Genomic DNA, 144,179 nt, shown 5'->3' with positions numbered 1-144,179 from the left:
CAAATCATTTACCTTGGCTTCTTCTGTCACAGGACACTTTTTAGACATATTGGGCACTATATCCGCGCCTGTACATATAGGTGACATTACCTTACCACATGTCTTTCATGTTGTCCGTGTAGCTAGCCATCCAGTTATTTTGGGTTGGGATTTTCTTACAATGCATCAGGCCACAGTTAATCTACCCCAGGCGACAGTACAGCTCTACAGCACCGAGGTGCCCTTTTCGCAACCTCAGTCCCTCGTACCTGTCCAGGTTGCTGCTGTAACTATTTCGGCAGTCACAGTCCCGCCTATGTCAGAAATGACTATACCTATTTCAGTGCTAGGTAGTATGGCGCTTGCAACTCCCTCAGACCCGTATGTTGGGTTGTTAGAGCCACATGTGTCTCCTTCTACAAGTTTGGCGCTTGCTAGAACATTAATGGCAATTGAAAATGGAAAGGGTGTTATCAGGGTCATCAACCCCACTCAGGATCCAGTTTTGCTAGATGGCGGATGCCCCATTGGACAGGTGTTCACAGTGATGGGTCGGCCTCATGATGAATATGCACTAGTGTCGTCTGTCACCGTTAAGGACAAACCACCCAACACCCCAACACCTGTTGTGTCTGTGGGTGATGCTTGCACATCCTCAGAGGAGCAATTACAGCTCCAACAGCTCATCCAGGAGTTTACTGATGTATTTAGTGCACATGCGCATGATTATGGCCAGACAACACTTGTCAAACATAAAATTAACACCGGTGATGCTCAACCGATAAAATTACGCCCCTATAGAGCGTCCCCAGCCACCCAGGCTATTTTACAACAGGAAGTATCAAAGCTTTTGGAGCATGGGGTGGTTGAAGAATCTTGCAGTCCATGGTCGGCGCCCATGGTACTTGTCAAGAAAAAAGATGGAACGCACCGATTTTGTGTCGACTTCCGCCGCTTAAATGCAGTTACAATCAAAGATTCACACCCGCTTCCTCGGGTTGACGATACATTAGACAGACTAGCGGGAGCTAATATTTTTAGCACAATTGATCTGACAGCTGGCTATTGGCAAATCCCGCTTAACCCTGCAGACAAAGAGAAAACTGCTTTCTCTACGGGTACCGGCTTATACCAATTTCGCATGATGCCAATGGGTTTGTCCAATGCCCCCCCTAGTTTTCAGCACTTGATGGAACTGGTACTGCGAGGCTTACATTGGAGCATCTGCCTAATTTATTTGGATGACATAATTTTATACAGTCAGGACTTCCCTCAACACCTCCAGCACTTAAAAGAGGTTTTCCAGCGCTTCCGATCGGCAGGTCTAAAGCTAAAGCCGTCAAAGTGTCACCTGGCCTGTTCGTCAGTCACATTCCTTGGCCATCGGGTGTCAAGCAATGGGGTGGAGCCTGACCCTGCCAACACAGAGAAGGTTGCCAACTGGCCAGTTCCACAGTCGGCTACACAAGTCAGAGCATTTCTGGGGCTGTGTTCCTATTATAGGCGTTTCATCCAAGATTTTGCACATATCGCTGACCCCTTACATCGTCTTACACACAAAGGGGTGCCATTCATATGGTCCAGTGAGGCAGAGGAGGCCTTTTCCATATTGAAGCAGGCCTTAACATCACCACCAGTCATTTCGTTTCCAAATCTTTCAGTCCCTTTCCTTCTCTACACCGATGCATCACTCCATGCTATTGGGTCGGTCTTGTCGCAGAGGGTGAATGGCCAAGAACATGTAATCGCATATGCTAGCCATCTGCTTTCAGCTTCAGAGAGGAAATGGTCTACATTTGACCGGGAGCTGTGGGCCATTGTGTGGGGCATTCGTCATTTTCGCCATTATCTTGCGGCTCACCCCTTTACGATCATAACAGATCACAAGCCATTGGTAGGCCTCAAGAAACTACCATTAGACCAGGACCCCACTGGACGTCGGGCCCGCTGGTCAGTGGAACTGGACCTTTATGACTGGCACATAGTCCATCGTGATGGGGCCAAACATCTTAATGCAGATGCTATGTCGCGGTGTCCACCCTCTGAGCTTACGGAGAACCCTAGCCCTGCTCAGCTTACAGAGGTGGCAGATATGGCTACACAGACAGAGAACATCACTGAGAGACAATTACAAAACAGTACAGAACATCAGTCAGACCTAAATTTTACTACCGAGACATTTAGTACTACCCAGGGAATGCCCATTAACCATGTACAGATACAGACGGAGTGGAACATTGCACAACAACAACAGGCAGACCCAGACCTTTCCACAGTCTGGTCATGGATCACAACTGGCCGACGGCCACCGGTGTGGAGGTTACGTGGGGCCTCTGCTTACCTCAAGAAAATGTGGTCCCAGTTCGGTCGCCTTACTATCACCAATGGCATTTTGGTCAGAAGCACACTCTCTCCTCTGGGAATAGAGCAGGTAGTTATTCCCACATCTCTCATTCCCGATGTACTACATCATGTCCATGGCCATCCAGGTGCAGGTCACTATAGTTTTGCCAAATCGTTAGACAAAGCCCAGCAAAAATTTTACTGGCCATATATGTCTACTGACATTTCCAAACACTGCACCCAATGCCTAGCTTGTCAGTCGTGGTGCTCCCCAGTGCCTCGCCCCCAGGCTCCCCTAGTCTCTATCTCTCCTGACCGACCGTTTCAGATTGTAGCTGCTGACATAACAGAATTGCCAATGTCCACAAAAGGCCACCGTTATGTCTTAGTTATGATGGATTTGTACACAAAGTTTGTCAACCTATACCCATTAAAGGACCAAACCGCAGTCTCTGTGGCACACTGTATTTTTGAGAAGTATGTACCTCAACATGGAGTTCCTGAATCTCTACATTCAGACCAAGGAAGACAGTTTGAATCAGATCTGGTGAAACAGCTGTGCACTCTCTTGTCTATTCATAAGCTTCGCACGTCGCCTTATCACGCACAGTGCGACGGAGCCGTCGAGCGTTATAATCGCACCTTAAAAGAGGAGCTGGCCAAGTACCTACTGAGTGTTGGGCAGGAATGGAATGACCACTTACCCCAGATTGCACTAGCATATAACACCACCACTCACACAAGCACAGGGTTCACGCCTTTCTTTTTAGCTCATGGTCGCGAAGCTCGAATTCCCTTAGACAATTTACTCACACCTGAACTCCACCACACTTTGGCGACGGGAGGTACTCCGGCGGCATATGCTCACCACCTATGCCAACGCCTTTCCAGTGCGTATGAGTCTGCCATAGTTTTCAGAGATAAAGCTCAGGAGCAGCAACGCCATTACTACGACCGTCACCAGAAATACACCCCATATCAGGCAGGGGATCTGATTTTAATAGATGATCCAGCTCACCAACGCAACAAAATAGCGCCACGCTGGATTGGCCCATACCAGGTCATACAGCCTCTGGCCCCTTCGGAAAATTCCCCGCCAGTCAACTTTTTAATCCATAATCTCTCAAAGCCTGATGCTAAGCCAAAGGTTATTCATTACAATCGCACTAAACCATTCATTAGTGATCCGTCACAGCCCATACAGTACATTATTCCATCCAACAGACACGCGGCCCCTCCAACCACCCTTTCTGGGTTCCTGCCATTTCATAGTTTGCCATCAACACCAACATTTCACCAACAGCCCATTATACACTCACTTACACCACAACGGCCTCATCAGACACACACTGAGGGGGCAACACCTGGTGCTGGACCTTCCTTAGTGACTGGGCCTAGGCCGTCTGCAGATCCCCCACTACAGGTGAACACATCTGGGGCCACTCATGGGCCCAGACCGTCTGCGGATTCCCAGACACCGGTGAACACACCTGTGGTCACCCGTTCACTTCCTGGTCGTGCACGACGGTTGCCCTCTTACCTTCAGGACTTTGAACTGTCGTGAAAGACATGTTGAAACACTTTGTGTATGGCATTTGTTAAAGCATTATTGTTACAGTAGTATTGTATACTGTATACTTACCTTCGGGACTTTGAACTGTCATGGAAGACATGTTGAAACGCTTTGGTTATGGTGTTCGTTAAAGCACTATTGTTACAGTAGTATTGTATACTGTATACTTATTTAGGCCTACATTCTGTTGTTTTGGTTAGTTGGGATGCTCACCTACTACAATGTTAGACAAAGACAGTTTTCTGCCTGTATCCCTGAGTACCAGATCTATATATTTTTTTTTTGTTCATTGCCTTCACCGGGTCAAGAGTGATTTTTTTTTTTCTCCCCCTTTTCTCTCTCTCTCTTTTTTTTTCCTGTTTTGGTTTTGAAATGAGGACATTTCTTTGGGGGTAGGGGAGTATTATGTAACATTTAACATTTAAAGCCATGAAAACTCTTATGTTGAAAGGACAGCACAGAGAATGGGGAACTTTTGTGTTGAATGTTTTGGAACGCTGGGGGGAGAGGCGAAAAAAGAGGATGATGGAGGGAAAGGCAGAGCGTGAGTAGCTGAACAGAGAGTGAGCAGCCTTTACGTTGTGTGCTGATAAACGGTTAATAAACCTTTGAAAGTTTTATGCACAACTGGTCTCCGGAATCTCGTTCTACATGCCCAGAACCCACATTACATAAGTAAAACAAGTGAGCAAACACCACATTGAATTGTCATATATTGATATACATGAATAGTCATATATTGATAGGTGCATCAGTGCAACACATGACCTTTTTGGGTACTTTAACATACAATACGCACGAGTGCCTAAACACTTTTTTACATTCACGTAGCTCAGTGAACATGAGCTATAGGCCTCACAGATCACAACATAACACTGTTTAAAACATTTCCATTTCACAATAATCAACTGTGTACAGCTGTGTACTGTCCACCTTCATTCAACTTTAAGGTTTTTCTTCAAAAAAACAAGTTTGTCTACACTCTCAGTGCTGAGTGCCGATCTGGTGGCACTGACTATGTCACCTGCTGTTGAAAAAACCCTTTCACTGGGTAATGAAGTGGCAGGTATGGCCAGGTAACTTTTTGCCAATACGGCTAGATTAGAATAAACAGACTCATGCCTTTTCCACCAGGAAAGCGGGTCAGAGTCAACTGAGGTGCAGTCCTTTGCCATGTAACCACTGACTTCTTCCTTCAACTGCTGTTGCAAATTAGGCTGGTTCCTTTGGTCAACTTTGAACAGTGAGCCAAAAAGTTCTGCCATGGCTGACCTCTTTGAAGGAGATTGGGAGGAGGATACCTCTGACTCTTCTGCCATCCCTGGCAAAGCAGTGGCCTGGGCCTGTGAAGTAGATGGACTGTCCTCTTCTGCAGACAGGGGGGTGTCATTCTGCAAAATCACATGACAAAGACAATAATATTAAAGAATTATGGAGTTAGAGCAGATTATTCCCTTAAGGAATAACATTTATAGTCAGTATATATATATATATATATATATATATATATAAAATAAGTGCAATCAGAGATGGCAACCTGGCCCCAAATTTGTGGATGTGCAGTAATGTTACATTGCAATATTGAGACGGCCACCTACAGGCGTTTTTTAGTATTGCAGGTAGACAAACGGTCATTGCAATACCTGGCCAAACCCCATCTGGGGAAGTAGGTTAATAATAATAATAATAATAATTTTCTTATATGCATACCTTTTCTGCTCTGCCCAGAACTTCTCTGATGAGATCTTCATGAACTTTCTGCTGACAGGCTAGATCCAAGTGATTGAGTGTTTTGAACCTGGGGTCCAGTGCTGTACATTTATTTAAGAAGTCCCGGAGGTCTGGGTCATCATATCGGCCTTGAAAGTTGTCCCTGATGGCATTTTTCATGTCTCTTGCAATTGGAGAATCAGCTGTATTTGTTTCTGTTGATTTCAGAAGTGTAGTTTGCAGTGGCAGGATCATGGAAAGGGATGGGGTGGTTTCTGTGCTGATTACTGCCGTGATGGTCTTCAGAGGCTTCATCACGTCAACTATGGCCTCTGCATGGGACAGCTCCAGATCGGAAATATTCCCGATGTCTTTGCTTCTCACATTCCTCTCTGCTAAGGCAGAATAAACAGCAGCTTGCTGCTCGAGATACCGCTCCACCATCTCGAAGCTCGAGTTCCACCGAGTTGCGACATCATTAATGAGGCAGTGTTTTGGCAAGCCCAGCATTTCTTGCTTGCACTCCAAAATGTAGGCTGCAGTGGTGCTGCGGTGGAAAAATGCGACGGTAGATCTCATTTTTGCAAGCACATGCGACACCTGCTTGATCTCGAGGGCTTTTTTTGCGGCCAGGTTGAGGGTGTGTGCAAAGCACGCGATATGCGGACCGAGCCCTGCTTCACCGACGGCATTAACAATGTTCCTCGCATTGTCTGTGGTGACGGCTATGGGCATCCCAGGTCTTTCTAACTTCCATTCGGTCACTACTTCGTTCAGCTTTTCAGCCAGATGGGTGCTTGTGTGTTGTTCGTGTAAGGGGTGCGTTTGCAGGACTACGGTCCTCATGTCCCACTCAGAGCTGATGAAATGAGCAGTGACGGTCAGGAAACTTTCTGTTGCCCAAGAAGTCCATGAATCCGTGGTGAGTGCAATAGAATGCGCAGCTTTTAACCCCTGTTCCACAATTTGTCTCGTTCTGTTGTATAAGGCTGGCACTACTGATTCTCTTACATGGCTGCGGGATGGAGGAGTGTAGCGAGGTTCGAGCACATGTAATAAATATTTGAATCCCGCCTCTTTTACAGTGGAATATGGGCGCATAGCGGATGCGATGTAAATTCCAATTGCTTTGGTAATTTTTTTTGCTCTGCATGTATTTGTGTCAAGGGGCTGTTGTAAGACATTTGGGAGACGTAATTGGACACTTTTCTTCCGTCTCGTCCTGGTGATGGGGATGTCTGGATGGTGTCGCCGGATATGTGTTAACATGTTTGAAGTATTCCCACTCACGTAATGAACAGATGTCGAACAACGACGGCAGACCATCTTTGTTTTGTCAACCACTCACTCTCCATTGCTGTTATAACTCATGGGGAACCTGAAGTTATCCCACACCACTGACTTAAATGATGATGGTGGGTCTTCTAGCTCTTTGCCACTCGCCATTGTTAGCCCTCTCTCGCAACAACAACAACAACAACCTAACAGTGGTACCTTCCCACAGAGCAGAGTTTGTATTTGAAGGTGGAGTTTACTACCTAGACCAATCCATGTCTATGGACATGTCTATGGACCAATCAGAGCTTGCAGGTGGCAGTGGTTAAATGTGTCTTGAAGGAAACTCTTGTGAAATAACAGATCCGCATTCAGATCAATATTAAACTTCTGTACCGTGTGTATTCTCCGTGAAAATGCGTGCACCGAACCGTGACCCCCGTACCGTGACGGTTCGGTATGAATACATATACCGTGCCAGGCCTAATTGTTACCCTCCCCAGGAGTGGTCAAACAACAAAGATCACTACAAGAGCAAGGCGTGTAATAGTCGGCGAGGTCACAAAGGACCCCAGGGTAACTTCTAAGCAACTGAAGGCCTCTCTCACATTGGCTAATGTTAATGTTCATGAGTCCACCATCAGGAGAACACTGAACAACAATGGTGTACATGGCAGGGCTGCAAGGAGAAAGCCACTGCTCTCCAAAAAGAACATTGCTGCTCTTCTGCAGTTTGGCAAAGATCACGTGGACAAGCCAGAAGGCTATTGGAAAAATGTTTTATGGATGGATGAGACCAAAATAGAACTTTTTGGTTTAAAAGAAGCGTTATGTTTGGAGAAAGGAAAACACTGCATTTCAGCATAAGAACCTTATCCCATCTGTGAAACATGGTGGTGGTAGTATCATGGTTTGGGCCTGTTTTGCTGCATCTGGGCCAGGACAGCTTGCCATCATTGATGGAACAATGAATTCTGAATGATACCATTGAATTCTAAAGGAAAATGTCAGGACATCTGTCCATGAACTGAATCTCAAGAGAAGGTGGGTCATGCAGCAAGACAATTACCCTAAGCACACAAGTCATTCTACCAAAGAATGGTGAAAGAAGAATAAAGTTAATGTTTTGGAATGGCCAAGTCAAAGTCCTGACCTTAATCCAATCAAAATGTTGTGGAAGGACCTGACGCGAGCAGTTCTTGTGAGGAAATCCACAAACATCCCAGAGTTGAAGCTGTTCTGTCTGGGGGAATGGGCTAAAATTCCTCCAAGCCAGTGTGCAGGACTGATCAACAGTTACTGGAAATGTTTAGTTGCAGTTATTGCTGCACAAGGGGGTCACACCAGATACTGAAAGCAAAGGTTCACATACTTTTGCCACTCACAGATATGTAATATTGGATCATTTTCCTCAATATAAATGACCAAGTGTAATATTTTTGTCTCATTTGTTTAACTGGGTTCTCTTTATCTACTTTTAGGACTTTGTGTGAAAATCTGACGATGTGTTATGTCATATTTATGCAGAAATATAGAAAATTCTAAAGGGTTCACAAACTTTCAAGCACCACTCTGTGTGTGTGTGTGTATATATATATATATATATATATATATATATATATATATATATATATATATATTAGTGCTGTCAAAAATGTCGCGTTATTAACGCGTTAACTTGACTCAATTTTAACGGCGATAATTTTTTTATCGCGAGATTAACGCTCTGTGACATGATGCCACGCCCCGCACAGCCAGAGTCCTCCGCCCTCCCCCGAAGAGCCACGGTGCTCGGCTTACGGTAGGTTTCGTTTTCCCATCAGCGGCTCCAGCCCCACTTTGCAGTGGCTGTGACAAGACGTGTTATGCTCTGCAATAAAAAAAAAAAACATTGGTACAACCAGTGTTCGAACTATGCCGATATTTTCGGGGGGGTCCCTTATTTTCCCTTGGGGGGGTGCTTGCGCTTGTCTCAGAGCGCGGCTCTCCATCGCGCGCTCACTTCGGATATGCAAATGCTTCCCGTTACACACGATTGCTATGTCAATAAACATCATTTTGCCAATATTTTAGAGACCCCCCAACATTTCCCAAATCATGTTTTCAAGGGATCTCATGTCTGTTTCAGGGGATCTCGGATCCCCCGAGTACCCCCGTAGTTCGAACGGTAAGCAAGCCCATTTACTTTTTTATGCTGATAAGAGAATTACAATGGTTTTTCATGTGACAAAAATGTGCGATTAAATTGCGATTAATCGCGAGTTAACTATGACAGTCGCGACATTAATCGCGATTAAATATTTTAATCGCTTGACAGCACTAATATATATATATATATATATATATATATATATATATATATATATATATATATATATATATATATTGTTCTTATCTTTATGCTTTAAATACATTTCTGTCTTGCTGTAGAAAAATACTAAAATGAAATGTTTCAACATAAAAAACTATAAACAACAGTAACCCATAATAAATGAACGAAGTCAATATTTGGTGTAAGATGACCCTTTGCTTTAAAAAAAAATACATACAGTTAGTACACTTTTATAAGGAAATGAGCTAGGATTTACTGAGAATCTTGCAGAACCAGACACAGTTCTTCTGGACACTTTGATTGTCACACTTATTTCTTAATTTTGCAGTAAAACCCAGCAGCTTTCATTATGTTTTTTTTTTTTTTTTTTTTAAATCTGAAAAGTGGTCTCTTATGTAATATGCTGCTCAGATTCAAAAATTTTTTTTCTGTGACATTTAATTTTGTACTGGAAAACGAATATTTGGAACTCTAAAATGCTTTTGTCCTGACTCAGTAATGTAGAAGTCATAAAATATAACTCTATAACTGTCAGTAATATCACGGAAAATCTCAGTTCAGAGTGGCCTCCAAATATGGCCGTGATGGAATACAATTCCCAAGTGCCACAGCACCCCTCCTCCCCAGAGTACTTGATGATACACCTGTTCCTAGTTTCCCACTAACCAGCCCATCTATTTAAGCCTGACTCAGACAGACTTTGCAAAGTATCACTCAGTGTTTACCACCTGATCATACTGAGCTGTTGTTGCCAGTGACAGTATTCCTGTGTATCTAACCTCGTTTCTGTTTGTTTCTGACCTTGACCTTTGTTTACTCTTTGATATTCCATTTGCACATTGATCGACCCTTGCCTCACACTGACTCTGTCGATTTGGATTTGGCTGTCAGTTTGCGATGCACCTGCTCTCCCCTGCACCTGCATCAGTTAGTGCCTGCACTGTGATAGAATACTTCACCACAGTGGATGCAGCAGAGGAGGCAAAGCAAACTGCTGTGAATGCACAGGGACAACTGTTGGGAGAACATCAGCAGATGTATTTAGTTCACTTAACATGAATGTCACAATTAACTGCTGTTGTCTCACAGGCTCCCCAACATGTTCCGTGTCCTCAACCCAGAGATGGGGGGACTCGAGTCCATGACTTGACTCGAGTCCGACTCGAGTCGCCAGATTTGTGACTTGTGACTTACTTGATCAATATTAAGAAAAGACTTGACTTGACTTTGACTTGCTTTTCCTGACCTGCGACTTGACTTGACTTTTGTCATGTGACTTGACAAGTCACATTACAAAAACCTGTCTGGTTAAAACATGCCTTGTTAAAAAAAACAAAACAAATAAATTATTAGATCGATATTGCTTAATTGTGCGCGGGTGTTCCTGGCCTGCTGCATATCAGCAAACCTGGCAACCCCACTCCTCCCAACGCAACGTGCAGGCATGAGCGATCAGATGGAGAGATGGCGAGCTCTTCGACCAACACCATCCCGAAAATTATACATTATGGATTCAAAGACTATTGGACAACACAAAATAAAAGAGGAGCGACATGCAACATCTGCGATGCTAAAGTTTCTGATACTGCAAGCACTACATCAAATTTCATCAGACATTTCAGGACAGCTCATAGAGAAAGGTGAGTAACGATGTGACTTTTGCTGCTTGGCTGCTAACATCTGAGACTTCTACAACAGAGACTACTAGGCTATAGTGGCTTGATACGTTAATATTTTAATATTAGCTAAAAAAAACAAAACGTACCGTAGAATGCGAAATAGCTGCAAGCAGTGCTAACGTTATGACTAACGGTTAGTGCTAGCAGCGTCTGAAAACAATGTTCTGGTGTTACAGCTAACTTAGTTAGCACTAACGTTAGCGCTGTTTGCAACTATTTAGTCTACTACTTTGTGTTTTTTAGCTAATATTAAAATTTGGCAGTTTGGTGATTAAGCTCATTAATGTAAACACGTATGGTCAAAGAAAGAGCTAGTTGAGGCACGAGATTAAATTTAACATAACGTAAGGACAAGAGGGGAAGAAAAACAACTGCAAACAAAATTTGAACGATGCATTTGCACAGAGACGGTTGGACTTTGATTTGCATCCCTGAGCTTAAACACCAAAACTGGCTAGTCATGAATGTAGTCCTTTGCACAGGGAGCACTGGCGTGCACACGCGCGCTTACATTTCTCCAGTTGGAAACCTGCGAGCTCTTTCAGGGTGAAAAAAAAAAAACAGCCCAGCACGCAGTTGCGCACTTCTTGTTCAGACAAATGATTTCGTTTTATCAGCAAACCCAGAGGATTCTATCTCACACACACACACACTCTCTCACACACACACACACACACACACACACACACACACACACACACTTGTTGAATTAAGCACATTGTTCTTCAACTGTTCCTATGTTTCTTTTTATATACAGTATGTGATAATTGCCACAGATACCCGACCACAAAATGAGCAATCCAGTATTTCAGTGTGTGCACATTTAGCTACAGTGCTTCACTCATTCACACACACACACACACACACACACACACACACACACACACAGAGGGAAAAACAACTGTTGTCTTCTGACTCAGGATAACAGATTTTCATATTATTATTAATGTATTATCATACATTGTTTAATTTCACATACAGTAATGAGATTATTTCATGTGGTGTAAGTAATAAAAATCTGTTTTAGATTCATTCATTTTCAGCTGATTCATTAACTCGTTAGTGTGCATAAAAAAGATGGTTTTGGTTTGGTGAATACAGACATTTGAAAAACTAATGACTTGACTCGTGACTCGACTTGACTTGCTTGACTTAAGCTCTGCTTGGACTTGACTTACTTGATCCTCCTATAGAGATGACTTGGACTTACTTGAGACTTGAGGGCTAAGACTTGTGACTTACTTGAGACTTGCATGTATGGGACTTACTCCCATCTCTGCCTCAACCAATGCCACCATGATGGTCCCTCAACCAGACAAATTCTCCAGAGAGGTATTAGACTGTAAAGGCTTCCTCCTCCAATGTTCCAACAGGAACCACTAAAGAACAGAAAACCACACAGTTCATTAACCTTCTCACAGGCCAAGTGAGGTGGGCTAGTGCCATATGGGAGTGCAGTAGTGAGCATACACCCTCATATGATCATTTCATTGAGTTATTTAAGAGGGTTTTTGATCATCAACCTGAGGAAGTAGAAGAAAAATTACTCACAATCCGGCAAGGAGAGAGGAGAGTGGCTGAGTACGCATTGGAATTCCGCATGCTAGTGGCAGGTAGTGGATGGAACGAACCAGCACTCAAAGCCACATACCGCCAGGGTCTGAACCCTGAAATCCTCACTGAGTTGGCGTGTCATGATGAACGATTGTCTTTGGACTCCTTGATTGACCTAGCAATCAGACTGGACCATCTGCTGCTCAACCAACCCTTCCTGCAGCATACCCTAAGTCCTCCACAACCTCCACAAAACCCCACACCAATGGAGCTCTCCAACACTCGCATGCCTCGTTCTGGGAGAGAAAGGAGGAGGGAAGAGGGATTATGTTTTCTATTGTGGAGGAGAGGGCCATTTCCTAGCACAATGTCCAGTTTGACCACCTAACCCTAGAAAACCTGTCCAGCCTCAACCAGAATCCAGCTCTGACAGTCTGGTGAGTCACAGTATGAAACATGTTCCACAATCTCTCAAACTTCATGTTTTACTGAAACTATCAGACTTGATCTATATTCTTTCTGCCCTCATAGACTCCAGAGCAGAGGGCAATTTCATCAATTATCAGGTCATCCAGAACTTCAACCTGTCCACAGAAAGACTCCCATGCCCAGTAAGCCTAAAACCCATTGATGGTGGACCCATAGGAGAAGGGCTTGTCATGACTCACACTGCACCCATAAAAATTCAAATTGGGGTCCTTTGTGTTCAACACATTTCCCTATTTATCAGCCATACTGCTCCTCAAACCATCATTTTGGGTTTCCCCTGGCTACAACAACATGACCTGTTTATTTCATGGCAAAATTGAGAAATCCTACAGTGGTCTCCTTCATGTTTTCATCAATGCCTGCAAATTCCACAAGTCACTCTGACATCCATGTCCATTTACAGCCCCTCACCCAGGGGCATTGAACACATTCCTGCCTGTTATCATAAGCTCAAAGAAGTATTCAGCAAAGGTAAGACCAGTGGCCTACCTCCTCACCACCCATATGACTGTGCCATAGACCTCTTCCTTGGCATGACCCCTTCATGCAATCACATTGACCCACTCTCCATCGTGGAACAAGGAGCCATGGAAGAATATGTCCAAGAGGCATTGAAACAAGGTTACATCCATCCATCTACTTCTCCAGCATCCACCAGCTTCCTTTTTGTGTCCATGCATCGATTACCAAGGGTTAAATCAAATCACCATTAATTCCACTTGTGCCATCAACCCTAGAACAGCTTAGAGAAGCCTGTATCTTCACTAAACTGGACCTGAGGAGTGCCTATAACCAGGTCTGAATTCACAAGGGCGACGAATGGTAGACCTCTTTCAGCACCACCTCAGCACACTTAGAATATTTAGTGATGCCATATGGGCTTTCTTGCTTGCCCAGTGTATTCCAGTGTTTAATTAATGATGACCTCCGTGACATGTTAGGATGGTATGTTATTGCATACATTGATGACATCCTCATCTATTTCCCCGATGAATTCACTCACCACAAACATGTCACCTCATTGCTCACTAGGCTCCTTGACAACCAACTCTTTGTAAAAGCAGAGAAGTGTGAATTTCATGTAACTCGAATTTCTTTCCTTAGGTACATCATCAGTGCTGAAGGAGTAAGCATGGATGCCAACCAGGTCACGGCAGTCACTTCCTGGCCTACACCCTCCCAGTCAAGGAGCTGCAATGTTTCCTGGAGTTTGCGAACTTCTATCGCAGATTCATAAAAGGCTTTAGTGCCATCGCAGCTCCTCTCACCTCCTTACTGAAAAAGGGACCCAGATGCCTACAGTGGAACCAATCTGCAGAGGAAGCTTTCGAACATTTCAAGGATGTTCACCTCAGCACCTATCCTCTGACACCCTGATCCAAACCAAGCCCTTCAGTGGAGAAGTGGATGCTTCAGAGACTGTAGTAGGATTGTATTGTATTGTATTGTCCCAGAGCTTTGGGGAAAAACCTAAGCTGCACCCCATAGCCTTCTTCTCCAAAAATATGTCACTGGCAGAACAGAATTATGACATCGGCAACAGAGAACTTCTTGCTATCAAGCTGGCCCTAGTGGGGTTTTTTTTTTTAGTTTTTTTTCTTTTTGCACATTGTAAATCTGTGAAATTTGAGTTCATGTTTTCAAAAACTCAGGCTTCAATTGTAAAAACAGAATATGCACAAGAAGGTGAAGAGGAAAGAGTGTACAACCCATCATAACTGCTCAGAATGAAGATATTACAAAAGAGGAAGATCAAAAGGAGAAACATGTAAAAGAGTGGGAATTTGTACATGATACAAATCAAGAAGATTCAGAGGTGAAACAGGTGCAGAAAAAGGAAGATGCAACACAGATGGAGGCCCAACAACATACAAGAATTCATTCAAAAATTCTTTCAACAGAGTCTTCCAGCACCACTTTTTTTGTCCATCCCTCGCACTGCCTAGACAGAACTTAGGCAAAAAACAAACACAGAAAAGGATCACTTCAAGGGACTGCAGTGGACTAACAGTATTTCAGTGGTTAATCACACAATCCATCCACATTGCCATTTTGGATTTATAGGGTACAGGGTAAGAACAATCTTAAAGCACACGTGTCTTTCAAAGGTTAGATTATAGTTCATAGCAAAACAGAGCTACAAAGATGACTTGACAGAGCTGATAATTAAAAAAGTAAATCAGCAACTTCAAACCATGCTTCCTTTAAAACATCATAAAACTTTGTGATGTCCCGAGAGGCTGTGTCGTCGAGGGGCGCTACGTCACACGCAGATGGCTCCAACTTCTGGCAGCTATAACTCCATCTGGTGGTGGAGTTAGGAACTTCACCCCTCAGCACACAACACGGCAGCACACCTGTGGCCAATGAGGGCCTAATGAGGAAGAGGACTTTGTGAGAGTTTAAAACTCTCAGTGTGAAGCTGGAGAGGAGAGGAGAGAGGTTCATGGACTCCTGTTGCTGAGCGGAACCTGCTGGGTGGAGTATTCATTGAAAGGCTTATCTGGAATTCTTACCTGAGGGATTTTTGCACTGAAATACTTATTTGTGTTACGAACGCCTGTGACTGGGCTGCCACCAGGCCAAAGACTACAGGGATTGTTAACTGGATTCAAAGTAAGGCAGAAGATTTTGTTTGTTCTGGGAAAAGGATATTGGACTGAAGGAAACCTGCCTATAATTTCGTTCTTCTGAAGCCAGAGACATTATTTGAGTTTGACTTTTGGGAATCCATTTTCGTTTGATCACTGAACTTTGAGTTACCTTTCCTGTTTAATTTCCTGGCATAACATTAAAAATCTTGATTTATTTTAACTTCTGTGTCCTTGCACTGATTGAAGGGTCCCGCCGAGAGCCAGCCAGCCTCTCGTGATATCACAACTTAAAGAATCAGTAGTAGAGTCCAGTTGCACAGATATAGCACCATCAGCAAGTGTTCTTAAATACATTTTGTGGAGACAAAGAAGGATGGTGAGGAAACATGAAACAATCAGTCTCCAGATGATGGTAAAGGAAAAAAATAGATGAACCTGATGAAGTACTTCAGAAAGTCTTCCTCCATCCAAAGGGTGTGATGCTTTGGTCCAAGAGAAGCACTGACATCTTCCACGAGTGATCTAAAGTAGACATAATAAACCTAGATGCAACAGGAAGTATTCGCAAGCAGTCTAAAAACAGCACAGGTCCTTTTTATGTGTAGCTGGTGATGAGAAACACTAATAAGGGTCCCTCTCCTTTTCCTGTTGCTACATACATGACATGTGACCATACAACTGACTCCATTATTTTTTTTTCTTCGTGCTTTTCAGACTGACCATGCTGAACAATATGGACATAGAAACATCTGTCCACTCATGGTCAAATGTGATGGCCCTATGGTGCTTATGCAGGCCATATCACTAATGAGTGTCATTTGTACAATGCTGTATAACTATGTATAGGGCAGTGGGCATGTGCCATCCTTGACCACCATGCAATGGAGTAATAAGGCATCTCCTTCCCTCCACTAGCCTAGGGTGGTGCCTTGAGCAAGCACTAGCAACCCCTCGCTCCCCCTAGTCAGGGTTACAACCAAAGACTGGACTCTGCAGACTGCGCAGAGGAGACCACCACCTGGTGGTTCAATGAGCAGGAAGGTGGATTCAGCAAAGTGTTTGAGGAGTGTGAACAGGGCACAGTGTAACACATAGAACACTGTTGGCCATCCACTGCATCTCGACCTCGCTCCAGCTGTCTGGATTTTGTCTTGCCCCTGGATCCAGTTAGATCGGGATGAGAGAGTGAGGCTAATAGTTGTGCAACTCTCCCTCATTCTAATCCAAGTCATGTGCAAGTCATGACTTCAAATTCAAGTCCTGTGGCAATGGGCAAATGGCAAAGTAGCAGGTGCAGAAACACTGGAAGCTGTAGTTATGAACCTGCACACAGGTGGCCCAGGGCATAGGGTCACTCTCTGCTGGAATGAAGCAGCAGCAGAGTTTGGTAGCCCCCTGGCTGTCTGAGCAGCCCTGTTTAGGATTCGGTCTGCTTACCTCCATGGAGGAAGGGGCTAGAAAAGTGCCCCAAACATAGCCTGCTTCACTTCACCCTGGCCAGCACACTGCAGGTGGTGGGGTTCCCACTCAGCAATCGAAATACAACAAATAAAAAAATTAATAAGATGGTGAAAGTCCTCAACATTGGCAAGTGGAACGTGCGCACTCTACTGGATAACATCAAAGCAGACAGGCTGGAGAGAAGAAATGCACTCGTCGCCAGGGAACTAGCTTGCTAAAATGTGGACATAGCTGCCCTCAGCAAAACATGTGTAGTGGACAAGGGCCAGCTCAGGGAGTGTTGTGGTGGTTATACCTTCTCCTAGAGTGGTTGTAGTAGCACTGAACGGCAAGAAGCAAGTGATGGATTCATTGTAAAGTCCCATCTCGCCCAGAAACTTACCAAACTCCTGGAGGTCATCAACCCTGAGGTCATCGCCTGATGACAGTTCAGCTCCCACTGGGAGGCAAGAAGAACGCAACATTGATTAGTGCTTATGCTCCCATAATAGATGAAATGCATCACCAAGGCCCAGAAGAAACGAGCTGTGCAGAAGGCTTGAACTATCACTAACCTCACTACAGCACCTACCCGTGCGTGCCCAATATGTGGGCATACCTTCAAAGCCCAGACTGGCCTCCTTAGTCACCTCTGGACCCACAACCTCCACACACCAAATTGAAGTCATGGTCATCTTCAACCCCAAAGGATGAACATCATCATCACGATGTAACTGTATGTACAGTGGTATGCAAAAGTTTGGGCACCCCTGGTCAAAATTGCTGTTACTGTGAACAGTTAAACAAGTTGAAGATAAAATGATCTCCAAAAGCCATTAAGTTAAAGATGACTCATTCCCTTTATATTTTAAGCAAAAACTATTTTTTATTTTCATCTTTTACATTTTCAAAATGACAAAAAAGGAAAAGGGCCCGAAGCAAAAGTTTGGGCACCCTGCATGGTTAGTACCTAGTAACACCCCCTTCGGCAAGTATCACAGCTTGTAAACACTTTTTGTAGCCAGCTAATAATCTTTCAGTTCTTACCTGGGGGATTTTCACACATTTGTCCTTACAAAAGGCTTCCAGTTCTACACATTTCTTGGGCTGTCTTGCATGCACTGCTCTTTTTTTTATAATGAACATTTTTATTGAAGTATAACACACAAATAATACAGACTGGGAGAGATCAAGTCACTCAATCAGGGAGCCCTCAAGGCTAGAACTTTACTGCCTAAGTTTTGGTACATGAGTTAAGTACAAAAACAAAGACAAAACAAATGAAACAACCAACAAAACGAGCAAAAGCATAAACCACCACACTGATACTTCACAATAGATAAGCATAATAAATCATTGACAGCACAGCATTGTCAAGGCAACCATCAACTTATAGACAGCCAGTCAGTAAAAGGGCTCCAAGTAAACATATATTGATCCAGTTTGTCCAGTACAGAGTATGTCACCCTCTCGTAAGCAGCTAACTATGCCATTGTTGTAATCCATTCTTCATAAGGAGGTGGGTGTTTTTTCCTCCAATGTCTTAGAATCCATTTAGCTGTTGTGAGAGCCAAAATAATCCATCTTTTCTCATCTCATCTCATTATCTCTAGCCGCTTTATCCTTCTACAGGGTCGCAGGCAAGCTGGAGCCTATCCCAGCTGACTACGGGCGAAAGGCGGGGTACACCCTGGACAAGTCGCCAGGTCATCACAGGGCTGACACATAGACACAGACAACCATTCACACTCACATTCACACCTACGGTCAATTTAGAGTCACCAGTTAACCTAACCTGCATGTCTTTGGACTGTGGGGGAAACCGGAGCACCCGGAGGAAACCCACGCGGACACGGGGAGAACATGCAAACTCCGCACATGGGGCTCGAACCCAGGACCTTCTTGCTGTGAGGCGACAGCGCTAACCACTACACCACCGTGCCGCCCCCATCTTTTCTCAAAACACAAAAAGTCATTGTCCTGAAGCTCAGTGGTCGATCCCAAGGTAGACAGTTTTGCAGAGATTTGGAACTTCAAATATAATCTGATGGATGTTATTCCACCAGTCCTTAAGTGCTGGACATGTCCAGAGTATGTGTAGTATAGAGGCCCCACTCCCGTCACATCTCCAGCAAGAGTCTACTGATATTAAGTTCCATTTATAAAGTTGTTGTGGCGTCTGGTGCCATCTATGTATTATTTTCAGTTGAATAAACCTGTTACCTATTTCTTTGTACATTGTATTAGTGTTACTTAAACATGGCTTCCAATCCTCAGGAGATATGTCTATAGACAAGTCCCCTGCCCAGTGTTTCTTAACCTTGAGCAAAGAGTCGCATAATTGTTCCTGTAGTAAACTATTGATCTTAAGCGTAATGCCCCTACGTGAACCTGATCTAATCAGCAGGACTGCCCGAGGGGCAGGTAAACGGGCTTCCTAACTACTTAGACAGGGTGCTCTGCATCTGGACATACCTCCAGTATTGATTACGTGGTGTTGTATCTATCTACTAATTGATTAAAGTTCAAAAAATGCTTAGTATTATTATCAAATAAATGCAAAATATTGGTTATCCCTGCTTTGTGCCAAATAGTCCTGCTAACTGGTTTGTTTCCAATTAGAATTCGTTTGTTATTTCATAGAGGTGCATGAGGGATTTGAAAAAGTCCCAGCGGCCTGCTCTATGTAGTGTATGCCACATTAATTTAGTGTTAGCGATCACAGGATTATCATTCTGTAAAAGTGATTTGGTGCTAAATAACTCTGACCAAGGGGACAGCCTCCCCACTTGCCTCAGCCTCTATTTGGAACCAGCTTGGTTTATCTCCTGCCTCGTCATTAAGTAACCATGTTCTTATGTGTTTCATATTGAAAGCTCAGCAGTACCGTCTGAAGTTGGGAAGAGAAAATCCCCCTCTTTTTGTGTGGGCCTGTAATTTCTTTATTCCTAAGTGGTGATGTGAGTTGCCCCAGAAAAAATCTAAAATAAGAGTGTCAAAATCTCTAAAGTAGGACTCGGAAACATTCAGAGGAAGGTGAGATAGTATGTAATAGATCACAGGTGCAGACGTCATTTTACTAGAGTGTATTTTTCCCTAAAGTGAAAGGTGGATTTTAGTCCACCTACCAAAATCTGAATTCATTTTCTGAAGCAGTGGGTTAATGTTCTCTCAAACCATATTCTTATAATCAGGAGTTATTTGAATGCCTAAATACTTGATACCCTTCAAAGCCCAGCGAAAATTCCACCTATGTAAGAGGGTAGACGCCGGGCAATAGCCTGAAATAGGTATGGCCTCAGATTTGTCCCAGTTAATGCGATATCCAGATAACAATGTGAACTCTTCAATACAGTTTAATAAAGTGGGTATGGATTTTTCTGGTTGCGTTAGTACCTGTGTAGCTGGAATGGATTAGATATGAGACCATTTGTTAAAACACAAGCAAAGGGAGTATTATATAGAGTTTTGATCCATGTAATATGCACTGCTCTTTTGAGATCTATCCACAGATTTTCAACGATGTTTAGGTCAGGGGACTGTGAGGGCCATGGCAAAACCTTCAGCTTGTGCCTCTTGAGGTATTCCACTGGAGATTTTGAGGTGTGTTTTGGATCATCGTCTTATTGTAGGACCCGTCCTCTTTTTAACTTCAACTTTTTTACAGATGGTGTGATGTTTGCTTCCAGAATTTGCTGGTTCCATGGATTCGAATCCATGCTTCCCTCGACCAATGAAATGTGCCCTGTGCCACTGGCTGCAACACCCCCCCCCCCAAAGCATGATTGATCCACACCCATGCTTCAGAGTTGGAGAGGTGTTCTTTTCCTGGAATTTGGCACCTTTTTTTCTCCAAACATACCGTTGCACATTGTGGCCAAAAAGTTCTATTTTGACTTCATCAGTCCACAGCAGAGGTGGAAAAACCCGGGTGCAGAAAGTAAAAACCCTGCCACATTTTTGCTCCAGCCAATTCAATGAACCAGCTGATCCTAATTACCACATCCCCTAAGCCAGGTTGATGAGCTAATTGGTGAAATCACCTGTGTTGAGAGCACAGGCAGAAGGAAAACCTAAGCAGGACTTTTACTCTGTCAATCCAGTTTTTCCACCTCTGGTCCACAGGACTTGTTTCCAAAATGCATCAGGCTTATTTAGATGTTCATTTGCAAACTTCAGACTCTGAATTTTGTGGCTAGGACACAGGAAAGGTTTTCTTCTGGTGACTGTCCCATGAAGGTCATATTTGTTCAGGTGTCACTGCATAGTAGAACAGTGCACCACCACTCCAGGGTCTGCTAAATCTTTCTGAAAGTCTTTTGCAGTCAAACAGTGTTTTTTATTTGCCTTTCTAGCAATCCAACAAGCAGTTCTTTCAGAAAGTTTTCTTCATCTTCCAGACCTTACCTTGATCACTGTTTCTGTTAACTGCGATTTCTTAATAACATTACAATCTGAGGAAACAGCTACCTGAAAACACTTTGCCACATTCTTGTAGCCTTCTCCTGCTTTGTGACCATCAATTATTTTATTATTCAGAATGCGAGGGAGTTGCTTAGAGGAGCCCATGGCTGTTGATTTTAGGGACAAGTTTGAGGAGTCAGAGAATTTATACAGCTTTGAAATCTGCATCATCTGACCTTTCCTAACAAAGAGTTTGAACAAGCCACAGCTCAATAAGCTAATTAAGGTCTGGAACCTTGGTAAAAGTTACCTGAGAACTCAAATGTATTGGGGTGCCCAAACTTTCACATGGTGTTCCTTTTCTTTTTTCACTCTCCAATTGTACAAAACAAAAATAATACACAAATCTTGCAGAAAACGCTGAAAAGAAATGTCATCTTTACCTTTATGCCTTTTGGTGATCAGTTCACCTTCTGCTCACTTAACTATTCACAGTAACAGATATTTTCAGTAAGGGTGCCCAAACTTTTGCATGCCACTGTATGTTTGATCATGAGGCAAGTCTGTGTGTTGCTGTGTGAATAATTCTAATATGATTAAGATAATGCCAATAGTGTGCAAAGTGTCATCAAGGTAAACGCTGGCTACTTTAAAAAATCTAAAATACGAAACATTGTTTTGGGTTTTTTTAAAACACTTTTTGCTTACCACATAATTCCATATATGTTCCATATGTTATTTCATAATTTTGATATCTTTAGTATTGTTCTAAAATGTAGAAAATAGTCAAAATACAGAAAAAAACTACGAATGAGTAGATGTGTAAATTTTTGACTGGTACTGTATATTGAATGGGTCAAATTTATACTGAATACCAAATTATATTTATATACCATATGCATGTAAATTTGTTTGCTTGTTTATTTGTACATTTTGTGGTGTGGGCATCCATAGGCAGTGTTAAAATGTGGCAGGGTTAAACTGAGCTATTTTCATGAAACTTGAATGACAGGTCCATCTCTGCACCCTCTGGTAGATTAAACTCACAGACATAGTTCTACTAATTTCTCAACTAAAATTCTGATTCTTTGGCTCAAGCCATATACACATCCTTTTTTGAATTATTTTACTCCATCCACTCAAATGATTTTCACCTACTCCGCTTGATTTTTACAATAGAAAAGAAACAGGAACAGAACACGAGGACAGCACAGTGGTGTAGTGGTTAGCACTGTCGCCTCACAGCAAGAAGGTCCTGGGTTCAAGCTCAGTGGCCGACGAGGGTCTTTCTGTGTGTAGTTTGCATGTTCTCCCCGTGTCTGTGTGGGTTTCCTCCAGGTGCTCCGGTTTCCCCCACAGTCCAAAGACATGCAAGTTAAGCTTCACTCACAACCCACCGTATAGGCTGCTATGGGAGGTCTACAGTAAAAGAAAATTGGCAAAACCGTGCTTGAGACTTGCGCGACACTTGTGTGTGTTCAACGCTGTAGAAGGTTGCAGACTGCCCATGGAGACTTTTGGTCCTGCACATGCAAATTCTACGGGTCTTGTGACAAATCAAGAACGCATACACTACATACGGGACCCATACTCCTTTTGTACACCTGAACCAAGTCAGCAGCATGGCTAATAGGGGCTTTTTGCGATGACGGTAAGACTCATGAGTGACGCACAGTCATTGTATGAGTGACATGCCTCAGAAGTACTACACAAGTATTCTACACTTGCTATTTGTGCGGCGCACAAGACAGAAGTACATCTCACTTTCTACCCCTATGTGTGGTGTGCACGCAGCTCACGCGACCTGCATGCGACACGAGGGGCAAGACTCTGGGTATACATATTGGGGAGGAACCAAGGAACCGATCATGTAGCGTGTAGCATTGTAGAACAGAAGAAGACCACATCATTTGCTGTTTTTATTTGAGTATATGTTTAATTTACCATGCAAATGTCAAATAATAAAGCATGAGTATAAGGGAATAACGCATTTTATTACACTGTAAAAAAAATCCCAACTAAATAGCCCAACAGTCTGAAACATACTTTGACTCCAAGCTACTGTCCTGCTCCTACTGAGTGGTGGGACAGGGTGTCGGGATGTCCTTGTCCTCATCACTGAGCATGGCACAATGGCCTGACAGCGATGATGGGATTGCAATGTCCTCACTTCTGGGCATTGTTAGCTGAAACATACATGAAAATCAGCATATATAATATTAATTACATAAGCATATAGATACTGAAATGAATATTTAAAGCATGTGTATTTACCTGTGAAAATACCTCTGGCGGGGTGCTGTGCCTTCTGCCGGCTTGAAGGCATACTTCTCCCTGTCCATGCAGAGCTCGCCGGTGCTGCTACCATCATCATCATCATCATCATCAAATTCTTCCTCCTTCTCCCCCTCCGCTGTTTCAGGCTGGGTTATTTCACTTTTGCTCGCTTCTTCTTGGATCCCATTTTCTAAACTTTAAACTGAAAATTTTTAAATTTTTCCCACAAAATATCTAATGTTCTTCAGTCAAAAGACAGATGCAGAATGTTGCAGACACTCTGATTTTATACCCTCTCCTGGCTTGCGTCATATGCAAGTTATGAGTGATTGTAACGTGCTAATCACATGCATCACACATGCTTCACAAGTAAGGCCCGAAATCGTAGTGCAGGAAACTGGTAAAATGCAAGTTTCACACTCTCCACACTCACTGAACATGCCCTGATCACTTGCGTCAGACATACGCTTTCCACGGGCTAACGGCGCAATTTTTCCCATGCCTCGAGGAAGTCAGATGTGCAACCTGTACTTGACAAGTACTTTGCCCTTACTCCTCCCCCAAACTTTCCCCCGGGTTCACCGCAACCCTGCGGCACGGCTGAGAGCTACCAAACCTTGCGATCCGTGCGTGTCCAAAACACTTACAGCAGGTTGTGAGTGAGTCTTTAGGCTAATTGGTGGCTCTAAATTGACTGTAGGTGTGAATGTGAATGGTGGTTTGTCTCTGTGTGTTGGCCCTGTGATGACCTGAGAGCTGGCATAGGCTCCAGCTTGCCTGCGACCCTGTACAGGACAAGCGGTTACAGATAATGGATGGATGGAAGGAACAGAACACAGAATAACATGCACAACAACACACTAGTTGTCAGTCATGTGCACTTTTGTGCATGCATCAGTGGGATTCTCAGGCTCCGGAATGCGTGCGCACCAAGTGGATTCTTGCATGCGTGCTGTTAACTATGCACACGTGCATGGGGTTAAGGCACATCAGCGCTCCTATATAAAGACTGAGCAGATGCACACTTAGTGCGAAGTATTACGCCACGTCAGTACAGATTACCGAGCCTTAGATTCCCTGTTCAGATTTCCTAGTTTTCTGATTCCTGTGCCTGTTTCTAGTTCCTGTTTCTCTCGCTGTCTATGATATTCCGTTTGTGCCTCGCCCGACCATTTGCTAGTATTCTTGTTTATGAGTTTGCCTGCCAATTGTGGACTGTTTGCCTGTGTGTGTTTTTTCACAGTATTAAATAAACATTCTTCTGCACTTGCAGCTGTCTCCAACTGCACCTCTGACAGAATCCTTCGCCCAACAATGGATGTAGCAAAAGCATTTCAGTACACCATTCCATGCATCTACCGGGTCTCTGTATCTCAGCCCCAACCTGGTTTTTCCGGTGGCGTATTGGAATAGAAACCCCAGCACTATATCATGGAATATATCATCCTTGGTGATGTTAGCCTACAGTACAACTTTTTCTATGCAAACCTCGAAGAACCCAAGCCACCAAAACCAATCTGGGTAAGCTTTATGATCACTCTGATTGCTGGACGAGCATGATGATGGGTGGATTATCTCATTAGAGTAGAGCACCCGTGCCTTTGGAGGTCACTGACTTTTCTAGACATGCTCAAGTTCATTTATGAGTTCCTAAGGAAGGAGAGTCCCCATAAAATATTTTGGGAGGGGGCTATTCTGTCTGAGGCTGACGCAGTGGCAGCAGAGGAGGCCGAGGCTCTACAGTGCCTCCTAAAGGTTGTCAATCCAGAGCCAGTCCCACAGCCCATTCCACAATCAATCCCAGAGCCAGCATCTGAACCAGAGCACCAGCTAGAGTCATTGCCCACACCAGAGCCTGCATCAGAACCAATGCCTTAACCAGAACCAGTTCTTCAGCCTGCATCAGAACCAGCATCTGAAGCAGAGCACCAGCCAGAGTCACTGCCAGCACCAGAGCCAACACCAGCGCCAGAACCAGAGCTAGTGCCTGAACCTAAGCCTGAGCCAATACTAGAGCCAGTGTCTGTGCCAGTGTCAGCTCCAGTGTCAGAGTCAGTGCCAGAGTCAGCTCCAGTGTCAGAGAAAGTGCCAAAGTCAGCTCCAGTGTTGCAGAAAGCGCCAGAGTCGGAGCCAGCACCTGTGTCAGCTCCAGTGCCAGCACCAGAGTAAGAGCCAGTGCCAGCACAAGAGCCAGTGTCAGAACCAGTACCAGTTCCAGAACCAGTGCCAGAGGACAACAGTGTGACCTCTGCCTCAGCTGGCTATGAAGACATCTCATCCTGCCACTGCCTGGCTATGAAGACGTCGTTGGCCCGCCACCACCCAGCTATGAAGACGTCAACATCCCATCACTGGGTCCTGACCAGGACTGAAGCAATGTGCAGACACAGCTCAAGCCCATGCCTGAGTCCAGTCCAGAGTCCGAGTCAAGTCCAGAGCTTGAGCACATTTCCAGTTCAAGGTCCGGGTCCAGTCTAGAACTCAAGCATGCTTCCAGTCCTAGGTCAAGTCCAGAGCTTAACCCCTCTTACACCCCAGAGTCCAAGTCAAGTCCAGAGTTTGAACTAGCATCCAGTCCAGAGTCCAAGTTTAGTCCAGAGCCCAAGCCCGAGTCCAGTCCAGAGCTCACGTCCAGTCCAGGGCGCAAGCATGAGTCCAGTCCAGAGCTTGAGCAAACCTCCAGTCCATGGTCAAGTCCAGAGCTTGAGTATGCTTCCAGTCCAAGGTCAAGTCCAGAGCTCAAGCACGCTTCCAACCCAGAGTCCAAGTCAAGTCCAGAGTTCGAGCCCAAGTCCAGTCCAGCGCTCAAGTCATCTCCAGAGCCCGAGTCATCACCAGAGCTCGAGTCCAGTCCAGAGGCCAAGTCATCCCCAGAATTCGAGCCCATTTCCAGTCCAGACCCCAAGTCATCTCCAGAGTCCATGCCCGAGTCTAGTCCAGAGCTCGAGTCATCTCTAGAGCTCGAGCCTGAGTCTAGTCCAGAGTTCGGGTCAAGTCCAGAGCTTGAGCTTGAGTCCAGTCTAGAGCCTGAGTCATCCCCAGAGCCTGAGTCAATTCCAGAGCTCAAGCACACTTCCAGTCTAGAGTTCAGGTCAAGTCCCAAGCTCAAGCCCACATCCAGTCCAGAGCCCCAGTCTTCTCCAGCGCTCGCACCCGAATCCAGTCCAAAGTCTGAGTCATCTCCAGAACTCACGCCCACTCCAAGCCAAGAGTCCAAGTCTTGTCCTGAGCCTGAGCCCCCACCTGAGCCAAGAATGAATGAATGAATGAATGAATGAATGAACCCTTTATTATCACTTGTCACAAGTACCAGTGAAATTTACCATCAATCTGTCCTTACATACACACAATTGACGGGGGGGGGGGACAGGACAGGAAGACAGGGATGAAAAGAAAAAATACAGAGTAACATGAGGAGAGGGGAGGAGAAAAAAGCAACCCCCACACTATGCTCCTATGAAGAGTACAGTGTGGGAACATTAAAAAAAAACCTGGATTGGAGCTCTTTTTTTTTGGGGTGGGGGCTCTGTCAGCCCTGTGTGCTTTGGCGCATGCATCAGTGGGATTCTCAGGTGTGCTCCGGACTGTATGGGTGCCGAGCGGACTCTTGCATGCACACTGTTAACTGCACACCTGCACAGGATTAAGGTGCATCAACGCGCCTTTATAAAGACTGAGCACATGCACACTCAGTGCGAAGTATTATGCCATGTCAGTGCGGATTACCGAGCCTTAGATTCCCTGCTCAGATTTCCTGATTCCTGTTCCTGCTTCTAGTTCCTGTTCTTCTTGCTGTCTATGATATTCCGTTTGTGCCTCGCCCGACCATTTGCTAGTATTCTCGTTTATGAGTGTAGCTTGTGGGCCATGCTTAGGGTTTGGTAGTGACTACCACTGTATTTCTCTTTCTCTCTCCCTCTCTCTCTTGCCTCCTCTTCCTCTGGTTTGGGTCACTAACGGAGGGTTTAGGACAGGCATTGATCAGGCCACCTAAGGGGACCATAAAAGCACTTGGGGTCCTCACGTTAACATAGGACCTGGCTAGCACACTCGGTGGTGGTGTTTGTTTGAGGAGGCTGCTTTTGCTTCAGGTATGCTTTCACTATTTCTATTTTGGTTCATTTTCACTGACAAGCAGTGGGTTAAGCATGTGTTTCTGTGTGGCTTAGTGTATGGGGAAGTGGGCACGGCTGGCTCGTAAACTCCTCTGAATCAGTGTGGACATGGATAGCTGCCTGGGTGTTGAAATTGATGTATCTTCAGGTTTAACTTCTGGCATATGCTTTTAAGACTAGGCCAGGTATGTGATATTAGTCCTGAAAATGTTTCTATTGTTATGACTGTGCCTGTGTATTGTGTAAACACATGAAGTTGGTTTGTTTTAGAATGCTTGTCATTTGTGTGTCTTTGATTTTATAGGTCTATGCAGCTGTGGCACATTGCTAGCTGCTGTTCTTTTTAGCGTGTGAATGTGGTGCTGCTCATGGGTCGTGGAGTCTTTTTAAATTATTTTTTTGGTTTGTTTTTTCCTCTAGCCTGCGAGCTGGTTTCAATGTAGCGTAGTGCTGCTAAGCTTTGAGTATCGTATGCTGCAGGCTAGAGTGGTTTTGTATTTTCTTTTATCTGTCTCTTCTCCCCTTTACCTGTTACATCTGTCGCTGGTGCATGGGGTTGCCTAACGTGAGAAGCTCCATTGATGGGTTGGGGTTTCCTATCTTGATGTGCACCGTGTGATGATTGAAGGGTTTGCAGTGTCATTGTGTGAAGCTCTCCGTCCTTAGCACTTACTGTGTAAAGGTTCACCAAGTGCATACCCAAGTTTGTAGTATTAAGTGTGAACCCAAGTGTGTAACAAACTAGCTCTAGCATTAAGTGTGTGGTAAAGCAAGTGTGTAGCACCAATTGTGAATTCTAGTGTGCGACAAACAAGTGTCACCAAAGGTGAATTCAAGTGTGTAACAGACCAGTGTGTAGCACCAAGTGTGACTTGAAATATGTTGGCACCATAATTGTGGTATTAGGACCCTGGCGTCTCACTGGTGCTTCTCCTTATGCTCAGCAGCCTTCCAGGTCTGGGGGTCCCCTTTTTTTTTCTCTCTCTTTTGATGCATTTTTCTTTTTGCCCATTAAATATACGGACTGTGTTTAACTGCACTTGGTGGACTTTATCTTTATTTATTAATAAAGATTATGTTGATACACAGACTCAAGTTTAGAAAAAGTATCTTATTAGGAACTTGGTCCCCTTGTTTTGGTATCTTCAGCCGGTGTTGAGATGAGGGGTGGTGTAGTCAGCTACATTTTTAGAGGCTTAACATGAGATTACCTGCTGATTTTGGATTGCTTGTATGTGGGTTTTTTTCACAATATTAAATAAACATTCTTCTGCACTTGCGTCCATCTCCAACCGTGCCTCTAACAATAGTACACTCATTAAAGAGGACTTTACTAAGCCAATCATCAAATTCAATGAACAATCAAAACCCAAGATGGGTTTTGCTAAATACAGACACAAGCTCAAAATTGGACATTTTACAAAAATATAACAAAGCAGGCCAGCAAGGGTGAGAAGGAAGTACAGTCTCAAAGATAATAAAATGTAAACCACTGGGGAAAAACGAAAACGCAGGAATGCAAAATATGGATTGATGAGAGATGACAGACAGGCAGATGGGGGGGGGGTCTCCAGAAACAGAGAAATCAGATGATTTGGGCTGGTGCAGGGCAGACTGCATGAACAGCAAGGTAATAAATGGGATTTGGATACACACAGCTCACAGGAGAACAGCAGGGTAGCAAGCATGAGAAAAGTAAACAGGGTAATTCTGCCCCAAATCACCAGATTTAGAAAAATGTTCGCCACTGACCATCTCAGATTTACTTCATACTTTCTGGAAATATTGTCAGTGTGCCCAATAAATAGTGTACAAAATTTTAGGCTTGTACCTTCATTAGTTTCTGAGATATAGGAGCTTTAAAAAAGGGGTGTGGCCCCAATTTCACTGTTGAAACGTGTGCTACAGAAAACGGACCTAACTTCCAGAAGTCATTACTTTTAAACTATTCATGCAAGGTGCATTAAATTTTCAAGTATTCTTCAATGCCAGACACCTTTAAATACTAAAACAGAAAGTTCACAGTTCAATATTTGCCAAGTTATGGCTTGCTGAAAATCATAGTGTCTTCTATTGTGCTTTGGAGCAACTTTGACGCCCCGTATCTCGACATTAAAGCACACCAGATCTTTCAAATTTTCTTATTTATTGCTCATGTTATCTTTAGGCAACTAGGTATGTGTTCAAAAGAAACCAAACTTTCTGATTTCTTAGGCTTTAAAAATTTAAAAAACATTTTGCACCTATAATTCAAATGCATATTGCAAATGTATGACAAGGTCTACCATAAAAACAATTATACCATTGGAAAGAGCTTGTTTTGATTAGCAAATGCACAAAATATGAAGGTGATACCCTAAACCAAACTATAAATATTAAGGTATCAAATACAGCATGTTTTGTGATAGACGGAAATGCTGTTTTAAGGCATATAATCTACTTGGATGCATAAAAACTGAAAAAAACAAAAAATTCATGAAGATTTTTATCACTTAAACACATATTTGAGCTTCCATTTGCCAGCCAGATACAGTGACTGTCAGCAGAGCTCTGCCTATCTCTGCAGAGCTCTGCTAAACATGACTAAAGCATGCAGACAATTTTGGACTTTTGGCAGAATGGCATTTCTTTGCCACTTCTCATGGTAAATCACCCTGTGATTGTATTGGAGGCACTGTAAAGCAGTCAGCAGCTTGAGCTAGCTTACAGGCAGTCATGAGTGATCACATACTAACCCCATCTGATCTGTTTTTGTGGGCAGAAAAACATATATCAAGAACATCCATTTCATCTGGGTTGATACAGGGGAAGTTATGGAGAGTGGAAAAGCATTGGAGACAAGATTTTCAAAGTCAGCTACTATTCCTGGAACAAGAGACAACCACTCATTCGTTCCAATCATGTCCAACCAGCTGCAGGTCAGCAGGGTGTCAGGTGGTCCGAGCTTCATTGTGGATATGAGTGGGAATCGGCCGCAAGTAATGCATAACACCCCTGTTAAATCAGCAGTCTCTCTGGCAGATACAATTCCTGGTAAATATGTTGTATGACAGGCATTGGTGGATAGGCAACATTCGTGCACTATCAGAGAAGGAACAAGATGTACTAGTAGCATTTATGCGTCCTCATGGTCCCTCTCAGACTTACAGCTGGCCCAGGAGAGAGGATAACTGTTGGGTCCCTCTGGTGCATATCATGAAAATCGTTGATGCCCCACTTACATCAACTGGCAGGCAGTATAAACTTCCATCTGATGTGGAAAAGCAAATCAATACACTGTTTAAGCTCTTCAAATAAAGTATTTTTAAGGTTATTTTTCCGACACTGCAGGTTTGTAATTGTATTGTAATATGCCTTAAAACAGTGTTTCCGTCTATCGTAAAACATGCCGTACTTGATACCTTAATATTTATAGTTTGGTTTAGGGTACCAACTTCATATTTTGTGCATTTGCTAATCAAAACAAGCTCTTTCCAGTGGTATAATTGTTTTTATGATAGACCTTGTCATACATTTGCGATATGCATTTGAATTATAGGTGCAAAATGTTTTTTTTTTTTTTTTTAAAGCCTAATAAACCAGAAAGTTTGATTTCTTTTGAACACATACCTAGTTGCCTAAAGACTACTATAACATGAGCAATAAATAAGAAAATTTGAAAGATCTGGTGTGCTTTAATGTGGAGATATGGGGGGTCAAAGTTGCTCCAAAGCATGATAGAAGACTTTTTTTTTTTTTTTTTTTAAATGATTTTCAGCAAGCCATAACTTGTCAAATATTGAACTATGAACTTTCTATTTTATTATTTAAAGGTTTCTGGCGTTGAAGAACAATCCTTGAAAATTTCATGTATCTTGCATAAATAATTTAAAAGTAATGACTTATGGAAGTTAGGTCCGTTTTCTGTAGCGCGCATTTTAACAGTGAAATTGGGGCCACGCCCCTTTTTTAAACCCCCTATATCTCAAACTAATGAAGGTACAAGCCTAAAAATTTTGTACACAATTTATTGGGCACACTGACAATATTTCCAGAAGGTATGAAGCAAATCTGAGGTGGTCAGTGGCAAGGCTTCTGGTGATTTCACATGGATTGACCAAACAAGTTAAATGATATTGATATGGGTATGATAATAGCATGTAATTATTTCAACAGCGCTACAGTAAAAATTACTAGTAATTTTTCACAAAGGTACCTGGGTATGTGTAGTACTTAAAGCTGGTGAAGATGGCTGATAACAATTTGATTTTTTTTAAATGAATTTTTAAATATCTGCCTCTAGTAATACATGTATTGTGTGTTTTTACATGTAATTATTGACTACAGTATGTACTAGATATAGTGTGTACTTGAATGCACCACGAAGAGCCCATTGAATCGCTAGCTCGGTTGTCTGTACTTGATAAGTGACAAAACACTAAAAACAGCATAGATAAATATACTAAAGACACATGAACCGACATGAACAAACGTGTTCAAATACACACAAAAAGTGCAGAGTGTGTGACGGCGTTTCTCTGAAGTGTAGATGGCATGACCACAGTGCTTCACAACACAGTTCAACTAATCCATCCATCCATTATCTGTAACTGCTTATCCTGTTCAGGGTCATGGGCAAACTGGAGCCTATCCCAGCTGACTATGGGTGAGAGGCAGGGTACACCCTGGACAAGTCATCAGATCATTGCAGGGCTGAGACATAGAGACAAACAACCATTCACACCCACGGTCAATTTAGAGCCACCAACTAACCTAACCTGCATGTCTTTGGATGGTGGGGGAAACCGGAGCATCTGGAGGAAACCCATGCAGACATGGGGAGAACATGCAAACCCCACACAGAAAGGCCCCTGTTGGCCGCTGGGCTCGAATGCAGAACCTTCTTGCTGTGAGGCGACAATGCTAACCACTATACCACCGTGTCGCCCCTCAGTTCAACTAATCGATAATGAAATTTGTTGTCAGCCATTTATTTTACTATCTGTTTTATCGATTATTTGATACAGCCCTAGAAAACACACCCTATTAAAAATGTCTTACATGTTGTGGCATTTTGTTTCACCTTGAGCTGCTTCAGTGCCTCACAATGACTATCATCAGGAGACAAATCAGTGAACTTCTCCAAACGAAGCCAATGACTGGTGTCACTCATATAATGAGACATTGAGATGAATTCTTAAGGGACTCCTTTAGGTCACATCTTCAGCACCAAGACTGTAAACTGTAGAGACATGAGCCTGACTGGACTGATGGTGGTGCTGCAGTGTTGTATTCTATATTACACACAATATAACTCCGTGTGCGTGATCAATGTAAACGTGGCTACTTTGAAGAATCCTAAAATATGAAACGTTTTGTTTTTTTAAGCAATTTTTGTTCACCACATAATTCCATATATGTTCCATATGTGATTTTTATAGTTTTGATGTCTTCAGTATTGTTCTACAATGTAAAAAATACAGGGTTTTCATTAGTATGGAAAACAACAGATGAAATGTGAAAAGTAACAGATTAGGCCGGGGGTCATGGGGGCCGCTTAGGCCCCGATGTGGGTCCAGGGTAACGCCCTGGTGGGGGGACTAGGGGGGGCCCCCCGGCTGAAAACGAATTTCGCAATTTAACAGCCAATCGTTAGCTCTCCATTATCCATCTGAAATAGAAATTCAACAGTCATTCCTGGGTCTCATGGCAATTATAGTTTGTATGCCACAAAGCCCAATTGAGATTTGGGAAATCGGAACATAACATGAATGCTTGCAGAACAAAGAAATCGAATGTATAATGACAAACATGCAAAATAGCAATAACTTTTAAAATGTAAACTGGGCAGGGCTCTCCACTTTTCAAAAATAAAAGGTGGTGGTTCATCCCCCTGAAGCTGACAGACTTTGGGCTTTTTTGACCGTGAAACTGGCCAATAAATGGATAGGAAATGCTAAATCAGGGGTTCCCAAACTTTTCCATGCCAAGGCCCCCCAAACAGCATTAGCTTCTGGCCAGGGACCCCCTTTGCAAACCCACAGACAATGCTACAAAATATGTAAAGAAACATCAGCTTTTAGAATGGCTTTTTTTTCTCTTTTATTCAATAATTGTTACATTTGTTTAGCATAAGAATATTATTAACTAACATGTTTTCAACACAAATATTTTCGTGCTGAACAATCAACTTTTCAACAAACTGTTGAAGAACAGCACAAAAGAAATCAAACCACTCTCGTGTGTGTGTGTGGGAGTGACAGACGGTTTACACTAGTGGGAGGGATGGGCTTGGTGGCTCCTACATAGTTTGTCAACCGCGGGCTTAATCTCCGTCAGTGCCATACGCATGTCATTGTCCCCATGTACGGTAGACGTGCTCTATGTTTGGCTTTGAGTACCTTTTAAAGTTGAAAAGCCAGACTCCCACAAGTAGGTTGTTGCAAAAGGGAGAAGGCATTTCAATGCCCTGTCAGCCAAGCTGGGATAGTCCTTTCTTAAGGCCTCTGCATGCTCTTGCGACAAGGCTTTCGCAGATAGCTTTTCGCAGACAGTTGTAATTTATCGTTGAGCGGGGAGTATAGGGGTGTATAGGCATGCACGATGTTATTCACCGCCACAACACAAGGGGGCGCGAAATCGCTAGGAGTAGTTGGTGGGTGTGGTTAGCGGAGTGTTTATCCTCCGGTTACTGAGCAACAGGTCATTCAACACCAACAACAGTGGCGACTGGACGAGTCCGCACTTTGATCGAGATATAATGACTAGAACTGGAGTTGTATAGATGTACGTACTTTCCTCACTTCCTCGATCAACCGCTCTTTGTGCTGCTCCATCTTCGCTCGTGTTTTTAAAAATGGCGGTCGTGAAAACAAAACAAACCGGGGAAGTAGGGAAGTGGAAGTGCGTGTACAGCGGATGTAGAGTGGACCAATCAGAGCCCTCTTGTCTGCAACGCTGTCTGCGAGGCTGTCTGCGGTGGTCACAATTTTTGGGAGGTGCGCGCAGAGCGTCTGCAAAGGGGGGGGGCTTCGCAGACGCCCTCTGCGAGGATTGGGTTGTCAGCATAAATTGGCCCTTACATGTAGCCAGTAGTTAGACAGGGGAAGAGCCTCAAAGTCCATTTTTAAATCTCCTGAGTTTGTCATCTCAATCAGCTCCTCCTGTGACTTTAAGTCCAGGCTAGAACTGACACCGGAGGCAAAGGGGTTCCTAACCCAGTTTAAATGTGTGTTTTCGAGGTCAGGGAAATGGTCTTTGAAATATCCTTGGAGGTGCCCCAGGTGGGACTGGATCAATGGAGAGACGGAGCCCAAATCACCATATGACAGCAGCTCCTGGTGAAGTAGTGGGAACATTTCTGTAACTCCCTCCTGGAGCTTGTTTGACCACAGCATGATCTTTTTAGAAAAAGCATGCACTTTGTCTTGCACCTGGAGTATGTACGTGTCACGTCCTTGCATGCTTTGATTCAGTACATTTAGATGCTGGAAAATGTCTGACATGTATGCAAGTTTGCGGATCCAGGTTGCATCGGTGAACCGATCTGCCAGCTGATGCTTTTCAAATGAGAGGAACTCTGCAACCTCCCTCTGCAGCTCATAGACACGGTTCAAAACTGCACCCTGTGACAGCCAGCGCACATTTGAGTGAAGCAGCAGCACCTCAAAACAAGCGCCCATCTCATTACAAAGCAGGGTAAACAGTCTGTGTTTCATGGGATGGGCTTTAATAAAATTCACTACTTGTATAACCTCCTGTAGTACCTGATTCAACTCGTTATCCATCCTTTTTGTGACCAGTTCCTCGCGATGGAGCATGCAGTGTGTGGCCACTACATGCGGGGCCTTCTGCTTAATGAGAGCGGTCACTCCACTGATCTTCCCGGTCATTGCCGCGGCTCCGTCCGAACACACCCCCACACAACGGGTCCAGTCCAATCCGTTAGACTCGATGTAATCGTCCAAAACTTGAAAAATGTCTTTCCCAGTAGTTCTTCTTTCAAGTGCTTTACAAAATAGTATTTCCTCCACAAATCTTTCCTGTGAAATAAATCTGATGTACACAAGCAGTTGGGCCTCATTGGATAAATCTGTGCTCTCATCCAGCTGAAGTGCAAAGTATTCGCTGGTTCTCACCTGCTCCAACAGCTGAGCAGATGCATCTTGAGCCATGTCACCAATCCATCGGCTCACGGTGTTATCAGAGAGTGGGACAGCATCGTGGTTTTTTTTTTTGGCAGCATCCTCACCAAGCAATTCTCGGACAATGTCTTTGGTGGCTGGTAAAATCAAATCTTCTCCAATTGAGTGAGGTTTTTTAGCATGAGCAATGTGGTACAAGGCTAAAAATGATGCCTTCAGGGCCCGCTCGGGGACAGGAGCTTGCTGGGTGAATGCAGCAGATTGCCTGACCAAATGCTCTTCGCGTCTGAAGAAATCTACTGTTTTTTTTGGGCATCTGTCGGATGTTTTTGTACCAAGTGATGCTGAAGTTTCGAAGGTTTTAAACACTCGTTTGACAGGGTCTCCAGACAGAGGATGCATTTCGGGCAATCATGGCCATTTTTCTGTATGGCTGTAAAGTCGGGGCCTCATATTTTCGGATTTTAGTTGACCAGGACTACTTCATCTTTTTTCGCAGCAGTGTCCTCCACAGCAGGGCTGTTGGTTTGTTCCTTCGGTCTCTTCGTCAAAAACCTGTCCATTTTGCGCTAGCAATACGCTAGCTTGAGGAGCAAAGCAGTTTGATGAATGGCGCAAACCGCAATGTCACAGGCAATCGGAGAGATGAGCGTGGCAAACAACGTTTCGATATGATTTATTATTAATATTTTATAATGATTAAAAAACTAATTGCTATATATATATATTTTTTTTTTTTTTATTGTCCCTCCAACTTTCTGAGGCCCCCCCTAGCGGCTCCCCAGGGGGCTGCGGCCCCCACTTTGAAAACCACTGATCTAAACAACAGGATTATATACTATCTGGGTTCATTTTAATTAGGCTTGATCTGTTTTGCCTGCCTAACCTGGTCTAGAACCGGTCTTGAAGGATGTCTGTGAACCACTCTTCTCATCTCATTATCTCTAGCCGCTTTATCCTTCTACAGGGTCGCAGGCAAGCTGGAGCCTATCCCAGCTGACTGCGGGCGAAAGGCGGGGTACACCCTGGACAAGTTGCCAGGTCATCACAGGGCTGACACATAGACACAGACAAACATTCACACTCACATTCACACCTACGGTCAATTTAGAGTCACCAGTTAACCTAACCTGCATGTCTTTGGACTGTGGGGGAAACCAGAGCACCCGGAGGAAACCCACACGGACACGGGGAGAGCATGCAAACTCCACACAGAAAGGCCGTCGCCGGCCACTGGGCTCGAACCCGGACCTTCTTGCTGTGAGGCGACTGTGCTAACCACTACACCACCATGCCGCCTGTGAACCACTCATGTTCGCTGATATCTGTAAGGCTTGGCCGTTTGGTAGGGTCCTGTTCCAAGCACCACTTTACCAGATAGGCCGTAAGGTGAACCCCGTTTTCGTTTCATCTCGCTCCGACGTCTCCGAACTACGAAATATTTATTTTAAAACTAAGAATGAGTACTAGAAAGTGTGGTGAAAAAAGTTCTCACCTTTTTATAATCCTGTCAATTCCTCGCACCAAGCGATCGCGTGGCGAAGTATTTTCCTCTAAAAATGACGTATCGGGACATCACGTGACCGGTCTGGACCAATCGCGTTGCCGATTTTTGACCACAGATCAGCTGACAGCTTGCGTAATTAGTCACATTAGTAGAAAAAGTCTCCACTAAGACAATATTGCATATATGTGGTATATTGAAGTGTTTATTATTATTAGAATAAAAATAATTATCACCATTATTATAGTACAAAATATGGTGTAATGGTCTATGACTAGGACCATTCATGTATTCATTCTCTTAGGTTATTAACTATAAAGTACTGATCAACCATAAAACAAGTTGCTTGAAAAACAGACCTACAATGTTACACAGGCAGTAATGGAATAGAGTATTGACTCGTCATTGTGGGCTATACACACCATGGATTAGCCATAAAATGGCATATATAATATATAGGCAATGCGTGTGATTTCAGATCAAGATTTAAGAAATTGTACAGGAAGGAGAAGAGTCCATAGGAATAATAATACAACCTATATATAATATTGCAGTTCTATTGTTCAGTTCAGAGGCACAATGGCAGGGATTCAAGTATTCACTACCTATGCAGCGGCACAGTAGAGGTAGGTAAACGCACTAGGCAGTACTATGCACCTGCAGCAGCGTCAACAAAGAAGATGCAAGACTGAGTCATCATACAACAGAACTATGTGGCAAATTGCAAACTTTAATAGAAAATGTAAACAACAAAACAGTGATATACACATTACAAATGCAAATTTATATATACACAAAAAATATATATATATATTATTTTTTATATATATATATAAGTCCTGTGGCATGGTGCAAAAAGGCAGGAGTCAGCATCCAGGCAATGACCTAGGTGTCAGTGACCGAGGGGGGGGGAAGACACACACACACACTAACATTCAGTCAGGTGCTACTCCTCGTCATCACTGTCAGGGCACTGGTCGTCTTCCTTGTCTTCTGTCTCCTTCATATTTGAGCAATTGCTACACCTGCACAAGTCTGTGCAACAGACTCCTGCAGAGACACAAGAGCATCTGCCAGTCTGACAGGCACTTTCTTTGCACCCACAGTGGATCATGTGTAAAACTGAGTCAGGGGCTGGATTCTGTATCATCCAGGTGACCTGTAGGTTTCCATCTTCAACATGCCACCCGTTTCCAGCAGGTGATGGTGCACCTATTTTTTTTTTCCACACATGACCTCATTATTGCAGCCTGGTAATTTGCCCTTTTGCTGTGCTGATGGAGGGCATCACTTGTTGGGGGAATGGATAACTCCGGCAAGGCTGATGATGCCAAACAAAAAGCCTTGTACCTAGCCTCGTTGACATTATCAGTAGCTCGCTGATCATACAAGTGGCACATATATTTGCAAAGTAGGGCAAAAGTGGAGGGCTCCAGGTTGAAGTCAGTTCCCAGATGTTTAAAGGCCTTCAGGAAGTCATCTTTCTCACACGCCACAGCAAATGTCTTTCTCTTGCCTTTGCCATAAAAGGCACTCGTGGAGTCGCACCCTGTGAATGTGTGTATCCCAATCAAGGCTGAACACATACTGTCGCCGAGAGCTGATGACACCTTGCTTATGTCAATGATGCGTGCTCTGTTGCCTGTCCCCGTGGAAAAGTATAAGGTGCATGGTAAGTCTTTCTGCAGACTTACAGCAATGACTGCCACATCAGTGTCAGGGCTCTTAATGATGACAGTTGCATGCTCCTGTGCAACATGTTGTGAATGCAAAAAGATCCTCGTGTCACATTCCTCATGATCACACTGCAGGGCTTCAACCGCATGAACAGACTGTGCACCCCCCATTACTGTTACACAGTGACATTGATCCTGATGTGTGATGTACAAGGAGAAGTTTTTGCCAACTGCTCTAAGGTCAGCATTTGTCCATGCATCATATAGGAAGTCCACCAGCGCCTCTTTGTTTGCTCCTTCAGAGAGAAACCTTTTCCACTGGGTTGGGATCCTCTGGTCTGGGCCATAGATTTGCATGCGTTGTGATCCTCCATCAGCTTGACGTGACCTTTCTAGGTTCTTAATGCTGATCTGTGGGTATCGGTCAGTGACAAAGTCGATGCGAGAACACCCATGCTGCAATGACAGTTGAATGATGTACTGCAGTATGGTCTCTGCAAGCTCTCCAAAGGTTCCTGGTCTGGATCTAATAGCTTGAATAACTGCCATGCCATCAAAAAGAATGGCACCATCTGCTGGAACATTTCCAACTAAGCAGTCTCCACCTTTGCTCTCTAGAAGATCCATTAGAGCAGATTTGTTTGTTTTAGCCAGTGAACCATCAGCACTGGCCAAAGGATAGGACACAGTTCCCAGGGAGTAGGACAGAATTTCCCTCATCTCAATCTTCCTGCTTTGACCTAGGATGAGGAGCCTGGAAAACAGCTTCTTGTCAGCATGCAAAATCACTTCCTTGCCAGCTGCAGATTTCTTTTTGGCCTTGGCCTGGTCACTGAAAGTCTTTAGTTTTTGGGACTTCATGGGTGCAAAGATGTCAACTGAATCGGACAACAGTCTCTGGTCCATAAACTCTTGTGGCAGCTTCACCCTTTTCTGAGGCCATTAGCAAATCTTTGGTTATGTCTTCAGTTGCTACTCTTCCAGAGCTCAGACACACGATGTGTTCTTGGTTTGTATCAAAAGGGTTCAGCATGGAATCAATGGTTGAAATTATTCTGCCGACAGCCCTTTCATCAGCATTGATTCGTGCCGTGTCAAGGTCTTTTCTTGTGCACACTTCTGTATATATCCCTGCCATGGTTTCACATTGCCTTGCTATTGCTGCCCTTTCGTGTTGTGATAGTATCCATCGGTGTACTGCAGACCAATTCTGTGTTATGCCTGTCCAGCCACCTTTGGTTTTGGCATCTCTGTTGCAGGTCTGTTCGATGGCCTGGTCACAGGCGATGGAGGCAAATCCATAGGCACTTTGCCGCTGCACAGTCCACTGACCTTTCACAGTAATGTCACTGTGGCAAGAGGGGTGTGTAACAGGCAGGTTCACCATCTCTAGCCAGTATGCTGGCAGGTACCGAGCATAGTTCACTCTGTCATACGCAAAGAACCAGGGCATCATCAACCTCACTGTTGCCAGGTGAAGTCGCCAGTCTGACTCCCGGGTTGCTCTGACAAACAGAAGGAGTAGCTGCACCATGTTTTTGTTCCAGAAAGCAAATGTTGGACAGTCCACACTTCTCCTCTGCACATAGTCGGCGTATGTTGTGCACATAGTCTGAAACTTTGGCTCTCCACTCAAAATGTCTATCAAGCTGTCTGGAAAGGCATGTTTCATTTCCGTGACGACATGCACGTATTCGGCTCTCTCCTGATGCGACAAGGACTCCAAGAAGGTGATGAATCTGATGCGCTCTCATACAGAAGTTTGTGGGCCCTCATGCTGCAGTTGTAGTGATGTCCATTGATGGATCCTGGGGCAACCACTTCTGATTCAATGAGTATGTCTTGGAGTCCTGCATCTCCAAACCTTTTGCCTAACACACCCAGATAAGACATGGCAGTGTGGAATTCACCTAGTCTAATGACTAAATGGTTTATAAGGTCATCAGTCTTCCAGCGGATTTGCTGTGCTTTGGCATATATGGCTTGGTCAAAAACCAACACTATATTATCCAGTTCAAGCTGGTCAGCAATGTGGACACTCCGCTTCAGTATAGTATTGACAGTTGACATTTCTGTTGGTGACGCCTCAATGACTGGCAGATAAGACAGTGCAGACTTTGGTAGTGTTTTTTCACCTTGCAGCAGTGTATGGAACCCTGTCCAGCTTGGGATTGCACTTCCTTCCAAGGACCTCATGAAAACGTATGCCAGTTCAGCTTGTCCAGCAAAGTGGGTGTCCATTTTGCATGCCTCTGCCTCCATTACCTGACTCGGGTTGCGTGGGCCTTGCCTTTTGGACTGATGGTATTGGCTCTATGGGGATTTGGGCGGGAGCTTTGAAGGAGGAAACTCCCTTTCTCAGAGGCTGTCTGATGTCAGTGGACATGGTGACACTAGCAGAATGCTACAGCATTATTCCATTGGTATGGTGTGTGGTTCCACGGCCTGATAAAGTCTCCTCCCCAAAGTCAATGTTGTCCCACACAAGCGTTGTGGGTTCCCTCTTTGCAAATCCTTTTGGAACTTTGTCAGTGCCCTCGGTCAGTGTCAGTTGGGCAAGGCTGGTATCTAGGCTCAACACTGTGTCCCATGATGCACAATGTCCCAGTTTGTTCAGCAGTGACGCAATGCGTGAAGACCCTGTTAAGCGCCGAACAGTTAAGCCTAAACACAGGGACTTGGGTGTCTGTTTACGGCCCTTGGAAGCAAGGTACACAATGTCCTGACAAACACAAAGCACTTTTAAATGCAAGTCCTCGGCAATGGGGACAAAATGTTCCAGTGTTGGCTCCTCAGTGGCACCTATAATCCAACTAACAAAATTGAAAAGTTCAGGAGGAACAACAGCTTGTGCTTCATTGACATTCAAGTCTTCTGCGGTGGGAGGCCATGGACAGGACATGCCAGGAGTGTCAGTAAGTAGTCTTTTCAAAAACAACGCTCCTGTGTACAGTGTCCTTGTCATCTGTGGTCATTTGGAACCTTGGTTCTGTCTCGCTGTCTGTCTGGCTCATCTCGCTAGACTGTGTGGTTTCAGCACCTGAAGGTACCATGTCCAAGACAGTTTCTGTCAAGAGTCTCTGCAAAAACCATTTCAGAGATGTTACACTTGGCAGGGGTGTGGAACACCAGCTGAGGGAAATCACTGTGGAGTCTCCTCTTCAAAGTGTCCTGTCTGTAACACAACAAAATAGCACAAAATGGCAACAATTAGGCGTCATAGTGGTATCAGCAATAGCCAGGGGTTAAATTGGGCCGGGGCTGTCCGGGGCCGAGCACATAAGCTCAGAGCGGATGGCATATGATCACGCACACATTAAAAGCAACAAACCCTTTTCACGATTTTCAGTTCTGAATAATTAAATATCGTTTTATTAATCAATAAACCCGTGACTTTTATGAGAGAGATCATAGTTTTCCTGATAAGACGACCTGTCAAAGCTATTTAGAACAGAACTTGCGATCAGAGATTCTGGTTTCTGGAACACTGTGTGGGTTGCCAATTCTGCTTTTTATAAGCGACTTTGGGGTTTCTTTTTTTGTGAGCTCGCTTTTAAAAAAAAATCAGAAGTCGTGGTTTGCGGGTTTTTGGGCTTGTGTTTCAGCGTTGTGACTTATTTATAATTTTCTCCGTACACCGTCTCCCCTGCATACGATCCTAATCCATCAGAGGTGCTTGAACGAACTGTCTGTCTGTGCATTTGGCGAGTTCAATTTCCATAGTCCCCAGTTATCGACAGAAATTAGCCAGGGGGAAGGGGGAGATGTCAGTTAAAGTTAGCTACTGAGATTGACCAAAAGTTGAGCCTAACGTAGCTACCTTTGGCAAACATAAACAAAACACTCGTCTTGTGCTCTAGCCTTAATTAACTGTCGATTCATTATCATATTTTTTTATTAAAAACAAAATATCCAGGGGTGATAGCGTTCCGGCACCACGCCGGATTTCCGGCGTACCGCGGCGCCGGGGGGGGGAAAAAAAAAAATCTAGTTCGCCCATTATCCTGTGTCATTCTGAGATGCGCAGATAGACAGTAAAGGGATTCACTTTACTGTCTATCTGCGCATCTCAGAATGACACAGGATAATGGGCGAACTAGATTTTTATTTTTTTTTTTCCGGCGCCGCGGTACGCCGGAAATCCGGCGCGGCGCCGGAACGCTATCACCCCTGAAAATATTAAATAATACTGAAGAGGGGAGAAAAAATAATACTGATCTAAATATGTTGTGTTTTTATTTTTAGACAGTATGTGTTTAGCAAAACACATACTGTCTAAAAATAAAAACACAACATATTTAGATCAGTATTTTTTCCCCTCTTCAGTATTATGATATTTTGTTTTTAATAATAAATATGATAATGATTATGTTCACTGTATTGTTAATATTATTAGTGTTTTATTATTTATTGTTAATATTTAATTTAAATTTATTTATTGTTAATATTAGTATTATGTATTCAATTATTTATTTGGCATGTGGTGCTTTTTGTATTGTCTAGAACATACATAAGATGAGCATATTATAGCAGCAAAATAGAAGCACAATCATTTGAATGCAGCAAAACTTTTTTTGGTTTAAGATTGTGCAAGCCTTCAAATTTTCTCACTGAACATTTCTCCTTCACATTTTTCACCTGTAGGCATGTGACAAGATTTAACATATTGCTCAACCAACCTCTGTAAAGTCAGCTAACAACTTATTAAAATGCACCAGAATTCAGCAAATAACATGTATGATGATGATAAACTTCTGGGGGAGGACCCCCAGACCCCCCACTAATCACTTCCTTCAAACCAATGTACAACAACCTGTACAATCTGTTACATTGGCCAACCAATCTACATTCAAACTGCCATAATGTGTAGGGGGGCACTACAAGACACACATAGGCCTACAACACACAGATAAGGTGTATATCTCTGTGCAATATGATATGGTTATCAAATTAGAGGGTTATTTTCCAAAAAGTATATTGGGGCAGGGCGGCGGGGGCAGGGGCGGGTACGAGGCAGAGCCCCCCCACATAACCAATCCCAATTTAACCCCTGGCAATAGCATACACCAAGCATGGGTGTCATTACACTTGTGGCTGCCATTATTGTCAACCAGTACATGTATGTGCTTATAGCAAATGGAGTGTGTCACAAAATAGAATACAATAGAAAGCCTTTACGGTCATCACACAATGTCATGAGATTCAGAGCTGCTCCATAAAGTGCACACACGCACGTATAATAAATTGAAAAGGCATGTACAATATACAAAAGACTACTATGAAAACTACTAGTACAATATACAAAAGACTATTATGAAAACTACTAGCTACTATATACAGACACGTATAGATCCAGCATGGAGACTACACACGACAAAAACACAGACAAAAACCTTAAGGACAAGTAAAGTGGCTAATAGTAGCAGCATCCATTGGTAACATTACAATTGTGATTGTAACAATGAAATTATAGTTCAAGTATATAGGCATCAAGTTGGGAGTCAATGACATGTAATAGTGATACTCCAGTAGTATAAGTAAAGTGGCTAGAGGTAGCAGTGTTCAATGATAAGGTGACATTTGTATTAACAGTGTAAAAAAACAGGTTGCAGTATGCATCCATTGAAGTCCGCTGCCTTGATGTTATGTTGCAAAGGCAGTTTGCTGATTGACAGCCTGCAGGTAAAGCAGTTTGGACAGAAATTGACAGTAAAATTATCACTAATGGGTTGCCTTTCATTTACCTGTAGCTTGACGCATCAAGGCCTTCGATTGACTTCACCATATCAATGAACTTCTTTCTCAGATGGGTCATTCTCAGCACCTCCTGGTTGATGATCAGCCTTTGCCAGATGATCCTCTCACAGAACGCCTTGTAGCTTATTTCATATGTTGGCTCATTCCTTCAGAAAATACAGCAGAATATACATAAGATTTAGATTAGGTTTCAGAGTTTACTTCATTGACAGTACACAAGTACAGGGGAACAAAATACAACTTGCACAAGGTGCAATGTTTACATGCTAAATTGAATGTATTATCTGAAGTATTTAGAAAAGAAATGCAGATAGATCTTGCCAACCACTACTACACTGACCTAAATAAACATGCGCGCGCGCACACACACACACACACACACACACACAGTGCTGTGACTAATTGTCTTCACATTGAACAGTAGCAAGTAGCATTCTATGGTCATGTATGAGAAGTTAGTACATGGCTTACTTGTCCTTCTCTTGTCTAGCAGGCTCATTCAGAAATCTGGTGTACTGCTGGTAGCAGCTCTTGTGGTACTGCACCTCCAGAGCCACACAGTCTGTCCTTAACGTGTACCAGAATACTGTAGTCATCTTTAGTCTCAGCAGCAGTCTGCAACTTGCCTTGCCAGACAGAAAGACATGCTTATTACCACATAGGAATTTAAGTTTGCCAGTAGCATATTCACATAAAGGCACACACATGTTACATGCATACAAACATTGAAACATAACATCCATGCATGCAAACACACTTGCAGAGGGAGATAGCACTGTAGATAGTCATCAGTGATAGTGACCCTTTGTGTGTGGGGGGGCAGGGGGGTTGGTGGGTTGATCAGTGATTGTGACCCTTTGTGTGAGTGTGTGTGTGTGTGGGGGGGGGGATGGGTGGGTTTGCTTACCTGCTGTTAAGGTCTCAGCTTTTGAAAGAGCTTCCCTTTGTCATTTGCCTCCCTTTAAGACAAATTTGAGGGTTTTTTTTACATATAATGCACAGGGCAGGAAGGACGGGACCTGAGCTGGACATAGGCAGTGCTGACCTGGATCTAAGACTCTTAGTGCTGCCCGATGTTGAGGGGCCAGCTTTGGGGGGGGGGGGTCTTGCGGCGTCTTGAGTTTCATCTCCCCCTTCTTTCTCGCGCACCATACGCTTTCCCGCTCGTTCAATAGCAAGTTTGTCCGTAAACCTGCGGTAACATGCAGGGTGGAAGGCAGCATCCTCGGGTATCTTGTCAAACTCTAAATCTAAAGTGTTTGTAGTTTTCGGCTAGTCTCCTGTTCTCACTGCTCAACTGCAGCCACTGTCGGATACTGTCCCGGTATGTATTCCACCGTTTGAAGGTAAATTCCTGGGTCACTCCGTGCTTCACAGAAGCTATATGCATATAGCACTGCTTACGTGCAAGAAGTTTTCTCCTTTTTGCCGTTATTTCCAAACTTTCCTCTCCTCCACTGATGCTAGACGAGGCTGTGGCGGCTGCCATGTTGGTCTCTTGTTTACGAAATGGGGCTACGTCGCGGGTGTTTATGGGATACGTCAGCAACCGTGGAACCTGTTCTGTAGCGAAGTCTTATTCCGCGGTGCCAAAATATCATTCCGCGCCGATGACATTAGTTTGCTTTTTCAAGCCTTCGTGCAAAAAATTGACAGCATTACAAGGTGAGAAATTTTTGATGACATCATTTCATAATGCATCCATTTTTAAGAATTGGATATTATGTAGTTCGGAGACGTCGGAGCGGAATCTTGTTTCTGAAAGACTTTTCGGGGTTCACCTTACGGCCTAAGATGGTGACAGGCTGTGTGGACAGCGATGTGATCAGAGACTTAAATTTAGTCACTACTTTTTAACTTCCGTTTTCAACTTCAGTGTCACTTCTCTCAGATTTACAGCTTTTTGTAATATCTGTGTGATGCTTCTGCATTTTCTCAACTTGAGACAAGCCAGGCTTGAAATGGAGGCTCCCATCAACAATTTCCTCTTCATTTTGGAAGGGCATTTCTCCACATACAAGAAGAGTATACCAAGACCCCAGATTGTCGCAGAGTCGGCATAATACGCATCCTGTTGAATCCATTCTGGAGGCCAGAAATGTGGAGTTCCTGAGTAAAACAGCAATCACTATAAAAGAAAATAGGTCTGCACACTGCTGGATACGCTCCAAAAAATAAACTTTATTTAATTAAAACAAGCAACGTTTCGATCACCCTGGATCTTCATCAGGCATATGCCTGATGAAGATCCAGGGTGATCGAAACGTTGCTTGTTTTAATTAAATAAAGTTTATTTTTTGGAGCATATCCAGCAGTGTGCAGACCTATTTTCTTTTATTGTCTGACATTTTTGTCTGGCACCTGCAAAGAGTTTTTGGATGTGCGCACCCTACTCAAACGAATAAAACAGCAATCACACCATCAGCAACACAGATGTACTAGATATTCAATCTATTCAATTCTATGCCATATTTGTTTCTCCTCGATGTGCAATTAACCTGCATATTACTTGTAGGGTGTGTCCTGCCACAAATCGCTGCAGCCAAAGTCAATTAGTTTGACATCCATGGTGTCGGTGTTGAAAAGGTTTTCTGCCTTGATGTCATGATGGAAAACTCTGCGACTGTAGCAGTGACGGGCAGCCTCAACCACCTGCAGCATGAAATCAAAGAATACAAAATCAAGCTCACTCAAACCCCTCAAAGAAGAAAGAAAACTAACTGCCTGGATTAAAAAAAAAAGGGTGAATCTAATTCCAAATGTTCACATCAGTGACACCATATCTATGTATTATACGATAGCAAGAACAACCAGTAACAAGACTGGACCCTCACAGCTGCACCATACATCAGTAGACCTTCATTAAAACAATTCACTCTCGCACATCTAAATTACACACAAACAAAAATCAAATTATGCTGTTGTGGGTTGTTATGGTTAATATCACTATTTCTTTACCATTATTATCTGCATTTGTGTCAGTTTGTATTTTCCATCTGTATGGGACCTTATTACTTTGTGAAGCATCTGAGAACACTAGCAAACTCTCTATAACTAATTATCTGGTTCTCCAAAGAGGTAGTGTTGGTGGGCCAAAAAAAAAAAATCACCTGCAGCATGGTGATTTTAGCCAGTGGTTCATCCAGTATGCCATCGTGACTAATGCATAAATTACACAAGCAGCATGTAGCTAGTTAGCAGGACCCCCAGTTAGCTCAGCACCACAGAGTGATGCCTCTGTCTTTTTGTTGTGTGTCCAGCAGTCTCAAAAGTAGCCGGTCACCGGCGGCAAATCGCCGGCTATGGCTTGTTATGCCGCCGGCTATTGTCAGTCGAGTCACAAAATTTAATATTAAATATTTCTGACAGCAAAAAAAGTTGTGAACGTAAATTACATCCACTGTCATGTATGTCCGTTGCCGCGTCAACTGTGTTTACATCCTCGACATGAGTGCAGCCATTGCTGCCGCCTGTGTTGCCAGATTGGGCGGTTTCCTGCCCAATTTGGGCAGTTTTAAGTGCATTTTGGCAGGTTTTGAACATATTTTGGGCTGTAAAACGTCTGCTCAGTATCTGGCAACATATTTTTTTTTACTTAATACAAGAAATTAATGGATGCCAACGTTTTTGCCAAAATGGTATTTTATTTTCCATTGTTTAGGCAGCTTCAGCATGATACTGTGAGATTCTGTTCAAATTTTTTTTTTTTTTTTCCTATGAAGCCTGAGCCATTTATTTTATTAGTTTATAATTATTGTTTAATTTAGTCTTCAGGAGAGACTGACTGCACACAGTACTAGTATTTAATAGTTTTTTTTTTCTTACATGAAAGCTGAGGCATTTATATTATATTTTAAGGTAACTTCATGTTGTGCTGTGAGGTTCTCTGCACTTTAACTTTTGAACCAACAGGTGCATTTGGATAAGTAAAGCCTATTTTTCTGCATTTTTGTAGTCCTGGTAATCTTTTATATTGGTAAAGTTGTTTATAGGACCATTTCTCAGTGTCTTTTTTTGTCTTTTTTTTTTTTTTTTTTTTTAATCAGTAGTTTTTCAGTAATAACTTGTCACTCAATTTTAAACAACCCCCGCGGCTCCCCCATGGCTTGCCCCCATAGTCTCCAAAATTTCTGTGGGAAACACTGGCGTGTGTAACAATGCTAATCAAGCTTAAGCTAGACGACCCGCCTCAAATACCTGTCCCGGGTAAATGTTATCCCAATTTTAGATGGCCTGTTCCAAACCATCCCGCCCCATGAAAAATTCGTACTTGCATCTGTCTGTCTGTCGTAAATTATTTGAACCCTGCTATTCTCCCAAACTTTAAAGCCCCTGTGTGTCATGTGTGTTTTGTTTCCTTCCACATTTCAGTACACAGAAACCATTCATTTTGTACAAAGCTTCTATTGTGAAACACTTGCAAGAAGGTGATGTGGAAAACTGATTGAAAAGGTTTCTGTACAGCAAATTTAGCTACTGCCATCTTTTCTTAAAGGGACAGTCTACCCTAAAATCAAAACTCCACATTTTCCCTCTTACTTGTAGTGCTGTTTATCCATCTAGACTGTTTTAGTGCAATTTGCATAGTGCTGGAGATGTCCACTGTTAAAAAAAAAAATAATTCTGCTCTCTTTCACATATAATCGAAGTAGATGGAAAACACCTCGTGAGCATTAAAACTTTTTTTTTTAATATTTCAAGATATATATATATATATATATATATATATATATATATATATATATATATATATATATATATATATATATATATATATATATATATAATTTTTTTTTTTTTTTAAATTTCTGGTGTTTTCCACTCACGTTTATGTGCAACTTGAAAATGCAAATAAAACGATGGTTACGTATGTAACTGCAGTTCTATGAATTTCGGATGACTGCCAGAGGCGGTGCTTGAAGCACCCAGATGTCCATCACATGCGCATGCAGTTCGAGTGTGTATACCAACAAGGTCGCTTGTGACAGGGGGTGACGTATGTCACTGCACCGGTACTTAAGGTGCGTTCACCCCGGAAGTATTCTCTTGGCAGTCTTCTCGTCAGCCTTCCGGGTGACGGCCAAGCTCTGGCGGTCATCCAAAATTCATAGAACCGCGGTTACATACGTAACCATCGTTCTATTTCATTTCTCCTGACCGCCAGAGGCGGTGCTTTAAGCACCCGGATGACTAATACCAACAGGGTCACAAGGAAGACCTATTTACCCTACGAATGGCTGAAAAGGGTGGCTGTGGCCAGTGGATTGTGCATGGCCACATTAGCCCTATAAAACCTTGCAAACGTGCAAGTTGAGACCCATGAGGCAGTGGCGCAGATATCAGAGTGTGGAACTCCACGTAGAGCCGCCCATGATGCAGCCACATTCTGAGTGGAGTGGCCTCGGATGTGGGGAGGGACCGTGAGGCTTCTGCTAATGGCCTCCACGGTCCAGTTCAACAGTCTGTTTGGACAGCGCGTGGCCACGCCTATGTCCAGTGTGGCCCACAAACGGTGCATCCGACTGCCGAAATGCAGCAGTCGCTTCAATGTATGCCCTCAGTGCTCGAACTGGGCAAAGAAGGATGTGACCTTGGCCCTGCTCATTCTCCTCAGGTGGTGGTCTGAAGGCTTCCAGGCTGAGGGGCTGATTGGTGTATGAAGAGAAGTTCTTGGGCATAAACGAAGGATTAGGCCACAATGTTACACCCGTGCCATCGGGCTCCATTGTAAGCACTCCCGGCCGATAGACAGGGCATGTAGTTCACCCGCTCTCTTAGCCGACGTCATAGCTAAAAGGAATGCTGTCTTTAAAGATAGCCACTTGAGCTCCGTCCCCTGTAGGGGCTCAAATGGAGGTTTACACAGTGCACTTAAAACCAGAGGCAAGTCCCAAGCTGGTCTTGGACTGTGTTGAGGGGGTCTTATGCGCTGAGCATCTTTTAAGAAAGTGGCTCACCTGTCTGTGGGATCCCACAGTCAGCCCGTCTACCCTGTTGTGCATTGCGGATATAGCCGCTACATACACCTTGATGGTGGACGGTGCAAGGCCCTCGTCCAGACGAGACTGTAAAAAGCTGAGAATCACCGGTATCAGGCAACACGCCGGTTCCTGATGGCGTGCTTGGCACCAACTTACAAAGAGCTTCCACCTATTGGCATAGAGCGCATTGGTGGAAGGTGCGCGGGAACACTGGATGGTCCGCACAATGGTCGACTCGCATTCTGCTAGCAGTGGGTCAGGCCCTTCAGAGCCCACACCCACAGCTGCAACCATACTGGGTTCGGATGCCAAATTTGACCTCCCATCTGTGAGAGGAGGTCCATCCGTGCAGGGAGACACCAAGGCTCCTTGTGCAGCAACCTGTACAGGGTAGGGAACCAGACTCTCCCCAGCCAATAGGGGGCTATCAACAGCACCCTGTGACCCTCCTTGAGGATCCTCTCGAGAGTGGGCAGAATTAGCGGGAGTGGTGGGAAAGCATGTAGGAGCTGCTGTGGCCACTCGTGTGCCAGTGTGTCTTGGCCCAAGGGGCTTGACGTTTCTTTCAGTGTAAACCACAGGGGACAATGTGTCGTGGCCTGGGAGGTGAAAATGTCCACCTCTGTCCTGCCATATTGCAGCCAAATACTCTGCACCACTTCTGGGTGTAGCTTCCACTCCCCCGGATCGGGGTTCTGTTGTGACAGAAGATCCGCAGCAGTGTTCCTCACTCCTGATGAATGCATTGCCCTCAGGCTCACCAGACGAGGGTAAGCCCATGTCAGTAGGTGCCGAGTGAGCTTTCAGGGAAGGTAGTGACCTGGTGCCGCCCTGGTGGTTTATATGATAGACCACAGATGTATTGTCGGTCTTTATAAGGACATGCCGACCTGCTAAAACCAGACAGAAATGTTTCAGGGCAAGGAAAACTGCCCGCAGCTCTCACCATTGATGTGTTGTCCCTGCTGTTGTGGGGCCCATATGCCTCGGGCAGTCCTGCACTGCCACACTGTGCCCCAGCTGATCAGTGATGCATTGGTGGTGACTACTACTCTGCGAGAGGGTATGGACGTAGACATGAGGAGCAACTGGCCGTGATTCTGACTGGCCTGTGCCTGTGATGATGTGGATGTAACCCAAGGCTGTTCATCCAGATTTGTAGAGGCCTGAGTGTGAGGAGGCCCAACAGAACTACCGACGAGGCCGCGGTGAGTATACCTAGTAGTGTCTGGAAAGACCTGAAGGTCAGGGTTCGTCCCTTCCTGAAGCAATGTAGCCGTCAGACAATATCGCTCACCCATCGCTAAGACAGGGTTGCCTTCAACAGCTGAGAATCCAGCTGAAGGCCAAGAAACAGTCTTCTGGCTGGGTGTGAGGGAGCTCTTGGCGTGGTTCACCCTGAGCCCAAGTTTGGTGATGTGAGAAACCAGCACGGCTGGGTCGCTGAGCGTGTCTACCCTTGACTGAGAACCAGTCATCCAGGTAGGGGGAGGATACGCATTCCCCTGCTCTGAAGTAGGGACAGTGCTGCCGCGAGGAATCTCGTAAAGATTTTGGGAAATATGCATCCTTCAGATCGATGGTTGTGAACCAATCGTCCTGTCCGATGCTGTTTAAGACATCGGCTGTGCGCAGTATACGGAATTTGAAGACCTTGAGATGGTCGTTCAAATGTCTCAGATCCAGTATGGGGTGAAGCCCACCCCCTTTTTTTTTTTTTTTTTTTTTTTTTGGGGGGGGGGATGATGAAATGGGTGGAATAAAACCCACTGTTTTGTGAAGGTGGATCTAATGGCTCGATGGCACCCTTTTCCAGGAGGGGTCAAGACCTCCTGGCATACTGCCAGAGCTTTCATTTTGACCCCTTGAAATCTCGGCAGTCGGCATCTGAACTGTTTGCTGTAGCCCTGAGAGAGGGTGGATATAACCCAGTGGTCCGATGTTACCACTTCCCAGTAGGCAAGTTGTTGACTGGTGAAGTGTCCGACCGCCGGAGTGGAGTAGTCAAAGTCTGCCTCCACACCCCCTACGGAGGGGGGGGAGTGGGAATTGTACCCCGACGTGCCTGCGGCGGCGCCGAAGAGCTGTCCCAGAATCACTGGGAGAGTGTGGAGGGTCCTCCTGCAGGGATCTGAGAGTGGTGACTGAGCCAACCATACCTGATGCCTGGCGAGAGTTAAAGACGACATTAGTCTGCCCAGCTCCCTGGACATGAAAGCAAATGCCTGCAGCGAGGCCTCGCTTAGGCTTTGCAGTGATGGGTCTGCTCCAGAAGACTGAAGAGCCTGAGACTGGGCCAGGATCAGGTGAGATAACGAATTGCCTATGCGTGCAGCCCGTGCTGCAGTGTCATAGCTCTTCCCGATGAAGTCTTCGGTCAAACGACACTGTGGCCGTGGACAGCGAGCGTCGGGTCTCAACGCCTCCATGCTGACCAGACCCTGACTGGACGCATCCTGTATCTCTACAGCTCCTCAATAAAGGGGGCTGAAGGTGGAACAGTGAAAACAGCAGAGGGGGAGTCTAAAAAAGGCACTCTGCATCCGTACTTCAGATGGTGCTGTGTCCAACCCCAGGTGCCATTTTTATCACGGGCTTGACCATAGTGGAAAGCACGTCCTCCTCTTGAAGCTCCGCGGCTGGGGACAGCACCGGAGGCTGTGGCTCAGGAGGAGTAAATGAAGCAGCAGAGGCGAGAGCATCAGCAGGCTGTGCTTCAGGTGGTTGTAGGTTATAGAGCAAAGCCTTAATCTCAGCAAGCTCTGAAGGACCACAATGGAAAAGTATTTTTACTTTTTGTGTTATCCTCTATTATATTTATATTATGTTATGTTTTTATTGCGAAATAAATCAATACAAAAAGAGCCAAGGTGCCCACTTGTTGCACCAAGGGGTCCATCTTCTGGTACTTGGGCCTACAGGGAGCCTCCCGTGACGGCTGCTTAGGGCGCTTCCTCGACTTAGGAGGCAGAGCGTAGTCGCTCGGTGCTGGGGGCAGTCGAGAGTCCAAACTGCTTTCCAGCTGAGCAAGCCTAGCAGTGCGTCCAGCAAACAAAATGAAATATCCGCGGCGGAGTCAGGCGAACATACTCACCCAACCGCGTTCAGGTAATCAGCAATCAAAGCTGAAATAAACAAGTTACAAGGCGAGAAAATACCCATGTGCTCGCGGTGAAACTGAAACTTATAATTAGAGGTTGCTGGCTGCCGAAGTCCGAGTGGACTCACTCATAACCGGTTTAGTTGAAAATACTTTTTACTTGCCTTAAAGCTTTGAGACAATCAGCACATAAACATGACCGCTGTTTATTCTACTTACCTAAATATGGATTAGGTGACGATAAACAAGCAGTGTCGAAGTACCAATACAGAGCCAAGCAACCAAATGAAATATCCGCGGCGGAGTCAGGAGCGAACACGCTCACCCAGCCGCGTTTAGGTAATCAGCAATCATGTCTGTGAAATTTTTACAATGTTAATGTTTTCAAGGGGAAAAATTTGACAGTTTTCAACATTACCTCTATCCAAGATGGAGATTGGTCAAAACTAATAAAATTGAGTACATTCATTCAACTCAAATTCTTAGGTAAAATTTAAAATGAAAATTAAGTCTGTGTTTAATATACTGACATTTTTACTTTGGTTTTACTCAGTTACTTGACTCAATTTCTCATAGACCTGACTTAATTAATAATAACAGACAGTGAAATGCATATTATTGAGTTTTCCCAACTCAAAATACCAATTAGTTCACTAAATGTACAAAAAATACTTGGGGGAAAAATGATGCACTTTTTTTTTATGTTTGATCCAAGTAAGAATTTTTAGTGTGGAACACTGCAAAGAGCTTTATACTCAGTTGACATGATCCTCACACAGGCCTACACACTGAGTTGTAAATGGACAAACTTAAAGAGGCCTGAGTGATTTTTATTTTCTGATTACTTGATATAGTTCTCGACATTTGAAACATTAACTGAAGGTCATGACCTGTACACACGTGTGTGTGTGTGTGTGTGTTTTTTATTTATATATATATATATATATATATATATATATATATATATATATATATATATATATATATATATATATATATATATAGGTGCTGTCAAAAATGTCGCGTTAACTTGACTCAATTTTAACGGCGATTAAATTTTTTTTTTTTTTTTAATCGCGAGATTAACGCTCTGTGACATGATGTAGGTTTTTCATAAGCTTTTGAAACTGCCAGGAACTTGGAACAGAGACTTTACTTAGAAAACCGATAGCAGCTAGACTGTAATGCCACGCCCCGCACAGCCAGAGTCCTCTGCCCTCCTCCCCCAAAGAACCAGCGGGGGCAGGGCACGCTAGTAGAGATGGGATTTATGGCTCTTTGATGGGATCCGCATCTTTGATCCGTTCTTTGAAAAGAGCCGTTCAAAAGACTGGCTCATTTGGCTCTTTTTAAATATTTATTCAGTTTTAAGAAGACGGCGTCTAAAGAAGCCAGATCCCTCTGAACTGTAAACTCAATGCTGTCCCAGAAATCCTTCCTGTAATATGCAAATTTGGTCACCTCTGATTAGACAGCACGACGAATCAACAGGCAGAAAGTGTAAAAGTACAAAATGTGTTAAGTGAGCTGAAACAGTAAAGATCAGATTCAATGCAATATTTATCAATGAACAACTTAAAGTTAATATAATAGTGTACTTTTATATTATAATCAAGCATGTCAAGCCTACCGTCACTGTGTAACCTATCTCTCTGATTAGATTAATCAAGCAGTAGATCACTACACTCATGGTTCTCTTGCTAGCCTCGGGACGAAGAGCCACGGTGCTCAGCTTAGGTTTCACTTTGCAGTGGCTGTGTCAAGATGTGTTATGCTTTGCAATAAAAAAAACCATTGGTACAAAACAAGCCCATTCACTTTTTTATGCTGGTAAGAGAATTACAATGGTTTTTCATGTGACAAAAATGTGCGATTAAATTGCGATTAATCGCGAGTTAACTATGACAGTTGCGACATTAATCGCGATTAAATATCTTAATCGCTTGACAGCACTTATATTATATATATATATATATATATATATATATATATATATATATATATATATATATATATATATATATATATATATATATATATATAAAATATAAAAAAAAATTTTCCTTCCTTTCCCTGCTGCCAGATGATCAGCTAAGATGGTTGTGTGATTGATGGAATGAGGTCGGTGATGACTCATGATGTATTGTGAACATAAACACAATCACACTGAATTTGTTACATGTTGTAACTGTAATATTGGCCTTAACTGGTTAAACAATGAATCACCTTTTGAAAAGGTGATGCTTGTCTCTGGCACCCAATTTGGTTGGTCCCTGAGTCTAAGCTTTGTTTAGTAATTAATTGGTGAATCCCTGAGGTTTTTCCAGTCACTGGCATAACTTTAGAGTTAACTTTAGTTTGTTACCTGTTCTATTTAGTGAACATCCAAAATTTTTCTGTCATGTATTTTGTGCCCCCTCATAGGTGCTGTACCTTGCCCTGCATGCACTCTGAAAGGTGTGGAGTCACTGAGGTCACCCCAAGAAAACCAAGTGTTGTGGGGTTTTTTTTGGTGTGTGTAATGATCACAACTTCTGTTGTTACTCATGGGCATTTCCTTCCAGCAGATTTTTACAAGAATGTTATCAACCAATCAACTTTTACATCCAACTGATTTACTTTTAGATCAAATACATGTTCATTTGGGGCGGCACGGTGGTGTAGTGGTTAGCGCTGTCGCCTCATAGCAAGAAGGTCCGGGTTCGAGCCCCGTGGCCGGCGAGGGCCTTTCTGTGTGGAGTTTGCATGTTCTCCCCGTGTCCGCGTGGGTTTCCTCCGGGTGCTCCGGTTTCCCCCACAGTCCAAAGACATGCAGGTTAGGTTAACTGGTGACTCTAAATTGACCATAGGTGTGAATGGTTGTCTGTGTCAGCCCTGTGATGACCTGGCGACTTGTCCAGGGTGTACCCCGCCTTTCGCCCGTAGTCAGCTGGGATAGGCTCCAGCTTGCCTGCGACCCTGTAGGACAGGATAAAGTGGCTAGAGATAATGAGATGAGATGTTCATTTGTTGTTTTTTTCTTGACATTGTTTGAATTGATTTGCATAATGTTTGGTGAAACCTGAATCAGTGCTGTGCTCTCCTACCTCAGAATTGGTAGAGGGGGAAAAAAAAACTTTCCACTTCCATGGTAATTTTTTTTTTTTTTTTTAAAGCTTCTTAATAATAATAATAATAATAATAATAAAGTAAATAACTGATGATTCTATTGCTGAGAACAGGACTACATAAAGTAATTACTTTTAGTTTGGGTGTCATATAACCCATTTTCAAATTATACAAAATATTTTAAAGAATGTATGACAATACCAACAAATCATGATCATCTCCACAAACTACAGTGAGATTTCAGCTTCCTTTTTTTGAAAGCAGAATTTATTGAGCATCACTCACTGACTTTGAGGTGACTTAATATCAAGAAAAAAATTAGGAAATGTTTTGCAATATTTTAATATTAAATTATACTAAAATATTTTAAAAATTAGAAAATATTAAGAAATGAAGAGTGATTATTGCACTACTGAGAATTATTTGCACACACTTGTCTTGTATGAGTGTTTTTATGACCGAAACCCTTCCAGTCCTCCTTTATATTAGTTATTTCTACAACCCTGATTCCAAAAAAGTTGGGACAAAGTACAAATTGTAAATAAAAACGGAATGCAATGATGTGGAAGTTTCAAAATTCCATATTTTATTCAGAGTAGGACATAGATGACATATCAAATGTTTAAACTGAGAAAATGTATCATTTAAAGAGAAAAATTAGGTGATTTTTAAATTTCATGACAACACATCTCAAAGTTGGGACAAGGCCATGTTTACCACTGAGACATCCCCTTTTCTCTTTACAACAGTCTGTAAACGTCTGGGGACTGAGGAGACAAGTTGCTCAAGTTTAGGGATAGGGATGTTAACTCATTCTTGTCTAATGTAGGATTCTAGTTGCTCAACTGTCTTAGGTCTTTTTTGTCGTATCTTCAGTTTTATGATGCACCAAATGTTTTCTATGGGTGAAAGATCTGGACTGCAGGCTGGCCAGTTCAGTACACGGACCCTTCTTCTACACAGCCATGATGCTGTAATTGATGCAGTATGTGGTTTAGCAGTGTCATGTTGGAAAATGCAAGGTCTTCCTTGAAAGAGACGTCGTCTGGATGGGAGCATATGTTGCTCTAGAAGCTGGATATGCCTTTCAGCATTGATGGTGTCTTTCCAGATGTGTAAGTTGCCCATGCCACACACACTAATGCAACCCCATACCATCAGAGATGCAGGCTTCTGAACTGAGCGCTGATAACAACTTGGGTCGTCCTTCTCCTCTTTAGTACGAATGACACGGCATCCCTGATTTCCATAAAGAACTTCAAATTTTGATTCATCTGACCACAGAACAGTTTTCCACTTTGCCACAGTCCATTTTAAATAAGCCTTGGCCCAGAGAAGACGTCTGCGCTTCTGGATCATTATTTAGATACGGCTTCTTTGAACTAATAGAGTTTTAGCTGGCAATGGCGGATGGCACAGTGAATTGTGTTCACAGATAATGTTCTCTGGAAATATTCCTGAGCCCATTTTGTGATTTCCAATACAGAAGCATGCCTGTATGTGATGCAGTGCCGTCTAAGGGCCCAAAGATCACGGGCACCCAGTATGGTTTTCCGGCCTTGACCCTTGCGCACAGAGATTCTTCCAGATTCTCTGAATCTTTTGATGCTTTTATGCACTGTAGATGATATGTTCAAACTCTTTGCAATTTTACACTGTCAAACTCCTTTCTGATATTGTGCCACTATTTGTCGGTGCAGAATTAGGGGGATTGGTGATCCTCTTCCCATCTTTACTTCTGAGAGCCGCTGACACTCCAAGATGCTCTTTTTATACCCAGTCATGTTAATGTCCTATTGCTAATTGACCAAATGAGTTGCAATTTGGTCCTCCAGCTGTTCCTTTTTTGTACCTTTTAACTTTTCCAGCCTCTTATTGCCCCTGTCCCAACTTTTTTGAGATGTGTTGCTGTCATTAAATTTCAAATGAGCCAATATTTGGCATGGAATTTCAAAATGTCTCACTTTTGACATTTGATATGTTGTCTATGTTCTATTGTGAATACAATATCAGTTTTTGAGATTTGTAAATTATTGCATTCCATTTTTATTTACAATTTGTACTTTGTCCCAACTTTTTTGGAATTGGGGTTGTACAAGAGAAACCGTAATGAAATTGTAATGAATTGCAACTGAAATGAACATTTCTCAAATGCACAAAATGTAAAACCAGAAATTACACACTAAAACTTGTATATAAAATATAACCATATGCTTGCTAAAGTCAAACAAAAAGAGCTGAGCACATATGCTTTGCAGTGAGAGTTGAAGTCCTGAAATAGTGAGCTGTGGTGATTGTGAACAGGGGCATATGATTAGAACACAGGAGACTGTGAGCAGTGAGGTGCAAAGTCAATTTTGTAGCCTGTGGTGGCCATATTTCTGGGAAGCGGAGTTTTGAGTGCAAGCAGGTGCAGATGTGACAAACCACCCATCCCCCTGAGGAGCTCAGATACTATTTCTTGGGTGGCCCTGGGGGCGACGTCTGGTTTATGGAGTTCTTGGCAAAAGAGTGGGTCTAAGGTGTTCTTGGCTGGGACCCAACTGTGCTCCCCGGGGCTGTGGCCCTCCCATTTGAGCAGGTATTCTAGGTTTCCTCCTTTTGTGGTGAGGGTTGAGGATGTCATGAACAATGGAAGCAGGTTGACCATCGAGGGTGAGGGGTGCAGAAGGTGAAGTGTAGGGAATATTGGTGGCTAAAGGACAAAGGATGGCAGATTTCAAGCAAAATATGTTGGATGTAGTTGAGAGTTTGCTGTTTTCGGGCAGGTCTAGTTTGTAGGTGACATTTATGATTGCAGAATCTTGAAGGGGCCAGTGTATTTCGCACTGAAGTTTTGGGTTTTTTTCCCCAACATTTAAGGGTTCCTGATGTCTTTGGTTGATAGCCACACTCTGTCACCTGGGTTATACTTGGGGTGTTCCCCTCTATGATGGTCAGCAAAGTGCTTGTATCTTTGAGCCACTTGCACTAAACACTGGTGGACACTCTCCCACACCTGTTCAGTGCAATTGAACCAGTCGTCTACTGTGGGTACGTTTGTAGGAGAGTTGTCTCATGGGAAGAGGGGAGGTTGATAGTGGAGTATGCATTGGAAGGGCATGCGTTGAGTGGCAGAATGTTAGAGTTTTGGGTGTATTCAGCCCATGACGGGTACTGTATCCAGTCTATGGTTTTCAACACAGGACACCCTGAGGAAGCACCCAATTTCCTGGTTGGCCCTTTCCACCTGGCCATTTGATTGAGGGTGATGGCCAGAAGTCAATGTCCCTGAAACTCCCATTTTGATCAACGGATACAATAAGAGAGTTGAAAGAGGCTTGATCACCCTGACAGGCTAGCTCAGTGAGAATTTTGGGACTGAGACCTTGACAAAATCCAGCTTTGAGGATGGCCTCATCCCAGTCAATTCCTGCTGCGAGCATGCAAAATTCAAGAGCATAATCAGCAACTCCTCTCCTCCCTTGTTTAGTGGTGAGTAGTTGTTCACTGACCACCACCCCTTCGGGACTGTGGTCAAAAACTCAGCAAAACTACTCATTGAACTACTTGTAGGAGGATGTGGGTTCTCCACCCTTCTCCCATACAATGGTTGCCCACTTTGAGCACTATTACCAGTGAGAAGGTTGATACACTGAGCAATTTTTTTGTTGGTCTATGGTCTCCATCTGAGCAGTGCAAAACAGGAGCAGCAGAAATCCCTTGCTCTCAGACACTTCTCCAAAGAACTTCTCGATGGGGAATAAGTGTGCTGGAGTTCATAACTGGCACAGGGTGGGCTTGGAGTGCCTGCGACACAGCGTTGGTAGGCTGGGTGACACAAGCTTCAATTCCACTCAGGCAGAGCAGTAACAAAAGGCTTGGCTACTGTGTACAGTGAGGTGCAGGATGGATGTTGTACTCTGTGATAGCCATATTTGAAGGCTGCTGTGAATTCTGGGAAGTGGAATTTTGAGTGCAAGCAGGTGCAGACATGACAATTATATGCTGTGTGAAGGCCTTTTACATAAAAATCACTAGAGTATAGGACAACTTTATAAGACTAAAATTAAGATGAAAAGTAAAATCATAGTCAGGGAATATTATAAGAAATCAGGCCAATCTGGGAACAAATTCCTCACCAAGAAATTTCTTCACCAGTGTGTTGGTAAAGGTGTCTACTAACATGCATTTCAAAAAATTTAAATTCAACTCCCATAGGAAAACTCGTGGCAGCTGCTGAAAGTCGGGGTACCCGGGACTTTTTTTTGCGAAAAATTGAATGTTTAATTCTGCCTTAAGTAGCTTGTGGGGGGGTCAAACTAGGGTTCAATTGCAAGCATTTGTTTTGCACCAAAACTACCCCTTAGTGGAGAAACGGCTATACCCACTATTCCTGCTCATCATAACCCCCTTTTTTGCGTGAAAATATATTCTGCAGGGATCAATTACTGGCAGTGTTGCTCTAGACATTATGTTGTGCAGTTGTGCGCCACTCTCGCTCAGGTTATACATGTATGGGGCATACAATTGTGTTGGGAGTATATGTAACACTGGCTTTTCCCTTTGAGCAGTATGGTTTAACAGTATGGATGTAGACTTTATTCCTGCACCTGTACTTGACATGTATGTGACACATGTATCGAGCAGAATATGATGAAGGCAGCCAAGTCAGAAGGTGGGTTGAGCAGAGGGAGGATGAGGAATAGTGACTCTGGCCACAAGTATAGAGATCTTGCAGTCACGTGACCGGAAAGTACACAACCCCCATCTTGTCGGTCTAAAACACAGCTGAATACTGCTGCACTCGTGTACAGAATGGATCAATTTCAACTGACGGACTACACGGCTCATTTTTCTAATGAACAGATAACTAGATATATGTCTAAAATAAACGATCTACAGATTTGTGACCCTTATGGCTTTCCGAACGGAGTTTTCACGACCGGATTTTGAACTGCCAGCGGAATACCCGGACGTGTATGATTACCTCATCAACTTTCCCTCGCTGTTCAGTGGTGAAGCACTGCATGCTTATAAATCTCTGGACAGTTATCTTTACAGAAATTCAGGATTTGTCAGCGACTCAGATGTGGCATCTTGTAAACAAGAAAATAACTATCCTCATTGGATGGGTAAGTCACTTAAGTATTGAGTATAGCACTGACCAGCCGATTATAGAATAAGGTAATTCCCAATCGTCCATCTTGTTTACATGGATCTGGCGTTGGAGAGGTAGAGGCTTGGCAGTGGAGGTTTGAGTAGCTGTTTTCTGAGCTTAGTCAACAGGCCGGCTCTGCCTGTAGCCTCGCTTCAGCTCCCGGCGCCGCCTCCGTCGCTTTGCTTCAATAACAATCCACGGAGACCTCGCTGTCTCGTCCGGAATGTGTTGTTTTTTTTTTTTTTTTTTTTCTCATCCGGAATGTTGTGCATGCGATGGAAATCGCTACAAACTGTCATTTTCTGCTGGAAACCAATGTCCAGTAAGTCCATACAGTTGTAGTGGATATTGAAGTCCGGTACAGACGAACAACACGCAAAAATACACACAAAAAACATAAAAACCGTGCACAGGTAGGGAGAGCTTGTAGCCGCAGCCGTTGTAGTAGAATTGTATATAGTAGGGTTTTCCAGAAGAAAAGGTAGAAGTAAAAGCAGAAGTAGAAGTAGAAGGCGGAATATGGCGTTTGACCGACACGATGGCATCTGTCACAATCTGGATCGGCTGTGACGTCACATGCAAGATCTCTATAGGGTGCAAACCCTCAACCACTTTTCTGATGTTAACCAACGCACGGAGGAAGGCATTAAAAAACATAGTCCACTCCACAAAGACCTTGCCAACACAGAGATGAAGCAAGACACTGAAGCAGTTGGACTTGTCCTCAAATGGTTCAAGGAGAACAACCCCTTTGACCACAATCGAGATAACCAGTTGCTTGTGTCCTTCTCAACAGGATTCACGAGCACTTCAGGTGATGCAATCAGTGCTGAGAGAGTGGCTAAAGTAGGGAGGGATATGCAGATAAAGCTGGACAGTAAGTCAGTGACCTCGACCATGGAGGTGACGTTTAAGGTACAGGCCCTGACATCGCTCAGAAAGATACGCAAGGTCAATGAGACGAAGGTTCACCTAAACTTGCTCAAGTTCTTCAACCAACTGATGATTTTTGCTCAATGGGATATGACAGTCAAGACAATTTTAGAGTATGAGCTGACTCCTTACCCCTTGTCCTTGTTCAGTGACAAAGATCACAAAATGAACAAGGCAAATAAAGAAGGTGTTTCTTAGACTAGCCTGAAGGAGCTTGACCTCACTGATCAACCCTGCTCCAGTTTGATGGTGGATGGCTTCTCTACATGCTGAAATGGGAACAAGTTCAGACTTGGCAGGAGATTGCCAACAGTTACCTGAGCTACGTCCAGCTAGGGCGTAACTTTGGGTAGGGACGTGTCCCTACCAATATTCAGCCACTACTGTGTAATCACGATCAATAAAACCTGGGTGCGATTTGCTGGGGGGATCATCCCCCCCCCCCCCCCCCCCCCCCCCCCCCCCTCTGGTTTTTATCTCTGCTGAAAAAAAAAAATCCTCAGGGACAACCCCATCAATAAAACAAACAAACCAAAAAAAAAAGTTGACATGACAGGCATGTTGTGACAGTTTTCTATGGTCTATATTGCACTCACTTTCAAAATGACCCGAAGTGGCAGCTTTGATGTTCACGAACGTCCCCAGCAAATAGGTACATTGTAGATAATAACAATATCCAGTGTGAGAACATGGATTTGGCGCCATGAATCACATCCTTATTGATTAGCGCAACAGAATGAATGTATCCACACTGACAGCCTTCTTTTCCTCGCTGTCAATGGGCCAGACGTGCGTTCCTTCCCTGCTGAGAAATTCGCAGAAATGTGGATTAAAGAAGGGCGAAACGCGGCAGATGGCGCACCGATGGGAAAGCAGAAAAGGCCACATGAATTGCGCCATCAGAGCAAACTGTTCATTTAGTATTCATGTATTTTAGTGATTTTTGAGTCACTGTCCATTTAATCCGGAGGGAGAGAAACATCACAGCAACGCGACAAGCAATGCGAACTTTGTTGTGTGTTAGTGTATTTAGTCAGAGAGATAGGAAGATGAATTTACTATCTCTGGTTTAGTGTTTTTCATTTAGTGTTATTCATTTGATATCATCGGATGTTATTGAGCTGTTAGCCTATTGTTACCTTAATTTTGTGACGTTTCATGATTTAAAAAAAAAAAAAATCCCCCCCCCCCCCTTCTGGTTTTTTGACAAATCGCACCCTGAATAAAACCGATGTCCTAACCTGAGCAATGATTATATGGCACACAAAGGGTTAAATGTATGACACTGCTAATAATCCCCCCCCCCCCTAACGTAGATATCATTCTCTGATATTAGCTACCTGTTTCTTGCTAACTTACATGGTTGGCTATCCCAGCTGTCACTCCATCTGCTGTAAAAGCAGCACACTTCCCACAGCAGCCGTGACTACCCACCCATCAACCCCCCGTATCTCACACGTACACACCTGACCTACCCCACGCACCCCCCACTCTCCGTCAGCCTACAAATTGAGCTGGACTTCGATGTCCATGCATGCTTGCCCTACGACTCGCATGCTGACTTGAGTACTATGGACGACGCCCCCCCCCTCCCAAGAAAAGAGACATTCGTTCATTCTTCTTCAAAGTCAAGAATGTAAGTGCAGGGTTTCCGTCGAGCTTTAAAAACTCAACAAAATCTGCATTAACCTATAAGATCTGCATGACGTGAAATTATGATTGCTAATGGAAAAAAAAACACCTTTCGGAAGCTCTGCCTTGGATCACTTTTGTGTCCCCACCAATGTCAAAATCAAAGTTACTCCCTTGACGTCCAGTGTCTCAGCAATCGCTCTCAGATCACCACTTCGATGGTTATAGCAGCTTGCCAAAAGATCACAACCACATCCGGCATACCAAGAACTCCTGCTGTAATCTACAGATTCGGCCATATGATACATTGTACACCAAAGGCAAAGTTCCTGGACAACACTCATAAGTGTGAGCTCCTCGATCTCCTCTCCAATAGTCCAGAAACATCAGATCACCATGTTGCAGTGTGACAATGATGCTGACACTTCGATTGTGAGAGCAGCATTGGCGGCTGCTACAGATGACTCTGAGGTCAGAATTTTTGTGTAGGTACTTACATCAGCTACAATTACTTTAGATTTTTTGTGTTGATGTGCTGTTTTTTTTTTTAATGTGCCACATTGTAATACAAATGCCTTTTTATCTTCAGAAAAGGGTAGCATTGTTAAATAACTTGGCAATTTTTAAATTCACTGTTTCAGTACAGTTCAAGACACTTTGTTCATATTGATTTCCAGGTGCTGGCGGAAGATATGGGTGTGCTCATAATGCTGCTGCTCCATAGCTCAAGCATCAACCATGCACTATTCTTGACAACATCAAAGGGTTCTTACGATGTCAAGAGGATCCAAGAAGCTCTCTCCGAAAGATAGAGGCACTACCTGCTCTTTTGTCATGCTTTCACTGGTTGTGACAGTTTCTGCAATTGTGGGCCATGGAAAAACAAATCTATTTAACATGTTTTGTGTAAAGGACATTAATGAACATTATGGACATCTTCCTTGACATACGGGCAACTAAGGATGCGGTAATCAGGGCTGACATTGCAATTTTCCAGCACATTTACCACTCGCCACACTTTTGGCTACCATTCGATACATGTTCACACGGAAGGCGGCGACCGGGCTGATCAAACCAGAGACTCTATACCTCCAACAGAGGGTGCAGCTGCACAACATTCTCTCCATACCTATCTCCAAACCCGGGACTAGATGCTGTTGCAGAGCGTGTCTTTGGACCCCAGTGACTATGGATGGACCATAGGGGTTCATGGGTATGAGCCTGTTCCGACACTAGATCCAATGGCTCCTGAGGAGCTACTCCAGTTCATGAGCTGCAATTGCAATGGAGATTACAGCAACCGGCGGTGCAGCTGCAGGAAGAATGGCGTCAAGTGTATCCCAGCATGCAGAAGTTGTAAAGGCATTACATACAACAATGGTATCCATGATATAGAGTCTGAAGAAGACTGAATCCTTGACTCTGGAGGCATTGGACATTGTGGAGCAGCATCATTTTCCATCTAGTATATCAATTACTCCTGTTTTCTACTTATTTCTAGATTTACATTTCTCGTGTTCTCTTACTTTATTTTAATTATAAGAAAGTAATAAAGCTATTTTTTGACTTGCATGCACCCACCATCATTTATTTTTAAAAATAAATGCAAGTAGCGAGAAAAGTGGGCGTGACTGTTTTTTTCCACCAAGGAATAGTTTTGGTGCAAAACAAATGCTTGCAGTTGATTCAGAATCATGAGAAACCCATAGTTTGATCCTTCACAAGTTAATTAACTTAAATTAAGACAAACATTTTCAGGGTTTTTTTTTTTTCCCCAGATGGGGTTCTGGATACCTCAACTTTCACTAGTTGTCCCAGGTTTTCCTATGGGAGTTTATTTATTTATTTATTTTAATGTGTTAGTAGACACCTTTACCAACACATTGGTGAAAAATTTCTTGGTAAGGGATTTGTTCCCAGATTTTTGCAATATTCCCTGTCTATCAATTGTCTGAATTAAATTTAATTGGTAATCTCCACAAATCCCTATAAAAATTAACACTATATCTGTAGCTTGTTTTAAATGCCAGGTCTATAAGCATTACATTTTGATGCATCAGATTCACAGCTAGGAGATCAGGATATCTATATTGTAAAGTTCCTCTCTTCACATCTGTCAATCAGAACCAATAATATTTTAAAATCTTTGTGGCATAATCTCATACATGTCAACCTATACGGAATGTCCGTATTTTATACAGATTTGATTCAATAAACGTAGTATACGGGCGTATAAATAAAGTTATACGGATTCTTTAAAAAAAACTTCAATATTTATTTAGAGCTATAATCAATTCCCACGATGATAAACGTACTGTACAGCACAGACAGCCAGTAAAGAGTCTTATGAAATCGCGCGTTATCTTGTGGTAGCGAGACTTCATTCCACTTTTGATCATGCGCACACCGCATTGCAAGAATCCCGCCAACCGTGAAGTCATAGACATATAAACATAGATGCCGCCTTCTGCGTAGAATCATACGTCATCCATATTGGATGTGGCAAAGTGGAGATTCTTCAACCGTCTCTGGTATAGCGTCTAGACAGTAGCCGAGAATAAAGATGCCTCATTCATGTGCTGCGTTTAACTGTACCAACAGGTTTACCATCCAAACGAGATCACATGGGATTACCTTTCACAGGTGAGACTGGAAAAATACTTTGTATTCATTCTGAAGGTTTATTGTTATTAATATTGAATAAAAAGTAACTGGGATATATCATTGTTAATTATCATTCAAATTTTAGGTAAATTATTTTAATTTGCATCTTATACGGATTTTATAAGGGAAATACGGATGTTGGAGGTTGGTTATACAGGTTTGATTGACCAAAGGTTGACATGTATGTAATCAGTGTACTTTAGTCCATGTTTAACTAAATATTCACTTCCTCTTCCCAGAACAGGTGAAGTCTGTCCTCTGGAAAACTTTAATCTCTATAACGGGTGAAGTGCAGTGTGTTGATCACACAATCATGTCTTTCTTCCAAAACTGGGTTTACATAAACATATCCACGTAATCATTGCAGCAAATGTGTTCAAAACTGAATTACAATTATACGATGCAAAATTAACCTAAAATATAATCATACAATCCATACAAGTTGTATAGACTCGGTGCTGTGTACTACAGCATTGAGAGTTTGTTAGGTGAAGAGGTTCACTGTTTTTAAATTAAGAATCCAAAAAATCGTGTCCATGTTCACAAGACACACATACACACAGCCAAGACAAGAAGAGCTATGTCAAGTTTGATGACCTCAGGGCCATAGTCAAGTTCCAGAGGGACATTCAGGACTGCAACCTTCTCTGCTTCATCAAGACTTGGCTGAACCCAGTGGTAATGGACCACACAGTAGAGACGGTGGGGTTTTCGGTTTACCATATGGACAGAACAATGGAGTCGGGGAAGACAAAAGGAGGTGGTATGCGTCTGATGGTGAATAACAGCTGGTGTGCTAGTATTTTGAAGGTTTTTTTAATTTTGTCTGAAAAATACAAGTTTTTCAACATGAGAAGATAAACTTCATATCTTCACGCCGACATGTATTTTTTTTTTTATTATATAAACACGTTCAAAAAATGTACCCAAATTAATCAAAATTCAACGAAATCCTCACGAGTGGCATATAGAGATTTATGTCACAGTTTTGGATCTCAATGTCCTGTAGCTCGTATGAAAAATACAAGTGGCATATTTCCCAGTAAAACACTCATGTCTATGTAATGTATCCATTGATTTATTGCCATACATGGATATAATGGCCCACTTCATTTTGTAATTGTAAAATTTGGAATATAAAGTATAAAATGCTTTGTTCATTTCTTCAACCTATTCTAAAAGATAATAGGTTTACAAAAAGATAAAGCTAAAATGTTTTTCATTGCATAATTTTTATTCAAGTTTCTCAGCAACTGATCACAACTAATTAATTATACAGTATGACCACTGATTTTGTTGTTGAAATATCCACTAATCATTTTTACAATATTTTAACAACTTTGTAGCTTCAAACGGACAATAGGAGAAAATAGATTTAGAAATGAATGTAGGTCCAGTTAATATGGCTTACAAACATTGCCACACTGAATCTACACCAAATGCTTTATTTTCACTGTAAAAAATATATTAACAAGTGAAAATATCTTGAAAATTGTTGAAACAATCGAGCATGTCCTATTAGAAGAATACAAGACACCAGTTCTGAGATTATTAAACCTAGTTCTCGACTGCAACCAATTTATGCTAAGATGTCTCATCTCATTATCTCTAGCCGCTTTATCCTGTTCTACAGGATCGCAGGCAAGCCGGAGCCTATCCCAGCTGACTACGGGCGAAAGGCAGGGTACACCCTGGACAAGTCACCAGGTCATCACAGGGCTGACACATAGACACAGACAACCATTCACACTCACACCTACGGTCAATTTAGAGTCACCAGTTAACCTAACCTGCATGTCTTTGAACTGTGGGGGAAACCGGAGCACCTGGAGGAAACCCACGGGGAGAACATGCAAACTCCGCACAGAAAGGTCCTCGTTGGCCACGGGGCTCAAACCCAGACCTTCTTGCTGTGAGGCGACAGCGCTAACCACTACACCACCGTGCCGCCCCGCTAAGATGTCTCATCAAGTAAAAATATCTGTCCATGCAGCAAGATTATTTCATCTCTCATCTCATCTCATTATCTCTAGCCGCTTTATCCTTCTACAGAGTCGCAGGCAAGCTGGAGCCTATCCCAGCTGACTATGGGCGAAAGGCGGGGTACACCCTGGACAAGTCGCCAGGTCATCACAGGGCTGACACATAGACACAGACAACCATTCACACCTACGGTCAATTTAGAGTCACCAGTTAACCTAACCTGCATGTCTTTGGACTGTGGGGGAAACCGGAGCACCTGGAGGAAACCCACGCGGACACAGGGAGAACATGCAAACTCCACACAGAAAGGCCCTCGCCGGCCCCGGGGCTCGAACCCAGGACCTTCTTGCTGTGAGGCGACAGTGCTAACCACTACACCACCGTGCCGCCCCGCTAAGATGTCTCATCAAGTAAAAATATCTGTCCATGCAGCAAGATTATTTGACTTGTATTAAGTAATTTTCTCCTCAAATTCAGTTTTCAATTTTTTGCAGTGTGCATGGATGTTTCATGGAAATTTAACTAATTTAACTGAAGTGAATACACCCATATTTACGGTGGAGCAGGCTACCTTAACACACACTAGATATTACACCTGCATGGCCTCCAATCCTGTCACTGGATGTGATGCCCCATGATCCTATGTTTTGTTAAAGGTAAAGCATTACTCTGGACTTCAGAAACTTTTATGAGGGTTTCTCTCAATAAATCAGACATCAGATATTTAAATCAAAATGCAAAAACAAGACTGATTCTTCACTGCAGTAAGTATGAGATCGTTTTAATTAACATTCATTCTAGATGACTCAAGTTTCCAAAATGAATAAAATAAAAAAACTTATTTATATAGCACATTACAAAGCATTTCATATAAATTTGAGCTCAAATTACTGTACAGTGTGAAGTAAAAAAAAAAAACAGAAATAGAATAAAAATATGGTACAGGTATATCCAAAAACTAATACAGCAAATACAAAACATAAAAATATACAATAAAAATTCAAGGCAATAACAAATAAAATATACAAGAATTAATAAAAATAGCATTACAGTGAAAGTAAGGAAACTAATAAAATAATAAAAGCTAATTAAATACTAAAGTGAAAATATGTTTTAGTGCTAAAAATAAAAGGTTGCTTCACCGCAAGTTTTATATTTGGAACAGGGAGAAGGCTTACATTAAATGATTTGGAACAAGGGTTTTTTATGTGTTAATAGATGTATGAAGGTGATTACAAGATTTAGAAATTAGTGATAAGATTTCCAAATTAATTCCAAAGGAAACAGAAAGCCAGTTGGCTAATCTACAGTAAAACTCATCTAATATGACCTTGTTTTCTGCTACATGTTAATATTCTTGCTGATGCAGATTTTAGTTACAGGAAGGTTCAGGTTACAGGAGGTCCTGGATCAGTTTCTTGACATCTTGTAATTGTGCTAAAATTCTTTGATGATAAAATGCAGTTTTAGTAACGTGATAATGTGTGGTTTAAAATTTCAATCAGAATCCAGACTTACCTCAAGATTTTTAAATGTGACCTTTTTTTCTGTAAAGCCAGATTGCCAAGTCTGTTAGCTACCTTTTTTCCTCTTTGCTTGCTACCAGTCCATCTCTTTTTTCCCCTTTATGAAGTTTTTAGACAGACAGACCTTATCAAAAGGTTTGACATCTGGCACTACAGATGTGTATGTCTATGTATAGATTCAATGAAAACTGAATCTATTCTTCTTAGTAGTCTGACCCATTGGTAACATATACTGTCCAAAGAAAAATAAAAGGTAAATACACAGAACACCAATTTAACAGAGTCCCACAAACAAGTTCTCAAGTCTTCTGAAATGTTTTGATAATACTAAAGCTGTACAATACTAAATAATGTTTAATACTAAAGCTTGTTTGAGCTACGTTGGGAATAGACAAGAAAATCCAGGACCCTCATACATTTCCGGATTGCATCAAAATCAAATGCTCCTTGGCCCATGGCTCAGTATGTGAATATTGTTAATAAGAGTCGCGGGATGTATTCAGTCTTGAACACAGTAGTGCTGGAGTACCAGTCTATTGTATCCACATGACATTTTCCAATGATGTCTAGGCTACAGGATCTGTGAAATAAACAAACAAACAAAGCCATTTAAATGAAATATTAAAATAGAACATTGTAGAATGTCATGTCTCATTATATTTCATGTTCATTTCATGGTTCTTTCATGTTAATATAACAAAACATAAGCCTTTATTTTTAAAGAACTCAGCTGTGATCTGGTACAAATCATGTGATCCAAACAACAGGATTACATACTATCTTGGTTAATTTTAATTAGGCTTGATCTGTTTTGCCTGGCTAACCTGGTCTAGAACCTGCTCTTGAAGGACGTCTGTGAACCACTCGTGTTCGCTGATCTGTGTGAGGCTTGGCCGTTTGGTAGGGTCCTGTTCCAAGCACCACTTTATCAGATGGTGACAGGCTGTGTGGACAGTGATGTGATCAGAGACTTAAATTTAGTCACTACTTTTTAACTTCCGTTTTCAACTTCAGTGTCATTTCTCTCAGATTTACAGCTTTTTATAATATCTCAATGTGATGCTTCTGCATTTTCTCACCTTGAGACAAACCAGGCTTGAAATGGAGGCTCCCATCAACAATTTCCTCTTCATTTTGGAAGGGCATTTCTCCACATACAAGACTAAAGAGGAGTATGCCAAGACCCCAGACTGTCGCAGAGTCGGCATAATACGCATCCTGTTGAATCCATTCTGGAGGCCAGAATTGTGGAGTTCCTGAGTAAAACAGCAATCACATCATCAGCAAAATAGATATACTAGATATTCAGTCCATTCAATTCTATGCCATTTTTGTTTCTCCTTGATGTGCAGTTAACCTGCATATTCCTCGTAGGGTGTGTCCTGCCACAAATCGCCGCAGCCAAAGTCAATTAGTTTGACATCCATGGTGTCGGTGTTGAAAAGAAGGTTTTCTGCCTTGATGTCACGATGGAAAACTCTGCGACTGTAGCAGTGACGGGCAGCCTCAAGCACCTGCAGCATGAAATCAAAGAATACCATCAAGCTCACTCAAACCCCTCAAAGAAGAAAGAAACTATCTGCCTGGATAAAAAAAAACATGGTGAATTTAATTCTATCTAATTATTTACATCAGTGACACCATATCTATGTACTATACGATAGCAAGAACAACCAGTGACAAGACTGGACCCTCACAGCCGCATCACATAGTCACAGCCATACCATACATCAGTAGACCTTCATTAAAACAATTCACTCACACACACATCTAAATTACACACACAAACAAATTCAAATTACGCTGTTGTGGGTTGTTATGGTTAATATCACTATTTCTTTACCATTATTATCTGCATTTGTGTGTCAGTTTGTATTTTCCATCTGTATGGGACCTTGTTAGTTTGTGAAGCATCTGATAACCCTAGCAATATCTCTATAACTAATTCTCTGGTTCTCTAAAGAGGTAGCGTTAGTGGGCCAAAAAAAAAAAAAAAGATGAATCACCTGCAGCATGATGATTTTAGCCAGTGGTTCATCCAGTATGCCTTTGTGACTCATGCACAAATTATAAACGTCCATGCAGTGGATGGGTCTTTCCAGCACCAACAGGAGGTAGTTGGGCATATCAAACCAATCCAGAAGTTGCAGAACGTTCTTGCAGTGAGGTGGCTTTGATACAATTTGCATTAACGCCACCTCTGTATGGAGCTTGCAGGACTCGCCAGGCTAACATTAGAATAAACATAGTTAGCATGGGTTTACAGGTATACAACTAAAATCTTTAAAGAAATGAAACTCTTAAGAATAAAATGAAATGTAAACTATGATGATGGGAGATGGGAGGATATAGTTGGAGTGATATTGAAAAAAAACCTTGATGCTGACTCCAGAATCACACTCCTTTTTTGATATTCGTTATGAATGTTAGGTTGTAAATCTGAATCGGAAAAATCATAGCTGCAGTCTGTGAAACTTAGATGCTGCTTTGAGCTAAGACTGATGTGTCTATGGCGTACCCTCTTGTTTTTTTAGAGGCTTTCCAGGTTGTCACAACTGAGTGGAATTGATATTAGAGCTTCAATAAAGGTTTTTGCAAATTTGCACTTTGTGCAACATCCGGATGTAATAATCACTGACATGGAACAAGCATGAAAACAAGGAATTATTTTTTAGAGGAATAACTTTGCTGTTTCGCTTCTGTTCAACTCAACTGCAGTTCTTTACTAATGTGCATAATATGTGGCAGGTCATGTCCCATTCAGTAAGACATGTCTCTTACCTTTAGCTTACATTATATTACTTGATCAATTTTTAATGACTATGTTGCTGCTTCTGTTTGTGATTTTATGCAATCTAGTTAACGGTCATGTATATTAGCATTTACATCCATTGACATTAACAGAAATGTATGATATCTGTAACAAGGCAAATTTTGTAAAAAAAATAAACAAATAAAATCAGTCAAACCTAAAAGCTGGTTAATGCTTTTATGAGCAATCATCACCGTGCTATTGGGGTGGGGTTGCTGACTTATGGAAGTAGTTAGCTACAGCAGCTAATTTAGCATCTAGGATTGTTATGCTGAAACATGGCTACAAGATGAATTGTTTTTGTTGACAGTAGCAGGCACATGTAAATGAACACATCCTGGAAACATAGTTTTGGTCTATCTAGTAATTGTAAACTGGAATTTGTTGCTCCTATCCAGAGGTGGAAAAACCCGGGTGCAGAAAGTAAAAACCCTGCCACATTTTTGCTCCAGCCAATTCAATGAACCAGCTGATCCTAATTACCACATCCCCTAAGCCAGGTTGATGAGCTAATTGGTGAAATCACCTGTGTTGAGAGCACAGGCAGAAGGAAAACCTAAGCAGGACTTTTACTTTGTCAATCCAGTTTTTCCACCTCTGCTCCTATCACATAAGTAAAATAAGTGCTTACAATGGTGATGTACACGTCTGAGGGATCCTTGGGAACATATTTAATTGCAACCTAAAAACAAAACATAATTATTATAAACAACAACCCTTCACATTAGGAGTTGACAAATAGTGTTGGAAAACTTTCAGTGTAGTCAGGCTTGTCCAGTTTAATTCACAGCATAAACAAATTTGAAGAAGCAAATAGGAAGGCAGCCTTAAATGACAACTTTTCTTTTGTAAAGTGGTAGAACTAGCAGTGTTTCTCAAACTTTTTCAGACCAAGGACCACTTTATCCATTAAAAAAATAATAATAATAAAAATTGCAGACCACCTAACCCCCTAAAGATCCTGAACAAAGAACAGTCAGCCTACTTCAACAGTATATCACAAATTATACACAAATGAAATTACAGTTTTACAAATAGTATAGTTAATTCACTCATTAATGGGAACAATAAATTCTCTTAATGGGAACAATCTTAATGGGAACAATTGTGCTGCTTATTCTGATACATCAGTGAAGCAATGTCTGGCTCCAAACTGGACAGTTTTAATCTCATATTGGGGGCCACATTGATCCGATTGCGCCGCTTTGTTTTCTCAAACAAAGAATTATCATGTCTTTGCACTTTGTCCTTGTTCTTGCCAGATGTTTCTTGTGCTTTTCCTTTGACTGACCCAGTCTTCAGCCACCAATCCATTACCTTTTTGACAATTTGATGCTAAGCCTAATTTGGTTACTTGTAGTTTCTCTGCATTCCACATTCCCTCCATGTTCAGAGATGACATTGATATGAAAGTGTAATCTAAACTGATGTAGCTATAAGCAGTGTCACAAAACTGTTGACTTGCTTCATGTCAGACAAATTCAAATAATAGGCTACTATTTGAATTTGCATAAGACTTTATTCAATATAGAAAACAACTCATCTGTGCGACTCAAAACTTTGCTTTTGGAATCACATAGGTGAATTGAGAAACGCTGATAAAACATGATATTTTACGACATCAACTCGCGGACCACCGGTGGTCGCTCTGAGAAACAGTGAACTACAGTGAAGGAAGCATTAATTGGAGTACAAGCTTTGCTCACTATGTTATCTAATTAAACCAGATTGTACAACTAAACATATTTATATATTTTGCAGTTTACTATTTATAGGTTCAGAAATGGCTTGCCCTATACCTTATGACAGTTGGTAGTGTAATGTAGCTAACTAGCTAATCAATTTGATTTTTGCAGAATAACTGAATAATAATATCAGTAAATTTTGCAGGAATATTGTAACTGCATTTACAAAGATGTAATCTGTAGCAGCATTTCCATATTTCCATGAGAATGATTGTCCTTATTGAGTCTCATATTGTTGCTATTCTTCCAGTTACTTCTATTTCAATTTGTGACTTGAATTCCATGTTTCTGGTGTGTTTAAAATGATTGCTAAATAACAAAATGTCAGTAGCCTATTACTGTCATTGTGGTATTATTTTTGAGAAATAATAGAGCATTTAAATGTTCTTCATTTTGAAAAACCAATGAGGATTTTAGTTTTGAAAAGTATACCTATGTAGCCCAGGGTTATTTTATAACCCCTGATGCTTACACTGGGTACTGCTTTATGTATTGTTTATGTTAGCTGCAGACGTACACGGTATAGCTATAGTCCCTTAGCTAGCTGTTTTACACACATACACAGCACTGCTAGTTATTTTCCACTGACCGTTAAGTATTGTTACTTTGTTTTATTTACATGGTTTGTGTGAGAGCACTAAGTGGGCAGACCTAACTCTATAGCTGGTGGAATAAATAATTATCATCGGTCGTTTATGGTCAGTTTCACTGTCCTCCTATCAGAGCACACAGTGGGTGGGATCTGATGGGGAGAGAGGTGTAACGCACGCACACACACGGCAGACTGCGAGAGGATTCGCGTGAAGAGAACGGGATCTGCACGAGAGAGAGAATTGGACCTAGCTACTTTTAACCAGTTGCTCATAGCCTAGCTACCCTTCACTACACTGGGGTTCAGCTCGCGCCTGCTAACAAGCTAGTTGCTAGCCATCCATCTTGCTGTGGTAATTGTAGTATAGTATAGTATTAGTATTGTTTATTCGCCTTACGTAGGAGTTGTCTGATAGCGCCTCGAGCTACCGGGACGCTCAAGGTTCCTCAGACAGCCGACGTGGGACATATGTTGCCTGATAGCACCTCGAGCTACCAGGCGGCTCGAGGTTCCTCAGGTTAGCCATCGAGGGAGCATCATCAAGGGGGAGCGCGCTCTGACTGACCGACTTGACTGACTGACTGACTGACCGTGTGAGTTGAAATGTTGCTGAGCGAGACATTGGAGTGACTGTCACGCGAACTGTGATTAAGATACCTGCTTTGGCGAGGATCGTCAACGATTTTGCCAGGAGTTTTAAACAGGCCTGCAACGGGGGCTTTTCTTTTCCTTGTGTTATGCCGGCTTTTCTGCGATCACATTTATGTGTAGTTTGAGTGACTTCACTGCAGTATTTTAAGCATTCTGGTTAATGGTACTGAGTGTTGTATTGTGTGCGCTGTATCCATCCTGTTGGGTTCATATCAGTCGCAAAGAGTTAGACACTGGGAGTTTATCCATATTTGAATCACTAGTTTTTGACACTTGAAAATATTTGTTTACACTGTCTGAATTTTCACACTGGAGTCTTTTCTATACAGATCAAACATATAGCTGTTCAATCCATTTGTATTATAGTCTTTCATCATATTTAATCATTTGATATACATTTAAAGCATCTAATAGCAGGATAACTTTATTATATACTGTTCAGCCTTTTATTATTGAGTCAGCATCTTTTTGCCTTTTTATATATTTAAATAGGCGATTTTACTATATTGCCACAGGGCTATTGTTTTACAACCTTTAGTAAGGCCACCTTTTAATACACATTTCACACATTTGTACTGATATTCTCACTGTTAATAAGAGTTCTTTGGCTCAGGTCTTGTAGAGTATGCAGGCAAGGGGTATTGTTACACTGTGTCTTGTTATAATACACTTTATTATACTCTCTCTTGGGCGGCACGGTGGTGTAGTGGTTAGCGCTGTCGCCTCACAGCAAGAAGGTCCTGGGTTCGAGCCCCGGGGCCGGCGAGGGCCTTTCTGTGCGGAGTTTGCATGTTCTCCCCGTGTCCGCGTGGGTTTCCTCCGGGTGCTCCGGTTTCCCCCACAGTCCAAAGACATGCAGGTTAGGTTAACTGGTGACTCTAAATTGACCGTAGGTGTGAGTGTGAATGGTTGTCTGTGTCTATGTGTCAGCCCTGTGATGACCTGGCGACTTGTCCAGGGTGTACCCTGCCTTTCGCCCGTAGTCAGATGGGATAGGCTCCAGCTTGCCTGCGACCCTGTAGAAGGATAAAGCGGCTAGAGATAATGAGATGAGATACTCTCTCTTTTTATACTGCCTCTGTGTCCACTCACTGGTTAGCATAGCAAGTTTATGTTGTCGTATCAAGTGTATTGTATGGGTGGTTAAGTCTCATAGTTTACTTAAAAGGCTTAACAGGTGAGAACCTAACCCACGGACCCAGGTTACACTTATTACACCCCTCTGAGGGAAAAGAGGGCTACACCTACAAAAAATGTTAGCCCTGCAAGCTTGGTATAGATTCAAGTCATGGACATAAATTTATATCATACCCTTTCTTGAAGCAAGTGCACATGCACAAATAAGGACAATGATGATGAAAATGAAGCACATGATAATGAAGATTGATCATATCGCACACAATACAGTAACGTCAATAATGCTTTTTGTGTTGATAAGTCGAATTTGCAGTATATGTATTGCCATTTACCTGTTGTCCATCCTTCTTACGAACACCTTCATAAACTGATCCATAGCCTCCACGCCCCAGCAGGTTTCCCAAGGTGTACAGGGCAAGAAATCTCTGTGCTAAAGGTAAGTAAGTAAATAAATAAATAGCATCATGTTCAATGTCCTCTTTTGTGGTAAGACCAGTAATAAATTATTATTTCATTGCAGATATGTTTTTACAAGTGATAGAACAGTACAATAACTATAATTATGTCATGATGGCCTTATTACACATTATTCTGTCCTTGGATATAGAAAGCTAGGTGTTACTTATTGGAAAAGTTTGGAGGAAACAGTTTTCATATCTACCATAGATAGACACCAGAACACTCCAGAATTTGATCATGAAAAGCTAAAGTAGGTTTAGAATGACACTTCCTGTTCTGGGGGCAAATCAATTCACGTCTTCTCAAAAGAGACCAGTTGAGCTGCCTAAAGTCATTTCTGTAAAACTTCAGCATGATTTCTTTTCACAGAAATGGGTTTGTATGTTAAAAGTAGACTGTCTTTCAGATTTTTCAAGAGTAGGTCATAAAAAGAATTTTCCCTGACACCCAATTATTTTTGTTTAGTGGACTGAAAGCTACTGAATTCGGATCACAGACTTCCAATTTTATTAGTTTTTTTGTTTTTTTAAATAGAACAATTAATGAATTTAGAGTCACGTGGCCCTAAATTCTCCGCTATTTTTTCCTGCTTCACCATGGCCCAATTCAACATACTGCGTCATGCATCACGTGATGGGCTTTCCCTGTTCGCGCAAGGCATTGTGGGATACTAATTTGAAACAGGTGAGAAAAATGGCGGATGTGAGTGTGCGAATGAAACATGAAAGACCGACTACAGTAACGGAAAGCAAGAAGAAAATACATTATGTCGCGAAGGAAAGGAAACGCAGGACCAAACTAATAAATATCGGCAGTCAGCGAGCACCTCAGTGTGATCAGCTGTTCGTTTAATGACAGAATGGCGTAACTGTCAGTGCACGGTCAAGGTAAACATGAAGATGACAGGAATGCAACACTGTGGAAGCCAGCTGCCATAAAACCAAGAAGAAGAAAGTAAACCTGCACATGTGCACACGGACTTCCTCTGTCTGATTGACTGCACGAAGCGAGCGATTTCATGCACGTTATTTGCTTGGGAATCCCCTCAAATTAAATAACTTCCCAGCTACAGAATGGTCTGTTTTTGTTTTTTTTGTTTTTTTTTAGATATTACAGAAATAAACATATATCACAATGACCAAATTTCAGAGGGAACTAAATTTCACTGATTTTATTAAATCAAAACGCCGTCTAGCGTTTAGGAGCCTTTGCAGTAAATGTTTTTCTTTCTGCTTCATCATATCAGAATGGACCACACCATTAACTTCCCGATGTTTCCATCTTTTATATTAATTTTTTTTCAACAGCCACTTTCTATTATTGACACTAACTGGGCTGCTATAGTGAGTATTTCAGCAGCATCTCGTCAAGTTACCAAAATAAGCCCTGAAAAATGTCAGCTACTTTGAGAGTGGTGTTGTGGACTCAGCCAGTATGTCAGAAATGCCAGCTTTACTGACTTTGGTAGATGAATTTGAATTTTTGAATATTGTTGTAAATAATGGATTATAACATACCTTCTGGTTCAGTGAGGAATTCTAGACAAGATAGATGGAAAGTGGGCATCTCTTGGACCTGAAAGTTAAATATTATATCATATCCTTATAAATGTGAAGATTATTGTGGTTTATTATATCATTAACAAAACATGACAAATCTTGGATGTATTCTGTATGCTGAGAAATTTTGTGTCCAAAAAATCCAAAATCAACTTTACAAAGAATTTTTCTACATTATTTAAAATAGTTTATCACCTCGCAGTCTACATCCCACTCTTCAGGCTGGAGATCCAGAATATTCCCATAGGTGGTGGGATTTTGAGACATCAGCATGTCATCTGACTCTGGGTCCACATCACACATCTCATCCAGCAGCTCCATGGCAGTAAGATGGTGAGTGGAGATTTCCACTGCCAGGGTACCCTGTGACTGACCGTCCACATCCCACACCTCCTGCTGCTCTGGGGTAATATAATCTCCAAGAAGATGTTTCACCTTCAAAGCAAGAAGTTTCAAACAAGTTAATAATGGATATTTTTGTATGAACGACAAATACTAAAAATGTGGATTGTCAAATAAAAATCTTGAAACAACAACAAAAGTATAAACTACTTTAAAAATTGAAAGGTTTGTAGACATTGATGGAGAACATTTTGTAGCATTGAGCAAACTTTAAGATTAAACTCTTGGCTTTTTTTTAAATACTTTTTTAGATAATCACCTTGAGTTGGTGTTGGTGTTGAATGTTTACAAGCAAGTTGGGTTCTTTGGTCTTCCTTCGTAAAAGTTTTTCAGACAGCTGGGAAGATAGACAGGGAAAGTAAATTGTTGTTGGAGACAGTTATTTGTGTTTAAAAAGCCTGACATCTTTTCACAAATATTGACCATCTTACTTACCCAGATAAGACAGCTCTTGAGGATAGCTATGATAGTCCTGAGGAAGGTGGCTACAGCCATAGCGATAGTCCTGTAGTATTTGTAAGCTTGAGCAGAATGTCCAGATTCAGATCGCCTGCTGGTGTGAAGTAGCTTGATGATCTACAATAGACAGAATCATTCATTCTCAGTATAAAGTGTCCCTACAATTTGACCAATTAGAGATCCATCCATCCATTATCTGTAGCTGCTTATCCTGTTCTTTAGGGTCGCAGGCAAGCTGGAGCCTATCCCAGCTGACTATGGGTGAGACGCAGGGTACACCCTGGACAAATCGCCAAGTTATCGCAGGGCTGACCAATTAGAGAACATATTATTTAAATATGAGAATTCAAACTGAAAGTTCGGCTGCATGAACCCAAATTTCAGCCAGAGGACATACTCATACACTTCAGTCCATTCGAAGGCTTCCCTTATAGCTGACTGCCCTAATTGGTGATTCACTTTTAATCTTTCCCAGATATCTCAGTAACAAACACAGAAGTGCATCTCACAATGCACCTGACAATCCCAGGTCTTACTAGCAGATGTCACTCTCACCAGTATGCTGATCAGTTACTATGGTTACCAATCATCATCATCATCATGATCAACAGTGTGCAGTTTGCTCTCATTCAGACTCTATGGACCCTTTTCACGTGACGTCACGACAAACGCGGCCGCCATTTTGGACATGTACTACCAGTAGTTTACCACAGCCAACACTGAGGAATGGCAGCAAAGAAAGTGTTTATTTTCAGCAAGACTTCCATCATGCCACTATATTGTTGTGCACCTGGATGTAGTAACCATCAACAAACAAGGCAAGGGTTATCATTTTATCGGATCCCGGTAGATGCTGACCGACGGAGAAGATGGATAGCGGCATACCAACGCTTGTGTAGTGACCACTTTGTTGGAAGTAAGACGAATAAAATTAGCCAGAAAAGGCATTACATTGCTGTTAACATTCCATTCTAGTTTACTGTAATTATGATCTGGCAGCTATTTGCACCGGATCCAGTGTAAATAGCTGCCGGAGCCAACGTCCGAGGTTCCGGAGCGCGCTAGCTCGCGGCCGGCCGGAGCGTGCTCCGGCAAGCTCGGACGTTGGCTCCGGCATCTATTTACACTGGATCCGGTGTAAATAGCTGCCAGATCATAATTACAGTAAACTAGTAAATACAGTTTTCTGCATCTCGCTCCTTTTTCTTTTATGTTTGTCGCCTTCCTCGCATTCAAACCGATTCGAGCCGAAGTCCACTACATGTCCAAAATGGCGGTCGCGTTTACGAAGGTCACGTGACTGAAAAGGATCTATAGGCCCGCATGTTATCAACATCCATCCATCCATTATCCATAGCTACTTATCCTTTGCAGGGTCGCAGACAAGCTGGAGCCTATCCCAGCTGACTATGGGCGAGAGGTGGGGTACACCCTGGACAAATCACCAGATCATCGCAGGGCTGACACATATGGGTAGAGACAAACAACCATTCACATTCACACCTATGGTCAATTTAGAGCCACCAATTAACCTAATCTGCTTGTCTTTGGACTGTGGGGGAAAATGGAGCCCCTGGAAGAAACCCACGCAGACACGGGGACAACATGCAAACTCCACAAAGAAAGGCCCTCGTTGGCTGCTGGGCTTGAACCCAGAACCTTCTTGCTGTGAGGCGACAGTGTTAACCACTACACCACTGTGCTGCTTGTGTTATCAACATTTCATCATGAAATATTGCGAGCATCTATAAGCTACAGTATATCTCATCTCATCTCATTATCTCTAGCCGCTTTATCCTTCTACAGGGTCGCAGGCAAGCTGGAGCCTATCCCAGCTGACTACAGGCGAAAGGCGGGGTACACCCTGGACAAGTCGCCAGGTCATCGCAGGACTGACACATAGACACAGACAACCATTCACACTCACATTCACACCTACGGTCAATTTAGAGTCACCAGTTAACCTAATCTGCATGTCTTTGGACTGTGGGGGAAAATGGAGCCCCTGGAAGAAACCCACGCAGACACGGGGACAACATGCAAACTCCACAAAGAAAGGCCCTCGTTGGCCGCTGGGCTTAAACCCAGAACCTTCTTGCTGTGAGGTGACAGTGTTAACCACTACACCACTGTGCTGCCTATGTTATCAACATTTCATCATGAAATATTGCGAGCATCTATAAGCTACAGTATATCCTATATGCTAAATATTATAATAATAACTAGAAGACGAAGGTTCACGAATTAACTTTGATGTTAGCTTGTCAGAGCCTGTTAAATATGCTAAAAGTATTACAGTGTTTTCTTGTCAATGATTTTGAAATATTAAGTTTAAGGTTTTACAAGGATAAAAGTTTATAATCTGTAAATCATAAGAAGAAAGGCCCCGGTCTGGTTTAGAAAGACCCCAGTCAGCCATCAGGTTTGAACCCAGAACCCTCTTTCTGTTAAACACATGAACATTTTGACTTAGTTTACTGTTTCAGTTCTTTTAATCACCAATTTAAGTGGGTCATTAATCAAATTATTGATTCACAAATCAAATTAATCAAAACTCTTATCAAACTAATATAAACTAGGGCAGCATCCAAAAATATTGTGTAGGCTTCAGTTTTGACAGTCATACCCAAATGAAGAGTAATTTTTTGATGATGTAGCACATATTGGGACTAAGAAAGGATTTCCATTTGTGTGATAAAGTCAGTTCACAACCAGTAAACTCAAGAATAACTACAAAACAGAACTGTGGCAGCGGGGCCTTGGTCAAGGGCCTGCTTGTGAATGGAGAGCGAAGCCAGGGAAGGTGAGTGACCAAGTGGAAGCAGCTGTAGATTAATGTATTGTGTCTATGCGTTTGTGTGCAGTGACGGGGAGCAGATAAAAGGGGGACAGGAGCAGAGAGTCCTTCATCTTCTCCAGGCTGAAATCATGCCATGCCAACAAGTTTTAGTTAAAAACCGCTGAAAAGTGTGTGTGTTTGAGCTGTGGCTGAACAATTAAAAACCCAAAAAGTGAACCTGAACCCGTCTGCCAGTTCATTCAGTGTCCACCATAGTCAGGGACTGACTGGTGTAACATTTCCCTGATTATGGTGGACGCTGAATGAACTGGCAGGCAGGTTCAGGTTCACTTTACAGATGTCCCATTACTATTGTGGGATATTCAGGCAACGATGCACAGTGATGTTCAGTGTACACCTACAGTCATCTCAATACATTCTGACATTCATAGAAACACTATTAACAACTCCTGTACAACTGTACTGAGTTGTACTGTACTGTACAACTCCTCTCTGGGGGAGGGGGGGGGGGGGGGGGTAACAGGAGGACAGAGGACGGGATGGAGCAGCCTAGCCTAGCCTGACAAAAAGCAATACGGGACAATGTGCAATATAAATGTGCAAAATAATGTGTAATACCTCTCCTGCTGGACTTTTTTTTTAATTTTCCCATATCTTATTCTTTTTTATATTTGTATATGTAAATACTTAAATTAATTTATCTAGAAATTCTCTTTTCTATTCTCTGTTTATCCTGTAATGATGCTGCTGGAATTTTAATTTCCCTGAAGGAACCCTCCCAAAGGGATCAATAAAGTTCTATCTAATCTAATCTAATCTAATCTAATCTAATCTAATCTAATCTAATCTAATCTAATCTAATCTAATCTAATCATTTAAAAGATATAGCACATCTATAATCCTAATAAAGTACGTTTAAAAAGCAAACCTTGCCAAAAGTATATGATCCTTGGTGTTCAACGCAAGTGTGTATGTCGCTCTGCACGGCTGAAACTGGATACAGTCTATAATTATTATTTTTTAAAATTCAAATCAATACATTCTAAATACGAGCGCTCTCGATGACGTCACACTGCGTCATCGAGGGCGGTACTGAGCCGTGGTCGGCAAAACAACAAGAAGTGGTAGCAGACTGCACGCGGACTGTATCATGCCAACCAGGTGTTGTGCGATTCATTGTACGAACAGACAGCGTAAGGGATGTAAAGAGAAATATTTTCCACTTCCTCTGGATGAAGAAAGACTTGGCTGAAAGCTTCGGTTCACCAAAGGGAGCAAAGTGCTACAGCCATGGGTGCCTCACTTCAATATCAGACTTTTCATTTAATTCGTACCCATTCCATGCAGGGGGTGTGTACGGGATATATATATATATATATATATATATATATATATATATATATATATATATAATTTCCATGATCGAAGACCATGCAATGTTAGGTACAACTTGTATTACATATAGAATGTGACTTCATTTAGTATGATAGCATGTCTGAATTCCATATTGTGAAATGTTTGTTCAGGGTTGAGAACAAAGCCTGTGTGAATGGGATATTTGTGATTTTAAACTACATCTGCGCTGAGCTGTTGCATGTGGATTTTCTAACTTTGAGTGAATAAATGCCATTTTCAAATGGATTGGTTCTTCAAACTTATTCATTATTGACCATAAATATTCAACTCTACTCATTCACTTACACTTGAGCAATTCACCCATATCGAACAGGATACGATCGATGCTCACAAAGTGCTACTGAAGCAAGCATCAACGATTATCATTCACATTCCCATCACAAACACCTTTCGCTTTTCACATTACTGCAATACAGAACACCGGTGTAATGGTATCCGTGCACAAGTATTTAAATTCCAAACAAACTACAGTGTTTTGAAAAATAATGCATCCTCATGATCTACAGTTCTCACAAATCCAAACACCTTTAGGTTTATGTTTTGTATTTACACAGCCATGTTAGCGCGCTAGTAACGTTTCTTGCCCATCACTAAGTGCGCATGCGCCGGAAAAGCCAACCGTAAACAGCAAGGCAATCAGTGATAGCAGACCCCGCCCCCGCAGCGTAACGATGATTTTCGCTTGGCGAGGAGGGGGTCGTTCACATTATATTCATGCACTTTTTTTTTAACCTCGCCCGGGAGCGGGGTGAGATATTGTTTTCGGTGGGGTTTCAGTGTTGCCAGATTGGGCGGTTTCGAATCCTACTTTGCGGGCAAAAAGGCTTGGGCTGGCTGACAAAAATTGGGCGGATTTGACGTTAGTTCGGCGGATTTTTATCATTGGCCTAAATTAATCATTAACAATAAACATTAATCTCATTAAGTATTATTTGAACAAATAAAAAGTCGATGTAACTGTAAGACTAATATGAATGTGTGTAATGTCGTGCAGAAACTGAACTCATAAACTAGTAAATAAGAATGACGCAATCCATTCTCTCTCCTCATGTTACATTCAGCCATGCATCATAGCCTAACTTTTTTTTAAATTGAAGTATATAAAACAGGTACAATCTAACAAATCCACAAAAATTAGGATAACAGATGAAGAAAATACATGGATGTAGACAAAAATAAATTAAGCAGAATAACTAGGCCTATAAAATTAATAAAACAAACAGGATAAATAAATAAAAGACAAATAAAAAAAAAAAACCTCAGCAATGCAGATGTTAGATATGCATCGTAGCCTAACATAGCCTACATAATATTATGCGTGTGCGTCACCTACTGGTGCATGTAGGATTCAGAACACAGCAGATGATTGCAAAGTTATAATCTGATTCAACCATACGGAGCCGAGTACCAGACAGCAGATTTTTCACCTCCAGCACTGATGGGCTCATGTTGCCATTCAGTTGTTTGAGTTACAAATAGTATACTGGTCTTTACCTGCTTATTTTTACTTTACAAGCTAGGCATAGGCGGCACGATGGTGTAGTGGTTAGCGCTGTCGCCTCACAGCAAGAAGGTCCTGGGTTCGAGCCCCGGGGCTGGCGAGGGCCTTTCTGTGTGGAGTTTGCATGTTGTCCGCGTGGGTTTCCTCCAGGTGCTCTGGTTTCCCCCACAGTCCAAAGACATGCAGGTTAGGTTAACTGGTGACTCTAAATTGACCGTAGGTGTGAATGGTTGTCTATGTGTCAGCCCTGTGATGACCTGGTGACTTGTCCAGGGTGTACCCTGCCATTTGCCCATAGTCAGCTGGGATAGGCTCCAGCTTGCCTGCGACCCTGTAGAAGGATAAAGCGGCTAGAGATAATGAGATGAGATGAGAAGATAGGCATAAAGTATATTTTACATTTTGGGCGGTTTTTGAACATATTTTGGACCGGAAAGCGTCAGCAGTATCTGGTAACACTGTGGGGTTTGTTTGTTTCTTTGGCAGCGACAGAAGAACAAGTCCAGGTATGTTTCTCTGTTTCAGCGGCTGAAGGAGCACCGCATTTGATCCTGGAGTCTGTTTAGGAGGGATATTATTTTACACGACACATGTAAGTCACTATTTTTATTGCTTAAAGTTGGGTTTTACCTGAATTACGATGATTGTGTTGTGCGTTTTGTAAAAGCATGGCTGTCTTTCCACTAGTTATGTTTTGTGCTTTCACTAGGCATTGCCGAATGTGCTAATCTCAAATAACTAGTACTTGCGCTAACACGGCTATTTTAAATATAAAACATAAAAACCTAAGTGTGTTTGAATTTGTAAGAACTGTAAATTATGAGGATGCATTATTTTTCACAACACTTTTTTTTTGTTTGTTTGGAATTAAAGTACTTGTGCAGGGATACTATTTAAACTGGTGTTCTGTATTGTCATGTGAAACGTGAAAGGTATTTGTGCTGGTAATTTGAATGATAATCGTTGGTGCTTGCTTCAATAGCACTTTGCGGGCATTGATCGTGTCCTGTTTCAGTGTGATAATTTTGGAGAATTGTGGGTGAATTATTCTTGTCTGTGAAGATTCTTCTTTTGCAGCCATGTGACAAACTGCTAGCGTCATTGACCGCCGCCATGTTGGAGGATATACAATATACACACATCACTGAGCTCATCAGACTGAAGCCAGTTGGTCGCCATCTTACCACTCCAGTCCCATCGCGGAGTCTGAAAACTCCAGAGAAATTCATGATTGTATTTAAAATGTATTTTACAAAAACAGAAAGCCGGAAGTGAGGATGGAAGACTATGGGTGGTATAAGAGAGCAACTGGACTTGCTTGAAGATTCTTGAAGACGTTTCACCTCTCATCCGAAAGGCTTCTTCAGTTCTGTCTGACTGGTAGGGAGTATCAGGTATTTATCCTCTCATGGATGAAAAGCTCATCTAAGGTGTCGTTGAGTCATCCTGTTGGTGTGGGTCACTGGGGGCTGAATGTGAATGGCCTCGAGAGTCGTTAGGGTGATCAATGGATTGCCCGTTAAGGTGATCAATGGAATGCTGATTCTCTCTGTCCTCCTGTGAGCCACTGAAAACAGCTGGGTTTTGGTGTGCATTCAGTTGTCTGGGAAGTGTGCCAAGGACTGCATTGTAGGTGGCTGATAAATTATGTCTTAGACCCCCACCTCTGTTCAGTGATGGCCGTTCCAGGTTGACAAAAATGGCTTCTTTAACTCCTCGCTCATACCAACGATCCTCTCTGGCTAAAACACAAACACAACATTTCAGTATGTTTCAGACCCAGTAACACCCTGAAGCAGAAATTGGTCCACCCTAAGGACAGAATACCCAGACACAAACAAGACAACGTGGTGTATGCAATTCAGTGCAGTGAGCAATGCATGGACTCGTATATTGGTGAATCAAGCAACCGCTTCACAGGCGTATGGCTCAACACAGGAGAGCCAGTTCCTCAGGCCAGGACTCTGCTGTCTACCTTCATCTTAACAACAAAGGACACTCATTTCAGGATTCCAACATACGCATTTTAGCCAGAGAGGATCGTTGGTATGAGCGAGGAGTTAAAGAAGCCATTTTTGTCAACCTGGAACGGCCATCACTGAACAGAGGTGGGGGTCTAAGACATAATTTATCAGCCACCTACAATGCAATCCTTGGCACACTTCCCAGACAACTGAATGCACACCAAAACCCAGCTGTTTTCAGTGGCTCACAGGAGGACAGAGAGAATCAGCATTCCATTGATCACCTTAACGGGCAATCCATTGATCACCCTCACGACTCTCGAGGCCATTCACATTCAGCCCCCAGTGACCCACACCAACAGGATGACTCAACGACACCTTAGATGAGCTTTTCATCCATGAGAGGATAAATACCTGATACTCCCTACCAGTCAGACAGAACTGAAGAAGCCTTTCGGATGAGAGGTGAAACGTCTTCAAGTTACTATGACCTGGATGACTGAGAATATTCACAGACATGAGGATGGAAGAGTTTGCTTAAGAATCTCGTTTCGGGGTTTTTTCTGCTTGCATTCGAGTTAGCTCCTTTATTTAAGTGTTTGATTTTCTTACAGGTGAAGCCGCTTCCTTATTCAACACAGAAAACCCAGATTGGTTGCAAACAACTCGGGCATAAAAAAAAAAAACCTCAACAAAGAGCAATATGTGCGATAAATCCTGAAAGAACAGAACAGATTGAGAGCAGAGAGAGCTGGAGCTTTGTTTCTGTTATCAGAGGAGCACAGTCCTGTGCAAAATGTCTCCATGGAGTCAGTGTAGGAATGAACCTACAGTTTGAGAGAGTTCTACACAAACACACTGAACTTTACAACAGCTGCACACGTGAAATGGAAATAAATCGACTAAAGCAGGAAAAACTGTTTTGGATGCAATTATTGTCCGTTACACACTGATCAACCTGTGTGACTCAGTTGTGCCTTTTGAATGGAGAATAAATGAAGAGGGAGCTGAACATTAACTGTTTATTGAAATTATTATTATTATTATTATTATTATTATTATTATTATTACAAGGGCGATTTATAGTTACTGTTATGACTATAGCTACAACTGGAATGTGCTGATTCTGTTAATGTTTATAATTATTGTACCTTCCACTATTAGATAAAATTTAAATAAAATCTTACAACATTATTTGAAAGTCTAGAGCAAGATATTATTTTACAAATAACACTTCATATATTATTTTAACAATAATCACTGTATAAATGATAGTGAAAATAGCTGTGTAATTATGTCCATGGAGTTGTTGAGACCTGGAGGGGCAGTAATACCATCTAGCCCACAGTTCAGGTCGGAGTCCTTTGAGAGTAAATACTTTGGCTTTTGCAGCACTGTCCCCAAAAGCTGGTGTTGGGAAAGTCTTTACACAAAGGTTTTCTTGCGTTTGTATTTTTTTTTTAACTCTTCTTCCGTCAAGTTTATTTGTATGGCGCTTTTAACAATAAACATTGTCGCAAAGCAGCTTTACAGAATTTGAACGACTTAAAACATGAGCTAATTTTATCCCTAATCTATCCCCAATGAGCAAGCCTGTGGTGATGGTGGCAAGGAAAAACTCCCTCAGACGACATGAGGAAGAAACCTCGAGAGGACCCAGACTCAAAAGGGAACCCACCCTCATTTGGGCAACAACAGACAGCATGACTATATAATATTAAGTTTTAACATGAAGTCAGTTTCGTTGATGAAAACTTGAGTGCAAAACTGTTCATGACAACTGCAGTTCTAAAGTTAGCAAGTCAACTGTAGTCCTCAGCCATAAAAGGCAGGCTGTGTCAGGACTCTTTGGGGGGGGAGTGTATAGTCCAACATGTAGCTAACACTAGGCCACAAATCTGCACCGTCACTCCAGTTGTTTCGAAGAATTTTGTATGTATCAGAACCTCTAATAAACTCTAATTTCCGCGTATATCTATCATTTGCTTCTTTCTGACGAAGATTATCCAAGTAATCTGGTAGTAAAGCTTTTTTAGCTGTAGTTTTTTTTTTTTTTCAGACAACAGCAACAGATGCCGGACATCTCCGCTTGGCTTCAGTATGCGAACAAAGTTTGCTTGTCCCCCAAGCAGAGGGTAGTGAGGTAAATCTGATGTCAGTACAGCTATTGTAAAAACGGTATCTCTCGGAAATGACTGGTCATTGCTGAATATTTCAACGATTATTTTTGACCAATCAGAACTTCAACTGTACTCAGTCTGCGCTATACAAGATGGCAACGAAGAAGCCGAAGCAGCAGACTCTGTTCAACTTTTAGTTTGAACTTTAAAACCAGTCTGTGGCAGCGGGGGCGTGGTCAAGCGCCGGTCTGTGACAGGAGGGTGGAGCCGGGGAAGGTGAGTGGCAGAATCGCGACACCTGAGGATAATTAACCTGTGTTTGTGTGTGTGTTTTCCCAGTAACCGCTCCCTATTTAAGGAGGCAGAGAGAGAGGAGAGGAAGCGCAACCCGGGACCAGACGAGTGTGTGTGAATGAATAAACGTATAACTAAGATTTTGAGACTGAAAAGTTATCAGAATAAATCACCTTGTCTGCCTCCAAACGCTGTCCTGCCGTCCTCTGTGCTCCACCCACACTCAATACGCGCTACAGTGGTGCCGAAACCCGGGATCAGGTGGAACACCAACACAGCAGCCCCATGGAATCCTCCCCGTTCACGGACTTGGTCCACGCCCTCGCCACGGCTCAGCAGAGCCAGCACCAGGCACTTGTCACGCTCCGAAAGGAGCAGGAGCGCCGCTTCGAAGCCCTGGTGCTGGCCCAGCAGGAAGATCGAGAGGCGTTCCGGCGTCTCCTCGCGTCGGCGGGGTCCACCAGCGCCCCGGCCGCGGGCCCGTCTCCCCTCACCGTGACCAAGATGGGCCCGCAGGACGACCCCGAGGCTTTCATCACATTGTTCGAACAGGTCGCCGAAGCCTCGGGGTGGCCGATGGAGCAGCGCGCGGCGCGCCTCCTCCCCCTCCTGACGGGAGAGGCGCAGCTGGCCGCGCTACAGCTCCCCGCCGATCGCAGGCTGGCCTACGCCGACCTTCGCCGGGCTGTCCTCCAGCGCGTGGGGCGCACGCCGGAGCAGCAGCGCCAGCGCTTCCGCGCGCTGCGGATGGAGAAAGTCGGCAGCCCGTTCGCGTTCGGCCAGCAGCTCCGGGACGCCTGCTGGCGGTGGCTGAGGGCCGAAGATCGCGACGCCGAGGGAATCATCGACCAGGTGGCGCTGGAACAGTTCATCGCCCGCTTACCAGCTGGAACCGCGGAGTGGGTCCAGTGCCACCGCCCGGCGTCGCTGGATCAGGCCGTGGGACTGGCGGAGGATCATCTGGCGGCTGTTCCTGCAGCAGGACAGCGGACGACAGCATCATCTTTCTCCTCTTCTCTCTCTCTTTCTCCCCCCCCTCCTCCCGTGTCCCGTCCTCGCCCCATTCCCCCACCGCGGAGGCGGGGGCCGGCTCCACCTCAGCCGGCCCGCCGCACCCGTGGTGCCCTCCCGTTTCTCCCTTCTGTGTCTGTCTCTCCCCCCCCTCAGGTGAGTGAGCCCCAGAACACAGCTGCAGAGGGAAGGCCCGGGCCGGTTTGCTGGCGCTGCGGGGATCCGGGCCACCTGCAGCAACAGTGTGCAGCGATGGAAGTGGGGGCGGTGGTGCGGATCCCCGACGCGCCAGAGGCTGCCCTCGATCGGGCCGGAGCGTATCGCATACCGGTAAGTGTACAAGGGGCTACATATCAGGCGTTGGTGGATTCAGGTTGCAATCAGACCTCAATCCGCCAAAGCCTGGTGCAAGGCGAGGCATTGGGGGGAGCACAAGGGGTGAAGGTGTTGTGTGTGCACGGGGATATTCACAGCTACCCGTTGGTGTTGGTCCACATACATTTCAGAGGGGAGAAATCGATAGTGAAGGCGGCGGTTAATCCTCGCCTTACCCACTCTTTGATCTTGGGGACTGATTGGCCGGGATTTCGGGGTTTAATGGCACGCCTAATAAAGAGTGGGTCCTGCCGGTTAACGGGGGAGGGTCCCGGTGTCGCTTTGGCTGGAGCTGCGGTCGCAGAGCCGTCTACGTCATCTCCGCGACAGAGTGAGGAGCCACCGGCCCCTCCTCTTTCTGTTGGGGAATCCCTCGCGGATTTCCCACTGGAACAATCGCGAGACGAGACTCTGCGACACGCGTTTGACCAAGTGAGAGTAATCGATGGTCAGACGCTCCCGCCGGGCGCCACCCTGTCCTTCCCCTATTTTGCCATTTTGAAGGATAGGTTATACCGAGTGACGCAGGACACTCAGACGAAAGAGCGAGTCACCCAATTGCTAATTCCAAAGAGCCGCCGGGAATTGGTATTTCAGGCGGCTCACTTTAATCCCATGGCTGGACACCTCGGGCAAGATAAGACACTCGCCCGGATAATGGCCCGGTTCTATTGGCCGGGGATTCGCGGCGACGTCCGTAAGTGGTGTACGGCGTGCCGCGAATGCCAGTTAGTAAATCCAGCGGCCATTCCAAAAGCGCCCTTGCGCCCCCTACCATTAATCGAGACCCCGTTCGAAAGGATTGGGATGGATCTCGTCGGGCCATTAGATCGGTCAACACGAGGGTACCGCTTTATATTGGTTCTGGTGGACTATGCAACGCGATACCCGGAAGCGGTGCCTCTTCGCAATATCTCAGCACGCAGTATTGCGGAGGCCCTCTTCCACATTATCTCCCGGGTTGGAATCCCGAAAGAGATTCTGACTGACCAGGGCACCTCGTTTATGTCACGAACACTGAGCGAACTGTATGGGCTACTGGGTATTAAGCCGATCCGCACCAGCGTTTATCACCCACAGACGGACGGTTTAGTTGAACGGTTCAACCGCACCCTCAAGAATATTATCAAAAAATTCGTAAGTGAGGACGCACGTAACTGGGATAAGTGGCTCGAACCCTTGTTGTTTGCAGTGCGAGAGGTCCCCCAAGCCTCCACGGGGTTCTCCCCGTTTGAATTATTATATGGGCGTAAGCCGCGCGGCATCTTAGATGTACTGCGGGAAAATTGGGAGGAGGGACCTTCACCGAGCAAAAACGAAATTCAGTACGTTATGGATCTGCGCGCAAAACTCCACACTCTCACCCACCTAACTCAGGAGAATTTGCGGCAGGCCCAGGAACGGCAAGCCCGCCTGTACAACAAGGGCACGCGCCTTAGAGAGTTCACTCCGGGAGATAAGGTACTCGTCCTGTTGCCCACGTCGAGCTCCAAATTAATCGCCAAGTGGCAAGGACCCTTTGAGGTCACACGGCGAGTCGGGGACGTCGACTATGAGGTTAGGCGAACGGACAGGGAGGGGGCGCTACAGATCTACCACCTCAATCTGCTGAAACTTTGGAACGAGGAGGTCCCCGTGGCGTTGGTGTCGGTAGTTCCGGAGAAGGCGGAGCTGGGGCCGGAGGTCCAAAAAGGGTCATTGGCATCGCGTACCTCTCCGGTCCCCTGTGGAGACCACCTCTCCCCGACCCAACTCACGGAGGTCGCCCAGTTGCAGGCCGAGTTTTCGGATGTGTTCTCGCCCCTGCCCGGTCGCACTAACCTCATAGAACACCACATAGAGACGCCCCCGGGGGTGGTAGTGCGGAGCCGTCCTTATAGATTACCCGAACACAAAAAAAAGGTGGTTCGGGAAGAACTTCAGGCCATGCTCGAAATGGGCATCGTCGAGGAGTCCCACAGTGACTGGAGCAGCCCGGTGGTCTTGGTTCCCAAGGCCGACGGCTCGGTCCGGTTCTGTGTGGACTATAGAAAAGTCAACGCGGTGTCTAAATTTGATGCGTACCCAATGCCTCGTATTGATGAGCTGCTCGATCGACTAGGCACGGCTCGCTTTTACTCGACACTGGATTTGACGAAGGGATATTGGCAGATCCCCTTGACTCCATTATCCCGGGAAAAAACGGCCTTTTCCACACCGTTCGGCTTACACCAGTTCGTCACACTTCCTTTTGGGCTGTTTGGGGCGCCCGCTACGTTTCAGCGGCTGATGGACAGGGTCCTCCGGCCCCACGCCACCTATGCCGCCGCTTACCTAGATGATATCATCATTTATAGTAATGATTGGCAGCGGCACCTACAACACCTGAGGGCCGTCCTTAGGTCGCTGAGGCGGGCGGGACTCACTGCCAACCCGAAGAAGTGTGCGATTGGGCGGGTGGAAGTACGGTATCTGGGCTTCCACTTGGGCAACGGGCAGGTGCGTCCCCAAATTAATAAGACGGCAGCGATTGCGGCCTGCCCGAGGCCCAAGACCAAAAAGGGGGTGAGGCAGTTCCTGGGGCTGGCTGGCTACTATCGTAGGTTTATACCTAATTATTCGGACGTCACCAGCCCGCTGACTGACCTCACTAAAAAGGGGGCGCCAGATCCGGTCCAGTGGACGGAGCAGTGCCAGCGGGCTTTCTCTGAGGTAAAGGCTGCACTGTGTGGGGGGCCACTTTTACACTCCCCTGACTTCTCTCTCCCTTTTGTGTTGCAGACCGATGCGTCGGACAGAGGGCTGGGGGCCGTTTTGTCCCAGCAGGTGGAGGGGGAGGACCGCCCAGTCCTGTATATCAGCCGGAAGCTGTCGGTGCGTGAGGGGCGCTACAGCACCATTGAAAAAGAGTGCCTGGCGATTAAGTGGGCGGTCCTCGCCCTCCGTTACTACCTGCTGGGGCGCTCTTTCACTCTCTGTTCGGACCACGCGCCCCTCCAGTGGCTCCACCGCATGAAGGATGCCAACGCGCGGATCACCCGTTGGTATCTGGCACTCCAACCCTTCAACTTCAAGGTGGTCCAAAGGCCGGGGGCGCAGATGGTCGTGGCGGACTTCCTCTCCCGTCGAGGGGGGGGGGAGTCGGCTGCCGGCCGGACGGGCGCCCGGCCTGAGTCGGGCGGTGGGGGTATGTGGCAGCGGGGGCGTGGTCAAGCGCCGGTCTGTGACAGGAGGGTGGAGCCGGGGAAGGTGAGTGGCAGAATCGCGACACCTGAGGATAATTAACCTGTGTTTGTGTGTGTGTTTTCCCAGTAACCGCTCCCTATTTAAGGAGGCAGAGAGAGAGGAGAGGAAGCGCAACCCGGGACCAGACGAGTGTGTGTGAATGAATAAACGTATAACTAAGATTTTGAGACTGAAAAGTTATCAGAATAAATCACCTTGTCTGCCTCCAAACGCTGTCCTGCCGTCCTCTGTGCTCCACCCACACTCAATACGCGCTACACAGTCTGATAACTGGAAACAAGAACAAGGAAAAGAATGGAAAAGCCATTCCGAAAATAAAATGAGCTATGAAGCTAACAAGAGAGACAGTTTCAACAAAGTTGGCTCAAGGAATTCAGGGGACTCGCCTACACTGATGAAGATGGGATGATCTGCAAGTATTACACTCAGTATGGAGGTGGTTCATCTGTCTTTATATCCGGTTGCAAAACTGTTAGAAAAGGATGTCTTCAGAGTCATTGGGATTCATCTAGACAGCTTATGGGTGCAAATGCTGCTGCCTGTGCTGAATGGGGACAACAGGGGCCAATTGATGCTATTGTTAGCAAAATGGCCGGAAAAAAATAATGAAATCCTAAAAGAAATGTTTAATACTACATACTTTGTTATGCACTTTGAAATGCCATTTGCTTCTTTCCCACGTCTTCTTGAACTCCAGGTTAAGAATGGCTCTGATTTGAAGCGGCTTCTGAGCTACGAGTGACAAAGCCTGTTCCAGGTTAGTTTTGGAAATTTTGTGATCTCTGTATGTATTGTTACTCTCAAAATTGTAAATATGTTTTCAATAATGAGTCATGAATTTTGCTTGCTAATATTAAAAAAAAGAGACTCCAATGGTATTCAAAAATGTGTAATTTAATAGTTAAAATAATACAATATCACATTTATCAAACTTGCCAAACACAAGTTCTGAATTATTTGTTGTTACAGGACAATTTTTGGAAAAGCTTGGAATTAATTTGAATTTTATAGATTTACAATGGGTCCATGAGAACACTGATTCATGCCTGTTTTAAAATTTGATATTTTTCAGGTTCTCAAAGTATATTGCAGAGGCAATAAGGGAGCCAGTTTTAGAATCTATTGCAGCTGCAGATGTTCTGCCCATAATATTTGATGGGGCCACAGATTGCAGTGTTTCTGAATTAGAAATTGTGTACTGCAGGTATGTAACTGCCATATACGGCGAATTAGAAAATGTAATGCATAGTTTCAACATTTCAACGCATTATTCAGAAAAGAGTAATACTTGCAGTTTTGGTACACAAGGATTGCGGGGTGTCGTGTGTGTGTGTGTGTGTGTGTGTGTGTGTGTGTGTGTGTGTGTGTGTGTGTGTGAGTCAGACAATCATTAACATGTAATCAAGAACCATGTACATTCCCGTAAAAAGTGATTATGCATGACATTAAATAAAATCAAACTACATAACTAAGTTTTACAGTTTATGGCATATTCCAGAATTTGCTTGTAGGTTTGTGGAGAATGGCCAAGTGAGAAATGTGCTGGTCAGTTTAGAAGATATTGAGCATGCACATGCCGATGGAGTTTATGGTGCACTAGACAGATCCATGAGAAATTTTGCAGGTAAAGTTTTAAAACAAAATTGCCTTTTGGAATAACATCTTCCACATTAACATATAGATTATTAAAATTAGCCAGTTTGGCCAATTTCTTCCAGCATTTCTCTTTGCAAATTGAGTGACTCTCTGTATACAGTAAAAAGTATACCCTTACTCAAATTTTAAAAAATGATGTCCGTTTGTCACATCTAAAATATTTGACTTCACAGAATCTAAATTGAGTCACTTGTTACGACCTGATTCTTTTAAACAATATTACTGCACTTGACCCAAACTTAATTGTTCTCATCTCATCTCATTATCTCTAGCCGCTTTATCCTTCTACAGGGTCGCAGGCAAGCTGGAGCCTATCCCAGCTGACTACAGGCGAAAGGCAGGGTACACCCTGGACAAGTCGCCAGGTCATCACAGGGCTGACACATAGACACAGACAACCATTCACACTCACACCTACGGTCAATTTAGAGTCACCAGTTAACCTAACCTGCATGTCTTTAGACTGTGGGGGAAACCGGAGCACCCGGAGGAAACCCACGCGGACACGGGGAGAACATGCAAACTCCACACAGAAAGGCCCTCGCCGGCCCCGGGGCTCGAACCCAGGACCTTCTTGCTGTGAGGCGACAGCGCTAACCACTACACCACCGTGCCGACCTACATTGCACCAAATTAACATTAATTAATATGTTTGCATTGACACCAGTTAATTCATTTACATATGTAAAAAATGTGATTTGACTATTTCATTTGATTTTACATCAAAAATAATTTGCAATTCCCATCTTAAACTCTACAAAACACTAGACGACACTTGGCCAACAGTTTTTTTTTTTAAACTCCTTTACTCCTCAGAGTAAAAAAGGAACATAACGTGGCAGTGTGTTCAGACAGACTGTAATGAAACATGTCAGTGTGTTGCCACTTGCGAGAGATGTGAGACAAATAGAAAATAGATGGCCTACCAAGCAAATGAACTAGGACAAACACACAAGGTAAAGGGTGTAATGGAAATTTCTAATAAACACTTCAGAATGCTTAGCAGTTGTCTTTTCAGTTATTTATTATAGTAGATCATATAAACAGATATATAAAATAGGAAAGGAAAGAGAAGAATAGAAGACACCACTTCTGATGATGCCGAGAGAACACGCACTCTGAGTTGTGTTTTAGGAATGTTATCTATTATACTCTGAAAGCATTCGCTCACTACTTGTGTCCTCACGTGATTGGCTCAAGATTTTCTATGAAGCTTTGTTAAAGCGTGCACCTGGCGTGCTTTGGTATGTGCAGGCGGATGCGAGTTAGGGAGAGCTCAAGCTCCCTGCTTATCACCACCGAGGTCAGGAAAGGTGGTTACATCATGAGAAGATGCGTAGTTAGGACGAACTCAAGCACCCTGCTCATTACCACCAAGGCCACAGAAAAGCGATTACAACATTGGAAAAAAACATCTTTCTCAGTATATTAGGCCACTTGAGCTCAACACACAGAAACACAGAGAATAGGAATGTTCATCCACTAAATTTCCCTCACATTCTCCCCCCTTTTTATCCTATAGGATAAAAATTGCTAAAGAAAGAAAAGAACTGTACACAGTTTCAGTGATAAGAGTTCTCAGAGAGATTCGACTTAACACGTCATTGAGTGTACAGGGATAATGCTAGGGCTGTTTTTTATAAGACATAGACATCTTAAGTTAATGCTAGCAAGCTACTTACATAGATCAGGACACAATAGAACAGGAAACAACCACAAATGAAAATGTTTTACAACCCCGATTCCAAAAAAGTTGGGACAAAGTACAAATTGTAAATAAAAACGGAATGCAATAATTTACAAATCTCAAAAACGGCTATTGTATTCACAATAGATCATAGACAACATATCAAATGTCGAAAGTGAGACATTTTGAAATTTCATGCCAAATATTGGCTCATTTGAAATTTCATGACAGCAACACATCTCAAAAAAGTTGGGACAGGGACAATAAGAGGCTGGAAAAGTTAAAGGTACAAAAAAGGAACAGCTGGAGGACCAAATTGCAACTCATTAGGTCAATTGGCAATAGGTCATTAACATGACTGGGTATAAAAAGAGCATCTTGGAGTGTCAGCGGCTCTCAGAAGTAAAGATGGGAAGAGGATCACCAATCCCCCTAATTCTGCGTCGACAAATAGTGGAGCAATATCAGAAAGGAGTTTGACAGTGTAAAATTGCAAAGAGTTTGAACATATCATCATCTACAGTGCATAATATCATCAAAAGATTCAGAGAATCTGGAAGAATCTCTGTGCGTAAGGGTCAAGGCCAGAAAACCATACTGGGTGCCCGTGATCTTCGGGGCCCTTAGACGGCACTGCATCACATACAGGCATGCTTCTGTATTGGAAATCACAAAATGGGCTCAGGAATATTTCCAGAGAACATTATCTGTGAACACAATTCACCGTGCCATCCGCCGTTGCCAGCTAAAACTCTATAGTTCAAAGAAGAAGCCGTATTTAAACATGATCCAGAAGCGCAGACGTCTTCTCTGGGCCAAGGCTCATTTAAAATGGACTGTGGCAAAGTGGAAAACTGTTCTGTAGTCAGACGAATCAAAATTTGAAGTTCTTTATGGAAATCAAGGATACCGTGTCATTCGGACTAAAGAGGAGAAGGACAACCCAAGTTGTTATCAGCGCTCAGTTCAGAAGCCTGCGTCTCTGATAGTATGGGGTTGCATTAGTGCGTGTGGCATGGGCAGCTTACACATCTGGAAAGACACCATCAATGCTGAAAGGTATATCCAGGTTCTATAGCAACATATGCTCCCATCCAGACGACGTCTCTTTCAGGGAAGACCTTGCATTTTCCAACATGACAATGCCAAACCACATACTGCATCAATTACAGCATCATGGCTGTGTAGAAGAAGGGTCCGGGTACTGAACTGGCCAGCCTGCAGTCCAGATCTTTCACCCATAGAAAACATTTGGCACATCATAAAACGGAAGATACAACAAAAAAGACCTAAGACAGTTGAGCAACTAGAATCCTACATTAGACAAGAATGGGTTAACATTCCTATCCCTAAACTTGAGCAACTTGTCTCCTCAGTCCCCAGACGTTTACAGACTGTTGTAAAGAGAAAAGGGGATGTCTCACAGTGGTAAACATGGCCTTGTCCCAACTTTTTTGAGATGTGTTGTTGTCAAGAAATTTAAAATCACCTAATTTTTCTCTTTAAATGATACATTTTCTCAGTTTAAACATTTGATATGTCATCTATGTTCTATTCTGAATAAAATATGGAATTTTGAAACTTCCACATCATTGCATTCCATTTTTATTTACAATTTGTACTTTGTCCCAACTTTTTTGGAATCGGGGTTGTAAGTTCAGGCTAATTTTATGTCAACTGTGCTGATGTCATCGAACGGTGGGTTGTGGTCTTCATGTGGGTTTTGGAGGACAGTCAGGTAAGTTGTCTGAGTCTATTTTCCCATCTGGTAACCAATTGTAGCTTTCCCTAGGTGTGGGTGGAGCACAGAGGACGGCAGGACAGAGATCAGGTTCAACAAATCGTTTTATTGTTTCCACTTTTTAGGGAACACAATCTGCTTAACACAGACACACGCACACACACACACATCAGGTGTCTGGTTCGGGAGAGATCTCCTCTGCTCTCGCTCTCCCTCCCTAAATAGGGCGCGGTCCCTGGGAAGACACACAAACACGTTAATTGCTCTCAGGTGAAGTGAATCTGCCACTTACCTTCCCTGACTCCGCCCTCCTGTCACAGACCGGTGCTTGACCACGCCCCCGCTGCCACATACCCCCACCGCCCGACTCAGGCCGGGCAGCCGTCCGGCCCGCAGCCGACTCCCCCCCCCCTTGACGGGAGAGGAAGTCCGCCACGACCATCTGCGCCCCCGGCCTGTGGACCACCTTGAAATTAAAGGGTTGGAGCGCCAGATACCAACGGGTGATCCGCGCGTTGGCATCTTTCATGCGGTGGAGCCACTGGAGGGGCGCGTGGTCCGAACAGAGGGTGAAAGAGCGCCCCAGCAGGTAGTACCGGAGGGCGAGGACCGCCCATTTGATCGCCAGGCACTCCTTTTCAATCGTGCTGTAGCGCCCCTCACGCACTGACAGCTTCCGGCTGATGTATAGGACCGGGCGATCCTCCCCCTCCACCTGCTGGGACAAAACGGCCCCCAGCCCTCTGTCCGACGCATCCGTCTGTAACATAAAAGGGAGAGAGAAGTCAGGGGAGTGTAAAAGTGGCCCCCCACACAGTGCAGCCTTTACCTCCGAGAAAGCCCGCTGGCACTGCTCCGTCCACTGGACCGGATCTGGCGCCCCCTTTTTAGTGAGGTCAGTCAGCGGGCTGGTGACGTCCGAATAATTAGGTATAAACCTACGATAGTAGCCAGCCAGCCCCAGGAACTGTCTCACCCCCTTTTTGGTCTTGGGCCTCGGGCAGGCCGCAATCGCTGCTGTCTTATTAATTTGGGGACGCACCTGCCCGTTGCCCAAGTGGAAGCCCAGATACCGTACTTCCACCCGCCCAATCGCACACTTCTTTGGGTTGGCCGTGAGTCCCGCCCGTCTCAGCGACCTAAGGACGGCCCTCAGGTGTTGCAGGTGCCGCTGCCAGTCGTTACTATAAACGATAATGTCGTCCAGGTAGGCGGCCGCATAGGTGGCGTGGGGCCGGAGGACCCGGTCCATCAGCCGCTGAAACGTAGCGGGCGCCCCAAACAGCCCAAACGGAAGTGTGACGAACTGGTGTAAGCCGAACGGTGTGGAAAAGGCCGTTTTCTCCCGGGATAATGGAGTCAAGGGGATCTGCCAATATCCCTTCGTTAAATCCAGTGTCGAGTAAAAGCGAGCCGTGCCTAGTCGATCGAGCAGCTCATCAATACGAGGCATTGGGTACGCGTCGAATTTAGACACCGCGTTGACTTTTCTATAGTCCACACAGAACCGGACCGAGCCGTCGGCCTTGGGAACCAAGACCACCGGGCTGCTCCAGTCGCTGTGGGACTCCTCGACGATGCCCATTTCGAGCATGGCCTGAAGTTCTTCCCGAACCACCTTTTTTTTGTGTTCGGGTAGTCTATAAGGGCGGCTACGCACTACCACCCCCGGGGGTGTCTCTATGTGGTGTTCTATGAGGTTCGTGCGACCGGGCAGGGGCGAGAACACATCCGAAAACTCGGCCTGCAACTGGGCGACCTCCGTGAGTTGGGTCGGGGAGAGGTGGTCTCCACAGGGGACCGGAGAGGTACGTGATGCCAAATTCCCTTTTTGAACCTCCGGCCCCAGCTCCGCCTTCTCCGGAACTACCGACACCAACGCCACGGGGACCTCCTCGTTCCAGAGTTTGAGCAGATTGAGGTGGTAAATCTGTAGCGCCCCACCCCTGTCTGTTCGCCTCACCTCATAGTCGACGTCCCCGACTCGCCGTGTGACCTCAAAGGGTCCTTGCCACTTGGCGATTAATTTGGAGCTCGACGTGGGCAAGAGTACGAGTACTTTATCTCCCGGTGTGAACTCTCTAAGGCGCGTACCCTTGTTGTACAGGCGGGCTTGCCGTTCCTGGGCCTGCCGCAAATTCTCCTGAGTTAGGTGGGTGAGCGTGTGGAGTTTTGCGCGCAGGTCCATAACGTACTGAATTTCATTCTTACTTTGTGAAGGTCCCTCCTCCCAATTTTCCCGCAGCACGTCCAGGATGCCGCGTGGCTTACGCCCATATAATAATTCGAACGGGGAGAACCCCGTGGAGGCTTGAGGGACCTCTCGCACTGAGAACAGCAAGGGTTCGAGCCACTTATCCCAATTACGTGCGTCCTCACTTACGAATTTCTTAATGATATTTTTGAGGGTGCGGTTGAACCGTTCTACTAAACCGTCCGTTTGTGGGTGATACACACTGGTGCGGATCGGCTTAATCACCAATAACCCATACAGTTCGCGTAGTGTTCGTGACATAAACGTAGTGCCTTGATCAGTCAGAATCTCTTTCGGGATTCCAACTCGGGAGATGACGCGGAAGAGTGCCTCTGCAATACTGCGTGCTGAGATATTGCGCAGAGGCACTGCTTCCGGGTACCGCGTTGCATAGTCCACTAGAACTAATATAAAGCGGTACCCTCGTGCTGACCGATCTAATGGCCCGACGAGATCCATCCCAATTCTTTCAAACGGGGTCTCGATTAACGGTAGAGGGCGCAATGGCGCTTTTGGAATGGCCGCTGGATTTACTAACTGGCATTCGCGGCATGCCGTACACCACCTACGGACATCGCCGCGAATCCCCGGCCAATAGAATCGGGCCATTATTCGGGCTAGTGTTTTATCCTGCCCTAAGTGTCCAGCCATGGGATTAAAGTGAGCCGCCTGGAATACCAATTCCCGGCGGCTCTTTGGAATCAAAAGCTGCGTGACTCGCTCTTTAGTTTGAGTGTCCTGCGTCACTCGGTATAACCTATCCTTCATAATCGCGAAGTAGGGGAAGGACGGGGTGGCGTTCGGCGGGAGCGTTTGACCATCGATTACTCTCACTTGGTCAAACGCATGCCGCAGAGTCTCGTCTCGCGACTGCTCTAATGGGAAATCCGCGAGGGATTCCCCAATAGAGAGAGGAGGAGCCGGCGGCTCCTCACTCTGACGCGGAGATGACGTAGACGGCTCTGCGACAGCTGCTCCCGCCAAAACGACACCGGGACCTCCCCCTGTCAACTGGCAGGACCCACTCTCTACTAGGCGCGTCATTAAACCCCGAAATCCCGGCCAATCAGTCCCCAAAATTAACGAGTGGGTAAGGCGAGGATTAACCGCCGCCTTCACTATAAATTTTTCCCCTCTGAAAATAATATGGACCGACACCAAAGGGTAGCTGTGAACATCCCCGTGCACACACAAAACCTTCACCCCTTGTGCTCCCCCCAATGCCTCGTTTTGAACCAGGCTTTGGCGAATTGAGGTCTGATTACAACCAGAATCCACCAATGCCTGATATGTAGCCCCTTGGATACTCACCAGTATGCGATACGCTCCGGCCCGATCGAGGGCGGCCTCTGGCGCGTCGGGGATCCGAACCACCGCGCCCACTTCCATTGCTGTGCACTGCTGTTGAAGGTGGTCCGGTTCCCCGCAGCGCCAGCAAACCGGCCCGGGCTTCCCCTCTGCACCGGTGCTCTGGGGCTCACTCACCTGAGGTGGGGGAGAGACAGACACAGAAGGGAGAAACGGGAGGGCACCGCGGGTGCGGCGGGCCGGCAGGGGTGGTGCCGGCCCCCGCCTCCGCGGTGGGGGAATGGGGCGAGGACGGGACACAGAAGGAGGGGAGAGAGAGAGAGAAAGGGAAGAGGAGAGAAGAGATGTCGACATCTGCTGTCCTGCCGCCGAGACAGCCGCCAGATGATCCTCCGCCAGCTCGACTGCCTGATCCAGCGACGCCGGGCGGTGGCACTGGACCCACTCTGCGGCTCCTGCTGGTAAGCGGGCGATGAACTGTTCCAGTACCACCTGATCGACGATTCCCTCGGCGTCGCGATCTTCGGCCCTCAGCCACCGCCAGCAGGCGTCCCGGAGCTGCTGGCCGAACGCGAACGGGCTGCCGACTTCCTCCATCCGCAGCGCGCGGAAGCGCTGGCGCTGCTGCTCCGGCGTGCGCCCCACGCGCTGAAGGACAGCCCGGCGAAGGTCGGCGTAGGCCAGCCGGCGATCGGCGGGGAGCTGTAGTGCAGCCAGCTGCGCCTCTCCCGTCAGGAGGGGGAGGAGGCGCGCCGCGCGCTGCTCCATCGGCCACCCCGAGGCTTCAGCGACCTGCTCGAATAACGTGAAGAAAGCCTCGGGGTCATCCTGCGGGCCCATCTTAGTTAGGGTGAGGGGAGACGGGCCCGCGGCCGGAGCACTGGTGGGCCCCGCCGACGCGAGGAGACGCCGGAACGCCTTGCGATCTTCTTGCTGGGCCAGCACCAGGGCATCGAAGCGCCGCTCTTGTTCCTTTCGGAGTGTGACGAGCGCCTGGTGCTGGCTTTGCTGAGCCGTGGCGAGGGCGTGGACCAGGTCGGTGAACGGGGAGGATTCCATGGGGCTGCTGGGTTGGTGCTCCATTTCCCGGGTTTCGGCACCACTGTAGCTTTCCCTAGGTGTGGGTGGAGCACAGAGGACGGCAGGACAGAGATCAGGTTCAACAAATCGTTTTATTGTTTCCACTTTTCAGGGAACACAATCTGCTTAACACAGACACACGCGCACACACACACATCAGGTGTCTGGTTCGGGAGAGATCTCCTCTGCTCTCGCTCTCCCTCCCTAAATAGGGCGCGGTCCCTGGGAAGACACACAAACACGTTAATTGCTCTCAGGTGAAGTGAATCTGCCACTTACCTTCCCTGACTCCGCCCTCCTGTCACAGACCGGTGCTTGACCACGCCCCCGCTGCCACACCAATATTTGTCAGCTGCCTCTGAAACACAGACATACAACATTGACAAAAAACAGGGAGCAAACATAGCATCACAATCACTAAGCCCAGGACCGGTATGGTGGATAGAATTAGAGTCTTCCATCTTCTAAACCAACACGATCAGCTGTCTTCAACTCCTCCATGTTCATCTGCTCATAATTGTTCAGCAACCTTGCACATCTTGTTCAGTGCCTCAGTGATGTTACCGAGTTAACCCTTGCCCTTCTTGACGTGTATTGGTGCTCAGAGGGCGGGCACGCCCTATCAGCCCTCGTCCCACCTCACCGGGACTTGGAGGAAACTCGAAACCCTAAGACTTATCTATCGGCTAGACACTGAAATACTCTTCCCTATTGAGGGTGCGTGTGTGATTGATGTGATACTCGCACTGTTCCATGTAGTGATGCCTTTCTTCCTCACGAGCTTTAGTCAGCATCTGGTCACTTAGGCCTTCATTTCCTCCTGCTCAGCCAGTTCAGGAACCCTCCTGCAGTGGCTAGCATGGATCCACGTCACTCTGCCTGTGACCTTCACTGCCGTTGGGGTCGTGAGCAGGACCTGGAATGGGCTATTCCACCGTGGCTTGTTCCACTTGGTTCATCAGAAGTCCTTCACCATGATCCAATCCCCTGATTGTAGATCCCTCAGCGGGTTTGGGAAGTGCTTCTTTTACCTGTTTGTGGATAAATTTCAAAGCAGAGGACAACGTTGCACAGTAATTCAACATTGCATCATCACACAGTCTGCTGTTCAGCAGTGTTCCTTGGGCTGGCCCTATCCCTATGTTGGGTACTCGTCCAAACGGAATTCCGAATGGGCTTAACCCATGTTTAGGCCTAGTTTGCATCCTCATTTGTGTGAGTACTACAGGGAGGACCTTTTGTCCATCCTAGCCCTGTTTCTGCACAAGCTTTGCTTACTTTATTTTTAAAGGACCCATTTTCCCTCTCTACTGCTCCTGCACTGGCAGGATGGTAGGCACAATGTTGTTTCAGGTCTATCCCTAGGAATGCTCCTATTTTCTTTAGGGCTGCATTAACAAATGGTGTTCCACTGTCACTTGAGATTTTGCTAGGTATACCCCACCTAGGAATTACAGTGGGGCAAAAAAGTATTTAGTCAGTCACCGATTCTGCAAGTTCTCCCACTTAAAAAGATGAGAGGCCTGCAATTTTCATCATAGGTATACCTCAACTACAAGAGACAAAATGAGGGAAAAAAAATCCAGAAAATCACATTGTCTGATTTTTAAAGAATTTATTTGCAAATTATGGTGGAAAATAAGTATTTGGTCAATAACAAAAGTTCATCTCAATACTTTGTTATATACCCTTTGTTGGCAATGACAGAGGTCAAATGTTTTCTGTAAGTCTTCACAAGGTTTTCACACACTGTTGCTGGTATTTTGGCCCATTCCTCCATGCAGATCTCCTCTAGAGCAGTGATGTTTTGGGGCTGTCGCTGGGCAACACGGACTTTCAACTCCCTCCAAAGATTTTCTATGGGGTTGAGCTCTGGAGACTGGCGAGGCCACTCCAGGACCTTGAAATGCTTCTTACGAAGCCACTCCTTCGTTGCCTGGGCGGTGTGTTTGGGATCATTGTCATGCTGAAAGACCCAGCCATGTTTCATCTTCAATGCCCTTGCTGATGGAAGGAGGTTTTCACTCAAAATCTCACGATACATGGCCCCATTCATTCTTTCCTTTACACGGATCAGTCGTCCTGGTCCCTTTGCAGAAAAACAACCCCAAAGCATGATGTTTCCACCCCCATGCTTCACAGTAGGTATGGTGTTCTTTGGATGCAACTCAACATTCTTTCTCCTCCAAACACGACAAGTTGAGTTTTTACCAAAAAGTTCTATTTTGGTTTCATCTGACCATATGACATTCTCCCAATCCTCTTCTGGATCATCCAAATGCTCTCTAGCAAACTTCAGACGGGCCTGGACATGTACTGGCTTAAGCAGGGGGCACTGCAGGATTTGAGTCCCTGATGGCATAGTGTGTTACTGATGGTAGCCTTTGTTACTTTGGTCCCAGCTCTCTGCAGGTAATTCACTAGGTCCCCCCATGTGGTTCTGGGATTTTTGCTCACCGTTCTTGTGATCATTTTGACCCCACGGGGTGAGATCTTGCATGGAGCCCCAGATCGAGGGAGATTATCAGTGGTCTTGTATGTCTTCCATTTTCTAATAATTGCTCCCACAGTTGATTTCTTCACACCAAGCTGCTTACCTATTGCAGATTCAGTCTTCCCAGCCTGGTGCAGGTCTACAATTTTGTTTCTGGTATCCTTTGACAGCTCTTTGGCCTTGGCCATAGTGGAGTTTGGAGTGTGACTGTTTGAGGTTGTGGACAGGTGTCTTTTATACTGATAACGAGTTCAAACAGGTGCCATTAATACAGGTGACGAGTGGAGGACAGAGGAGCCCAGGGGCGTGTTTAGCCTATTTTTGGGGGTGCTCAAGCACCCCCAAAAACGAGCTCAGCACCCCCTAGCTCAGCACCCTCAAAAACACTGCTTTTGGACGTAATTTTCAGAAATAAGTGCCCTTGCGCACTGCGCAATGAATGTGTGCGCGGGCGTGTGTGTTCTTGAATTCACCTGTTAGGTGATAGTTCTATGACCAGTAAAATAACTTCTCCTCCTTGCGTCCCCTCTGATTGGGTTGCCTGTCCGCGCGAGCGCTTGCTACGACATGGTGTTTTTTTTAACTGGATTCCACGCCGATGAGGAACTCGAAGTAGCACCTGAGTATTACTGGCGTAGCGAGATGTGAAGGTACGGACTGGAGTTACAATTGTTAAACACAACACAATAATATGCATAATGCAATATCAATGTTCCCTGGTCTATGAACAGAATGATAAAAATGACATTTATCATCCATATCGAGATACTTTTGTGCAGAGCTGTACAAGTGCTATGGTGCTAGACCACCGTGTGTTAGTCAATTTTATTTAATGTAACATAGCGTTTACTAATGTAAACTAATGTAAAATCGTAATAATACACACTATTATTACGCAATACACAATAACACATTAATTAACAATTACCACTGTTCAAAATGAATAGCTCCAACATTACAAATGCAGTAGTAGGTCTTGTTTAGTTAAAAATATAACGTAAATATTTGTGTCAGTGGTTGTAAATGTGTAGATTTCATAGTTTATTGGGTCAGCTTCTGTTAAAACATTGCATAAGTCTAGTCTTGTCTAGTCTAGTCTTCTTGTCTAGTTAAGTCTAGTCTAAATGCGGAATAAACGTGGAAACACTGTCGTTCAAGCCAGGTGCCTCTGTTAGCTCTGGGGGCTAAGCACCCCCAAAGATCAGATGCTAGAATCACCCCTGGAGGAGCCTCTTAAAGAAGTTACAGGTCTGTAAGAGCCAGAAATCTTGCTTGTTTGGAGGTGACTAAATACTTATTTTACCAAGGAATTTATCAATTAATTCATTAAAAATCCTACAATGTGATTTCCTGGATTCTTTCCCCCCATTCTGTCTCTCATAGTTGAAGTGTACCTATGATGAAAATTACAGGCCTCTCTCATTTTTTATCTCTCAGGAGTGCTTTGACTACTGCCTCTGAGTCTTGTTTAGCTGTGGGGAATACTTCAACCCATTTTGAAAACGTCAGCTATTACCAGGCAAAAAATTTTCCCTTCACTAGGTATCAGTTCAGTGAAGTCCATTTGGAGGTGATCAAATGGTTTGTCTGTATTGGGTGTGCTGCTTGAGTTAGTTTGATACCTTGATCTGCATTATGTTGTGCACATATCAAGCATTGCTTGCAAAATTTCGCAGCATAATTTGAAAACCCATTTGTGAACCATCTCTTTGTTACTTCTGCTACCATCCCCCCTTTTGACACATGGGTGAGCCCATGTGCCAATTTTTCATAGAAAGGGAACATGTATTTTGGTAGACAGAGACAGCCCGAGGGACAAACCCAGACCAAGTTTGCAAAGATACAGCCTGCCTGTTTCCAGACTCGTCTCTCATCCTGAGTGGCAGTGCTCTGAAGGTCCGCTAGCTGTAAACAAGGGGTAGAAACCTGAGGAAAGGCAAGGTTAGAGGGTGAACTGGAAGCTGAGGCTGCACACTTAGCTGCCGCGTCCGCCCTGGCATTCCCTTGAGACACAAGATCAGTATTGTTAGTATGGGCAGCACACTTACACACAGCAATGGCTGTAGGGAGTAGAATAGCATCCAACAACTCAGAGACCAGTTTATGATGTGCAATGGGAGATCCTGTGCTAGTGAGAAAATTTCTGTGTTTCCAAATGGTGCCAAAATCATGCACAACACCAAACATGTACCTACTGTCCGTAAAAATATTGACAGATTGCCCTGCCGCCAATTTGCATGCCTCAATGAGGGCACAGAGCTCTGTGGCCTGCGCCGACAGGTTCGAGGGCAGATACGACGCCTTGAGGACCTCATGATCCGAGACTACGGCAAAACCTACTTTGTTCTTTCCTGTCTCTGAGTCTCTGGAGGCTGAACCATCCACATAGAGGACCATGTCTGGATTTTCCAAAGGGTCACTCTTTAAGTCTGCCCTGGGGGAACAAAAATCATTCGTGAGAGCAACACAGTCATGTGGCTCTCCATCGTCCTCTGTAGGGAGAAGAGAGGCAGGATTCAGAACAGTACAACGTTTCACAATGATGTTAGGCATATCAAGTATGACAGTGTTATACTTCAATCATCTCTGTGCTGACAAATGTGACGTCTTTTTCTCCAACAGAAGCAGGGAGACAGCATGTGGGACCAAAAGGGTGAGGTTAGAATACCCCACAATATTTTTGGAAGCAGTTACCGCCTTTTCAGCTGCAGCAACTGCACACAGGCAAACAGGAAGTCCAGCCGCCACTGGATCCAGCCTGCTGGAGAAGTAGGCTTTAGGTCTCAATCTATCCCCGTGTTTCTGCAAAAGAACAGCGGTCATAAAACCCTTCTTTTCATCTACACTTTGAACAAAATGGTTTATTGGGGTCACGCAGTCCCAGAGTGGGTGTGGTCTGCAGAGCGCTCTTTAGGGACATCAGGCGCGTGCGGGACAGCCACAGCATTGACTGCTTGCAGATCTTGGACAAACCTCCACTCATCGGGCTGGGACGGTTTTCTTGCCTTCTTAACTGGAAAAAATAGGAGTGCGCACTGGAGAGTCTTAGCAAGGGACAATTACATCTGCCTTCAGCAACAAATCAAAGACTGGTCTTATAACTGTGATTGCTTCTGGTTTGAGTGGGTACTGGGTCTGTCTAGGCTTGAAATCTGATTTTGGGGTGATCACCACTGGTTCAGCATTCTTTATTAGGCCCACATCATGTTTACCCTTCGCCCCAACGGAATTTGGAACTCCTGCCAATTTGGGGTGCACCTCTGCTGGAGTTATGCCTGTGGAAACAGAGACAAACAGGCCACTATGGCCGGGGTCCCCAGGACCCTGGTCATCAGTGGCTAATATTACCCTACGCTTAACATAGCATGACTTTGTTTGTAGACCCCAAGCTTTTGGCAAAACAACACACTAGGGTCCTCTGTTTGGGACCACTCATTGCCATTGGCTGCGCACTTCTTGACCCACTTCCCCACGTCTTTCCAGTGGGCGGCTCGCGGTTTTGCTAATGAGACATGGGGTATAGAATTAACAATGTCAAATAGATCATGTTGGCAGCAGTCGACCTCAGAGTCCTCTGACACGAGGCCGCATATGTTTGAGAACACTGCGATGAACATTGATGCAGCTGTTTGGACAAAGCGTAAAATGGACCTGCACAGCGCAATAATGTTTAGACCAATATGTAGTTTTGAGGTTCAATCTTTCACGTGTGTGGGGGTCTGCAAACCAAGTCTTTTCAAACTCTACATCTTGCCCTTGGTGAACATGTGCTGTACAATGCAAATCTTCCTCTTTCATATAATCTGTGTCAACTGATGACGTGTTCAAGTGTGCGAGCTGTACAAGGTGTTTGGTAATTTGTGCGAGTTGATCTGAGCAGAGCCGCCAGACATACACATACAGAGGGCTTCCAGACCCATACTGCACACTGCACGTTTCACTTACTTCAATAGTTAGTCCATCTGGAGTGGACGTGAGATTTACTCCTAATTTACACATTAAATCACGTGCTAACAAATTTACTGGACATGTATGTGAGATGAGAAATGAGTGGGACGTAACTATTCCTCCCTCGCTTTCACACGGGAGGTTGACTGAGAAAGTTTCAGTTACAGGTCATCCTGAGATGCCCATCGTCTGAATAGAATGAACTGAGTGGTGGGTCTACTGGAAGTACCCCATGTTGTATCACTGAGTGTCCTGCTCCAGAGTCTACTAAAAAGGTTAACACATGCCCACACACAGTGAGGGGCATACAAGGGAGTTTGGAGAAGGGAGTAGTTGTGTATTTTAACAAACTTAATGCAACTTCAGGTGTATCTATCTGGACTGGTGTATTGGACATTTCTGTGTAGTCTTGCTGTTGCATGCAGGTGCTGCTACTAATGTGTTTAACATTATGTGAATGCTCCTGTGTATGTGTATCATCAGGTGTGTGTGTGTGTGTTACTTCCCCTGTTCTCTGTGCGGGGCCCGTTCCCGGAGTCCGCCCGTCAGTCTGCTTTGCTGTACTCCTCACAGGGCCTCTGGCTGCTACTGTGGAGACAATCTCGAGCAATGTGTCCCTTCTGATTGCAGTTGTAGCAGGTTGCGCCTTTTATCCAGGAAGAGTCACTCCAGGTTGTCCTGTCTTGGCCCCTACCTCGACCTCTTCCTCTAGGTCCAGGCTGAGCAGTCTGGAGAAGAGTGAGAGTGGCGCTGTGTAGGTCTTGGTCTCTTTGTGTTGACTTTGTCTTCTCCTTTCCTTTCATCAGACTTTCTGCATGCACAGCATACTGCTCGATCTTGGTGAGGCTCAGGAGTGCCCTCCACTGCAGCCAGGGTCACGGGCCTGGTCAGGCCACTGTGTTTTTTTTCTCATGTGCGGCGGTGAGACGGGCGAGAAACACTGACACCATTTCACCATCTTCTTGCTTACACATACTGATCTTAGTCATGTCTATGTTCAAGGGAAAAGCACTGTCCAGACAAGCACAGAGAGCAGTGATGGTATCTCTATACTCACCATTGCCAGCTGCACTCCAGTCTGGTGTAGTCGCTCGCTGGTCAGCTTCCGGCCACTCTTTGGAAGCCTTGTTCCAATCTGTACCCATCTTGGTCATGATTAGGCAGCGAAGTTCATGGGTGGTCGGTCGGAATTCTCTGCAAAACATCAACAGTTCGTTACCAAATCTCTTTCCTCCTACCTCTCTCACGTTGGGAAGAGAAGCCATGCTTTCCTTCATGTCAGCTGTCATCCAGGGTCTGTGGACTAAAAGTACGCCGTCAGCTCCAGCCACTTCCATCATTGGAAGATGAAGGACTTCAGACTTTAGGTTACGACCTTGTGGACCCACTGGTGAGCACGTGGTCAGGTCCAGGAGGGTGTCTTTTCCATCGCCATATGCAAGACCGGATCTCGTGTGTGATGGAGAAGCACTGAGAGGCACTGATGCTGGAGGCGGCTGGTAGGCTGGGAGAGATTCCAGAGGCTCAGGGTTTTTTTTGCTTTTTTTTTCTTTGTCTTGACTTCTCCCCCTTTCTGTGGGTGAAGCGCTTGTGGGAGTGATGCTCCGCCTTGCTGAGGAGGCAGCGTGTGTCGGGGTGGTGGGGCAGACTCCAGGCCAGGGTCCATCTGAAATTTCAAACACTGAGAAGAGGGTGAGAGCCCTGCCTGTCATTTTCTGTCTTTTGTACTCTCTCTTAAGTGTTTCTTCTTTCCATGCAGAAAACGCCCTCCAGTCCCCTAAGAACTTAACATTATCTGCAGACTCTTCTCTTCCCTTCCATTTCAACTTTTCTTCTAACTGTTCTATCTGCCTGGGACTAAAACTGCCCTTCTCAGGGAATCCTAAGTCTAAATGGTCTATAAGCATTACATTTTGATGCATCAGATTCACAGCTAGGAGATCAGAATATCTACAGTGGTGCTTGAAAGTTTGTGAACCCTTTAGAATTTTCTATATTTCTGCATAAATATGACCTAAAACATCATCAGATTTTCACACAAGGCCTAAAAGTAGATACAGAGAACCCAGTTAAACAAATGAGACAAAAATATTATACTTGGTCATTTATTTATTGAGGAAAATGATCCAATATTACATATCTGTGAGTGGCAAAAGTATGTGAACCTTTGCTTTCAATATCTGGTGTGACCCCCTTGTACAGCAATAATTGCAACTACACATTTCTGGTAACTGTTGATCAGTCCTGCACACCGGCTTGGAGGAATTTTAGCCCATTCCTCCGTATAGAACAGCTTCAACTCTGGGATGTTGGTGGGTTTCCTCACATGAACTGCTCGCTTCAGGTCCTTCCACAACATTTCCATTGGATTAAGGTCAGGACTTTGACTTGGCCATTCCAGAACATTACCTTTATTCTTCTTTAACCATTTTTGGTAGAACGACTTGTGTGCTTAGGGTCATTGTCTTGCTGCATGACCCACCTTTTCTTGAGATTCAGTTCATGGACAGATGTCCTGACATTTTCCTTTAGAATTTGCTGGTATAATTCAGAATTCATTGTTCCATCAATGATGGTAAGCTGCCCTGGCCCAGATGCAGCAAAACAGGCCCAAACCATGATACTACCACCACCATGTTTCACAGATGGGATAAGGTTCTTATGCTGGAATGCAGTGTTTTCCTTTCTCCAAACATAACACTCCTCATTTAAACCAAAAAGTTCTAGTTTGGTCTCATCCATCCACAAAACATTTTTCCAATAGCCTTCTGGCTTGTCCATGTGATCTTTAGCAAACCAGATGAGCAGCAATGTTCTTTTTGGAGAGCACTGGATTTCTCCTTGCAACCCTGCCATGCACACCATTGTTGTTCAGTGTTCTCCTGATGGTGGACTCATGAACATTAACATTAGCCAATGTGAGAGAGGCCTTCAGTTGCTTAGAAGTTACCGTGTGGTCCTTTGTGACCTTGCCAACTATTACACGCCTTGCTCTTGGAGTGATCTTTGTTGGTCAACCACTCCTGGGGAGGGTAACAATGGTTTTGAATTTCCTCCATTTGTACACAATCTGTCTGATTGTGGATTGGTGGAGTCCAAACTCTTTAGAGATGGTTTTGTAACCTTTTCCAGACTGATGAGCATCAGTAATGCTTTTTCTGAGGTCCTCAGAAATCTCTTTTGTTCGTGCCATGATACACTTCCCCAAACATGTGTTGTGAAGATCAGACTTTGATAGATCTCTGTTCTTTAAATAAAACAAGGATGCCCACTCACACCTGATTGTCATCCCATTGATTGAAAACACCTGACTCGAATTTCACCTTCAAATTAACTCCTAATCCTAGAGGTTCACATACTTTTGCCACTCACAGATATGTAATATTGGATCATTTTTCTCAATAAATAAATGAACAAGTATAATATTTTTATCTCATTTGTTTAACTGGGTTCTCTTTATCTACTTTTAGGACTTGTGTGAAAATCTGATAATGTTTTAGGTCATATTTATGCAGAGATATAGAAAATTCTAAAGGGTTCACAAACTTTCAAGCGCCACTGTATATTGTAATGTTTCTCTCTTCTTCACATCTGTCAATCAGAACCAGTAATATTTTAAGATCTTTATGTGGCATAATCAGTGTACTTTAGTCCATGTTTAACTAAATATTCACTTCCTCTTCCCAGAACAGGTGAAGTCTGTCCTCTGGAAAACTTTAATCTCTATAACAGGTGAAGTGCAGTGTGTTGATCACACAATCATGTCTTTCTTCCAAAACTGGGTTTACATAAACATATCCACGTAATCATTGCAGCAAATGTGTTCAAAACTGAATTACAATTATACAATGCAAAATTAACCTAAAATATAATCATACAAGTTACGATTCCATATAAGTTGTATAGACTCAGTGCTGTGTACTACAGCATTGAGAGTTTGTTAGGTGAAGAGGTTCACTGTTTGTTTTTAAATTAAGAATCCAAAAAATCGTGTCCATGTTCACAAGACACACACATACACACAGCCAAGACAAGAAGAGCTATGTCAAGTTTGATGACCTCAGAGCCAGAGACCAAGTTCCAGAGGGACATTCAGGACTGCAACCTTCTCTGCTTCATCAAGACTTGGCTGAACCCAGTGGTAATGGACCACACAGTAGAGACGGTGGGGTTTTCGGTTTACCATATGGACAGAACAATGGAGTCAGGGAAGACAAAAGGAGGTGGTATGTGTCTGATGCTGAATAACAGCTGGTGTGCTAGTATTTTGAAGTTTTTTTTTTTTAATTTTGTCTGAAAAATACAAGTTTTTCAACATGAGAAGATAAACTTCATATCTTCATGCCGACATGTAATTTTTTTTTATTATATAAACACGTTCAAAAAATGTACCCAAATTAATCAAAATTCATCAAAATCCTCACGAGTGGCATATAGAGATTTATGTCACAGTTTTGGATCTCGATGTCCTGTAGCTCGTATGAAAAATACAAGTGGCATATTTCCCAGTAAAACACTCATGTCTATGTATATCCATTGGTTTACTGCCATACATGGATATAATGTCCCACTTCATTTTGTAATTGTAAAATTTAGAATATAAAGTATAAAATACTTTATTCATTTCTTCAACCTATTCTAAAAGATAATAGGTTTACAAAAATTTAAAGCTAAAATGTTTTTCATTCCATAATTTTTATTCAAGTTTATCTCAGCAACTGATCACAACTAATTAATTATACAGTATGACCAGTGATTGTTGTTGAAATATCCACTAGTCATTTTTACAATATTTTAACAACTTTGTAGCTTCAAACGGACAATAGGAGAAAATAGATTTAGAAATGAATGGAGATCCAGTTAATATGGCTTACAAACATTGTTATGCCACACCGAATCTACACCAAATGCTTTATTTTCACTGTAAAAAATATATTAACAAGTGAAAATATCTTGAAAATTGTTGAAACAATCTAGCATGTCCTATTAGAAGAATACAAGACACCAGTTCTGAGATTATTAAACCTAGTTCTAGACTGCAACCAATTTATGCTAAGATGTCTCATCTCATTATCTCTAGCCGTTTTATCCTGTTCTACAGGATCGCAGGCAAGCCGGAGCCTATCCCAGCTGACTACGGGCGAAAGGCGGTGTACACCCTGGACAAGTCGCCAGGTCATCACAGGGCTGACACATAGACACAGACAACCATTCACACTCACACCTACGGTCAATTTAGAGTCACCAGTTAACCTAACCTGCATGTCTTTGGACTGTGGGGGAAACCGGAGCACCTGGAGGAAACCCACGCAGACACAGGGAGAACATGCAAACTCCGCACAGAAAGGCCCTCGTTGGCCACGGGGCTCAAACCCGGACCTTCTTGCTGTGAGGCGACAGCGCTAACCACTACACCACCGTGCCGCCCGCTAAGATGTCTCCTCAAGTAAAAATATCTGTCCATGCAGCAAGATTATTTGACTTGTATTTTCTCCTCAAATTCAGTTTTCAATTTTTTGCAGTGTGCATGGATGTTTCATGGAAATTTAACTGAGGTGAATACACCCATATTTATGGTGGAGCAGGCTACCTTAACACCAGAGGTGGAAAAACTGGATTGACAAAGTAAAAGTCCTGCTTAGGTTTTCCTTCTGCCTGTGCTCTCAACACAGGTGATTTCACCAATTAGCTCATCAACCTGGCTTAGGGGATGTGGTAATTAGGATCAGCTGGTTCATTGAATTGGCTGGAGCAAAAATGTGGCAGGGTTTTTACTTTCTGCACCCGGGTTTTTCCACCTCTGCTTAACACACACTAGATATTACACCTGCATGGCCTCCAATCCTGTCACTGGATGTGATGCCCCATGATCCTATGTTTTGTTAATTAAAGGTAAAGCATTACTCTGGACTTCAGAAACTTTTATGAGGGTTTCTCTCAATAAATCAGACATCAGATATTTAAATCAAAATGCAAAAACAAGACTGATTCTTCACTGCAATAAGTACAGTATGAGATCATTTTAATTAACATTCATTCTAGATGACTCAAGTTTCCAAAATGAATAAAATAAAAAACCTTATTTATATAGCACATTATAAAGCATTTCATATAAATTTGAGCTCAAATTACTGTACAGTGTGAAGTAAAAAAACAAAACAAAAAAAAAATCCCAGAAACAGAACAAAAACGCGGTATATCCAAAAACTAATGCAGCAAATACAAAACATAAAAATATACAATAAAAATTCAAGGCAACAACAAATAAAATATACAAGAATTAATAAAAATAGAATTTCAGTGAAAGTAAGGAAACTAATAAAATAATAAAAGCTAATTAAATAAAGTGAAAATGTGTTTTAGTGCGAAAAATAAAAGGTTGCTTCAATGCAAGTTTTATATTTGTAACAGGGAGAAGGCTTACATTAAATGATTTGGAACAAGGGTTATTTATGTGTTAATAGATGTATGAAGGTGATTACAAGATTTAGAAATTAGTGATAATATTTTCAAATTAATTCCAAAGGAAACAGAAAGCCAGTTGGCTAATCTAAAACTGATCTAATATGATCTTATTTTCTGCTACATGTTTCTTGCTGCTGCAGATTTTAGTTACAGGAAGGTTCAGGTTACAGGAGGTCCTGGATCAGTTTCTTGACATCTTGTAATTGTGCTAAAATTCTTTGATGACAAAATGCAGTTTTAGTAACGTGATAATGTGTGGTTTAAAATTTCAATCAGAATCCAGACTTACCTCAAGATTTTTAAATGTGACCTTTTTTTTCTGTAAAGCCAGATTGCCAAGTATGTTAGCTACCTTTTTTCCTCTTTGCTTGCTACCAGTCCATCTCTTTTTTCCCCCTTTATGAAGTTTTTAGGCAGACAGACCTTATCAAAAGGTTTGACATCTGGCACTACAGATGTGTATGTCTATGTATAGATTCAATGAAAACTGAATCTATTCTTCTTAGTAGTCTGACCCATTGGTAACATATACTGTCCAAAGAAAAATAAAAGTGAGTAAATACACAGAACACCAATTTAAAAGAGTCCCACAAACAAGTTCTCAAGTCATTTGAAATATTTTGATAATACTAAAGCTGTACAATACTAAATAATGTTTAATACTAAAGCTTGTTTGAGCTATGTTGGGAATAGACGAGAAAATCCTGGACCCTCATACATTTCCGGATTGCATCAAAATCAAATGTTCCTTGGCTCATGGCTCAGTATGTGAATATTGTTAATAAGAGTCCCGGGATGCACTCAGTCTTGAACACAGTAATTCTGAAGTCCCAGTCTACCGTATCCACATGACATTTTCCAATGATGTCTAGGCTACAGGATCTGTGAAATAAACAAACAAAGGCATTTAAATTAAATATTAAAATAGAACATTGTAGAATGTCATGTCTCATTATATTTCATGTTCATTTCATGGTTCTTTCATGTAAATATAACAAAACATAAGCCTTTATTTTTAAAGAACTCAGTTGTGATCTGGTACAATTCATGTGATCTAAACAACAGGATTATATACTATCTTGGTTAATTTTAATTAGGCTTGATCTGTTTTGCCTGGCTAACCTGGTCTTGAAGGACGTCTGTGAACCACTCGTGTTCGCTGATCTGTGTGAGGCTTGGCCGTTTGGTAGGGTCCTGTTCCAAGCACCACTTTATCAGATGGTGACAGGCTGTGTGGACAGTGATGTGATCAGAGACTTAAATTTAGTCACTACTTTTTAACTTCTGTTTTCAACTTCAGTGTCATTTCTCTCAGATTTACAGCTTTTTATAATATCTCAATGTGGTGCTTCTGCATTTTCTCACCTTGAGACAAGCTAGGCTTGAAATGGAGGCTCCCATCAACAATTTCCTCTTCATTTTGGAAGGGCATTTCTCCACATACAAGACTAAAGAGGAGTATGCCAAGACCCCAGACTGTCGCAGAGTCGGCATAATACGCATCCTGTTGAATCCATTCTGGAGGCCAGAATTGTGGAGTTCCTGAGTAAAACAGCAATCACATCATCAGCAAAATAGATATACTAGATATCCAATCCATTCAATTCTATGCCATATTTGTTTCTCCTTGATGTGCAATTAACCTGCATATTCCTCGTAGGGTGTGTCCTGCCACAAATCGCCGCAGCCAAAGTCAATTAGTTTGACATCCATGGTGTCGGTGTTGAAAAGAAGGTTTTCTGCCTTGATGTCGCGATGGAAAACTCTGCGACTGTAGCAGTGACGGGCAGCCTCAACCACCTGCAGCATGAAATCAAAGAATACCATCAAGCTCACTCAAACCCCTCAAAGAAGAAAGAAACTATCTGCCTGGATAAAAAAACATGGTGAATTTAATTCTATCTAATTATTTACATCAGTGACACCATATCTATGTACTATACGATAGCAAGAACAACCAGTGATAAGACTGGACCCTCACAGCCGCAGCACATTGTCACAGCCATACCATACTTCAGTAGACCTTCATTAAAACAATTCACTCACACACATATCTAAATTACACTGTTGTGGGTTGTTATGGTTAATATCACTATTTCTGTACGATTATTATCTGCATTTGTGTGTCAGTTTGTATTTTCCATCTGTATGGGACCTTGTTAGTTTGTGAAGCATCTGATAACCCTAGCAATCTCTCTATAACTAATTCTCTGGTTCTCTAAAGAGGTAGCGTTAGTGGGCCAAAAAAAAAAAAAAGATGAATCACCTGCAGCATGATGATTTTACCCAGTGGTTCATCCAGTATGCCTTTGTGACTCATGCACAAATTATAAACGTCCATGCAGTGGATGGGTCTTTCCAGCACCAACAGGAGGTAGTTGGGCATGTCAAACCAATCCAGAAGTTGCAGAACGTTCTTGCAGTGAGGTGGCTTTGATACAATTTGCATTAACGCCACCTCTGTATGGAGCTTGCAGGACTCGCCAGGCTAAAATTAGAATAAACATAGTTAGCATGGGTTTACAGGTATACAACTAAAATCTTTAAAGAAATGAAACTCTTAAGAATAAAATGAAATGTAAACTATGATGATGGGAGATGGGAGGATATAGTGATGCTGACTCCAGAATCACACTCCTTTTTTGATGTTCGTTATGAATGTTAGGTTGTAAATCTGAATCAGAAAAATCATAGCTGCAGTCTGTGAAACTTAGATGCTGCTTTGACCTAAGACTGATGTGTCTATGGCGTACCCTCTTGTTTTTTTTAGAGACTTTCCAGGTTGTCACAACTGAGTGGAATTGATATTAGAGCTTCAAAAAAGGTTTTGCAAATTTGCACTTTGTGCAACATCTGGATGTAATAATCACTGACATGGAACAAGCAAGAAAACAAGGAATTATTTTTTAGAGGAATAACTTTGTTGTTTTGCTTCTGTTCTTTGTTGTTTCGCTTCTGTTCTGCAGTTCTTTACTAATGTGCATAATATGTGGCAGGTCATGTCCCATTCAGTAAGACATGTCTCTTACCTTTAGCTTACATTATATTACTTGATCAATTTTTAATGACTATGTTGCTGCTTCTGTTTGTGATTTTATGCAATCTAGTTAACGGTCATGTATATTAGCATTTACATCCCTTGACATTAACAGAAATGTATAATATCTGTAAAAAGGCAAATTTTGTAAAAAAAAAAAAAATCAGTCAAACCTAAAAGCTGGTTAATGCTTTTATGAGCAATCCTCACCGTGCTATTGGGGTGGGGTTGCTGACTTATGGAAGTAGTTAGCTACAGCAGCTAATTTAGCATCTAGGATTGTTATGCTGAAACATGGCTACAAGATTTGTTGACAGTAGCAGGCACATGTAAATGAACACATTCTGGAAACATAGTTTTGGTCTATCTAGTAATTGTAAACTGGAATTTGTTGCTCCTATCACAGAAGTAAAATAAGTACTTACAATGGTGATGTACACGTCTGAGGGATCCTTGGGAACATATTTAATTGCAACCTAAAAACAAAACATAATTATTATAAACAACAACCCTTCACATTAGGAGTTGACAAATAGTGTTGGAAAACTTTCAGTGTAGTCAGGCTTGTCCAGTTTAATTCACAGCATAAACAAATTTGAAGAAGCAAATAGGAAGGCAGCCTTAAATGACAACTTTTCTTTTGTAAAGTGGTAGAACTAGCAGTGTTTCTCAAACTTTTTCAGACCAAGGACCACTTTATCCATTAAAAAAATAATAATAAAAATTGCAGACCACCTAACCCCCTAAAGATCCTGAACAAAGAACAATCAGCTTACTTCAACAGTATATCACAAATTATACACAAATGAAATTACAGTTTTACAAATAGTATAGTTAATTCACTCATTAATGGGAACAATAAATTCTCTTAATGGGAACAATTGTGCTGCTTATTCTGATACATCAGTGAAGCAATGTCTGGCTCCAAACTGGACAGTTTTAATCTCATATTGGGGCCACATTGATCCGATTGCGCTGCTTTGTTTTCTCAAACAAAGAATCATCATGTCTTTGCACTTTGTCCTTGTTCTTGTCAGATGTTTCTTGTGCTTTTCCTTTGACTGACCCAGTCTTCAGCCACCAATCCATTACCTTTTTGACAATTTGATGCTAAGCCTAATTTGGTTACTTGTAGTTTCTCTGCATTCCACATTCCCTCCACGTTCAGAGATGACATTGATATGAAAGTGTAATCTAAACTGACATAGCTATAAGCAGTGTCACAAAACTGTTGGCTTGCTTCATGTCAGACAAATTCAAATAATAGGCTACTATTTGAATTTACATAAGACTTTATTCAATATAGAAAACAACTCATCTGTGCGACTCAAAACTTTGCTTTTGGAATCACATAGGTGATTTGAGAAACGCTGATAAAACATGATATTTTACGACATCAACTCGCGGACCACCGGTGGTCGCTCTGAGAAACAGTGAACTACAGTGAAGGAAGCATTAATTGGAGTACAAGCTTTGCTCATTATGTTATCTAATTAAACCAGATTGTACAACTAAACATATTTATATATTTTGCAGTTTACTATTTATAGGTTCAGAAATGGCTTGCCCTATACCTTATGACAGTTGGTAGTGTAATGTAGCTAACTAGCTAATCAATTTGATTTTTGCAGAATAACTGAATAATAATATCAGTAAATTTTGCAGGAATATTGTAACTGCATTTACAAAGATGTAATCTGTACCAGCATTTCCATATTTCCATGAGAATGATTGTCCTTATTGAGTCTGATATTGTTGCTATTCTTCCAGTTACTTCTATTTCAATTTGTTAGTTGAATTCCATGTTTCTGGAGGATTTTAGTTTTGGAAAGTATACCTATGTAGCCCAGGGTTATTTTATAACCCCTGGTGCTTACACTGGGTACTGCCTTATGTATTGTTTATGTTAGCTGCAGACGTACATGGTATAGCTATAGTCCCTTAGCTACACACATACACAGCACTGCTAGTTATTTTCCACTGACCGTTAAGTATTGTTACTTTGTTTTATTTACATGGTTTGTGTGAGAGCACTAAGTGGGCAGACCTAACTCTATAGCTGGTGGAATAAATAATTATCATCGGTCAAGTTTATGGTCAGTTTCACTGTCCTCCTATCAGAGCACACAGTGGGTGGGATCTGGTGGGGAGAGAGGTGTAACGCACGCACACACACGGCAGACTGGGAGAGGATTCACGTGAAGAGAATGGGATCTGCACGAGAGAGACAGAATCAGACCTAGCTACTTTTAACCAGTTGCTCATAGCCTAGCTACCCTTCACTACACTGGGGTTCAGCTCGCGCCTGCTAACAAGCTAGTTGCTAGCCATCCATCTTGCTGTGGTAATTGTACTATAGTATAGTTTAGTATTAGTATTGTTTATTCGCCTTACGTAGGAGTTGTCTGATAGCGCCTCGAGCTACCGGGACGCTCGAGGTTCCTCAGACAGCCGACGTGGGACATATGTTGCCTGATAGCACCTCGAGCTACCAGGCGGCTCGAGGTTCCTCAGGTTAGCCATCGAGGGAGCATCATCAAGGGGGAGCGTGCTATGACTGACCGACTTGACTGACTGACTGACCGTGTGAGTTGAAATGTTGCTGAGCGAGACATCGGAGTGACTGTCACGCGAACTGTGAGTAAGATACCTGCTTTGGCGAGGATCGTCAACGATTTTGCCAGGAGTTTTAAACAGGCCTGCAACGGGGGCTTTTCTTTTCTTTTCCTTGTGTTATGCCGGCTTTTCTGTGATCACATTTATGTGTAGTTTGAGTGACTTCACTGCAGTATTTTAAGCATTCTGGTTAATGGTACTGAGTGTTGTATTGTGTGCGCTGTATCCATCCTGTTGGGTTCATATCAGTCGCAAAGAGTTAGACACTGGGAGTTTATCCATATTTGAATCACTAGTTTCTGACACTGGAAAATATTTGTTTACACTGTCTGAATCTTCACACGGGAGTCTTTTCTATACGGATCAAACATATAGCTGTTCAATCCATTTGTATTATAGTCTTTCATCTTTAATTTAATTTCATATTTAATCATTTGATATACATTTAAAGCATCTAAGAGCAGGATAACTTTATTATATACTGTTCAGCCTTTTATTATTGAGTCAGCATCTTTTTGCCTTTTTATATATTTAAATAGGCGATTTTACTATATTGCCATAGGGCTATTGTTTTACAACCTTTAGTAAGGCCACCTTTTAATACACATTTCACACACTTGTACTGATATTCTCACTGTTAATAAGAGTTCTTTGGCTCAGGTCTTGTAGAGTATGCAGGCAAGGGGTATTGTTACACTGTGTCTTGTTATAATACACTTTATTATACTCTCTCTTTTTTTATACTGCCTCTGTGTCCACTCACTGGTTAGCATAGCAAGTTTATGTTGTCGTATCAAGTGTATTGTATGGGTGGTTAAGTCTCATAGTTTACTTAAAAGGCTTAACAGGTGAGAACCTAACCCACAGACCCAGGTTACACTTATTACACCCCTCTGAGGGAAAAGAGGGCTACACCTACAAAAAATGTTAGCCCTGCAAGCTTGGTATAGATTCAAGTCATGGACATAAATTTATATCATACCCTTTCTTGAAGCAAGTGCACATGCACAAATAAGGACAATGATGATGAAAATGAAGCACATGATAATGAAGATTGATCATATCGCACACAATACAGTAACGTCAATAACGCTTTTTGTGTTGATAAGTCAAATTTGCAGTATATGTATTGCCATTTACCTGTTGTCCATCCTTCTTACGAACACCTTCATAAACTGATCCATAGCCTCCACGCCCCAGCAGGTTTCCCAAGGTGTACAGGGCAAGAAATCTCTGTGCTAAAGGTAAGTAAGTAAGTAAATAAATAAATAAATAAATAAATAAATAGCATCATGTTCAATGTCCTCTTTTGTGGTAAGACCAGTAATAAATTATTATTTCATTGCAGATATGTTTTTACAAGTGATAGAACAGTACAATAACTATAATTATGTCATGATGGCCTTATTACACCTTATTATTCTGTCCTTGGATATAGAAAGCTAGGTGTTACTTATAGGAAAAGTTTGGAGGAAACAGTTTTCATATCTACCATAGATAGACACCAGAACACTCCAGAATTTGATCATGAAAAGCTAAAGTAGGTTTAGAATGACACTTCCTGTTCTGGGGGCAAATCAATCCACGTCTTCTCAAAAGAGACCAGTTCAGCTGCCTAAAGTCATTTCTGTAAAACTTCAGCACGATTTCTTTTCAGAGAAATGGGTTTGTATGTTAAAAGTAGACTGTCTTTCAGATTTTTCAAGTGTAGGTCATAAAAAGAATTTTCCCTGACACCCAATTATTTTTGTTTAGTGGACTGAAAGCTACTGAATTCGGATCACAGACTTCCAATTTTATTAGTTTTTTTTTTTTTTAAATAGAACAATTAATGAATTTAGAGTCACGTGGCCCTAAATTCTCCACTATTTTTTCCTGCTTCACCATGGCCCAATTCAAAATACTGCGTCATGCATCAAGTGATGGGCTTTCCCTGTTCGCGCAAGGCATTGTGGGATACAAATTTGAAACAGGAGAGAAAAATGGCGGATGTAAGTGTGCGAATGAAACATGAAAGACCGACTACAGTAACGGAAAGCAAGAAGAAAAGATGTTATGATGCGAAGGAAAGGAAACGCAGGACCAAACTAATAAATATTGGCAGTCAGCAAGCACCTCGGTGTGATCAGCTGTTTGTTTAATGACAGAATGGTGTAACTGTCAGTGCACGGTCAAGGTAAACCTGAAGATGACAGAAATGCAACACTGTGGAAGCCAGCTGCCATAAAACCAAGAAGAAGAAGAAGAAGAAGCAAGTAAACCTGCACATGTGCACACGGACTTCCTCTGTCTGCTTGACTGCACGAAGTGAGCGATTTCATGCACGTTATTTGCTTGGGAATCCCCTCAAATTAAATAACTTCCCAGCTACAGAATGGTCAGTTTTTGTTTTTCTTGTTTGTTTGTTTTTTTAGATATTACAGAAATAAACATATATCACAATGACCAAATTTCAGAGGGAACTAAATTTGACTGATTTTATTAAATCAAAAGGCCGTCTAGCGTTTAGGAGCCTTTGCATTCAATGTTTTTCTTTCTGCTTCATCATATCAGAATGGACCACACCATTAACTTCCCGATGTTTCCATCTTTTATATTAATTTTTTTTTCAACAGCCACTTTCTATTATTGACACTAACTGGGCTGCTATAGTGAGTATTTCAGCATCATCTTGTCAAGTCACCAAAATAAGCCCTGAAAAATGTTAGCTACTTTGAGAGTGGTGTTGTGGACTCAGCCAGTATGTCAGAAATGCCAGCTTTACTGATTTTGGTAGATGAATTTGAATTTTTGAATATTGTTGTAAATAATGGATTATAACATACCTTCTGGTTCAGTGAGGAATTCTAGACAAGATAGATGGAAAGTGGGCATCTCTTGGACCTGAAAGTTAAATATTATATCATATCCTTATAACTGTGAAGATTATTGTGGTTTATTATATTATCAACAAAACATGACAAATCTTGGATGTATTCTGTATGCTGAGAAATTTTGTGTCCAAAAAATCCAAAATCAACTTTACAAAGAATTTTTCTACATTATTTAAAATAGTTTATCACCTCGCAGTCTACATCCCACTCTTCAGGCTGGAGATCCAGAATATTCCCATAGGTGGTGGGATTTTGAGACATCAGCATGTCATCTGACTCTGGGTCCACGTCACACATCTCATCCGGCAGCTCCATGGCAGTAAGATGGTGAGTGGAGATTTCCACTGCCAGGGTACCCTGTGACTGACCGTCCACATCCCACACCTCCTGCTGCTCTGGGGTAATATAATCTCCAAGAAGATGTTTCATCTTCAAAGCAAGAAGTTTCAAACAAGTTAATAATGGATATTTTTGTATGAACGACAAATACTAAAAATGTGGATTGTCAAATAAAAATCTTGAGACAACAACAAAAGTATGAACTACTTTAAAAATTGAAAGGTTTGTAGACATTGATGGAGAACATTTTGTAGCATTGAGCAAACTTTAAGATTAAACTCTTGGCTTTTTTTTAAATACTTTTTTAGATAATCACCTTGAGTTGGTGCTGGTGTTGAATGTTTACAAGCAAGTTGGGTTCTTTGGTCTTCCTTCGAAAAAGTTTTTCAGACAGCTGGAAAGATAGACAGGGAAAGTAAATTGTTGTTGGAGACAGTTATTTGTGTTTAAAAAGCCTGAAATCTTTTCACAAATATTGACCATCTTATTTACCCAGATAAGACAGCTCTTGAGGATAGCTATGATAGTCCTGAGGAAGGTGGCTACAGCCATAGCGATAGTCCTGTAGTATTTGTAAGCTTGAGCAGAATGTCCAGATTCAGATCGCCTGCTGGTGTGAAGTAGCTTGATGATCTACAATAGACAGAATCATTCATTCTCAGTATAAGGTGTCCCTACAATTTGACCAATTAGAGATCCATCCATCCATTATCTGTAGCTGCTTATCCTGTTCTTTAGGGTCACAGGCAAGCTGGAGCCTATCCCAGCTGACTATGGGTGAGACGCGGGGTACACCCTAGACAAATCGCCAGGTTATCGCAGGGCTGACCAATTAGAGATCATATTATTTAAATAAGAGAATTCAAACTGAAAGTTCGGTTGCATGAACCCAAATTTCAGCCAGAGGACATACTCATACACTTCAGTCCATTCGAAGGCTTCCCTTATAGCTGACTGCCCTAATTGGTGATTCACTCTTAATCTTTCCCAGATATCTCAGTAACAAACACAGAAGTGCATCTCACAATGCACCTGACAATCCCAGGTCTTACTAGCAGATGTCACTCTCACCAGTATGCTGATCAGTTACTATGGTTACCAATCATCATCATCATCATCATGATCAACAGTGTGCAGTTTGCTCTCATTCAGACTCTATGGACCCTTTTCACGTGACGTCACGACAAATGTGGCCGCCATTTTGGACATGTACTACCAGTAGTTTACCACAGCCAACATTGAGGAACGGCAGCAAAGAAAGTGTTTATTTTCAGCAAGACTTCCATCATGCCACTATATTGTTGTGCACCTGGATGTAGTAACCATCAACAAACAAGGCAAGGGTTATCATTTTATCGGATCCCGGTAGATGCTGACCGACAGAGAAGATGGATATCGGCATACCAACGCTTGTGTAGTGACCACTTTGTTGGAGGTAAGACGAATAAAATTAGCCAGAAAAGGCATTACATTGCTGTTAACATTCCATTCTAGTTTACTGTAATTATGATCTGGCAGCTATCCGGTATACAGTGTAAATAGCTGCCGGAGCCAACGTCCGAGGTTCCGGAGCGCGCTAGCTCGCGGCCGGCCGGAGCACTCTAGCTCGCAGCCGGCCGGAGTGTGCATAAAAGACATTACATTGCTGTTAACATTCCAGTCTAGTTTACTGTAATTATGATCTGGCAGCTATTTACACCAGATCCAGTGTAAATAGCTGCCGGAGCCAACGTCCGAGGTTCCGGAGCGCGCTAGCTCGCGGCCGGCCGGAGCACGCTAGCTCGCAGCCGGGGGGAGCGTGCTCCGGCAAGCTCGGACGTTGGCTCCGGCATCTATTTACACTGGATCCGGTGTAAATAGCTGCCAGATCATAATTACAGTAAACTAGTAAATACAGTTTTCTGCATCTCGCTCCTTTTTCTTTTATGTTTGTCGCCTTCCTCGCATTCAAACCGATTCGAGCCGAAGTCCACTACATGTCCAAAATGGCGGTCGCGTTTACGAAGGTCACGTGACTGAAAAGGGTCGATAGGCCCGCATGTTATCGACATCCATCCATCCATTATCCATAGCTACTTATCCTTTGCAGGGTCGCAGACAAGCTGGAGCCTATCCCAGCTGACTATGGGCGAGAGGTGGGGTACACCCTGGACAAATCACCAGATCATCGCAGGGCTGACACATACGGGTAGAGACAAACAACCATTCACATTCACATTCACACCTATGGTCAATTTAGAGCCACCAATTAACCTAATCTGCATGTCTTTGGACTGTAGGGGAAAATGGAGCCCCCGGAAGAAACCCACGCAGACACGGGGACAACATGCAAACTCCACACAGAAAGGCCCTCGTTGGCCGCTGGGCTTGAACCCAGAACCTTCTTGCTGTGAGGCGACAGTGTTAACCACTACACCACTGTGCTGCCTGTGTTATCAACATTTCATCATGAAATATTGCGAGCATCTACCTATAAGCTACAGTATATCCTATATGCTAAATATTATAATAATAACTAGAAGACGAAGGTTCACGAATTAACTTTGATGTTAGCTTGTCAGAGCCTGCTAAATATGCTAAAAGTATTACAGTGTTTTCTTGTCAATGATTTTAAAATATTAAGTTTAAGGTTTTACAAGGATAAAAGTTTATAATCTGTAAATCATAAGAAGAAAGGCCCCGGTCTGGTTTAGAAAGACCCCAGTCAGCCATCAGGTTTGAACCCAGAACCCTCTTTCTGTTAAACACATGAACATTTTGACTTAGTTTACTGTTTCAGTTCTGTTAATCACCAATTTAAATGGGTCATTAATCAAATGATTGATTCACAAATCAAATTAATCAAAACTCTTATCAAACTAATATAAACTAGGGCAGCAGCCAAAAATATTGTGTAGGCTTCAGTTTTGACAGTCATACCCAAATGAAGAGTAATTTTTTGATGATGTAGCACATATTGGGACTAAGAAAGGATTTCCATTTGTGTGATAAAGTCAGTTCACAACCAGTAAACTCAAGAATAACTACAAAACAGAACTGTGGCAGCGGGGCCTTGGTCAAGGGCCTGCTTGTGAATGGAGAGCGAAGCCAGGGAAGGTGAGTGACCAAGTGGAAGCAGTTGTAGATTAATGTATTGTGTCTATGCGTTTGTGTGCAGTGACGGGGAGCAGATAAAAGGGGGACAGGATCAGAGAGTCCTTCATCTTCTCCGGGCTGAAATCATGCCATGCCAACAAGTTTTAGTTAAAAACCGCTGAAAAGTGTGTGTGTTTGAGCTGTGGCTGAACAATTAAAAACCCAAAAAGTGAACCTGAACCCGTCTGCCAGTTCATTCAGCGTCCACCATAGTCAGGGACTGACTGGTGTAACATTTCCCTGATTATGGTGGACGCTGAATGAACTGGCAGGCAGGTTCAGGTTCACTTTACAGATGTCCCATTACTATTGTGGGATATTCAGGCAACGATACACAGTGATGTTCAGTGTACACCTACAGTCATCTCAGTACATTCTGACATTCATAGAAACACTGTTAACAACTCCTGTACAACTGTACTGAGTTGTACTGTACTGTACAACTCCTGTCTGGGGGAGAGGGGGGTAACAGGAGGACAGAGGACGGGATGGAGCAGCCTAGCCTAGCCTGACAAAAAGCAATACGGGACAATGTGCAATATAAATGTGCAAAATAATGTGTAATACCTCTACTGCTGGACTTTTTTTTTTAATTTTCCCATATCTTATTCTTTTTTATATTTGTATATGTAAATACTTAAATTAATTTATCTAGAAATTCTCTTTTCTATTCTCTGTTTATCCTGTAATGATGCTGCTGGAATTTTAATTTCCCTGAAGGAACCCTCCCAAAGGGATCAATAAAGTTATATCTAATCTAATCTAATCTAATCTAATCTAATCTAATCTAATCTAATCTAATCTAATCTAATCATTTAAAAGATATAGCACATCTATAATCCTAATAAAGTACGTTTAAAAAGCAAACCTTGCCAAAAGTATATGATCCTTGGTGTTCAACGCAAGTGTGTATGTCGCTCTGCACGGCTGAAACTGGATACAGTCTATAATTATTATTTTTTAAAATTCAAATCAATACATTCTAAATACGAGCGCTCTCGATGACGTCACACTGCGTCATCGAGGGCGGTACTGAGCCATTTTCGGCAAAATAAGAAGTGGTAGCAGACTGCACGCGGACTGTACATCATGCCAAGCAGGTGTTGTGCGATTCATTGTGCGAACAGACAGCGTAAGCCAAGGGATGTAAAGAGAAATATTTTCCACTTCCTCTGGATGAAGAAAGACTTGGCTGAAAGCTTCGGTTCACCAAAGGGAGCAAAGTGCTACAGCCATGGGTGCCTCACTTCAATATCAGACTTTTCATTTAATTCGTACCCATTCCATGCAGGGGGTGTGTACGGGATATATATATATATATATATATATATATATATATATATATATATATATAATTTCCATGATCGAAGACCATGTTAGGTACAACTTGTATTACATATAGAATGTGACTTCATTTAGTATGATAGCATGTCTGAATTCCATATTGTGAAATGTTTGTTCAGGGTTGAGAACAAAGCCTGTGTGAATGGGATATTTGTGATTTTAAACTTCATCTGCGCTGAGCTGTTGCATGTGGATTTTCTAGTGAATAAATACCATTTTCAAATGGATTGTTTCTTCAAACTTATTCATTATTGACCATAAATATTCAACTCTAGTCATTCACTTATACTTGAACAATTCACCCATATCGAACAGGATACAATCGATGCTCACAAAGTGCTACTGAAGCAAGCATCAACGATTATCATTCACATTCCCATCACAAACACCTTTCGCTTTTCACATTACTACAATACAGAACACCGGTGTAATGGTATCCGTGCACAAGTATTTAAATTCCAAACAAACTACAGTGTTTTGAAAAATAATGCATCCTCATGATTTACAGTTCTCACAAATCCAAACACCCTTAGGTTTATGTTTTGTATTTACACAGCCATGTTAGCGCGCTAGTAACGTTTCTTGCCCATCACTAAGTGCGCATGCGCCGGAAAAGCCAACCGTAAACAGCAAGGCAATCAGAGATAGCAGACCCCGCCCCCGAAGCGTAACGATGATTTCCGCTTGGCGAGAAGGGGGTCGTTCAGATTATATTCATGCACTTTTTTTTTTAAACCTCGCCCGGGAGGGGGGTGAGATATTGTTTTGGGTGGGGTTTCAGTGTTGGGCGGTTTCGAATTCTACTTTGCGGGCAAAAAGGCTTGGGCTGGCTGACAAAAATTCAGCGGGTTTGACGTTAGTTCGGCGGGTTTTTATCATTGGCCTAAATTAATCATTAACAATAAACATTAATCTCATTAAGTATTATTTGAACAAATAAAAAGTTGATGTAACTGTAAGACTAATATGAATGTGTGTAATGTCGTGCAGAAACTGAACTCATAAACTAGTAAATAAGAATGATGCAATCCATTCCCCATGTTCTCTTCTCATGTTACATTCAGCCATGCATCATAACCTAACTTTTTTTTTAATTGAAGTATATAAAACAGGTACAATCTAACAAATCCACAAAAATCAGGATAACAGATGACGAAAATACATGGATGTAGACAAAAATAAATTAAGCAGAATAACTAGGCCTATAAAATTAATAAAACGAACAGGATAAATAAATAAAAGACAAATAAAAAAATAAATAACCACAGCAATGCAGATGTTAGATATGCATCGTAGCCTAGCATAGCCTACATAATATTATGCGTGTGCATCACCTACTGGTGCATGTAGGATTCAGAACACAGCAGATGATTGCAAAGTTATAATCTGATTCAGCCATACGGAGCCGAGTACCAGACAGCAGATTTTTCACCTCCAGCACTGACGGGCTCATGTTGCCATTTAGTTGTCTCATCTCATCTCATTATCTCTAGCCGCTTTATCCTTCTACAGGGTCGCAGGCAAGCTGGAGCCTATCCCAGCTGACTACGGGCGAAAGGCAGGGTACACCCTGGATAAGTCGCCAGGTCATCACAGGGCTGACACATAGACACAGACAACCATTCACACTCACATTCACACCTACGGTCAATTTAGAGTCACCAGTTAACCTAACCTGCATGTCTTTGGACTGTGGGGGAAACCGGAGCACCCGGAGGAAACCCACGCTGACACGGGGAGAACATGCAAACTCCACACAGAAAGGCCCTCGCCAGCCACGGGGCTCAAACCCAGACCTTCTTGCTGTGAGGCGACAGCGCTAACCACTACACCACCGTGCCACCCCGCCATTTAGTTGTTTGATTTACAAATAGTATACTGGTCTTTAGCTGCATATTTTTACTTTACAAGATAGGCATCAAGTATATTTTACATTTTGGGCGGTTTTTGAACATATTTTGGACCGGAAAACGTCAGCAGTATCTGGTAACACTGTGGGGTTTGTTTGTTTGTTTGTTTGTTTCTTTGGCAGCGACAGAAGAACAAGTCCAGGTATGTTTCTCCGTTTCAGCGGCTGAAGGAGCACCGCATTTGATCCTGGAGTCTGTTTAGGAGGGACATTATTTTACACGACACATGTAAGTCGCTATTTTTATTGCTTAAAGTTAGGTTTTACCTGAATTACGATGATTGTGTTGTGCGTTTTGTAAAAGCATGGCTGTCTTTCCACTAGTTATGTTTTGTGCTTTCACTAGGCATTGCCAAATGTGCTAATCTCAAATAACTAGTACTTGCGCTAACACGGCTATTTTAAATATAAAACATAAAAACCTAAGTGTGTTTGAATTTGTAAGAACTGCAAATTATGAGGATGCATTATTTTTCACACTTTTTTTTTTTAGTTTGTTTGGAATTAAAGTACTTGTGCAGGGATACTATTTAAACTGGTGTTCTGTATTGTCATGTGAAACGCAAAAGGTATTTGTGATGGTAATTTGAATGATAATCGTTGGTGCTTGCTTCAATAGCACTTTGCGGGCATTGATCGTGTCCTGTTTCAGTGTGATAATTTCGGAGATTTGTTTGTGGGTGAATTATTCTTGTCTGTGAAGATTCTTCTTTTGCAGCCATGTGACAAACTGCTAGCGTCACTGACCGCCTCCATGTTGGAGGATATACAATATACACACGCCACTGAGCTCGTCAGACTGAAGCCAGCTGGTCGCCATCCTACCACTCCACTCCCATCGCGGAGTCTGAAAACTCCAGAGAAATTCATGATTGTATTTAAAATGTATTTGACAAAAACAGAAAGCCGGAAGTGAGGATGGAAGAGTTTGCTTAAGAATCTCGTTTCGGGTTTTTTTCTGCTTGCATTCGAGTTAGCTCCTTTATGAAAGTGTTTGATTTTCTTACAGGTGAAGCCGCTTCCTTATTCAACACAGAAAACCCAGATTGATTGCAAACAACTCGGGCATAAAAAAAAACCTCAACAAAGAGCAATATGTGCGATAAATCCTGAAAGAACAGAACAGATTAAGAGCAGAGAGAGCTGGAGCTTTGTTTCTGTTATCGGAGGAACACAGTCCTGTGCAAAATGTCTCCATGGAGTCAGTGTAGGAATGAACCTACAGTTTGAGAGAGTTCTACACAAACACGCTGAACTTTACAACAGCTGCACACGTGAAATGGAAATAAATCGACTAAAGCAGGAAAAACTATTTTGGATGCAATTATTGTCTGTTACACACTGATCAACCTGTGTGACTCAGTTGTGCCTTTTGAATGGAGAATAAATGAAAAGGGAGCTGAACATTGACTGTTTATTGAAATTATTATTATTATTATTATTATTATTATTATTATTATTACAAGGGTGATTTATAGTTACTGTTATGACTGTAGCTACAACTGGAATGTGCTGATTCTGTTAACGTTTATAATTATTGTACCATCCACTATTAGATAAAATTTAAATAAAATCTTACAACATTATTTGAAAGTCAAGAGCAAGATATTATTTTACAAATAACACTTCATATATTATTTTAACAATAATCACTGTATAAATGATAGTGAAAATAGCTGTGTAATTATGTCCATGGAGTTGTTGAGACCTGGAGGGGCAGTAATACCATCTAGCCCACAGTTCAGGTCGGAGTCCTTTGAGAGTAAATACTTTGGCTTTTGCAGCACTGTCCCCAAAAGCTGGTGTTGGGAAAGTCTTTACACAAAGGTTTTCTTGCGTTTGTATTTTTTTTTAACTCTTCTTCCGTCAAGTTTATTTGTATGGCGCTTTTAACAATAAACATTGTCGCAAAGCAGCTTTACAGAATTTGAACGACGTAAAACATGAGCTAATTTTATCCCTAATCTATCCCCAATGAGCAAGCCTGTGGTGATGGTGGCAAGGAAAAACTCCCTCAGACGACATGAGAAAGAAACCTCGAGAGGACCCAGACTCAAAAGGGAACCCACCCTCATTTGGGCAACAACAGACAGCATGACTATATAATATTAAGTTTTAACATGAAGTCAGTTTCGTTGATGAAAACTTGAGTGCAAAACTGTTCATGACAACTGCAGTCCTAAAGTTAGCAAGTCAACTGTAGTCCTCAGCCATAAAAGGCAGGCTGTGTCAGGACTCTTTGGGGGGGGGAAGGGTATAGTCCAACATGTAGCTAACACTAGGCCACAAATCTGCACCGTCATTCCAGTTGTTTCGAAGAATTTTGTATGGATCAGAACCGCTAATAAACTCTAATTTCCACGTGTATCTATCATTTGCTTCTTTCTGACTAAGATTATCAAAGTAATCTGGTAGTAAAGCTTTTTTAGCTGTAGTTTTTTTTTTTCAGACAACAGCAACAGATGCCGGACATCTCCACTTGGCTTCAGTATGCGAACAAAGTTTGCTTGTCCCCCAAGCAGAGGGTAGTGAGGTAAATCTGATGTCAGTACAGCTATTGTAAAAACGGTACCTCTCGGAAATGACTGGTCATTGCTGAATATTTCACCGATTATTTTTGACCAATCAGAACTTCAACTGTACTCAGTCTGCGCTATACAAGATGGCAGCGAAGAAGCTGAAGCAGCAGACTCTGTTCAGCTTTTAGTTTGAACTTTAAAACCAGTCTGATAACTGGAAACAAGAACAAGGAAAAGAACGGAAAAGCCATTCCGAAAATAAAATGAGCTATGAAGCTAACAAGAGAGACAGTTTCAACAAAGTTGGCTCAAGGAATTCAGGGGACTCGCCTACACTGACGAAGATGGGATGATCTGCAAGTATTACACTCAGTATGGAGGTGGTTCATCTGTCTTTATATCCGGTTGCAAAACTGTTAGAAAAGGATGTCATCAGAGTCATTGGGATTCATCTAGACAGCTTATGGCTGCAAATGCTGCTGCCTGTGCTGAATGGGGACAACAGGGGCCAATTGATGCTATTGTTAGCAAAATGGCCAGAAAAAAATAATGAAATCCTAAAAGAAATGTTTAATACTACATACTTTGTTATGCACTTTGAAATGCCATTTGCTTCTTTCCCACGTCTTCTTGAACTCCAGGTTAAGAATGGCTCTGATTTGAAGCGGCTTCTGAGCTACGAGTGACAAAGCCTGTTCCAGGTTAGTTTTGGAAATTTTGTGATCTCTGTATGTATTGTTACTCTCAAAATTGTAAATATGTTTTTAATAATGAGTCATGAATTTTGCTTGGTAATATTAAAAAAAAGAGACTCCAATGGTATTCAAAAATGTGTAATTTAATAGTTAAAATAATACAATATCACATTTATCAAACTTGCCAAACACAAGTTCTGAATTATTTGTTGTTACAGGACAATTTTTGGAAAAGCTTGGAATTAATTTGAATTTTATAGATTTACAGTGGGTCCATGAGAACACTGATTCATGCCTGTTTTAAAATTTGATATTTTTCAGGTTCTCAAAGTCTATTGTAGAGGCAATAAGGGAGCCAGTTTTAGAATCTGTTGCAGCTGCAGATGTTCTGCCCATAATATTTGATGGGGCCACAGATTGCAGTGTTTCTGAATTAGAAATTGTGTACTGCAGGTGTGTAACTGCCATATACGGCGAATTAGAAAATGTAATGCATAGTATCAACATTTCAATGCATTATTCAGAAAAGAGTAATATTGGGTAGATGACAGATAGACCCCCAAAAAAGTTTTTTTTGTGAAACATCATTAATAAAGATAAAAATTACATATTTATGTAGTATGAGAACCGATCTTTCAAAAAATACAAGTGGTCACAATCTTAAGACAACTAATTACCTATTTTTTTTACATTTGTAATTCAATGCATGGCAAATATGTCCTTTGGTGTGACATGCAAAGAATACAGAAATATATACATATTTATTAATACAGAGATGGCTTGAGAGTTTTATGTTCATATTCACACCCTTGTTATGCATTTCTAAGTGTTTATTTCACATGAAATCACCATTAAAGACATTTTTCCTACTTACAGATGGGACTGATGAGACTTTTCCTGGAAATGCTCAGATAACTTTCTTGTCAATTGTACAATTTTGTTGGAAACTGTACTAAATTTTCAGAGGTGACTATTTTGTGTCCCCACATACAATATATAATGTTTTATAAAGACATTGATAACATTAAGCAAAATTATGCAGGTTTTAAAAATGTCACACCATAGGACATCCAAGTCACACTAAAGGACGGAGAGAAAAACAAATACAAGACTTGGAGAGATAATAGATTTTGAACTTGTTTATTTTAAAAATCTGATGAGGTTTTCATTTTAATAAACAATAGGTGCTGTGTAGAACATGCTACTCCCACAGGCTCTTCTGGAGGATGTTCTGGTTCCACCCCTGGTTCTTCTGGAGGACATTCTGGTTCCACCACTGGCTCCACCAGTATGCTTTCAGGAGACTGTGGGGTGGTGTCCAGAATAGCATTCAATGCTTCTTCCCTGGCTCTGCATCTTTTTTTGGATTCCTTCCATATCTTTCGCAAATGTTCTTGCTTCCTTTTTGGTACTGATTTGATATCAAAGGCACACAGTTTTCCTTCGGGCGGCACGGTGGTGTAGTGGTTAGCGCTGTCGCCTCACAGCAAGAAGGTCCGGGTTCGAGCCCCGTGGCCGGCGAGGGCCTTTCTGTGCGGAGTTTGCATGTTCTCCCCGTGTCCGCGTGGGTTTCCTCCGGGTGCTCCGGTTTCCCCCACAGTCCAAAGACATGCAGGTTAGGTTAACTGGTGACTCTAAATTGAGCGTAGGTGTGAGTGTGAATGGTTGTCTGTGTCTATGTGTCAGCCCTGTGATGACCTGGCGACTTGTCCAGGGTGTACCCCGCCTTTCGCCCGTAGTCAGCTGGGATAGGCTCCAGCTCGCCTGCGACCCTGTAAAACAGGATAAAGCGGCTAGAGATAATGAGATGAGACAGTTTTCCTTCAGCCTTCCTTTGTTGATATCTGTTTTAAAAGAAAGTAGAAAATAGATTTGTAAAATACGTAGATTAATATTAATGTAACAGATAATAATCAGGAACTTGTGTTCAAACATGATATCCCTATTAATATCTCACATATTTACAAAGGAAGGAATTCTAAAATGTATGTAAATCATGTGTTGTGCTGCAATAGTTTCCTTTACTTTCTCCGTCGCTCTGCAAGGATTGCCTCCCTTCTCTGTGGATCACTGTTGATTCGGTCTCTATACTTTCTCGTCCTTTCTCTCCCACTCATCTCGCCCTCAAATCTTACTGTTCTAAAAAAGGTCACAATTCATCAATATTGTTATGAAATCTCATCAATAAAGCTTTTAATTAAAGAACACTAGACAGTATCTGTAATCAACAGCAAATATCCATCATATATCCATAAAAACAATGCCTGTATGCCAATGGTCAATAAATAATGAAAAGAATAAATAAGATAAACTATAAATACAAAATTCAACTATAAATTAACTAAAATTACTTGTTTTCAAAGCACATTCTCAGAGATGCGGTCCTTTTGTGTGACACATTTGTCCTTTGGTGTGACGGTCCAATCTGTCACACCATAGGATATTTTCTGTCACACCAAAGGACATTTAGCATTTAGCTTCAGTTGAAACCCCTGTCATTGCTAGCTTAGTTCTCCATTAGCATTTAGTGAAATACATTTGCATATTTCTCCACAACAAGGTTAATAAAAACAATTTTTTATCAAAAAATGTAATTTAAGGGTGTCACACCAAAGGACAACAAAACAACACTTTCACTGATGTGAAAACATTATTGAATATTTGATCAAGTCTGACAGAAAAACTTACCATGTGAACATGTCATGGGCTTCTTTGGGGTCTTCAGAAACATACATTTCAAGGTGGAGCTTCAACAAGATATAGTTGTCTATGAAATTGCCCGTGTAAAAATAGGAATTCGGTGTTACACCATAGGACGTCATTTTTAGTGACAACATTTCACAAATCCCTACATTTTTTGAAAAGTATGTATAGAAAAATGCATTAACACTTACTAAAATAGACACTTTCACAATTATGCCAGGGTTTTTATAGAAAGGCCTGACCTTATTATTATTTAATTATTTAAGTTACTACCTGTTAAATTGAGCTTGGGACAGTCACACCATAGGACAATTTCAACGTTTCGCTCAATTTTTTAGTTTTTTATTTTAAGTATGGATTTCTTAAAGTTACTTTGTTGTATTAAATAGATAGAAGTTTAACCATTTACAACATTTTAAATTTTGAAAGAATGAATTAAAATACATTTTAGATCGTTGGACAGCATAATTGCTATGTCACGTCAACAACCCACTTGCAGTTTTGGTACACAAGGATTGCGGGGTGTCTTTTGTGTGTGTGTGTGTGTGTGTGTGTCAGACAATCATTAACATGTAATCAAGAACCATGTACATTCCCGTAAAAAGTGATTATGCATGACATTAAATAAAATCAAAACTACATAACTAAGTCTTACAGTTTATGGCATATTCCAGAATTTGCTTGTAGGTTTGTGGAGAATGGCCAAGTGAGAAATGTGCTGGTCAGTTTAGAAGATATTGAGCATGCACATGCCGATGGAGTTTATGGTGCACTAGACAGATCCATGAGAAATTTTGCAGGTAAAGTTTTAAAACAAAATTGCCTTTTGGAATAACATCTTCCACATTAACATATAGATTATTAAAATTAGCCAGTTTGGCCAATTTCTTCCAGCATTTCTCTTTGCAAATTGAGTGACTCTCTGTATACAGTAAAAAGTATACCCTTACTCAAATTTAAAAAAATGATGTCCGTTTGTCACATCTAAAATATTTGACTTAACAGAATCTAAATTGAGTCACTTGTTACGACCTGATTCTTTTACGTTGACATAAACAATATTACTGCACTTGACCCAAACTTAATTGTTCTCCTTGATCCAAATTAATTTCTTTGCATTTCAGTTGCTGAACCAAACTAATATATTGACATTGAACCAATCTAATGTTTTTACATTGCACCATCTCATCATCTCTACCCGCTTTATCCTTCTACAGGGTCGCAGGCAAGCTGGAGCCTATCCCAGCTGACTACAGGTGAAAGGCAGGGTACACCCTGGACAAGTCACCAGGTCATCACAGGGCTGACACATAGACACAGACAACCATTCACACTCACACCTACGGTCAATTTAGAGTCACCAGTTAACCTAACCTGCATGTCTTTGGACTGTGGGGGAAACCGGAGCACCCGGAGGAAACCCACGCGGACAACATGCAAACTCCACACAGAAAGGCCCTCGCCAGCCCCGGGGCTCGAACCCAGGACCTTCTTGCTGTGAGGCGACAGCGCTAACCACTACACCACCGTGCCGCCCTACCAAATTAACATTAATTAATATGTTTGCATTGACACCAGTTAATTCATTTACATATGTAAAAAATGTGATTTGACTATTTCATTTGATTTTACATCAAAAATAATTTGCAATTCCCATCTTAATCTCGACAAAACAGTAGACGACACTTGGCCAACAGTTTTTTTTTTAAACTCCTTTACTCCTCAGAGTAAAAAAGGAACGTAACGTGGCAGTGTGTTCAGACAGACTGTAATGAAACATGTCAGTGTGTTGCCACTTGCGAGAGATGTGAGACAAATAGAAAATAGATGACCTACCAAGCAAATGAACTAGGACAAACACACAAGGTAAAGGGTGTAATGGAAATTTCTAATGAACTCTTCAGAACGCTTAGCAGTTGTCTTTTCAGTTATTTATTATAGTAGATCATATAAACAGATATATAAAATAGGAAAGGAAAGAGAAGAATAGAAGAAGACACCACTTCTGATGATGCCGAGAGTACACACACTCTGAGTTGTGTTTTAGGAATGTTATCTATTATACTCTGAAAGCATTCGCTCACTGCTTGTGTCCTCACGTGATTGGCTCAAGATTTTCTATGAAGCTTTGTTAAAGCGTGCACCTGGCGTGCTCTGGTATGTGCAGGCGGATGCGAGTTAGGGAGAGCTCAAGCTCCCTGCTTATTACCACCAAGGTCAGGAAAGGTGGTTACATCATGAGAAGATGTGTAGTTAAGACGAACTCAAGCACCCTGCTCATTACCACCAAGGCCACAGAAAAGCGATTACAACATTGGAAAAAAACAAATTTCTCAGTATATTAGGCCACTTGAGCTCAACACACAGAAACACAGAGAATAGGAATGTTCATCCACTAAATTTCCCTCACATTCTCCCCCCTTTTTATCCTATAGGATAAAAATTGCTAAAGAAAGAAAAGAACTGTACACAGTTTCAGTGATAAGAGTTCTCAGAGAGATTCGACTTAACACGTCATTGAGTGTACAGGGATAATACTAGGGCTGTTTTTTATAAGACATAGACATCTTAAGTTAATGCTAGCAAGCTACTTACATAGATCAGGACACAATAGAACAGGAAACAACCACAAATGAAAATGTTTTAAGTTCAGGCCAATTTTATGTCAACTGTGCTGATGTCATCGAACGGTGGGTTGTGGTCTTCATGTGGGTTTTGGAGGACAGTCAGGTAAGTTGTCTGAGTCTATTTTCCCATCTGGTAACCAATATTTGTCAGCTGCCTCTGAAACACAGACATACAACATTGACAAAAAACAGGGAGCAAACATAGCATCACAATCACTAAGCCCAGGACCGGTATGGTGGATAGAATTAGTCTTCCATCCTCTTAACCAACACGATCAGCTGTCTTCAACTCCTCCATGTTCATCTGCTCATAATTGTTCAGCAACCTTGCACATCTTGTTCAGTGCCTCAGTGATGTTACCGAGTTAACCCTTGCCCTTCTTGACATGTATTGGTGCTCAGAGGGCGGGCACGCCCTATCAGCCCTCGTCCCACCTCACCGGGACTTGGAGGAAACTTGAAACCCTAAGACTTATCTATCGGCTAGATACTGAAATACTCTTCCCTATTGAGGGTGCGTGCGTGATTGATGTGATACTCGCACTGTTCCATGTAGTGACGCCTGTTGTAAGAATATAATCCTGAATACTCCTAAACCTACTCTTGTAAATGCGCGGCCCAAGGGTGACTGTCGTTTAGTGTAGCAGTTTAGGGTTTACTTTAGGCCAGCTACAATACGTGCTGCTCTGTACATTTTGCACTTCCACATGTTCTGTTCCCGTTTCATATCCTGATTTTGTATATGTTTTCGTGTGAAACATCCTGTTTAAACTGTGCATAACTCTTGTGTGACCTTGACTGTGTGCGAAGCACATTCTGTAATTTTCCACTGCTGACACTCCCTGCGAGGAGTGTATATAAACGCCCCGACGCAGCTGCGCGTTGGGCACGGCTGAGAATAAACCAGATTGATTTAACTCGTGTGGTTTGTTCTCCTTTGTCCCAGGAGTACTCCTTTGGTAATGCATCTGAACAGCACACAGCGCAATCCTAACAATTTGGTGACCCCGACGTGATACTCTCAATCAGGTAAGACATGTTTGATTGACTACCTGGTTGGCAGTAGCTCCGTAGCGCCCTAAGGAGGGCTTTGTTTTCCCTGGTTCGAGTCCAGGAAGAGCGCGCTATAGAAATTTGGATAAATATCTGCTGTTTGTTTCTGTTCAGATCCGTTTGCTTTACTGTACAATGGGGGGCTCGTATCCTAAACCTGAGGTCACAGACACCCCGGCGGAATGGATGAATAGGTGTGGTTTAGGCTATTACGTTACGCCGTGGCTGGACAATTTGGCTGGGTGGATGGAGGCAAATCCTCAGATTCCATCGTATCCCCGTGATGGGACGTTTAATCCAGGCTTCCTTGCTTCAGCGCACCGTATGATTTACGAAAGCTTAGGCGATCCGGATTGGGATCGCCCTTATATGCGCGCAGGGTATGGTAAATGGTTTGACATGAAGAAGGTATGGGATAAATCAAAGGGTGTTTACACCCCGAGACCTGTTTTAAAGGCTATTCCAAAACCAAAACTTTCTCAGTCAACCTCCCATGTAAAAGCGAGGGAGGAATAGTTACGTTCCACTCATTCCTCATCTCATATACATGTCCAGTAAATTTGTTAGCACATGATTTAATGTGCAAATTAGAAGTAAATCTCACATCCACTCCAGATGGACTAACTATTGAAGTAAGTGAAATGTGCGGTGTGCAGTATGGGTTTGGAAGCCCTCTGTATGTGTATGTCTGGCAGCTCTGTTCAGATCAGCTCACACAAACTCCAAAACACCTTGTACAGCTCGCACACTTGAACACCTCATCAGTTGACACAGATTATATGATGAGGAGCGTTTGCTCAAAATAGTCGATGTGTTGCAACCTAGAAATGACGTCGCTGTGAATATAAAGGAAGAAATAGCTCCGGCTCAGGAAGGTGGCCGTCCGCGTCAACGCACCGTGTCGACATTTTTTTTGGAGGGACACACCGAATGCTTTGCAGCTCCTGCGTGAGCAGTTAACTAGGTATTTCTCCGCCTGATGTTTTTGCCCTATCCAGTTCTGTGCTGCCACATAACATTCTGAACGCTGCTTGTACGTCCCAAGCTCCTTCCCCTGTTCTCTCTGCTCTTCCCAACACCCTGTGGGCGGATCATAAGGACGATGTGGGCTCTGTGAGCTGCTCTCCGTATGAAGCTGTTATTAAACACTCTACACCTGTTTATGTTAAACAATACCCTCTGTCTCCTAGTAAGCTCAATGGTATTGACAATATTCTAAAATCTCTTTTGCAGCAAGGTGTCGTGGTTCCTTGTGTCAGCCCGTATAACACCCCAGTGAACCC

At 43.0% G+C, this 144,179-nt stretch overlaps 2 protein-coding genes across 2 annotated transcripts; both read right to left on the bottom strand.

Annotated features, from left to right (window-relative positions):
• Window positions 1-53,355: 53,355 nt before the first annotated feature.
• On the bottom strand, window positions 53,356-79,853 carry LOC132886242 (serine/threonine-protein kinase pim-1-like). Its single transcript, XM_060920802.1, has 8 exons — window positions 79,805-79,853; window positions 78,161-78,258; window positions 74,335-74,385; window positions 72,898-73,119; window positions 72,249-72,405; window positions 71,971-72,147; window positions 71,716-71,834; window positions 53,356-53,565 (listed from the first exon to the last, which is right to left on the bottom strand). The coding sequence occupies exons 1-8, from the start codon at window positions 79,851-79,853 to the stop codon at window positions 53,356-53,358; spliced, it is 1,083 nt and encodes a 360-aa protein (XP_060776785.1).
• Window positions 79,854-80,020: 167 nt separating this feature from the next.
• On the bottom strand, window positions 80,021-127,001 carry LOC132886241 (serine/threonine-protein kinase pim-1-like). The gene is made up of 10 exons (XM_060920801.1): window positions 126,762-127,001; window positions 126,525-126,582; window positions 124,840-124,937; window positions 121,509-121,559; window positions 120,313-120,534; window positions 119,690-119,846; window positions 119,412-119,588; window positions 119,169-119,275; window positions 80,684-80,824; window positions 80,021-80,281 (listed from the first exon to the last, which is right to left on the bottom strand). Exons 1-10 carry the CDS (start codon window positions 126,999-127,001, stop codon window positions 80,021-80,023), a joined length of 1,512 nt encoding a protein of 503 aa, XP_060776784.1.
• Between the last annotated feature and the right edge of the window lie 17,178 nt (window positions 127,002-144,179).

The sequence above is a fragment of the Neoarius graeffei genome, chromosome 5 (assembly GCF_027579695.1).
Source record: "Neoarius graeffei isolate fNeoGra1 chromosome 5, fNeoGra1.pri, whole genome shotgun sequence".
In the NCBI taxonomy this organism is placed as follows: Eukaryota; Metazoa; Chordata; class Actinopteri; order Siluriformes; family Ariidae; genus Neoarius; species Neoarius graeffei.
Note: the sequence above shows the minus strand (reverse complement) of the source record. Positions and strands in the feature narration are given on the sequence as shown.

What these genes read in the sequence shown, in the direction of transcription:
- LOC132886242 (XM_060920802.1), bottom strand. Translation starts at nt 79,853, where the DNA reads ATGCCCACTTTCCATCTATCTTGTCTAGAATTCCTCACTGAACCAGAA. An exon ending in GTAAGAAGGATGGACAACAG is followed by an intron (nt 74,386 to 78,160) that starts GTAAATGGCAAT and finishes TTTTGTTTTTAG; the next exon opens with GTTGCAATTAAATATGTTCC. An exon ending in CTAAAATCATCATGCTGCAG is followed by an intron (nt 72,406 to 72,897) that starts GTGATTCATCTT and finishes TTCATGCTGCAG; the next exon opens with GTGCTTGAGGCTGCCCGTCA.
- LOC132886241 (XM_060920801.1), bottom strand. Translation starts at nt 127,001, where the DNA reads ATGAAACATCTTCTTGGAGATTATATTACCCCAGAGCAGCAGGAGGTG. An exon ending in ACCCTACGAGGAATATGCAG is followed by an intron (nt 119,589 to 119,689) that starts GTTAATTGCACA and finishes TGTTTTACTCAG; the next exon opens with GAACTCCACAATTCTGGCCT. An exon ending in TCAAGAGCTGTCTTATCTGG is followed by an intron (nt 80,282 to 80,683) that starts GTAAGTAAGATG and finishes CTTGCTTTGAAG; the next exon opens with GTGAAACATCTTCTTGGAGA.